Source organism: Rissa tridactyla, chromosome Z, assembly GCF_028500815.1.
Source record: "Rissa tridactyla isolate bRisTri1 chromosome Z, bRisTri1.patW.cur.20221130, whole genome shotgun sequence".
In the NCBI taxonomy this organism is placed as follows: domain Eukaryota; kingdom Metazoa; phylum Chordata; class Aves; order Charadriiformes; family Laridae; genus Rissa; species Rissa tridactyla.
Genome location: NC_071497.1, coordinates 81,017,962 through 81,162,140, shown reverse-complemented (window position 1 = coordinate 81,162,140; position 144,179 = coordinate 81,017,962). Strand labels below are relative to the sequence as shown.

The 144,179-nt window shown below is 40.1% G+C and overlaps 1 protein-coding gene across 8 annotated transcripts; it reads right to left on the bottom strand.

The window, feature by feature from the left end:
- Positions 1-24,401: 24,401 nt before the first annotated feature.
- PIK3C3 (phosphatidylinositol 3-kinase catalytic subunit type 3) lies at positions 24,402-97,704 on the bottom strand. 8 transcript variants are annotated; one of them, XM_054184722.1, is made up of 26 exons: positions 97,465-97,700; positions 95,640-95,828; positions 94,995-95,138; positions 92,597-92,726; positions 89,738-89,824; positions 86,332-86,427; positions 80,342-80,413; positions 79,815-79,904; positions 79,134-79,238; positions 78,545-78,637; positions 77,707-77,892; positions 76,250-76,404; positions 74,919-75,006; positions 73,639-73,706; positions 70,433-70,538; positions 69,464-69,580; positions 67,721-67,852; positions 65,853-65,981; positions 65,448-65,517; positions 64,714-64,778; positions 61,929-62,013; positions 60,630-60,704; positions 49,790-49,958; positions 44,495-44,585; positions 31,273-31,398; positions 24,407-25,349 (listed from the first exon to the last, which is right to left on the bottom strand). In XM_054184722.1, exons 1-26 carry the CDS (start codon positions 97,530-97,532, stop codon positions 25,335-25,337), a joined length of 2,751 nt encoding a protein of 916 aa, XP_054040697.1. In that variant the 5' UTR covers positions 97,533-97,700; the 3' UTR covers positions 24,407-25,334. The 8 variants fall into 8 exon arrangements, 6 of the variants coding, with proteins under 6 accessions (XP_054040703.1, XP_054040701.1, XP_054040697.1 ...); XM_054184727.1 differs by lacking the exon at positions 97,465-97,700 and adding an exon at positions 97,081-97,099; XR_008463683.1 differs by lacking the exon at positions 24,407-25,349 and adding an exon at positions 36,106-36,205 and having other exon boundaries at positions 31,272-31,398; positions 97,465-97,702.
- Positions 97,705-144,179: the final 46,475 nt, after the last annotated feature.

Genomic DNA, 144,179 nt, shown 5'->3' with positions numbered 1-144,179 from the left:
GTTTGTCTTGGTTTGTTTGTTGCTTTGTTTTTGGTTTTGTTTTTTCACTGTGGCAGAGAGTTAGACAGAATGGATATTATCTGGTGATTGCCTTCTAGAGAGGACTCCATCCCGAGTTGGACTTTCAAAGCACATACACGCCCATGGCTTTCAGACACATCTCTCCTACTGTGGGCTCTTTTCTGCTCCATTTAGAGGAGTTGGACCCATCCTTTTCAGTCGTCAGATTCTCCCAGATGGGAATCCAGGCTCCCTAATACTGAGGCTGTGGAGTGTATTTGGTTGATGAGGGATAAAAGCCTGAATTTGAATGAGCCTGTGTCCAATTTCCAGTTCCTTCTTGGAAATAGGATTTAACCCACAGATACTATAATACAAATTCTAGGGCTCTAGCAGCTTGGGAGTGCCTAGATGACACTGCAGTTTGTTACTGTTTGTATTGAGGCATATGTGTTCGAAGACTAGATAATTTTTGAGAGATTAACACAACCGCAACAAATGTCACATGCAGTGGTCTGGGACTTCACATATTCACTAAAACACATAGCAAATGGCAACCTTAAAACACCTACCAGCAGAGAGTCATAGATCTCAAAAGAGAATTGATCATAGCGCTCTGCAAGCATGACCTTCTGTTTAACACAGGCCACAGGATTTCACCCACTGTGGCGGAGGGAATTATTCTTTCTTTCTTCCTAACTGAACGCTATCAAGCCCAATAACTTGCTGGTGGCTAAACTATAGCTTATCGTTAAGTAAGACATCCAGTCTTGGCATAAACGCTCCACTGTAAATTTACCACCTTCTTCGCTAAGCTTACAATGTGCTTAAACACCTTGACAGAATTCATTCTTTTCCATTTGAATTTATTTGACCTAAACTTCCTGCTATCCAATTCTATTATGCTTTAGTGCACTGAATTGAATAGCCCTTAATACCATTTCCCTGGTTAAGATCGTTAGACAAGCTACCAGACACCAGACACCAGAGACTGAAACGAGCACTTTCAGTGCTAAAATCTTCTGTGTCAACTGCCCGAGATAGTTCAAAGGTGCTGCTCCATGGCAGGAAAAGCTAAATTGCCACAAACTGCCACAAACAGACACCCTGCCCCACTTGCACCAGCCCTCATGTTCTTGAGCTTACCGAGTAAATCAGTTCAGTGTGTTCAGCCATAAGAAATCCAACTATAAAGCCGATGGATCAAGGTGTTGTTGGCTCGCTTCCTGAACTGGGTAGTCACAGGACTTACCCAGTGCTGGGGGAGGGAAAGGCAGCTCTGACAGAATGAGTTAGGCTACGGTGAACTTCACGTCGGGAGAACCGTGGAACCATCCATGGAGCATGGTCACACAACACACGGTGATTGGTAGGTTACAGCTGACCTCAAGGAGACCCGGAGACGCAATCCTGAACTTCATGCAAGGCTTCACAAAACCAAACCAACCCTCATTGCTCCAACTGGCAATTCCTAAATTAATCTCCAGTACATTCACCATGATGTGCAGGACTTCTGGTGCCATAAGAGTATGGGCGGAGTGACACTTTATTGCATAGAGTTTGAAAACCAAGACGGAAGACCAGACCCAGAATCCACCTCGCAGATAGTGTATCCTGAACAACCACCAAAAAGGGCTCCTGCGTCCAAAGTGAACTAATGAAAGACAGGTTGATGGACTGGCCTGAATAAAGGCGACCATTTGTCATATTCTTTTAAAATATTAAGTTTTCCTCCTTCCTAAAGAAAAGGCTGGAATGTTAAATCAGTTAAGTGCATCACTTTGATAAAAACTATGCAAATAGTTTATATATATAAAGGCACCATCTATAACACTGACAGTTCAGATAAAGCCTTTAGTTTTAGCTTAAAATATAAGTTCCCAGTATGGAATGTAAATGCAAACATTTGCTTTATTTTATATTTTTTTTTAAGTATTTTGTATTTTCCACTCTGACAGTTACAAATTACATGGATAATTTATTGAACTTTTCCCTCCTCACAAACTCAGGCCTCCCTTCTTGAAAAGACCCCCTAATATTATAGAAGCCTGGCTAGAAATACATAACTTGAGGGGCAGTGGGAAGGAAGATAAAAACCACAGAGAAATGACACAGATTAAAGCAAAATAAATACCAGGCAACAGTGCAAATTACTTAGTGCTGGGGGTATTAAAAAGGAATCCATCATATGTGCCAGAAAAATGCATACACTTTATAGTGTTCCTGGGCTGTTTTTTCCCTTCTAACTTGGGGTTCACAGTCCATCTTTTTTCCCTTTCAAAGGGAACTGTCTATTATTGACGTGCCCAGCTCAAACACTTATCTATCAAGAATGCAAACAGCATAGCAAAAAAGGATGAAACTACACACGCTTCTTCAGTTTCCTTCTCTAAAGACTTTCCCATCACCCCCATCCTTCCTTGGAGTGGGTCCAGAGGAAGCCACAAAGCAGATACAAGTGCTGGAGCCCCTCTGCTGTGAGGACAGGCTGAGAGAGTTGGGGGGGTTCAGCCTGCAGAAGAGAAGGCTCCGGGGAGACCTTAGAGCCTCTTCCAGTCTCTAAAGGGGCTCCAGGAAAGCTGGAGAGGGACTCTGGATCAGGGAGGGGAGCCATGGGACGAGGGGTAACCATTTTAAACTGAAAGAGGGGAGATTTAGGTGAGATATTAGGAAGAAATTCTTTCCTGTGAGGGTGGTGACACAGTGGAATGGGTTTCCCAGGGAAGCTGTGGCTGCCCCATCCCTGGAGGTGTTCAAGGCCAGGTTGGACGGGGCTTGGAGCAACCTGGTCTGGTGGGAGGTCTCCCTGCCCAGGGCAGAGGGGTTGGAACTAGGTGGTCTTTAAGGTCCCTTCCAACCTAAACCGTACGGTTATGATTCTGTGATTCTACGATTTCATGATTCTATGAGATTCCCTTCCCTCATGGTCATTGAATCCTGCCTGCACCCCTCCCTGCTCTTCTGCTGTACCAGCACAACAGTCCATGGTGTTGCTGGGCAAGGCGAAAATGTATGATAAAATAAATTAGAGAACAAGGTTGCACTGTTTGTTTTAACACAGATAATTTCAGAGACCTGGTTTAAACTGCAACCCTGCACATAGTTGTATCAACACAGCTGAAGGGATGGCAGGGAACTTGGCATGCTGCAGAAAAAATGCAGCATGTAACTACTCCCAGTGGAGCAATTCAGTCAAATGGTTTGCCATGCCCATTCTGCCTGGGGAGAACAAATTTTAGGACAGATTCAGTTTAATGTGATTGCACGGCAGTTAGGACCTTGCTCAATGCCAAAGTGTTGTGTGGTGGTTTTATTTTGTTTTGTTTTGTTTTGTTTTTTTCCCCAGAGTTAATGTACATAAATGATCTTTTAAAACCACAGTCTCTAACCTAATTTTGACTTTACAGAGCCTAAATGAGGATAAAAGGAAATTATCCAGGAAAAATGTAAATCCAAGGAGTCACCTAAAGACCTGAGACATTGTGTCATGAAAATTACTGCGAATCAGATAAACGCTCAATTTATTCCATGCTGGAAACAGCAGAAAGAGTTTTCTGTCTCCCTGAAAAACCAAGGAGATTAGAAACCCTACCCTCTAAAGACCACTCACACATAAAACAGCACAAAACTCACTCTTGCCAGGGTCTCCCATAAACTAAATACACTAAGCCCAGAGCGCTTCACAGGTTTGCAGTCATTCCAGCACTATCAGATGCCTACAATGAATGAGAGGTCCAATATGTTTCCTGATATTTAGATGACAGAAATCACTTAAAGGTCCAATTCAAAAAGACCATGTCATCATACCCTCTACAGACCTTTTTTTTTTTTTTCCCCCACTGTTTTTTTTTCCCTCACACTGCTTTTTGGATTTTTTTTTTAATCTTCTCTGAAGAAGATAGAGAGCCTTACAAAAGCCAGCACATAGAGGTCTAAAACACTTCATTAGCTTTTGGTATAGCATTAGAGAATAGTTACTACTTGATTACTTTAAGGCTTATTCTCTGCCTCTAAAATGCGACTAGAATTCAACGTATGTGTTTTCGTCAGTTTGCCTGGAGAAAGCTAAACACCAGTGAGGTGGCTTGACAAAACTATCAGTCTTTATCTCACAGCCTACGGTTTTGAAAGTCAGTAATGCAGACAGATGGTGGCAAAACAAGCCAAATTCCATGGGAAACTCAGAACTGACACTATTTTCACATCACTGTTATGTTACGTCAGTAAGAACAAGCAGTAAAATAGCTTAATATGCACAAAGCGAATACTCAGCCTAGGAACAGATGAAAATTATCCTGGGCAACCCCACGGACTGCAAACAAATTCTCCAGGCAGATGTCAAAACACTCCACAGCAATGCTACCTTGATGCCGCAAAACTTTCGGGTTGCTAAGCTTACCTGATTACAAACACATATTACCCCGGGGTAGGATGTATCTCATCTTAAGTTAGCAAGTCTAAAATTGAGACACCTTACCGACGTTAGGGGTTTTCGTCCCCTTTTGCAATAAAGGGAGAAAGAGGACCACAGATTGCTACTCCATGTGTCCTCAAGTTGGCACCAGAGGGGGGAAGAGCCCAGCCATTCGTGTGCCCAGCTCCACATCCCCCATGGATCAGTTTGGGCCCCTTAGTACAAGACAGACATTGAGGGGCTGGAGCGTGTCCAGAGAAGGGCAACGGAGCTGGTGAGGGGTCTGGAGCACAAGTTCTGTGAGGAGCGGCTGAGGGAGCTCGGGGTGTTCAGCCTGGAGAAAAGGAGGCTGAGGGGAGACCTTCTCGCTCTCTACAGCTCCCTGAAAGGAGGGTGTAGAGAGGTGGGGGTCGGTCTCTTCTCCCAAGTAACAGGTGATAGGACAAGAGGAAATGGCCTCAAGTTGCGCCAGGGGAGGTTTAGGATGCATGTTAGGAAACAGTTCTTCACAGAAACAGTTGTCAAGCATTAGAACAGGCTGCCCAGGGAAGTGGTGGAGTCACCATCCCTGGGGGTATTTAAAAGACATGTAGATGTGTCACCAAGGGAGGTGGTTTAGTGATGGACTTGGCAGTGCTAGATTAATGGTTGGACTCTTCCAACCAAATGGAAGGTCCCTTCCAGCCAAAACAATTCTATGATTCTATTCTATGATTCTCTGACAACAGCTCTGTACTCCAGCAGCACCTCAGAGCAGACTTCAGATGGGCTTGTACACGGAGGAAAGCAACCTCAAAACCAGGGTGCAAGGAACGTTTTAGACACCTGCCTCCATCAGAAAGGAAGGACTGTTATTGCTGCCTGTCTTCTCATGAAAGTGTTCAGCTGGGGGTGGTGGGGACTGTAGAGCCCACGTCCTTGGGCCCCCCGCAGCGCTTCCCTCGCCTCTCCGGCTGCATGCCCAGGCTCTGCTGGAAGGAACTCGCTTGCAAGCGCTGCCTCCGAGCGCCCACCCCAGCAGGACCAGCAGCGTCGGGGAGCCTCAGCGAGGCACAACTCTGCCTGCAGGCCATCGTGGGATTTTCACCAAACCCTGCTGAGTGTCCCAAAGCTACAACAATGTGCATTCTTTTCAGCACTATTCCCCCCTCCTTGCTATACCAACTCCTTAATTTAATTATTCCTTTCTTTTGCTTTTTCTCCCTCCCAAGCCTCCTGCCTCCCCTGTCAAAGCCTCATCTCTCCTTCACTCCCTGATCTAATTAGTTCCCACAGAACACCTGGGTTCTGCGTGCCAGACTGACATCTTTTGCAATGCACCAATCTTTTGCTCAATTGCTTCAATTAGCTTGCATTGTACACCCGGGTATGGCATTAACATGACACCTGTACAGCTCAGGGAATGTCTGCTCCATTATGGAGCTTTTCCATCACTTCTGGGAGAGAAAGAGATTATCGTGCCCCTAAACCTATCCCAGGGATCATTCTCTGTCTCCTTGTCTCATATCCAGCCACTCAGCCTCTCTGCAGATGTTGAAGGCTGGAAAAAAATGGGTCTTCTACGAGAGATGTGAAATCACAAACCATCAGGGCTTTGGAAATAGTAATTTATTGGAATGCTTGGAGCCAGAGCTGCAAAGCCGGGCAGAGCTGTTGTTAACTGTTGCACCTTGGTAGAGCTCTGCTGTAACCCCAGCCAAGTGTAGCTCTTTGCCCTGATTGGGCTGGCTGTAGAGTTGAGGGGCTCCTCAAACTGCATAGCAGGACTTTAAAACCTTCATTAGGCTCCGACCGCTCAAGTGCCTCGCAATAAATTGCAGACCAGGATGGTCAGGGGACAGGTCCAGACTTGTCACGGATATTTTACATTTGCATCTGTGGAACTGCCGGCCAAATTTGCCCCTTTCTCTTCAAAAGGACGTAGAAGGACAGTGGAATGGGCATCCTCAGAGGGTGAAACTACAGACTATTTTGATTATTTTATATTTAACATTAACAATAATAAAAGATGTAACAAAATAGTTTGTTCAGCGCAGGTGAGGAGAAGCAAGAGCTAATACTTCCTAGCAAAGATGAGGGCTTTCTCCCTGGGTCCAAAATGATAAAGTAACATTTTCCAACAAGTCACCACGTATGGTTCATAAATTAATTTTTTTATAAAATTCAAGCTCCTAAAAGGCCTTATTTTGGGGATTGGTAAGGAAGAAATTAGCTATTCTATTTGACAGACATCAATAAGAACAACATTTTTAGTGATGTCAATGCTGAAGCTGAAAGCTTTATGTTACCACTTTTCATCCATCTGTCCATTCTTTGCAGTATAACTGCTGGAGGTGTTGGCCAGTTTCAGCTCTATGTGGTGGACCAGGGAGGTCTCAAAGAAATGATATGAATCTATTTTTCATGGAGATAAATCTTTAATCAAGAAGGGAGACCTTATTAACTTATCTGCTTATTAAAACAGCTGTAGTGTGAAAGTAAGAATCATTAAACAGAGAAGCTGCACCAGAAACTTTTATGAGCTCCCTAGCTTTAGGGAAAAAAAAACCAAAAAAACAAAAAACCACCCCAAACCAACAAACACTGTCTCTATTTGCACTTCAGCAAGCACAAGAAAATTCAGCTGAGTAACTACTCCATAACAGACCAGTCTCAGCAGTTCTTCAACACTCACTGGTCATAGAACAAGTTGTAAGTTGTTCCAGTGCATTATTTTGGGTGTCTAAGAGATGGCCCCTTGGTTTGGGTTTGCACTTAGAACCAAGCAAAGTCAACACTGTAAGAAAGCAAAGGAGCGATGGGTGATCACTGTGTTGTATTGAATATGTTTTGTCCTAGTCTACCCATCTACCCAGTCCACGATGAGACACCATAGAAATTGCCATGAATTATAGGTCTTGAGACCTCAGCAAGAGATTCACCGAGAATCAGCATTATACACACTGTCACCTGGTTTCTGAACGGTGACCTCTTTTAGATGTAGCCAAACTTTGAGGTCATGTGAAGTGTCCTAGGAATATTTTCTCGTATTCTTAGGAGGAAAAGATGATGATGCTAGAATAAGATTTCAGGTTTACTGTTGTTGATTAATTTTTCTTGTTGCCGTTTTCTTCCATTCCGTGGTGGATATTTTATTGCCTCTAATTCACAAAAAACACATGAAGTCCCTTCTTCCACAAGACAGAAATTGAGCTGCTTATGCAAAGCAGGCTATTGAGGTCAGAATTTAACCCAAGAACTCTCTTTGGGTTCTTTGAGTTGCTCTTTTTCTGTCTTTTTTCTCCTTTTGTGACTAATTCTAGGGTATTTGGCTTGCCTTTCTTTGCATGTGCATGTCTCCTAGAAAACAGCTTTAATTCACCAAATTCAAACTCCAGAGCAGCCTCCTATAACTTTACTGGCGTGCCTGAGGCAAATAGAGAAGCCTAATGGCTTTTAACAGCTATTAAACCCCTTCTTTCCAAGAAGTTTAATCCATCTCATTAAAGGCCTTTGAGTTGTCCCACTGGATTATTTGATTATGAAAATTAAATGGCTAAGTGTCGAGCTGAATGGGAGCCAATCTTCTAAACCACCTTCGGCCTGCGATGAAATTTCTGCAAAGCATTTTAGCCACTGCCAGAAATCCATTAGAAGGCAGCAGGATAATGGCGAAAGGACTGGATCTGTTTGGAAAGGGAGAGCTCAGCTGCCTTTAGAGGAGGGAAGCACCACGTTGCTGCATTCAATTAGGTTTGCGCTAATTGCAGGGAGGACTTGAGCAATGGCTCTTCGGGGACTGGGCAAAATGGACAGCAGATGCTTGCAGGCTGCTGTATGGCAAGAGCAGACACATCCTTATTATTGCTTAGAAGCAAGGCACGACCAGGAATAGCTACACGGTTCCAAAGCAGAGACACTTTCCCCAAGGGCTGGGGTAGGAGGAGCTCTGGGGTCTCCCTTTCCTCCCATGGTACCGCTCAGTGGGTACCTGTGTTCCTTGTCACGTAGGGAGCCTTCTCCACTTGTATCACAGCTTTTTTGGGCTCTAAGCAGTGCACAGGAATTGATTTATGTGCATTTAGACGCTTACAAGGCATACCTTCCTTTCAACTGTAAGTACCTTAACTGTGCTCCTCACTGCTCCGAGTAAAATTCTTCTCTCCATTATTTCTTTATCCACTCTCCCGTCACTATTTCTTCATTTGCAAGAGTCCTGGATTTTTATTGTCCTTTGTGTTAATTCGGATGATTTCGTCACACACAGTCTTGTAGTGGCCCAACTGAAGGGGCAGCTCAGTATCACACGGGCAAGAAGGAGCCCTTCGGACAACAGAAAGAAAAGGCTCTCCTAAACGGGTTTTGCTGCTAGAGAAAATCTCACGTGGAAAGTCACTGTGAGTAAGATTTGAAATAGTTATTCCAAGCCACAACACAGGTGTCATCTCCTTATGCTTTAGGAAGAAACAGAAATAAATACGCCGTTTTTCTTTGTCCCCTGTGCTGAGCCAGTAAATCATTCCCCCTGGAAAGAGGGCATCATTTTTCATTTCTCTTGGACCATGTGATCCCTGGGCAGTAATTTCCCTTTGACAGGGGTCTCTTTTACATACTGAGATGCCACAATACATGGTTATAGTGGAACACCGGAACAAGCTCTACTGCCTTCAGGGGGAAACTATTCCTCCCAGAGCAGCCTCTCATGTACCCCTGTGTCACTCTGCGTTTTTTTCCTGTAGCAAATATTATTTCCATACACTATAATTAATCTGCTGAACAGGACAGCACCACCAGTTGCAAACCTGGTTCTGAAAACAAACCTGAACTAAGTGTGCGTGTACAAATATATCTGTAGTTCTGACTTCTTTTGGGTGAGGGAGAAAACCCCAACACCCTCAATTCCACTTGTCAGCAGGGCCAGGGTTTGCTTTCATAGCAAGTCCCTCCGTGGAAGAATGATTAAAGAGAACAAAATCACTATATGCTGAGTTTTAGGAAAGTCTGTCCAAACTGCATTAGAGGCAATTGACTGACTACAGTGTAGGCTTGACTTTGCTGTTATGGACTAAAGGTAGTTTTTCAAAGCTCTTTGTGTTCGTAAATGCTATCTATAACATCTTTTATGGTGCCTTTGCTGCAATGTACGATAATGTGAGCTCACACACAGTGAATAATTAGCAGCCAATGGGCTAAGAATAATGGATATGGACACAGTTTCCAAGAGGGGATTTTTTTGTCTTTTTCTCTCTTGACTTTTCGGGCTAGTGTTTGAATAGTCAGAGACAGGAGGGATTATATCCTAAAGCTAATTAATATCAATCAGTCATCAAAACTAGCTGCTTTTGTGAGCTCTAATTACCGAGGAGTCCAACAGCTTGGCGGATCACATCACACACACGGCGGGGTTCTGCCCATCTCTTTGCTCTAGTCCCTGGAGAAATGGTGGACTTTCACTTAGTCGTCCAGTAGAGAGGTCTCTGAGGGAAACCACGGAACACCCTATGGAAACAAGGGGTGCTGGAGGAGAGGCGGTCACCCTCTGGTTTGCAGCCTGGAACCCAGGAAGGACATAGCCTTTGGCTCTCTTTCTTCTTGGAAAAGTTCTGCCAGTAGCAGACAACTGCTGTGGTGTGGCTGCTGTGGCTCTGCACGAGGTCCGAGTTTCCTGAAGGGCACATTCTGTATTTCCTTGGAGTAAACCCATCAGATTGAGCCAGTCACAAACTGAGGGTTGCCTGCTCTCAAGAGTCCCGATTTAATTTTTGGTGTTGTTTAAACCTAGCAAAACAGGCATAACATTGTGCTCATCCTGAGGCACAAACTTTAAGGTCAAAGAGAGAATTTGTCAAAGTCTTGCCTGACTCCACGGGTGGTGTCAGCTGCACAGGCACTCAAATTCCGCTTAAAAGTCATTTTAGGCACTCAGGTTCCTCCTCTTTTGTCCCCTAAGATCACACTATTTAAATGAAAGCACTTTTTTTCCCTGCACCCAGCACTGCTCCTTCATGTTTCTTTTGTGTCTGGTGGTTTAAACGTTCTTTAATTGTCATCACACACGACAGAAGAATATTATCAAAGCAATCAAACTATAGACAAAGGGACTTGGAGTATTTACAGCTGAGTTCAGCTCTCCAGATGAAGCTCGTGACGGCTGGAAGGCACAGCAAGCACCAGGATCTGTTGCCGGCCACAGCAGGTCAGTTCTCACCCAGGGCAGATGTGGGAGGGGAAAAAAAAAAACCAGCCAAAAAAAAAGCTGGACTATCCGGAATGAACTTTGAGGAATATATAGATGTGATATTCCGTGGGGCTTTTCCTACCCAAACAAAACTAACAGCCTTTCCAGGTTAGTAACCTGGAGTTCCTCCTTTTTACCATCTCATTCCAAAGGCTTGCAACACACGCAACAGCAGGAAAAAAGCAGTCTTTTAAACCAATACCGACACATAATTGATCTGGGTTCCTAATCACTGCTCCACAGGGACCGTCAGCACTTTAAAAACAAGATGTATTTAATCACAGTGTCCCACTGACATCAGTTCAAAGGCAGCTTCAGCTGCTCTCATCTTCAAGAGAGAACTTTCTTGCCCAGACTTCAATTAATCCCCACGCTGCCTAATTTTTCAACATTTTCGACCTTGTACAGATTCTTTGCACAAAATCCTGTCACTTCCGTTTGTTCTTTCTTCTCAGTTTGAATATAGAGGTCTTCAGCCCAAAAAGAAATAAGAAAACTCTCTTATCCAGACTTTTTCTTCCATGCACTATAAGTCAAGACCATGGCTGCTTTTCGATGTGCCTTATTTGTCAAAATCAAAACAAAAAATAACGCCCAGGGGTCAGTTCCCTCAATTTTAGGCCATTACAGGGACTGGCATTTTTCTGTCTCGTGCAAATCAAGTTCTTCACTATTTTCCCTAAGAATTAATTACGATGAACAATTTCTTCAGCATATGCTCCAGATTTTCCTAAAACTTTATGATTTGCTTTTTAAAATGGGAAACTCTTCAGTCTCCTAATACACAGCTATACTCCTGTGTTTTGCAAAAGGAATAGATTTCCTAATTCCCATTTGACTCTAAGTAATTCAAGTAATTTTATTTATACTTATACACCTCAGAATTACACCAAGCCTCTGAAAAGCATAATAAATGTTCATTTGTGCTTGAATAGTTTTCAGTATGGAATTTCTTGTATTATATATTAAACATCAATTTAAAAAAAAAAAAAAGTCTTAAAATACAGTATTCGTCAAAGGCAGACCTGAGAATAGAACTTTTGTGCTCAACAAATCTGCCCTCCACGCAAATAATTTTTTTCTCTGTTCAAGGCATATTTTCCTTTTTTAAGATAGACACCCACTTCTCTCTTACGCTCTTTTCGCAGAGCATTTGCAATGAAATGGATCACAAAGTGCACACGCATTACACTTTAAAACATATCGACCAAGTACGTGAGGTCAGCTGTATTTATTGTGTCACACCTTCTACCGCCACCAGTAGCAAAAGTCAAAAGAAGAGTGAGGAGAAGGGCAAGAACACACTAATATTTCTGTGTGGAATTCTTTCAGTTTCCAATGGCTTGTAGGTTCAGGAAATTAAAGAACTGTGGGTAACATTGTGTTTAACTGACCTTGATGAATATTTCTTCCATACATTTATCTAATTGCTATTTGGCGTCCACAAAACACTATGATAAGGAGCTCTGTAGTTCAATTATGCACTGTGTAAAAACCACTTATTTATTTCAAACCTTTCTCTCACTAGTTTTCTTTTGATACCATCTGTTCATTAAGAAAGAGAAAAAACCATCCTTTCTTACTCATTTTTTTCCATATTACTCAGGATTTTCCACAGAATACCTTAGGGTAGACAGGGCCTCTGGAGACCTAGTCCAACCCTCCCGCTGAAGCAGGGTCACCTACAACAGGTGTTGTCCAGGACTGTGCCCAGTTGGGTTTTGTGCATCTCCACTGATGAAGACTTCAAAGCTTCTCTGAGCAACCTGTCCCCAAGTTTGATCACCCCCACGACAAAAAAAAAAAAAAATAAAAAAATGTTTTCTTGTGTTCAGATTTGTGTTTTAATTTGTGCCCACTGCTTCTTGTCCTGTGACTGGGCACTACTGAGAAGAGTCTGACACACTCTTCTTCATCTTGCACCCCCAGGTATTCATACACATTGATGAAATCCCCACTAGCCTTCACTTCTCCAGGCTGAATAGTCCCAGCTCGCTCAGCCGCTCCTTATAGGAAAGATGGACCGGTCCCTTAACCCTCCTTGTGGCCCTTTGGTGGACTTGCTCAGTAAGTCTGTATCTTTCCTGTACCGGGGAACCCAGAACTGGACACAGTGTTGTAGATTTTAAAGACCTCTGGCACATCCTTCTTTAGACATCTTTTTTTCTAGGCTGAAACTCCCCAGCCCAGCTATTGATACTGTGCTGGGAGTAATCATCTTCCTTTGCTTGTCCTTTTTACTCATCTTCATATTCTCTAGATCCAACATATCTATTTTGGGATGGGACAAACGTAGCTTTGCTTGCCTTCCGTGTGTGGACGCACACACACAGTGGGCATGAGGATGTTTTCTGTACATCCTCCATTCCTTTTCTATCAAATCCTAATGTTCAATTGCTCTTCAACTGCTACTGAGCATGAAAAGATGTTTTCCTAAAACTGTGTATTAGAGCTCTGAGATTTCTTTCCTGAATAAGCCTTTTAACAGATGGGGTTGTATAATGCCAGTTTTTCCTTATGGTATTATTATTAGAATCACTTTCAAATCCTTCCCCCTGTTCTTCCTTCAGTTTTTGCTTTGCTTTCTTAATCAAAAACTGAAAAAAAGGAATTTATTTTCCATTAGCTTTTTTGCCCACTTTCAATTATTTTGCAATGGCAAAGCAGAAAAGTGAAAGTGGGCAGAAGAGAAGCCTCAAAATGGTAGAAGTGTATGGGTAAGGATGGAATATTGAAGTAATGCTTTGATCGCAAAAGCGATTTTCTTTTTGAGATGGTTGCAGCAGAGCTTAAGGGAATGCCTTCTACGCTCACTTGCTGGTCTATGCAATGACAGAAGAATTCGGACACCTCTATCAACATTGTGGGCACAATTTTAGACATATGGAAACTAAGCAGCCCAAGGGCTGAGGACTTCTAGCTTGCGAAATGGAGAACAAAGCAGAACAGCCAGACTTTCACTACCTACTTCTGCCACGTAACTTGCTTTTCAAAGCCGGATTAGCTGCCATGACGTATGACTAGATGCTTGGAGGGATCTGAAGTAGCTTTATTGTAAATCTTTTAATTGTTTCCTTTCTTTTCACATTTCCAATAAAGTCTCGTTTAACTCCTGACATGCAGATAAGTGGATGCAAAACCCCATGGCTCTCTGTTCAGGGGCCGAAGAGGTGTGTCATACTATGAATAAAGTAAGACTTGGAGTATTTTAGGATTTCTTTCCAAAAGGCACTCAAAATACACTCAGGGCCAAAGGCACAACAATTTTATGACCCGAGAGCTGGAGCCCCCTCTGCTGCGAGGACAGGCTGAGAGAGCTGGGGTTGTTCAGCCTGGAGAAGAGAAGGCTCCGGGGGGACCTTATAGTGGCCTACCAGTCCCTAAAGGGGGCCTACAGGAAAGGTGGGGTCTGGTGGTGCAACACCTCTCCCGCCCCGCTTCAGGCCACTCGGTACTTGGCGTGATCTCTCTCCCAACCCCGTCCACACACCACCACAACGGACCAGAATGTAACACTATGGTCTAATGTGAAAGAAACAAACGGTAGAGAGCACCAGAGCAGAACACAAGAGTGTGCCTGGTCCCCATGGCTCCTACTGCTTGGAGATAATAACGGTAATCGATCGCTCATAACACCACACGGATCATGGCCACAAAGCGGGGTACACCAGGACCCCAAGATCTAGCAAGCTCTGGGGTTGCCTGAGCTGGGCTGGATTAGAAAAGTACCTGACGAAAGTGAATTGTCTCGGATCCTGTAAGTAGCGAATCTAGTAAGGACCCTTTGAGCTCTTCTGGAACGCAGGAGGCTGTGGCCAGCAACTCCCCGGAGGTGAGATACCTCTCAGGCTGACGCCTCGAGGCCAGGGCAGAAGACCCTTCTCAAGCCTCAACTATTGCCCGTTGAGGAACACTGATGCATCATGAGTATTTATCCTAAATCTGAGAAAGGGAAATTTTAACTATAGACTAGCCTGCCTCTCTCTCTCATCCACCTCTCCACCTGTATGTTGTGAGATACGCATTAGCTTCATGGATGTGGATGCTCTTCTGTCCATCCGTTAATGTGTAGGACCTAAAAGCGGCACCTTTTGGCTCACTAGCATTACCTGCTATTAAGAAATTCCCAACCAGAGACCTGTATGTATGTGTGTTCAGACGTTTATATGCTTAGCTTAGAAATATCTCTCTCTATATATACACATATATATATATAAAAGCATTAATTTTTGGTTTGTACTTTACTCATATGTATATGTATTGATTCGGGATACCTTCCAGTAAGTTAGTGTGGATTTTGCCATCTTCAAATCTGTAATTAAGTCGCTGTTCAATTATTTTGTTTACTCACTTTGTAAACCCCTAAACCGGTTAATCATTAAAGTGCTGCTAAGTTCAACCTCCCCATCTACCTTACATCATTAATAAATTTTGAATAGCTGTTAAATCATAACCGTGTCAAATATTTTCATCCGCGAGATGGGGACAGACTTAATAGTAGAGCCTGTTTTGACAGGACAAGGTGTAATGGTTTTAAGCTAAAAGAGGGAAGATTTAGACTAGATATAAGGAAGACATTTTTTAGTCTGAGGGTGGTGAGACGCTGCCCCAGGTTGCCCAGGGTGGTGGGAGATGCCCCATCCCTGGAAACATTCAAGGTGAGGTTGGACGGGGCTCTGAGCAACCTGGTCTAGTTGAAGATGCTCATGGCAGGGGGGTTGGACTAGATGGCTTTGAAAGGTGGCTTTGAAAGGTCCCTTCCAACCCAAACCCTTCTGTGGTTCTAGGATTTTGTTACAGACAAAGCTTGACTATCTGTTTTTGCAATCCAACACATGGATGTCCACATGGATGTGGACTAAGAAATTCAGAGGCACGCATTACTGCCACCTTAACAGTAACATTTTTCTGACTGAATTTTTAGACGTCTCTGTGCTACATAATGATAAGCTATCTGCAGACATTAACTGTTTTGTTCTCCACCAGAAGTTATTTGGTGCGGTCTACCAGGCTGACTTGAAGTATTTCACTGGGTCTTTATACAGTTTGTTTAACAACAATAGTTGACAGTTCTTTTCACTTTGATTTAGAAAACAAAACCCTAATTTTTTTGTGGTATTTTCAGGTTGACCAAAGTGAAAATCTGTGAGCTGAATTATTTCCAGCAGAGGGTATATGTTTTTTTCAGAGGTCTTCTCCTGTCTTTTATGTCTATCTAGTGTCCCTTCTCATTTTACCGTTAATTTAACTACCAAGATCCAGCCATGTTATTTACATGTGCCTTTTCATTTGGGCTTGGATAGCTGGCTTCTTCCACAATTATTTGTATGATAGGAGTGCTCAGAGGTTCTGGACCTATGGTGAGAATCACTGTGCAAATGTAATGATATGATCCTTGCCCAGAGGAGCTTACAAATTTAAAATGTCAAGAGAAGGCAAAACAGATGGATGCAACAGATGAAATAAGAACCACTTGGATCCCTGATGCCAGATATATAGGATTTAAAGGAGACTGGATAAACTCTTCATACATATGAAATGGCAAACAGCTGGCATGATATCTATGGAGCACTGGGATAAAGTCTGTCCTTTATTGTGCCAGCAGAAATTCACTGTAATGATATCAAATTCAAGTAAAGCTCCTTTCTTATTTAGATTGAAAAATAAATTAAAGAAAATAAAGTAAAAGTAGCATCCTTTCCACCCTCAATCATGCTGGGTTTTACGAAATTAAACAAAATAGGAAGAGAATAATCAATAAAATGCTCAAGAGACATAAAAAACAAACCCTGCAGTATGAGTACAAATTCGTGTTTAACTTCAGATAATTAATGAAAATCTCTATCTTACAAAACTTAATAATTTATGCCTCACCTGGCACCTTTCCACGACCAGGGCCTGAACACATTTGTTATTTTAGGCTTCACAAAACACCTGAAAGCAGGTAAAGAACAGAGATCAAAGCAAGCACATGTGAAGCCTAGCTACCATGGCAATTGGATGCTACAGGAAGATTTAGAGCCCAAAGCTGGGCATAACAGAACAGCTAGTTGATTTCCTAGGGCAATGTAATTATCTACTCTGTGATTTAAGCTTGGTTGATGTGCCGAGTTGTGTGAAATACATTTGACTCTGCTCCAGTTTCTGAGTGGATGGCATTTCCAGAAAGCTGGTATTCTCTGCTGCGACATCACCCACTAAATAAATTTAAGTAAAAGCAGTCTCTCTTCTTGGGACACCACCGTCTCTTAGGGTTCTGGGGACAGACTTCTCATTTACATCATTCTAGCCAAGGTTATGGGCATCTGAACGTGGGAAAAGTATGCCAGTGTTCAGTGTCGGCGCCGTACTCCTAATACTTTACCATATGTGAAGCTCTGAACTTCTGCAGAAGTCGGGCTCATGGAAACAACGATCTTTCCAAGGGAACCAGCTGGATGAAAACATGACGGGATTAGCCCTTTCGCTGAACATTCCTGTACATATGAATCCTCTCAGAAAACAAGCGTGTGACCATACAGTCAAAGCAATTAAAGCCTAAGTGCGATTTGAATGCGCACTTAATCCACATCTCACAGTGAGTTCCAGCGTACAGAAAACATAATGTCCGCCTGGCAATGACTGCAACCTCCTCCCAGGAAGCAGATGGCCTCGTGCCTTGAACCTTTCCCCTGCTAACTAGTAGGACCGCAAACTCTCTTAAAATTATCCAAACTTCCCATGACTGGGAAATGCAGTTAGGGATGCCCTCTGCTTGGTCCTTGCGAGGAACACGCCAGTACTGCAAAACAGAACTGCCATGTGGGTGTTTTAACTTCATATAAATAACTACATTTAAGTTCCCGGCATGGTCCATGGAAATCTACTCAGTGCAGTCAAGTGAAATCTAGAAATTTCAGTCAGCTCATCTTAAAGTAAGCACAGAAGCCTTGATTCGATTCAGCCAAAACTAAGGACACAGTGACGTTTGGTATGCCCTGGGGTAGCCCAGACCTCCATGTCAGGCTGGCAAATATAACATGGAAAATGTGTGTAACTCATGCTCTTCTGGAGCAATAGCTGGAGTCCAGGAGGGATACTGTTTAAATCTGGGACCTACCTTAAACACACTTCCTTTAGAAATCCTAATCTGTGATCCAAATATCACAGTGTAAAGCTGAGGTTCATGATCCTTACCTGCTTGCCTGGCAAGACAAATGGGAAGGAAGAGATTATTCAGCAGTTTTCCAAGGGCAGCAAAGAACTAAACAGGATCCTGCAGGTACTGCAGTCTACAGGATTAGAACATGCGTACACATGGCAGCTCTAATCTAGCAAGATTAACCGCCCCAAATCTGTGCGTGTAGGGCACCAACTGCAATGGTCCCAGGTCGCTTTTTCACAGTCCCGTATTACACAGTACAGTACGTTGTGTAAACTGAGTGAAGTATTGAAGCAGCGATTACGTCTTCAGAGATATTCTAGTCCAAGGTCAACACTCTGCAGTGGCAAAAATGAGGACAGCTGGTAACCCTACCCCCACACCTGTGCTTGCCCTTGCACTGGGACCAACGCCCTGGCTGAAAAATGGCAAGCTACAACAGTAATGCACTGGAACTCAACGTGCAAAAAACTGAGTGACAGAAAGAACAAGCGTTAACGACCAAACAAAAGGCTCAACACTGAAACTGCTATTGAGGAGCATTAGTAGGTACATGACCAGGGATATTAACACATGGGCAACCAAATAATGAAATAGTGGGAAAACATATGCTAAGTAAGCCTTTTGTATACATACATAATGGAGATGTTAAGGCTGAGCTGTGGGTGTCCTGATTTATGCTGATTTACAAGTCTTAAATGAGTTGGTCTTCTTGCTTATTTATTATACAGCTCTAACTGTAAATGAGAAAATAATCCCTGGAACTTGTAATTCTCAGTTGTTCTTGTACTCACCCATTTACAATCCATATGGTGTTAAACTAGAAAAAACATACAGCTTTTAGCTATCCTTCCGACTATATCTCTTCATTGAATAGAAGAATTAATCTGTTGCAGCATACTAAATCAGGATCAGGTAATCATTAAACTGGATGATGGGGATGCAGAAAACATGGACCCTGATAAAAAGACCTGACGGCATGTCTTGCGGCTATTTCTTGCTTAAGCTGAAAAACTGATCATCTTATTTTGCTGTATTTCGGATAAGCCTTCTTTTTCTATGTACAGATCTTCAGGATTAGTTAATGAAAGCAAAGAAACATTTTCTCCCTATTTTTACTGCAGCTTTCTAAAACAGAAGGATGGAGAGAACCAGCAGGACAGTTTTTCACAGGAACAGGAGTTCCAGCAAGTACATTTCTTCAGGCATCTTTCAACTCTAACGTATGGAACAAGTACAAGCCAACAAACCAAGGCTGAATGCAAAATGCAATCAAAACACATTGCGTTTTGGCAGATTTTAATGGCACATCTGAAATTAAAGCCCCAAGCTCCAGTACTTCTTGTGTGAGACAAGTTAAACACGGGTCCCGCACCACTGAGTTTACAGAGCTGGGAGGGAAATGGTTGTTCAAAAAGCAAAAAATCTTCAAGGCCAATGGACAAGGAAAGCCACAGCCAGGACGGTAACACAGTCTCCCAGCTCTCATTTCAAAAGCAGCGTTTGTCAAGTAAGCAGCAGAACGGGAGCTAAGACCTGTCATCTCCTCGTTTGCAGAGTACGACGCCACTCAGCACCTTGTTATTGGCATGTTGTTTGCGACTTGGAAAAGATGAATGCAATACGGCCTGATATCCTTGAAAAGACACCACCTACAGATTTTAGTGAACTGTGTGGACTAACCGCACAAACCGCCTCCAAACTATATAACCACCATTTTTTCCCCATTCAGGATTTCATCAAGTACAGCTCTTGCGGCAGCCAGCTCTCTACTATGTATTTCATTTTTAAAAAGGCCTCATTCCTTATTCCAAGGCCTGCTGCTGTGCTTTCCCTCAGACAGGAAACTGAATTAACTTCCAGCGTAACGCTGCCTCGGCAGAAGCTGGTCAGAGACCTCGGCTGAATCACTCCTTTAAAGAAAGGGCTTCCTGCCGTGTACGCTGCTGTCCTCCTCACCCTCGAGGCTGGTGGATGAATCACATCATCATTACAGCATCCAACCACCGCCACTTCACCTCTGCCGGGTCAGAAAACTTAGTCTCCGAGTCAGCCACTGCATCATCAAACCGGAGCGTCACAAGCGAAACGGTTATCCATACAACAATGGCTCTCAGCAGGGACAGTCAAAGGCCGGGGGTGGGGGGGCGGTGAAAAGCCCAAGTTTAGGCTGATTGAATTTAGGATGCTGCCTACCTCGGGGAATAGACTCCGCTTCTAGACCTGCTGTGCTTTCGTCAGAAATCTCTCCCTGATGAGCCCGTTGACAACGATACGACGTTGGAAAGGTGACAGACGGCTGACTGGCCTGAATGAGTACAGCTGACATCAACAGATACGGGCAAAACACCAATCCAGTATTTTCCTGGAAGAGCAAAAAAAGCTCTGTCCCTGTCCTGGGGACACAGTGCCCCTGTCACAGGGTGACACGCCACCAGCCAGGCAGGATGAATAGGCATCTCTCCGTACCTGCATGCAGGCATGGAGCTTGTTATTCCACCTAAAGTTCAAAGGGAGGTAGTTAGTAAAAGGTTTGTTAAAAGCAGAGATTTTCCCCAATTACTTGCCATCTTCTCAGCTAGAAAGTTGTTTTTATATGACTGTGCCAGAAAAGGAACCTATTAAAAAAAAAAAAAAGAAGCCATTTTTGTTTCGCAATATGGGTTCTTCAGTCTCTAATCAGCGAGAAACGTTATTTTGAACAGACACGGGAGAGAGCAGGCTTTGGTTACAATTAACTTCGCAACCTGATTCCCACTGAAAGAAGACAGGCCGAAGACAGGACTGTGGAAAAAGTCTTCCTGCTTCAGAGATGAAGGACAGACAAAGCAGTTTGTTTGTCACTGTGCAATGTGTATCTGTATGATTTACTCATTACACATTCCAATTAACGTCTAAGCACCTAGCGAGATGGGGAAAGTGCCATTATCCGATTGTCGCTGTGAGGACTACAGGCTGGAGCAAACCCAACGCCTTGCCCACGGAAGAACTGATCCCGGAGCTCCCGGAGTCCCCACACCGGCTCAGCTCTGCTTTCCCATCGCTTTCCTTTCCGTGCGCTGCCGTGTAGGAACTGAACGCCCTCCTCAGAGCAGGCCTGGAAAATCACCATCTTCCGATCCCTCACCATTGATGAGAGGGGATGAGGAAAAAATTAGGACAAACACGATTCTGTCAAGGGAAGGAATTCAAAGCGGCTCTGTTAAATTTTGCAAAACATCTAATTGTGGAGAGGCTTTATTCAGACTTTAAGTACCTCCCTGTGGTATAGCTTAATCCACTTTGGAAAGGATCATCCCACACACAGCTTAACTGATTAACGCCTGCGCATAGATGAGCTGTGAATTCCTCTCCAAGCAACATTCCTGCCATTTGAGGTTTGAACCCGTGCAGGTGAACCCGTCACGGCTCAATACTTTAAAAGCAACTGGGGTTAGGTGTTTTCCCCTCCAAAGTAAAATTTGTCGTCCCCCCCGCCCCGGCAGAGTCCCTTCTAAATCACGGACGCTTGGAAGGACACGAGGACACTGATATTGCACTTCAAGTAGCTTCGCTATTACAAAGAATCATCACATTAGCCGAAGAGGTTACAAAAATCTATCTTAGCGCAATCCACCTGCAATCTGTTTCCAATGACTCCCCTAAGACTCCTGAAACGTACGCGCTTCGGATACTTCATAACAACCATGGTATTTTACCATCCACTGATGACAGAGGGTCTTGTGAGTGAAACCCCTGCTGCCCACAACAGGAAGGCCATTTAGCCGTACCACCACCCTCTGCTGCTACCCGGCTCTGCCAGGAGGTGTTAAGATTCCCATCCCCTGTTCCTCCTCCCCTTTTCCAAAGCCATTATTCCTGCAAAGCCTTGCAAAAGTGCTTTTTATTTTAGATTGCACGCAAGCAGAACAAAGACAGGTAACTGCCTGTATGAACAGGGACACTTCTTGACAAGTGGATATATGCCTTTTATACTAAAGCAAAGAGCCCATCCTTCTCTTTTCCACCCCCCTACTGCACCCCCCCAAAAACAAAACAAAACAAAACAAAACAAAAACTACTGAGGCAACTACTGCTTCATCCCGCCAAAAAAAACCCAACCAACCAACCAACCAACCAACCAACCAAACAAACAAACAAACAAAAGCAACTGTGGCACTTTCTGCTCCTCAAGCTCTGGCAGCTGAAAACAATCAATGGCAGCGTACAGCTAGGGGAGGAAAAAAAAAGATGAACAATTTCTTTTCCTTCCCTCACCCTCAATTCCAACAGAAAGACCACCAGAGATTCCAGAAGAAAATAAAATCAGGATGAAACCAAGATGGATGATGAAAGGCAAATAAAGCACCCACAAGCTGGCTTTATAGTACTTTTTATCTCTACTTACACAAAATACAACTGCTAGGTAAAACAAGCCCATGGCTAAGTTATTTTTTGACTGTTCTGTTTCTTTTTCTCTGCAACGCTTCCCGGAGAGGCTCAATGGGATGACTTTTGACAAGTTACCCTGCGACACAGCTGGTACAGCCTGGTTTCCCACCAACTACTGCACTGTGCTTTGCTGCGGGTGTGGGAGCTCACAGCCTCGCTGCACGCAGAGCTCTGCGCGTGTACGCAGCCCCACACGCGCATGCGTACATATACACGTGCAGGGTGAAACTGCTGCGTGACGCTCCCTGGGGACCTTCCTCTGACTGGGATCTACTCTGTGAAACATTTAAGGATTTCACCTTTAAGACTTATACTCCTCAAGACCAAATTCGCGGTAGTTACTCAAGGGATTCAGAAGTTATTAGAGACAGACGCAGAATATACTCACAGTACCGGATTACATGGAGATACCGAGCCGTGATAGATAACCTATTAAACATACCTAACTCCAGTAAGTCAAAGCTTTAGACTAACATACCAAAAAAGAAAAACCTTTGTTTAAAAAAAACAAAATACCTTATTACCCCAAGTTTTGGGTTTTTTTGTTTTACTTTAAATAGATAATGCTGCAAAGCGCCAAGAGACACCTACTTAGTCTATGAGGATTAAAAAAAAAATAGTAAAAATCTATTGATGTGCAGACTTCCAAGAATAATTTTCGACAATACTTGGTATTCGGAACACAAGGCTTAAAGTCACCAATTTACTTACATCTAGCATGTTGTAGCAGTCCCAGAGCTGTCTTGCTCTTCATGCGGTAAGGGTTCATAAGAGCTGGGAACAGAGTATGTCAGCCAGACCAAGAAAATTCACTAGTTGTACCTGCGACATACCCAGACAGTCTGTCAGCATTCAGCTGGTACGCGTACTACAAAACTCCTCCGAAAATACACTGGAAAAATATGCAAGATCACTCAACAAGCAGAAACACAGGTGAACACACAGGCTGGATTACGTTTCACAGACTCAGGCAAGCTTTTACATTTCTGTGCCTGAGGTTCTCCATTTAGGAAGTGCTCAGTGATTTACAGTGAAGTCAGGGTCTTCCTAAGCCTTACGTATCACGCTCAGATTCCACTTGGGTTCACAGGCTAACATTTATAACTGACTTAGTGTACACTTTTAATAGGCTGTTGCATAATCCAGCCTAAGAACAGGTTATTATATTCATTTTAAACCACAAGACAAAGTGAACAACCACGCATTCGTTTGCAATGTATTTATAAGAGTTACATTTAACACTTTATAAACCTCTTTGCAAAGTGGAATGTGCTCTAGGATCGGGATGATGATGGCTTTCAGGTTTTAAGAAGGAGTCATTCTTGGCTTGTCTGGTCAACTGGTGCAGAGCAGCTCATGCCCATATTCTTCATAATTAGTCTCGGGCAATGGGAAGAGGAATTTTTCTTCAAAAAAACTGGTGCAAAAATCCTAGAATATATACAGTGGGAAGCGCTGGAGATCAGGAGTCAAGAACACAGTCAAATGAAGTGCGGCTACATCATACATATCAACAAGTTATGTGACTATACAGGACGCCCCTTCAAAATAAATTTAAAAAGACAATTTTTGGGGGGTAGAATTTTCTCTGAATGTCTGAGAAATCCATGCTCTCAAAAATATCCTTGGAAAATACCATGAAGTACTGTATGTATAATGAGTTAATGGGAAATGGCAGCAGAAGAGAAATACGTATTTCTGCCAGATGAAGCAAAACCAAAAAAAAACCCACAAGAAAATGGTAATTACTACTTCTCCAAAGAGTCAACTACAAATAAGAGATACTACTGTGGCTCCTCTGTGGCATTATGTTTTGCCAGCTAACACGAGCACTAGGTAACTAGGGCAACACAGTTCCTTCAAGTTGCACATATAGGGAAAGAAAGGGGCTGAACCAATGTTGCGCTCAACTAGCACACTTAGGTAATACGCTGGAACAGCTCAGTGCCCATCATAGCCCTGGTGGATTTTCCTTCATCAAAATTCTTCTGGTGTTTGCTGGCAAAAGAAACACAAAGCAATACTGACTCACGAATATCGGTCAGATTCAGATTCAAATCAGTCCTTCTTATCTTTATAATTGGGAGGGTTTTCTTCCTGACTTAGATTATTATTAAAAAAAAAATACAGGAGTACAAGTGCACCCTCTGAAGAGATACACACATTTATGAAGAGCTAATTACATTGTTGATCATTCAAAACAGATTCTTTCTGAACTCAACATGTGGCACAACAGTCATTTTATGAGTGGCCTTATTCCTGCACCAAGCGAACTGAGGAGTGAAAATCCTTGCGAAAAGCCAAGAGTTATGAACATAATCCTCTAGTATGCCGTGTCTCAGCAGGTAAGATTAAAGAGAGAGAACATCTCAAGACTGCAACAACAAAGAGTTTATTAGAGTTAAGAATATATAATCACAGTACAGAAAACATTCAGAGTTAAAGTGTGAAATACTGAACCGCTCACTGTGCGTGACAGTTGCTGAGCATTTTAGTGATCATTTAATTGGCTGCCTACAGCTGCCTAACTTATCAGCACTTAAAAACACTTTTGTAAGCAGGGAAGAAATGATTGTCCTTTACAAAGAATAACATTGCCAAAGGTGGGGAAAACAGGATAATACGGATTACATTTAAAACTTACTCAAGGAATAAAGCTGCTTGGAAGGGAAGAGAGGAGATTGCCATAGTATTGTGGTTTTTCTCCATGGAGGAGAACCATGTTCAGTACAGCAATGATTTCTGGTTATAAATAAGAAAATATATTAACAGGTACAAGAATTTACCATCAAGTCCAGCCTCTTCCAGTTATCTTTGGCTTAGGAAGAAGTTGCTTACTTCAACCTTTGAGACTCAAATATTTTCACTGGAAAGAAATGCCACAGTACCTGAGCCTGAAGGATGGTATAAACAACCATTTTTCTTTAAAAAGAAAAGAAAAGAAAAAGGTTGCTTTCAAACCTTCAGAGAACCGAGACTCAAAAAGCTTCTCCACCTCCGAAGTTCTCAGTTCGCTGTGCTATTTTGCCTGCAGCTTTTGCATCCCAAAATTGTTTGGTGAAGTCCACAAGGGCTTGAGAAAGTCTCTCTCTTGAGCATTTGCTTGTTTCCACCACAGGTAGACAGGCGGCTTATTTTCTCCAATACTAAAAGAAAAGAAAACAAAAAAATCCACATAGCTTAGCATTTATTCAACCTCATTTACTCTCAAAGAACAGAAGTTATGCGTAAATTGAACTCTATGTTTAAAAGCACGGTGAAATGCCTAAAGGCAGGCAATTTTCACAATTCTTCAGGAAAACAGACAGCTTGGAAACCAAATCTATCTGCCTTTTGACAAATGGTTTCATCCAGTTTACGCAATCTTGATGGTAGATGTCCCTTATTTTATTTTGGCACTGAAGAGGAGGAAAACAGAAGCCCTGTCCTGAGGGAAAGGAACCAAAGCTGCATTTTGGGATGCAGCAGCACTGGGTATCCTAAAGCCACTTAACATTTACGGCTTAATTTGAGTTTGTTCCTAAACAGAGAGTAACACCAAACCGTATAGCTACGTTTTAGGCGAGACACTCCTCATTCTCCTAAGCTTTCACTTTTTTTAATCACTGCTTAACAGGAGCTCAGAATGCAACTGACTTGACTTGTAAATTTACAAGGGAAATAAAATGTGAAAATCAGTCACTTCAACTGGAGATTGTTTCCTTCCTCTGCAGAAATAAATAATGCTGCTGAAATGAAAATGACTCTCCAGGGAGAAATGGCTATCCAGTCTTCATTAGTATCAACTAAAATTAGTATGCATGTTTTCTCCTCTTGAGCACCACTGTACAACACCATTAACTTATTCTAAATGTTAAATTTACTTACTTTTGAGACAACAGTTTTTTGATATCCATTAAGGATAACCATTGGATAGATTGGATCGATGGGCCAACACTAATGGAATGAGCTTCAACAAGACCAAGCGCTGGGTCCTGCACTCGGGCCACAACAACCCCATGCATCGCTACAGGCTTGGGGCAGTGTGGCTGGAGAGCTGCCTGGCAGAAAAGGACCTGGGGGTTCTAATTGACAAGCGGCTGAACATGAGCCAGCAGTGTGCCCAGGTGGCCAAGAGGGCCAATGGCATCCTGGCTTGTATTAGAAATAGTGTGACCAGCAGAAGGAGGGAGGTGATTGTCCCCCTGTACTCAGCACTGGTGAGGCCACACCTTGAGTATTGTGCCCAGTTCTGGGCACCTCAATATGAGAGAGATATCGAGGTCCTGGAGTGCAGAGGAGGGCAACGAAGCTGGTGAAGGGCCTGCGGAATAAATCTGATGAGGAGCGATTGAAGGAGCTGGGACTGTTTAGTTTGAGGAAGAGGAGGCTGAGGGGGGACCTCATCGCTCTCTACAACTACTTGAAAGGACACTGTAGAGAGGTTGGTGCTGGTCTCTTCTCACAGGTAATTAGTGATAGAACAAGGGGGAATGGCATCAATCTGCAGCAGGGTAGGTATAGGCTGGACATTAGGAAAAAATCCTTCACAGAAAGAGTGGTCAGACACTGAACAGGCTGCTCAAGGAGGTGGTGGAGTCACCATCCCTGGATGTGTTTAAGACTCGTTTAGATGTGGTGTTAAGGGATATGGTGTAAGGGAGAACGTTGTAGAGTGGGGTTGATGATTGGACTCGATGATCCCAAGGGTCTTTCCAACCTAAATGATTCTGTGACGGAAATAAGTACTACATAAAAAGGTCTGTAAAAAAACTGGTAACAGATTAAAGATGCATTAGAAACAGAGCTTGAACTGAACTCAATTTAAAATATTGTTACAAAAGAATAATACCAAGCTGATGCCAAAATACCTAGATGGCTTTATCCAAGAGCTTGACTTACTACAGAGTGACATAGAGAATGCTGATACACAACAGTTACTATAATAACAAACTTTATTAAAGGCTTTTAACTGCTGCAGTAGACAGAATAGATTCCTTGTAGGCCTATTTTGGAGGCAGTAAGAAAATAAGTATCTATCCATAAACCACAAAAACATGCTGTTTAAGCATGTGTCATAATAATGGGTTCTTTTGTGTTTTGTTTTGGGGTTTTTTTTGTAGGTTTTTTTTTGCCTTTTTTTTTTTAGGCAACTTATATTACTATTAAGAGCAAGGCCACTGGCAATTCAATGCAGCATTATACATGAACAAATTGAAAGCTTCAACTGGCCATTGTGCAAGATGACCCCTTTACAGAAAATTCAATGACGCATTAATTGCTAAGTTGTTCAAAGATTTACAGACTCTGTGAAGCCTCTAGCAGAAAATTCTTAAGACTGCATCAGACAAAAAGAAAAGATAATGATTTTGACTAATGAAGTCCTAAATATCACTAAAAAGTGTCATACCTCACTTCTAATATAAAGAGAATAGATATTAATTATATTTAATTTTGATGGATCTTTTCTAAGTTTTAAAAAAAATATAAATAGACCTTAGATTCTTAAGACTTGTCAACTGCTGATTCATTTGTGACTATTCTTTTTGTATCTTCCTCACACTTACAAGCATCCAATATTCTTGCAGGGGGAAGTCTGCCAGTGTAATTACTCAAAGAACATGAACAGAGGCAATAATCTGAACAGCAAACCTAGCAGCAGAATCCAACATCACATGGAGCCAAAAGATGCCTTAAGCACTTAAAGCAAACCATTATTGTCTTCATTTTAGACATCTGAAGCAGAAAGGAAAGCTAAAAACACAAAAGGTAGCAAACTCTGCAGCAGCATATGAGGAGTGTTCGAGGCCTCAGGAAAAACAGCGTAAAAGTCTCCGTGCTGGGACCCAGCATCAGCCAGCTGGAGGGGCAAAAACACCCCAAATGAGACAACTGGATCAGGCCTGCATTAGTGGCTGTCACATCTGCTTATTTGGTACTCAAAAGTACAATACAAACAGACTGTGGTCTTGTTTTTTAAATCCCAAAATATAAATGGAAGATGCAGTCATCGCCTGCTGCTGTATATATACATCAGCCTTTGCTTAGAACACCATTCCTGGGAGCTAGAAGCCTGGGGTTCAAATTCTTGGGTACTTTCAAATATTCTGAACAAATCTGTCCTGTGATTTTAAAAGCAGGTGTAAGCGCCGAAGAAAGGTCAAGCAAGAACACGTCTGAATGGAAAAAGAAAAGGTCACCTAAATCAAACCTGTAAACTCTGACTTACTAATACAGCTTCACAAATGCAGTAACAATTATCTGGGAGAGTCTGGCAGTCACCTAAAACCAATGAAGTAAAAAGACGTGTCTTTAAAAAAGTGACTGTCAGTATGTGATTAAAAGAAAGGTCTACACACATATTAGATGCACTTAAAATTTTAATCTTGAATCTTTGTAATGGCTTTTTTTTTTTTTGAACCTCAAGGCAGATCCTAGGCATTTTTCACTCTGTCTTATGAAATTACTGTCCTCCATCCTACGATCAAAGTAATCCATAACGAATGACAACAAATTTTGCAACATTTTCATATAATTACACTCCTTTTCACATCACATAAAAGAACACCTTTATTAAACAGATATGCAGATGGGAATGACATTTTTGATGCTCACCCTACACTACAGTGCAATTCTTCAATATAAAAATTAAGTTTGCAGGAAACAACAGATTAGTTGAAAGACCTTGAGCAAAATGGATAGCCATAAAAATAGTTCTCAGTTTCTATCAGAATTTGATGAGTCTTATGAAGAACGAATCAATAAAAAAAAACCCTGGGATAATGACTAGTTTTTCAGATGAGATTTATTTTTCCTCTCAATTCCATTTCTTGTCATGATTCTAATACTTAAGCAAACAGTGTAATGTCGTAAATTCCTGATAAACACAAACTAAAAATGACAGATGGCTTCAAGGAAAAAAAATGGTAAATGCAAAGAAGAAATGCTTTTGTGAATACAGTTTTATTCACCATGAGAATTAAACATTTTATTGTCCTGCTGTGGCTTGTAGTAAGACAGCACACATAAGTGTGGTTAAACACCAGAGCAGGAGTAGAAGGGCAGAATCACCTCCCTCGACATGCTGGCCATGCTTCTTTTGAAGTGGCCCAGGATGCGGTTGGCTTTCTGGGCTGCAAGCGCACAGTTTGTTACCCACCAATACCCCCGAGTTTTCAGCAAAGCTGCTCTCAACCCCTTCATCCCCCAGTCTCTATTGATAGGGGGGATTGCCCTGACCCAGGTGCAGGATGCTGCACTTGGCCTTGCTGAACCTCATGAAGTTCACACAGGCCCACTATTCAAGCCTGTCCATGTCCCTCTGGATGGCATCCCATCCCTCAGGTGTGTCAACCGCACCACTGAGCTTGGGGTCATCCGCAAACTCACCAAGGGTGCACTCAATCCCACTGTTTATGTCATTGATGAAGATACTGAACAATACTGGTCCCCAGTACAGGCCCCTGAGGGCCACCACTTGTCACTGATCTCAATCCAGACACTGAGCTGTTGACCACTACTAGTGGTCCGCATCATGTGCAACTTGTCCACGAGAACCTTCATGGCTTTCTCTGAAAAGCTGCTTCCCACCTCATCACCTGCCCCCCTTGCCCGTGCTTGTGCAAGGGGTTAGTCTGCACCAGATGCAGTACTTGGTACTTCCTTTTGGTGAACTTCGTGAGGTTCCTATGTGGTCATTTCTCCAGCCTATCAAGGTCTCTGTGAATGGTAGCAGACACTTCTGGTGTATCAGCTACTCCTAGTTTCGCATTGTCTGCAAACTTGCTGTGGGTGCACTTCACCCCATAATCCAGGTCATTAATGAAGATGTTAAACAATTTTGGCCTCAGTATTAACCCTTGGAGCACACCACTAGTGACTGGCCTGCAGATGGAGTTTGTGCCACTAATTACAACCTTCTAATCCCAGCACATCAGCCAGTTCCCAGTCCACGTCAGCGTTCAACTCTTCAACCTATATTGCTCCAGTTTGTTTATTAGGATATGATGGAAGACAATGCCAACGCCTTGCAAAAGTCAAGATAAAGAACACCTACAGCTCTCCCATAGCCCACTGAGCTAACCATTTTATCTTAAGCAGCTACCAGGCTGGTCAGGTATGATTTCCCTTTTGTAAATCCATGCTGACTACTTCCCATCTATTCTGCAGGTGCAGACCTGCAGGTAGAGCAGAAGCCATTCCTCCTAAAATCAGAAATCACAAGGTTCTAGCCATCACCACCCTGCGAGCTCTATTTCCTAACTTGATGAGGACAACACATTCTTGCTCCTGTTTCAGTGTTGCTGGAGGTTCAGGCTCTTCTGTCTCCACGGTCTTGCAGAAGATCTGGTCAATCCCTTTCTTGTCAGCCCTAATACTGTGCAGTTTGCTGACCTCCTCCCACAGCTCCTTTACTTGGCGATGTAGACATTCCATCACTGCACACCTCCTGCAAGCATGGAGCCCAGTTCCTACTGCCCCAGCAAGAGACAGTAGCCATCCCCTACAGCCCCAAATCTGAAAAACTGCATTGTCTCTCAGGATCTCCATCTGTGTTGAGGCCCCTGACACAGGGGACAGCTGCTCACATAGCTGTAGGGGAGCGTGTTCTGTGGTACCGTGTCATCATTGCAGAGGATGTAAATATTATTATGAGCAGAGCTCATGGCCCCTTCTGTGCAAGCTGCTGTGCCTGTTAATGATCAAAGTCACCAGCTGTAACGCAGAGTTAAGGAAGTCTACGAAAGGTAAGAAATGGAGGAAGTTCACCTTTGCTCATTTACTTTGGGAATGAAAGTTAAGGATGTTCTGGATCCTTCCCTCAGAACTCCAGCTTTCGAATTTGCAGTTCTTATCTTTGGGAATACAACCGGTTACATCCCACTTAGCATGTTTGCTAAGGTGCTTCAAAGAATCTTTTAGGACCACTAAGAGCTTGCTCTCCAGTCCCAGCAGCAAGAACGCACCTTTAAATACTTGGAAAATGAACTAAACCATCACAAACAATGAAGTTAAGTCTTGAATGTACCACTTGCAACCTCTCACCTTACTCGGCTTTCACTGACACCATCAACTGAGAAAATATCTCACCTGTGCAAACTTGTGTATCTGCTCCACCACAGCTGCAAAGAGGGCGTGGACACTTTCATCAATTAGACTCTGCATATAATGTACAGCTTCTTCATCAGACAGGTCCAAACGAAACTTGTCCTGCACCTGGAATGGGGACAGAGATGACAAATTAATTCAATTCAACAGTTACAACATCCACTATTCTCTCTGAAGTATACATACAGTAGGAGACATAATGATTTCAGTTATGGAAGTTTAGTAGAGAATCTCTCTTTTTCTTCTAAGTTACAGCATATTATTGGAGATTTACAACGTCACATAAAATGCCTATTTTCAACTGTTTTGTAAAAATGAGTATTTAAATAAGCTAGAAACAGCCCCCTACATCTCACCCCCCCCCGCAACTAGTAATTTCAAAGCTCGAAGCCAGAAAGTCAAGAGAAGTACCTGGACATAAAGAGTTTAGACAGAATTAAAATACTGTGAGAAAAAGAGAAAATAATCACTGAGCAAGAATGAAATGCCACTTGAGGAAAAAAACAAACAAACAAACAAACACACAACTTTGCATTTTAAAGGCAAAATTGGAAGAGTCTGGATGATCCTAACCATTTTTGAAAGTATGTAACACTTCCTTATTTTCAGGTAACGTTGTCTTTCAGAAACTGCACGGCAATTAAGTAAAGAATGCAGAATCAGAGGAAGGAGTGACCAAACCAACCCTGTCAAAACTGACCTTTATATGGCAGGTGAGAATTTAATGAACTTTGATTATATCCGCCATCCATGAACAGTTGGCTGGAGACACTGCTACCCCTTACATTGTTTTTTTCTTCTATCAGCAATGTATTTTAATTGTACCAATAGCACATTTTGCTTAGTACTTGCAATTTGTGTATGAAAGCACCGTAATTAAGAACACAGCAACAACATCTATACTTTCCTACTTCAGCCTTGGCAAAGCCTCGATCCATGAATATTTACAAAGGTGCAGTGGATGCCTTTCTGCGAATTCCAACTAATTCCATGGCAATTGTTCAGGACTGCTCCAGATGGCAACATCTCACAAGCATTGTTACCACAGACATTCCTTTGGTAATACTCAAAAACCTCTGTACACTGAACTGGTAAGAGCTTAGGCAGATCTTTATGGAAAAAAAAAAAAAAGAAAAAAGAAAAAAGAAAAAGATTTTGCTTTATAGGAGCCAAGTTTTGCAGACCTGCCTTATCCTTCACAACATTTATGAGAGGCAGATGCATGAACAAGCGTTTTGGATGAGTTCAAATAATCTGATACATGGAACTGAAGAAGTCCTACAGATACCAAAACATCATTTTCTAAGTTTTCTGAAGTGCTGGCTGTGCAACAAGGTCTGCATATAGTAATGGCAAGTGTTCAGTTTCTGAAAAAAAAAATCATCACTTTTTTTGAATAACAGTGCTAACTTTGGGTTCTCCATTTGGAAAATTATGTATGCTGTTTAAGACCTCCTAGGGAGTCCATGATCTCCCAGAATTAAGGATTCTAAGATCCCAGAGTTCTCTAATCAATCCTACCCCCAAAATTTAAAACTACTAGTCACTTTGCAAAGTAGTGCCCATCACAGTATGAAAATTTCCTAGCAAACTCACAGAATGCTTCACATCCTAGGCCAATTGTTTCAATGATTAATTGCCTTATTTAACAGTTGTGACTTATTTCCTATCTGAATTTGTCTAATTTCCATCTGAAATAGTTGAGCTTATTAAAACATTTTACATTCAAGAACTGCCCATCAGAAATCTCTGTCATGTAGGTAAATATCAAATGACTTAATCTGCTTCTTAACCCTCTCCTGGATATGACTAAAGAAAGTGCCTGTAAGACAGAATCAAGTCAATCAACATTTTCCATGCATTCACTTTTTTAAGCATTGACAAAAACGCAAGCCAAGTTATTTCAACAACTTTCTTAATAAGGTCGTACTTGTGAGATGATACTACCTTCTCTTCCCATTTTGCATTCACTTTATGCATCAAGGGTATTGCATATGCAACCACCCTTTTTATGGCAGCAAATATTCTGAGATTTCCATTTAGTATTGCTCTGCATTCCTTTCAAAGGTAATGCATTCCAGAATAGTACCCTTCAGCGCTACAATAAAAAGCATAAGTTAGCTTCCCAAGTACAGAAAGATAACGCTGCTTCACTCAAAATATACTAGAACTCTGCTGCTGATACGTTTGAAGTAAGCATAAATTGAGTTTTTCCTCAACTTCCCCTCAAAAAGAAATTTGATCAATGTGAAAGAATAGAATAAACTGAAGAAGTTCACAATCTCAAGGGAACAGGTACCAGGGACAGATTTAGAACATATTTCAGGCTAATATTATAGAACTTTTATCTTCATAACAAACATGATAGGAAGAAGTTTATTATCTTCCACAGAGTTATGAGAAGTTTGACAGCCAATGAAGCACACAGTAGAATCCAACTGAATTTAATGGACTATTCTCATGCTCGCAATTATGCACAAGCTCAAATACCTCCCCCAGATTAGAGAACAGACTTCTATCAGATCTGTTTTCAGGCTCATAGAAAAGGTGATGTAATGAGAGTTCAGCAAAATTGATAACTCTAGTTTCAAAAAAAGAAAATCACTGTAAGTCTTTTACACAACTCTAGTAATCAAGCACTTCAGTGATCTTCTAATTTATTCATAGAAGAACTTCTCAGAAAGTCTTGCAGTTACTGATGTTAAGATGCAGCTTCATTCTATGGAATTAATGACTATTTAAACCCACTTCCAACTTTCCCCAGGAACAGACTGGCACAATGATATATGTAGCAAGAAATTTACCCACAGATAGACCTTAAAATCAGTTTGAAATTAACAGCAGGATCAAATGCTGCCGAGTACTAGATCTTTGCATGAAAGTTTTTCAGCACTGCAATTAAAACTGTCACAATCTAGCTGAGAATAAAGATGGCAAGATGACAAATTACCTCTTGAAGTGCAACAGTAGCCACAAGATTAATATACATTGACTTATGGTTCTCGCAACAAAACCCATAGTAATTCTTATTTGAAATCTCTGAGTCCCAAAGTAAACCATGCGTTCTGAAAGCCAACACTTTCTCACCGAGGAGGCGCAATTAGGAAGAGATTTTTGCATGGCGGAAAAAAAAAAAGTAAATGGGGAGGTCATGTTCTGATGAGTTATGCAATTATGTCATTCTATACACTTAAGAATAGCCAACTTGAAGGCATCAAAAACGTCCCACCTGAATTATTTACTTAGAGTTCTCACTGACATGTTTTAGTTTAGGCATTAGTATTTGTCAAAGAAAAAAGAAACATACTTGATGAATCTAGTAAACTTTTGCTTTGTTTCCAGAAAGGACAGTTTTAAACCCCATAATGTATACACACATTGATTTTAAACATCAGGTGTCAACAGCAGAATTTGAACGTTTAAGGATTAAAAGGCTGGATAAAGAACTAGAGAGTCCATGAAGATACTGACATTCAACTTTAAAGTTTCAAGTTGACCACTTCTATCCCCCTGCATAGTGGATAGTTTAGAAATAAAAGAGCAAAAGAACAGGATTGCACAGTTATATGAAATCTGCATTACTAGAAATTTTTTTATACTTCATTTAAATTTGAAGTGTGCTGTAAGAAAGCTACTGTCAGTTATCATGATAGAGATTTTCTTTTGCAAAAGACAAAGAAAATAAAAATTAAAAGGAGGAGAGGCCACAAATTACAAGGGACAGTTCAGAAGAAAATAATAGGGTGGTGGTGGTGAGGGGAGAATCATTTAAGTATAAATTACTTGAAGCTGAAGTAATGATGATAACACAAAAAAGGCTTATCATCACTTGCTGCAGAGTCACACACAGGATGGGAACTTGGCACAGCAATAAGCCAAAAAAGTGGAAAAAAAAAAGTTTTATATAATTTTTTTTACAGTAAACCCACCAAGAAATACTACTTTGCACCATGATTATCCCATCTAAAATTACACCTCAACCCAAAATCAAGTGGTCACTTCGCCTATTGCAAAAAACCCCAGGGTCCTATGAGGACACAGCCTGATCAGAGCAAACACCAACTAGAATCCCACATCTTAAATTCTAGGGTAAGCAAAGCAAGTCCCACACCACAAATGCTGTTATAGGGAAGTAGAACATTATGAGAGATAACACTGCTGTAGAAATTAAACTATTTCATAGAAAACACTGATAGATACCATAAAAAAAAAAAAAAAAAAAAAAAACAAAATAACAAAACAAACAACAACCACCCACCAAAAAATGCCTATTTTTAAGATTGGAAATTTCAAAACCTGTAAACTTTAAATATATTTACATTTGATGTGACATTTCACTAGAAAAAGGGAAGTTATCAAGTTAACTGAGAGTGAAAGCATAACATCTAGCAGAATAATCGGCAGTGTTAATTGCCAGTAAAGTCACACTTCATTTTTGCTTGAAGTGTCTTCAAGGAGAACTAAAAAGACTATTGTCTTGAAAATGGTATCAAACAAGCTGTATGAAGTCGATTTCATGGAAAACTCCCAGTCAGGCCCACAGAGCTGTGTACAGTATAAAAATGAGGATAGCAATAAAGAGGACATGAAATACTTGAGAAAACCCTAATTATCATCTTAAAAATTGCAGTTAAAGGTCTGAGATAATGGCAGACCTGAGTCTTCATTTAGTTGAACAAATCTCCAAGTTTTCCTTTCTCTATTTTTGGAAGCATGACAGGCTTAGGGTTGAGAGATCGTACACAATCCCTGTTGGGAATAGTGCTAGTGCAGGTAAGTGCACTTCATCGCAAAGTTCCAAGACTTTGCACTTACCCTTTTTGCCCCTTAACCACAAGGCTGTCCTTTCCCTCTCACCAAAGAGTGGATCTGTATGGATTGTTGGGGCGTTTTTTTCATCCTTAAGTTCAACCTACTGTACAGTAGAGGTCATAGTTATCCTTGTATTAAACACAGGAATTTTTCTTTTTTACTAGCAAGCATCTTCTCACTTATAAAATATTACCTAAAATGGATTACGTACTTCAGGGTCAAGGTTAAGGCAAACTTTTTAGAAACTCTTACAAAGGTTTTACAAACGTCAAGGCAGTATCCAAATCCATACCTGATGAACATTTGTAGCTATGTTTTTTGTAGTTACTGAAGAAGGCAGTAATGCATTTTGGGGTAAAATATCACATGAGCATGAGAACCCTTTCATAACCCTGTTTAGTTTTCAGACTAATTGCAAGTCAGCCATTCTGAAGACTGGAGGCTGCTCTAGGATTTATTCTTCCAGCAACATTAAGCAGTACTGCTAGTGGTTTCTATGACTACTAGCTACATAATTTTATCAGTCCAATATGAGATTGCTCATTGCAAAGTCAGCTACTTAAATTTAAGAGAAATTTCAGTGTCCTTATTCCTTGGGTCATAATATGCATTGGATATAAACATCCTGACTACTACTAAAACGTCAGAGAAAAGTCAGTTGATGGCCAAAAAAAAACCAAACAAACAATATTTAGTGGGGTTTTCATGACTATTTTTACTGTTTTGCTTTATAATTGTTACCAACAGTCAGCATCCAACATTCATGTATCAGAATTTGGCATTAAATTCTTGGCTTTCATCTTTTTCAGCAAAAGACTTTCTTGCTTTCCCTGTTGCTGGCAGTCCAAACAACTCTCAATACAGACTATTCAGATGCTCTATTTGCATGAACAATTTTATTTTAAATACTATTCTGCCAATAGCTTTTGTTTTCAAGTCTTTTCTTTGAACAAACTGCAGTTTCTAAACAAGCCTGTGTAGGCTTCTGTAATTTATTTTTTTTCTAAGCAGAAGCCAGTAAAGACACTAGTGAACATCTCTAAATTGAACTTCCATGAAAGTCAGTGTTTCAGCTGCTGCAGTACGTAAAGTTGATACTGTTCCAGCTCAGAATTTCATCATATTAGCCAAAACATTATAATCAAATAGGCAGCATGATATAAAGCAACAGGAGCATTCTCACACTTGGTTCATGTTGTGGTGTGTATTCCTTTTCCCCCTCTCCCCCCTTCCCCTTTTTTTTTTTTAGTTCGAAGTGAATTAATATACATGCAAAATCAACAGCCTAGAAACAAAAAAGCTGGGTGTGCAGCTGCAGCATCATTACCCAAATGGACAGAAAGATGAATGTCTGCCTAGGCAAAATAAGCTCCATGTCAATGCGACATTTTTACAAAGAATAAACCTCCTGAGAACAGCAAGCAAATATAAATACTGAAACAAACAGACTCTAACCAAGGAAAACTGAGGGGTTTTTTTCTCCTATAAAATTTCCTCTTGGCATTAATAAACCTCAGAAATGTTTCCTAGCTCTACTTTTTATTTTCAGTCAGGTGAAAAGAGACAGATATCCACTGCCTAAAAAGGCATGTCAAGCAACAAATTAGAAGTCTTTTCCATTTCACTAACTTGTGAACTCAACTCTCAATTATCCATCGACTAACTCCTGGGGAGGACAGAAGAGCAGGCAAGAGCACAGGCAGTTTTACTACAACCCAGATGAAGAAACTGGCAAAACGAGCTCAGGCTCAGAGACAAGCTACCTCAGAAACTCCTTCTGTACCTCAAGTCACACCATATCTCTGCTTCAGCTTTTATACCTGCAGAACAGGAATCATTTCACTTTGATATGTTTAATGTAAAAGGAATAAAACATGTCTCCTGTCTCTTCTTGCTGGTTTCCGAACAATTATACTCCTCATTTTCTCATCAAGCGGGCTGAGACTTAGTCAATATTTGCATAGACTTGGAAACACAGAGGGTGCTTTCAGTGTTAGACTCTGTAGGAAGAAAATTCTCCGCTCTCTTGAATGGTTTGATTTTAGCCTTTCCTGTGTATATGGGGCTACTTTCACAGACAGCAGCTACCTACTGTTTGCTGGAAGCCAGGTGTTTGTGCCGTCTATGTTCACAATAACCTCGCCTCTAAATGAAACAGTTGCAGCATCTTTGCAGCACCTTTTTTAATCAATGGGCATCTGAAATACAGCTCAGTCAATTAGGACACTGTCCTTTAATGCCTGCCGAGTTCTTTGTGTGCCAATGAATCACTGGTCCCTGATGTTTTCTAATTTAAAGGTCAAATTTGCTATGAAGGACAGACAGAAACCATCTGGCTTTCCTGTGGAAAAATCAAAAGCTTTTTTGTTAGGAGGTGACAATGCTGAATACATTAGCTACATCTGAAGAGTGATGGTCTACCTCTTCCTTACACAAAACTGGCTACATAATTGACTCCAGATTTTAGTCATCACTACTTAAATTTATAGCACTGGCTAATTTAAAAAAGCCCAACAATTAGCAATTAGTGTTGCAGCTGTACTGGAAAGAAAAAAACAAGTAGCACTGGTGGGAAAAAGGGGTTGGGGGGGGGAAATCTTTTCATTATCAGTTATGTATTGACAAGTCAACATAAAGAGACTTCAGCCCAGTCCTTTTCCTGAAAACTGAGAGGTTGAAAAGAATATACGAAAAGTGGAAAATTTAAAGGCAGTTACCTTAGAGGCCACAGAAAGGGAGAGGCAAACTGGGGAGAATCTTCTGCTACTTTTAGACGTAATTTCATTTTGTGTCATTTTTTGAGCCAAAGTGTGTTTTCAGAAAAAGCCTAAATCAGAGGTTGCCAGTAGAAGACGGTGTCATGAACCATACGGTGAAGCACATTAGACTGACAGTTTTCTTTATAAACAGTATGGGGAGGACAAAAGGAGATGAAAGGATCAAAAAGACAACTAATTTCAAGCTCTGCAGCTACTTTTTCTTGGTGAAAAATGGAAAAAAACATTTTTCTGTTAAACAAAAGACCAAAAATCTGAAGAGGGCTCCTATGGTTTTAAGGATGGGAACAATTTTGTGTAGTGGGTGATCACGGTTTTCTGGATTTTTCTATGGGCGGAAAGTACTGATTGAGACTGGAGTGAAGGAAATGAGCCACTAAAACAAGCTTTTCTCACAATTTAAAGGTACTAGGCAATTTATCTAGTGATATTGGGTATACATGCTGAAGGGGATAGCTGGTTGAAAAACATTTTTCCATACGCTCTCAAAGGATAGTTGCGAAACTTCAAACAGAGCTTTTTTGGTTTTCAGGCCAATGCTGACTAACTCATTTTCAGTCCAATTTTAGGTGTGAGAATGCGTCATCAAAGTCAGCGCTGATTTAATTTCTGAAAACAAATATTATGCATAGCAAGTAAGAAGGTACTGTCAAATTTTGGTATGCTTTAAATCTGCATCTCCAGTTGAAGTCATCAGGAGTTTCTGGTTCTTTCCAAGCTAACAGGAAGAAAATATCCACACCGTCATCTTTCTCCGGTAACTAAAATCAGTTTGTGCAGAGCTTGTTCTCTTTTGAACAAGAAGAATGTGAAAGTACCTTCACAAATGACAGGAACAGAGCGCCCAGTTCTGCTTACACCATCCTGTGCAATAAACCCTGTCAAACAGGTATAATCTATACTTATTTTACAGAAAGGTGTACATGACACAAGCTGCTGTTTCAGTTTTGCCTTGACTCAATACATATTTCTCCCAAGACATTTCACAACTGTGGAGAGAGAGAGACACCCAGAGAATATGGTTTCAGTTAGATTTTAAGCCTGATTATACAATTACATTCTGCCAGTTAGCTCCTTGGGATGTGGGATGTCATGTTGTCACCGGAAATTAGGTGATATCTTGGAAAAAACAGTCTCCAACTACAGAGATCCTGCCTTCCCTTCCATTCCTCAGGTTAGTAATACTATTCCTTAAGAGTGCCTTCTGCACTCAGATTTTTCTAAAAGGTCTCATTTAACATACCAGTCTGAATTTTTTTTTTAAACTAAAAATCACAACTCAAACCATCCGATGTCTCACTGAAGAGGACATGTTCCACATAATGCTTTCTTTTATGATCTTACTTTGTTTCCACAAAGTCCAAGGACTGCTGACTTGCAACCACCTTTTCAGTCTAACTAGTGAGCACCCTGTTACAATACACACACGTATATCACAGGAAGTGACAGAAGAAACCACAAGAAATCAAGTCATACAACACGGCAGTAGTGTTCTTCACTCTATTTCAGTTCATTTTACTCTAGCCATCATTATCATGAGGTGCATGCAAAATTTATTTAGAATATGTATATATTACAAAAATTAAACCCTCATTCTGGCTCTCAGAACTTGGTAGATTACTTCCTGAAACGGTAGGAAAGGGGAACACCAACAATATTTCCAAAGGTGACTTTACTCACTAGCACCTTTTTTATATCTGACCGTATTTTTCACCAGTGGGCAGATACTTCCTGCAACGTAAAGCACCTTCCTCCTATTAGAAGTGAGGAGGATGCATTATGTCACTTTGTGAAGCTAACATCTAACATCGTAATGAGGAATTAAAACTATGGCCATTCAAGAAAAATCTTTCTTTAGAAGTAATCTTTAGAATAATTCATGCCTACTTGGTAACAGCAGCATAGCTGCACCTACTGAAAAATTCCAGTATCAAGGATCTCTACGCCAAACTAATTGTCCGCCAAAACAACTGAAGCATAATACTCCCTTCAGTAAGCATTCCTTTCTTTAAAAAGAAGAAAATTTTTTTTTTCCTACTGTACAAATTTCCTTGTGGTTCAATCATAAAGTAGTATTCTGATTTATCACAAAATTTAGATAAGGTTACCTTTATCTTGTTACCTTTACCTGACTTGACTTCAGCTGCCTGTGAGACCAGAGTCTGGCTCACCAGCAAAAATGAGGACTCTACAAAATAGAGAATGAGTATCACTACAGCACCAACAAGGAAAATGATGGCTGTGAACTTCCACCTACGCTATTAAGCGGGATACCTTCTTAGCTGCAGAAACATTTGTAAATCTCCACCTTTGTCTTCCATGAAAGTGATATCACGGTTGAAATGGCTATTGACTAGACTCACACATCAAAGGTAATTTAATTTTACGAGTCAGTCCAAAATGGATCTTCAGCTAATTTGAGTCTGTTGAAATATATATGGATTTTTTGCCTAAAGCTTTAAGTAAAAAAATAAAAATCAATTGAGATGCTGGAAGCATTTATTCAGTTTTCCTACAACAAGGTACGGTATTATCTTGTTAAATGACTGAACAAACTTGCCACTCAGCCCAAGAGATGCAAGACACCTTGTTCCTTTTTTTATTAGTACTAACAAAGCTCATAACTGTTCTGAGACAGGTTAAGGGGCATTTAATATCCAAAACGAGTTTTCTAATGCATTATTTAATAAAAACAACAATGACCTATTGAACTTTCTATAATGGGTTAAGATCATTCTGATCCTAGCCCGTTTACAGCTGATTTGTTGTTTTTTTAAAGCAAAAAAGTAAAACCAAAAAATCAAGAACTAAAGAAAACAATTACTGTCATAGGAGCTTTGTACATAGTTGTATACATCCAGCAGATCGTAATGTCAACAACTGCTTTATGAGGGGTCCCTCTCTTCACCTAGTCTTTAGAGATCCCATTATGACATATTATTTTTACACAAATTCCAGCAGTCTATTCAAAGGACAATTTTGGAACCAAAATGATCAAACCTGAACAGTTAACAGTTAATACCAGTTGAGCTATCAGAAAAAAGTAGAGTTTATATAAAATAAAAATATTAGGGGAGAGCTGAAAAGTCTATGAATTACAAAGAAAGTATTTATGAACAAGCTAAATAATTGTTTTATCTTTCTGATAATACCTTACTGTTTGAAAGGAACAAGCACACTAAAAAAACCTACACAACTTCGGAAAGTAAAATCTTTTCCTCTCACAACACTTGAAAATGTGAAAGTGATTCGCTTTCATCATCGGAAACACTTGACTTACTGCTTCAGTTCTAGCTCTTTTCACATTTTAAAGCCTCTGTGAATAGAGGGACTTGAACCTATCATGATGGTAAAAGTTGCTGTTCACTAAGCTGCAGCACTGTCAGAGCTCAGTACCCCAGTAGCTAATTGCTGCATTTGATCTAATAGTGAACTGTCATACAGCAAATAAACTTATGTTCTTTCCATGCAAAGAAGGCAGTACTATTTGTACTTTGTAAGGGAATTTAAAAGTAACCACATTGACCTAATTCACAGCTCTTAGAGCTTCCTTTTAGATTTTCCTTCGTTCCATGATCTCCAATAGGATACAATACAAACATGCTTTACATAATCTTTACTGTACAGCAGTGAACTGTAACATAGCAGCTGTAGAAAAGATTTGTTGACTTTCAATTCTGTATCTTGATATGTTATTTCAAGAAAATGTATGGGAAATTTATATGGAATAAGAGAGTTTTAGAAGTGTCTGAAATGCCCAAATGGTGCTAAATGAAAACAATCCTTTACAAATACTTTACAGAACTTAACATTCTATTATCATTAATTACAGAAAACAATATACCCTGGGACACTGCTTCTACAGAGTTTACCAACATAAAATACAATGCCAAGATACTAATAAGAAACAAGGATATTGCATGTTAATTGGCAGTGAACGCCGGGAGACTCAGTTTGATAAAAAATGTCAAGAGCTCATGAGAGAGTATTCCAGTCAAGGATGAACACTATCCCGTCAAGCAACAGTGAACTCTGGACAGAGATAAGTAAGATTAAAATATGCAGCAAGTCCCAAACTTACTGCTGCAAACATGAAAGAACCAGCACTTCTGGAGTTCAATGAAACCACCAGTTTGGGCTCTTGACAACTATTTCAGTCAAAGACAAACTTTCCAAAAATAGTCCCTGAGCTACTTGCACATACATACATCAGTTTCTCCCAGGATTTATTGTGCATCTATTTGTAGACTTTGCAATCTAAAAGGGTTTCCCCCTTCTTTAGTCAGAACAAAACATGTCATCTTTATAAAGATGAAATTCATAGGCACGTGTTGCAAGCATACTGTTGGGAAGGTCTCTTCCTCCAAAAGAGGGTCTCTACAATAATGTAGTTACTCCCATCATCTACAACTTGGTATGTATTGAACCATTACGGTTTTCTAATTTAAGCCTCGGTGTCCCATCTTCTACCTTTGCAGTGCATTTAGGGACAGTGAAGAGGTTCAAATATTGATACAGAAAACGAATTAGCTGTCAGTTTCTTCAGTAAACATCCAAGTGGAGGGTGGGCTGCCATCTGTACCACAAAATACAGCACTTCTGGCTAGCCCAGCCTTCCTGGAAATGAAATTGAATAGCTATATGTACTCTTTGTATCAATTTGAAACCAACAAACTCTGAACAGAAAAGCTCAAATTCTTGCAGGCAAAAGGAAAGATTTTGTTGAAGTCACATTTTTGTTTTCTTTAAGGGAACTATACTAGAACATAAAATATTAATTTAAAGATGCTGAATCTCTGCTTTCATAGCCCATTGAAAACACTGAAGAACAGCCTATTTTAGAGAAAATCCACTGCTTGAATAAAAATTACACTGAGCTGATTTCCATCAGATACACAGGCTCCACATAGTCTTTTGTGGAATTAAAACAGATAGCCCTTCACTATCAATCGGGTTATAAAAAAGCCAACATTTGCCTAAAATGTAAGTGTAATGAAATCTAGATGAACATTTATCCTTTTTTTTTTTTTTAATGTCAACTGTTGTTGAGACTTCAAATGGAGAATGTTTCAGGCTGGCACAAAGGGACAAAGTTAGAATTACGGGACACGACTTTGCTTTCACAATAAACAAACATTTCTTGGTGATGAAAATATACCAGACTACTGGTTTTAAATCTTCAGCAGACTGTTTTTACATCCAGCAGGAGACTGCTTTTATAAAACCATTTGTGACTTCCAGGATTGTAGACTAGATGGAACAATCTTTCATGATACGGTCAGTGTCAATTGCTTCACTTAACAAAAGTTTCATAAGGTGGGATCACTATTCTCAGCAGAACGCTAAAATACTACTTGGAATAGAATGCTAGAGCAGACTGTGTGCTCCTGCATGGATGATGAAGACCAATTCTGTAATTATGGGCACATGCGCTATGTGATCTCAAAAGTATATTCTCCTATCTGGAGCTTCAAAGATACAAGAAATCACTCAAAACTCATAAACAGAACCAAATACTTTCAGGTCACCAGCTACAAATATGTGACCAAAGTGACTGCAAGTTTCATGACACGATGACTTCGGTTATTGAAAGACGCGGAAAGCTTTCCAGTTACCTTTTTTACAGTCTTGTCAGGTTCAAGAGCAATATCTGGAATGTTGGCATCCACCATGAGGGAAAATAAATTCAAGATCAAGTTGGAATACCTAAGCAGAAGAGCAAATTAGGTAAAACACTTTGCAAACTGCAAAAAAGACATTTTGTAAACAACTTCATTTAAGAACACATCATCATCTTTGTGTGAACTGGTAATGGTTCAGAGGAGATGCATTCATAACGCTTTGTTGAACATATTTATATTAAAAAGTAAGATACCTGATATTACCAGTGCAAGTTTAACCCTCAAATTGTCTCAAACTGACAAAACTGAAGAGACTACTCAGATTTTGTTATAATCTTCTAAAAATTGTCAGAACATTTATCCAGGGACATATCAGATATAACCTATAATATCAAATATTGTAGGATTTAATGATCTTTTTTACCTCTAGTAGGAAAAACACATGCTAGAATATTGACTCAAAGGTTATTTTTTATTAAAAAGGCTACCTGTGATATAACAGTATTATATAAACTAGCATTCAAACAGCTGACAACTTCACAATTACAAGAAATGATTTTTTAAGTTGCTGCAAGGCCTCTTCCATAACAAGTTGAATATAAGTGATTTAACCAGATCCAAGTGTGCAGTTGCTCAGTTAAGCTGCAATAAAAACCGGAAGGCGTGCTGCACTTGTGAAGTACAAATGTCACTTATAACCACTAAAAAAGACAAGACAGAGAAGAGTTTTCAATTTTAACGTGGTGTGGAAGTACTTGCAAATCTTTGAAAGGAAACCATTTTCCCCTTGCAGGAAATTAGCTGTTAAGTTGCTTTTTGAAAGCATAATTTTCAAGCTGTTCAACAAACTGAAACTTCCCTTCCTCTGTAAAGAGATCTAGGTCCCCTTTCAGAAACATAAGTAGTAACTGACTTCAAAATCTGAGATATTGCTTTGCTGAGAGCACTAAGGAGCTTCAGAGATGATAGAAAATGAATTCTTAGCAGCAAAACTTGTTTATTAGCAAGCTGCTGAATATATATAAGCTGACAGTTGCAAGGAGTACAAAGTATTTTAACTACACAAAAGGACTGCTTCATAGCCATATTTTACAGAGTAAATACTGCTCAACAAAAATCTCTATAGAAAAGCATAATTCCACCAAAAAACTCTTGACATTTCATTATGAACTGGAATTAGCACTACCTAACACATTCCAATGTAAGTTTCAACTCTCTACAACACAAATAATTAAAATAAATTGTTTGGGCACAAATCTTCCCTGTCTAATTTGTTTCAGCTATTGTGTTTCACTTTCTCAGGGGCTGGAATGAGGAAAATTACAAGAAAGATGATGGGCAGGAAAATGTTATGCTACCATTTTGTCTCAGATCCATCTAAGAAATCTGGCAGTTAAGTTACTTTGGTGCCCAGAATGGTCACTACACGTTGTAGGGAAATTTTTTTCTACTTGTCTGAAACAAGCAAGTCTCACTTCAAACATACTTAAATCTTATAGCTACATTCTGTCAATTCTCTTCCAGGTCATTGGTAGCTTCCATTCATAGCCCTCCCTTTGAACTGAACAAAAAGTCCAGAGTCCTTTTTCCTCCTGAACCACATAGAGGATAAGAGCTCACGAGCGCTACAGGTCACTAGGGTTATTTATGCGCTGGAGATTTGTAAAAAATCTAGGCCAGTTAAGAGCTGGTTCTGTTCCACACAATGAAGTCTTCTGGTTCCTGGTGCTTAAAGTAAAAGCATAAGATCATCTGAAGAACCTCATTTAAAAAAAAAAAATACATCAAGAAAAGGCAATTTCGGGGCTAGTATGGGGCGGGAAGAGACAAAAATCGTGAGAGCTGCTACTATACTACCCACAGGTCTTTCCTCTGCCCCTCACTCTAACATTTCTTTAACTCAGTAATGAATTTTAGTGATCTAAGGATCAAAAACAGCTTATTAAACAGCTATTAGCTGCCTCTAGGATCCTTGTTGTATTTCACAGATTTTTAGAAAATTCATTCAAAAATCAGGACTTGACAAGAAAGGTAAGAGCTTCCTATTTTATAGACAATTGACTGTCATTTTTCCCATAGGCAACATCCTTGGCAAATATGCCAAGACGTTCACAACCAGTCACCTGACAGCCCCAATTCATCCTAAGATTAGACATTTTGCTGGAACACCTGAGTTGGGAATCTGACCTGTAAAAAACCAAACACCTTTTTCAGGCAAGTCATCCCACTAACCTTTGACATCTATGTTACAAAGGCCTCCTGAATGGCTGACCTCCATCCACAACCGGAACGAACCAGGAGCTCAGTTTTTTCTAGATTTAAGGAGCTTCAATTAAGCACCTAAATTTGACCTCGAATCCCTCTCTCATAAATGGATTCTTTCTTTTTGTTTTACAAAATAAATGAGCACTCAGCCGCACTGGAGGTTGATTAAACTTACAGTTTGAATAGGAAGTGCTAAAAACACGGAGTTTCTGCAAAAGTTTAAGAAATCCAACAAAATAACTACTTCTACATAAAAGAGGCATTATATATACCAAGAAACCCACATCAGACAAGTTCAAATTCTTGCTGCCATCTTTTCTGAGAAGAGCAGCTTTTGTTTTTAAGTGCTTAATATCCCATCAAATATGTGTTTGATCCTAAGCACTTCTTTATTTAATTTTTTAACATTGACTGGTCCTTTGCATACAGATGTCTTAAATCACCTGGATATTTAGGCTGTGGACACTGCAATGTTATCAAATTTGAAGCCACAAGCTTCCCTTACAAAGCCAGGACAAGAAAGCACCCGCAGTCCCAAACTAAAGCCCTGTTTACTTGGTCTAACTCAAAAATTCCTAAGTGTGTGTGTGTGTCTGTGTCTGTCTGCGTGTGTGTTCTCTCCTTTAACAGATACTCGCCAATCACTATCATGCCCCACCCCAATCACTATCATCTCCCAGCCAGCTATAATGATCTATGGCACTTACTCCTCCAAAAGCATTTTCTCCCAGTCCAGACTCAAGCAACACTGACCTCATCCCAACCAGTTTCAACTTTACTCTTCCCTCTCTTCACCATCTACGCCCAGCAGCCAGAAGAATATCTAGATCTTGCACTGCCTAGCTACAACATTTCCAAATAATCAGCACTTCCCCAAGGGAACCACAACTTTTCACTTGTTGCCTGTAGTTTTGTCATTCAGATCTATCTGGGTCCCCTGTCCACTATACCACTGAGAACAGACTGGGGAAAAACACTCTGGTCCAGCCAGCTGGATATCCTCATCCTTACGGAGCAAATCTCAGCCCAAACTACAGTTCTAGTTACTTCCTACTCCTTTGTCCCTATCTATGGCCGACTAACACAAACTGAATATCAAAGTTCTCATGACTAACACAGGGGAAATCCTTATTTGGGAAGGAGTTGTTCAAAAAAGTGAAATCTCTCCCACCTCCCGAAAAAAAACCCCAAAACCAACAAAACCAACACACCAATGTTCATATGCCAAACTGCTCCCAACCTATGAACAAAACTATTTTTCCACTTACAAATTTTATAAACTGTTTTTATTTGTTTTCACTATGCAACACCCATTCCACTAGGATTCCCGAAACACTGATACAACACTTGAAAGATGTAGAGAACTGCCTATATGCCAGGGAAATAAAGAAGAAAGAATAAAATACAAATTGATGGAGACGACAAACAGAGTTTGCATTGTGTCTTAGCAATCAGAGGTTATGATTTCACACTACTTAGCCAGAAGTATCTGTGAACGGGTTTGTGTCAATGTGCATAACTGTTAGAAGTAAGCCATTCCACCTCTAATTATTCTTTTTTCAAGCACGTAATCTTAATCATTTTTAGTTCTAGCTGCTTAAAGGACTAGTTATAAAAATACTAATATTATCCTATGCTACCTTTGTTGAAAGCCTTAAAGATATTTATCCAGAACCATTTAAAAATACTTTCCTATTAAACTGAACAAATATTGGAGAGATTATAATTACAACTACAATCCCAGACATTAAAAATGAAACCATCTTGATTTACAGTTTTGTTTTATATACAAATTACTGCTATACTCCACACTTAATGATCATCTTTGTAGCAAATCATTACATAAATTAGTGCAATGGATAATTCTTCACTGACACAGACCTTTCCATTGGAACAGCTACGTTTAAACAACAAAAACAACTCAAGTATTTCACAAATAAGAAATGCAGTATCACGAAACACTTTTAAGCAAAATTTAGAACATGGAATACACATTAGCCTTCCCGATTGTTCTCTGAAGTAATAAATATTGTTTGCTGATAACACGCTGCTGTTTTTTTCATGCTACTGAATAGCCTTTAACCCATTAATGTCAGTTCATAAACCAACTCCTTACTCTTTCTCCTTTTAACAAGAGAACTACACGCAGCACTTTCTTTCAAATCATTGACTGAATACTTTTCATACTACATGCACTTTTTACTTGTGCTTTTCATATTACTAGTTTTTTTCCACATATTTGGAGGCTTACATAATATGATCTTGATATCAATGTGAAATTCTTTCATCTCTATGGAAGATGTACTAAACGAATGACTGGACAGTCAAAGCATGCTTACTCATGTTCTGCTTCAAACGGAACAAAGCTGAGCTACTTTGCTCAGAAAGTCGATGGTAAATGATAAGGTCACTGCAAAATAATGAAGCTGATTCCAAGTCTAACAAGAGATCTTTGTTTGTAAGTAAATACAGCTTTAGCTGTCACAGTTCTGGGTATCTACAGAAACTGCTAACTTACTTGATTGTCACTACAAGTAGCTAATTTTTGCCCCACAGGATCTAAACACAACTAAGCTTATATATGTACCATCTACACGCCAAAGAATTTCATCATCACTAATCTAAACTGAAGGAGGATAAAGAAGCAAATAAGTAATGACTTGGAGTTAAAAGGACAGTTACTTGATCAACAATAATCACAGAAAAGGTTGCTTAAGAGCAAAAGCATATCCAAAAAGCAAGATATAAATTAATATCCAACAGGACTTATGAAAAAAACTATTTAGGTTATCAAACAAGGAACATTGGGGACCTTTAACTTGAAGGATAATTACACTTAAGCTCCACGTTACACCAATACTGTGGTGTCTTGACTCCTTTGTTTCATACAAATTCTTGTGTCTATGTTCAGACTTCAAACAAGTTTTGAATTTTCAGCAGAAATACTCTCTGATTCATTTACTTCTCTTCTCTCCTGCTCTACAGCGTCTCTAACAAATTTTAGCACCAAAACAGTACTGTTACCTGCGGAGATGCAGAAAGGCTGTGTAACACTGCTTACGGAACTCCTGGTACTGTTCACTCTGCGTGCCTCCCATACCTTCCACCATCTCCTTATTCAGCTTCATTGGGGGAGGTAGAGGCTTAGGGTCCCGACCCAAAATATAACCAAAGTCAATGTGAAATAGTTTACCTGTAGAGGATGGAAAGGCAAACGTATTTACTTATTTCAACGCTTCATATAGTAGCAAATCTTGATGCAAAAATTAGGGGGGAAAAAAAAAAAATCTTTAAATGCAATCTCTATAGCATTTATGCCGAGCAGCTCTCAAAAAATACGATTCACTGTTTTCTGTAAAATTTATAACTGTATATCTTCAGCAACCAATTTGAAATTACGGATTTAAAAAAATAAAGCTTATTTCAAATTCATTAAGAGTACTAACAAACAAGATGAGTTTTTTTTCCTTTTTTCTTTTTTAAACATAGACTGAAAGAATGTTGAAACTGGTCAGCAGATATTAAACGCAGAATTATATAAAAGATACTACTAATTCTTTGTGTCTTCTTTAGAGTTTGTTAGCAAGTTAAGATACTAATACAGACATCACATTGCTTTTTGTATCCCATTTGGTTGCTGCAGCATCAAATATGTTATTAGTTGTACATTAAATTTACCAAGACTCATGATCTTAACAGAAACCTTTCGCAGCTACTAAATACTGAATAAGATTTCAAAGCTGTTTCAAAATTCTTTAAGAGTTGAGTAAGATTAAACTTCATCAACAGTTTTCAAATACACTGAAGAAACCTGACTATAATTCCATATCTGAAACTGTATTTCAAATGTGCAAAAGTCTTACACTTTTTCAGTACTAAAATGCAATATTTACATCACTTCATGTTCCCTTCTCATTTAAAATATTTTCATATTTAAAATGTTTCTGTAGCATTAACTTGACAGAAACGTTAACATCACTTACTCCAAACGCACAAGGCAAGTTGCCATCCTATCAAGAACTTGAGTACCGCTATGCTGTTTGTAATATTGCTTAGAGATTTACTGGGAAGTACTCACTGCACTCCCTTTCAATAGTACTGTGAGATGCAACAGGTGGCAAAATGAACAACTGAAACACCAGCAACTTCAAAAAAATCCTACTAAAACGTTTAGATAGTTTGAAGATTAAATATTATATAAATGCACAAACAAAAATGTTGTCGACAGAAGTCAGAACAGCACAATTCATGATTCTCAGGAAGCCAGTTTCTAGGAGCGTTCTTGCCCCACTTAAGTGGAAAATACTGACCGTATAAAGCAAGAAAACAGTTTCTGAAAGTGTTCTGCAAACAAATTTTCAGTTTGAAATGCATAATTTCAACAATGACTTGTGCCATACCAGAGCTGCATTACAAAAAGATAGTAAGAACTCATATATGCCAAGAAACATTTATATAAAAAATGATAATTAAAAAAAATGAAATCTGTTAAGTGATTTCCTTAGGACAGAGAGGAATCATCTTCCTCAACTCTGCAGTAATTAGGAATCATGAAGCAAATTAAGAAGTAATAAAAGGTGGTATGTGTTTGAAATGTTAGGTAATTTAAGTTTAGCATTCAAAGCAAAGGTACCCCGTGGCATAAAAAAAAAAAAGTCTTATATGACTAATTTACAGAAGAGAAAGAAAAGCAGATACAAGACAGAAGACGTTATAAACGAGAAGGTAGTTAAATTATTGGCACAACTATTATCTAGACAGTCACAGAAAGCACAGAACGCACAGAGAGTCTTGCTTCAGAATTAGGGAACTGAACAGCATTATGGACAGAGATCTGTTTGCCAAGGGGTATTTTAACCTGCAGCATCTGTATTCATTTTAATATTTTCATAAGCTTAGGTGCTCAGCACTCTTGAAAAAATGAACAGCCAGTATTTTCCAATTAGTCACCCCTCTGACCATTTCACTGAATAATAATTTTCTATCAGAGGCGGCTGCTTGAGATCTATAACAAGCATTCTTCTTCAACCCAAGAAACAAATTCCATAACAGTCAATCTTCTAAAGGAGATCACAAGGACGCTTAATAAGCAGGCAAAATATTTGCCAGTTGATAAATGGCACAACCACTACATTTTGCATCCCAAACTGTGCCTACTTGCCCCCCCAGTAGTTTTTTCAAGCTGTTACAGGAGTTACTTTTAGAGCTCATTTTTGCACACTAGGTTTTTGAAGCAGGCTTTTTGATATATATATGCACACCCACCATTAAATTACAAAAAATGTTTAATTAAAAAGTTTGGGGGGTCTGTTTTCTGTTCGCTTATTCAAACCTCCCACCTTGAAGAGTCAAGAGACAACATTTTGAATAAAACAATAACTCTTGTGGCAGTAATTAATTCTTTTTTTACCATGCTCCAGAGAGAGGGAACAAGAAGCAATAATTATTAATTAAAATTGGTAACAAATATGCATCTAAAACATTCAAAAACATTTTAATAACTGACTACGTTCACATAAATCAGTTAGATATCAAGTAGTTTACTTACTCATGAAGTATAAAGCAAAGTGTAAGATGAGGCCACCCTGCGTTAACACTATAGCTTCCCTAGCTGTACTTTGAAGTTCAGCAGATTTTCAGGCTGACTCAAAATGCATGTTAAAAGCTTTCATTTAAATACATTAAATATATTTAGTAACTTTCAAGTCCATGTACTAAACACAGACTTCACTCATTTTCATTTGTGCGGCTCCTCCAAGATCAATTAAGCCAGAATACTATTGCAGAATATGGACAGAAGGCTCCCCTTGGTGCTTGCCTGAAGCTGCTACACCAGAAAAGACCAGCCAGTCAGCCTGAGGGAGTACTGCAGTTTTAGAGCATTCTACCGAGACGCCTGATTCATGTTCTTCTTGAGGACTGAACTACAACTGGAACAAACAAAGAACAAGCCTGCTTTGGACAAATGAAATTGTTTGCATATTTAATACTGAAAATTAGGTGAAGTTTATGTTTTTATTTATGTCATTAAATAATAAATTTATACATGTAATAAACTGATGATTTGAAATCTTTTAATCCTAAAATAAAAGTCTGCAAGTATCTCAAGCAATGATGCCAAGTAAAATTTGTATAAGGATAGAAACACCGAATATCCCACTTTCACGATACTTATGCCACCATTAGACTATCACTCAGTATAACCTCTACCACAAGAACAAGAATGGAGAAAGTTTCTGGTAACTATCTGACAAGGTGCAATGCCAGAAAATACTAAATAGTAGCAGAAAGAGCAGGATAAAACCAGGAACTTGTAACACCCCAGCTCTATATAAAGCAAGTGTTATATATGAACTTCAAACAAAAAACACCACTTTGATCTACAAATTACCGTACTGAGGATGTAATTCTAAGTGGACAGAAAATATATTTAGTCAGAATTTTTATTCTGTAAGAATTAACTTCCACTGTGAATACCATATTGTCTGGTCATCACAGCTAAAAACAGACTACAGGAGAATCAGCATCCTATTTGGGCAGGTGTTGAGTGAGATTTTTAGTTCCGACATGTCACACAGTTGTGCAGTTTGCACGTGGAAGTTCCTGAAAGTTATGTAGTTTGGTTGATAAGAAGTATACCTTCTCAACTGAATTTAGAAGATGACTCTTTCAAACTTCTATTTCACAAAATCACAGAATGGCTGAGGTTGGAAGGGACCTCTGGAGGTCATCTGGTCCAACCTCCTGGTCAAGCAGGGCCGCCTAGAGCCAGCTGCCTTGCCCAGGACCATGATCAGACAGTTTCTGAGCATCTCCAGGGGTGGAAACTCCATGACCTCTCTGGGCAACCTGCACCAGTGCTCTGTCACTCTGAGGAAAAATTCATACTCATAGCACAGTATTTATAAACAATTAACATCTATCCTCCCAGAAAATTAGACTGCTTGTGAACTTTGTGTAAAACTGCTTTTTCTAAAGCCTTTGAACTTCCATGTTTTATAAAACAATTACATTTCCTTCCTTCAATATACAGTGTCAGTGCCCGAACCCATGCACTTTGACCTCTTAGACCACCATGTTTTTACCTCAGCTTCTAATCCATCTTCTTCAGATTCATCACCTCTTAATTTAAAGGGCTCTTAATTGTTAGGCATACTTATAAATTACAAAACTGGACTTCTCATTTTGGTTTACTACTGTTACTGAATGACTGCTGATGGGTGAGGGTTTTTAGTTTGAGTCGTGTTTTAAACTAAAAAAGAAGTTACTTAAGACACAGCTACAACAGATTTCACCCTCTGAGCCTCTTACACACTTGTAAGGCTAGATAGAATGGCCTTGGATTTCTAATATTTAGACAGTGAAACCTTTAGAGACCTATTTAGAAATTTGAGCTCCTTATAAAACTGGGGAATTTTAGGCACCTGAAAAAACAAAACATAACAATTCAGGAAACACCTCGAGACCACAGGAAAGTATGCCAGAACTTCGTGCCGTTTTGAGGCTGGCAGCGGGACTGTATGTAGGCACCTACATATAGTTCAAGATACACATCTTTGGACAAACATTTCTGAGCCTGAAAGTAGCTCACCCCTCAAAGTTTAAAAGATGACATTAGAACTCTTTCAGGGAGCAGGAAAACATCTCTGCTGGGAAGACTTCAGAGTCCCTCACCTTAAAAAATGGTGCCTTAATAATTACTCTCCATTCAAACTATTTTACTGAAGAAAAAGGAAGACACAAAGCATTTACTGACTGGAAGAGGACGAGATGTTTCCAGGAATACGAAATAATGAAGCACACGCACACAGCAATAGCTAATAACATCTGACTGCAGGTGGAAAGGCTGATTTGTCCATCACTTTTACTGCTAATGCCTAGATTTTAGTACGGGAGAAAGTTCCACAAAAACTGCTTTAATTCACCAGAGGACTGTTAGGAAAAACTACGGAAAACCTGCACAGAACTCTCAAATCCTTAAACAAAATCTGGAAGGCAAAGCAAACTAGATGCAATTACTAAAAATAAGTCTGGTGGCAATTGTCTTAACAGGTAAGAAAGCATTACAAATTAACCTGAACTTATCTGTTCCCACTTTTGGGAAGAGGGGAAAAAAACCCAACCCAACCAATACACAAAACCCCCCAAGTTCTGAATTTCAATATATTTTCTGTAACTGCCACTATTATTTTAACCTGGCTTGTATAGAAAAAGTACCATTTTGTGACTATTTTAACTGAATTCCTATTTTAAGTTTGACGCAATAGGCTGAAAATTCCTCTGATGAAAATCAGTGGATGGATGTTGTGGTTTCCATCCATCCACTGATGGATGCTGATGCTACCATCAAAATTTTTTCTTTCCTACCAGAGCACTGCCACGGTGAAAAAAACCAGAATTCCTAATTTATTGTCATCATTTTCATCAGCTATGCTATAACTTTTCTAAGACTACACAAAAATGGAATAAAGTAGTACGAATTGTGAAAGAATTATCCAGGATACAGATTTTAAACTCAGTATGCAGCAACAGCTGGAGGTGAAGTTTATCATCATCATCCATATAATGGATAAGGGCCCAGCTTGTACTAAGTATTGTAATTCTTCCCCTCACACCTTGAGCCGTCCACTCTCAAAATACACTCTATGCATGTATGCATAGTATAACAACAACAACAAAAAAAAAAAGACGCCACATACTTACTATTAAATGAGAAATACCCTTGAAGATAGCTAGAAGAGAAAGTGTTTAGCATACTAACAGCTAAAAGTTTATATTCTCTTTGGTAAAGAAATGGGAATCGCAGAAAGAAACCTAAAGGATAACAGTATGTGTTAATTTTGTTATTTTTCTAAATATTTTTCTAAAAAAAAAAAAAGGATGTTCCTCTATCAAGACCAGTAACATTTAAAAACATATTTAAAAATTCCACTGCATTTTACATACTATAGATACTTGCAACATTAATGAATGCATTTATCACTGTACTTATCTAAGCAGTGATACAGAAAGAGGGTTTGTATGCTACAGTTTTCCTTCTATATCATCTTCAAGCCTGCTTTGGGATAGATGGTTTTAACTGAAAACCACTGAAAATACAAACACATGGTGTCATCTCACACAGGGAACTGTTTAGATCTTTGCTGTCTTACCTGCAAACACTGTGAGATGAAAGAATAAATCAGATGTCAATTGGTGTACTTCACGCTCAAGACAGACCACAGCCCTACCTTTAAGGAATAAATGAGAAGACAGTCCAGTTCTTTCACCTAGGTACGCATGATGCTAAAAGCAAATGTCTCTTTCAAGGTCTGAGCCCTCAGTCTTTGACCTGCCCTCAGATATTAATAACCTAATTTTATCCACATCCCAATATGCTCTACTGCTACAGAACAAATTCAGGTGTGGAGTTCAGATCAAAGTGCCTGTATTTAGGGAACCTATAAAAGGAATTTCAATGTACATTTAGGTCCCTAAGGGTTACTGAAATACTAAGCTGGCCAGTCACTAGGGTGAGACTTAGTTGGTCAGACACACACATGCAGTGCTACTCAAGAATGTCATTTGAGTGTCTCAGGACATCCTAAAGTACCTAACCGTAGCCTGCAAATATGACAGGATCTTTGCGAAACCTTTGTCTCTCTATAAAGCAAGCTATTAAGATATTTCAAATGGGACAGGAGACTTCACTTGTCTATCATAGCTGAAACACTATATAAGCTATAATGATGACTGTCTTAAAAAGACTTAGCAAACGTGAAGACATCCACATCTGGGTGTTACATCAGTAGCTAGATCCCATCCCTACAATCAAAACCGGCGAGTGGAACAAAAGCAGAAGAAAGTATTTTCAAGGGAATGCATGACATAATTGAAACATAGCAGCATAACACGTATTACATGAAAGTTAACTGAACATGCTACATCTGTTATATCACAATCCAGCTTCACAACCACCCAGCTCTTTCTTCCAAGCAACAAAGGGCACATTAGCTAGCAAATCAGATACTGGCATTAGTATATAAATCAGTCTGTAATCCTACAACGAGACGCTGATGCTACTTAAAGCTGTGTATTCAGCTGCAAAACAGTGTCTTGTTATTTGCAAGTCACAGTAATATCTGCTGTTATATATTTGGAAACAAGAAATTAACACATACAGCAATTGATAACGTATTTCATCTCCAGGAGAAGTAGGAAGCTGAAAGTTCTCAGAGAAAATAAATATTCCTGTAACACACTACTGACTATATAACATGACCTTCAGGTTACAAGCTAAGGCACATTTGTGAAACTGATGCAAGTATTCTTGTAATTTTTAACATTACTGATAGATGAGGACGTTTTGACTAAAGGTTCCCTATTCTAAACAAACTTCTACCGCTATCCTTGGAGAATAATGGTACAGCATTTAAACATGTGAAAATCTAGATTTCTTGTTTCAGACTTAATAAAAAAGTCACCCTATTTACAGAATTAGAGGCATAAAACATTCATAGAAGACAGCAGAAATTATTTCACCCAGATAACAGACATTCTCAACCTATAGAGCAAAAAAAAAAAACATTTCTAACATTGAGTTGGAAACAATTTGTTTTTATGAACTTCAGTATCTATTGCTTAATATTTAAATTATACCACATCTTTTACAAGCATAGACATCTGTATGTTAGAAGATGATGCAACAATTCTATTGGAAGGAGTCCAACACAGATGTGGCTACATCCACCAAACTAAAAGGTAGAGCTGAAAAAGGTAATGATATATATATTGCCACACAAATCCAAGAAAAGTATGCAAACCCACAGCTGGTACTCAGCATTCTTTACCCTACTGGAAAGCTTCAATCCATTAAATAACTATCAAGAAAGGATGCATATACAGCCATATAATTTTGAAGAAAGGTACTTATAAGCTTCCATTCTTCAACAGAAGAATGAAGTTAGATTTTTTCCAACTTAAGTCTAAGAGATTCTCACTAGCAAAAAAGAAGCCTTTGTAGCAAGCCTTTGTTGTATTTGGAACATAAGAATTTCTCTTGATAGCTCAAAAAACATCCCTGGGTATGTGACAGAGCATAGCTAGCAGATGAAAACAATTTCAGACTCAGAAGGTACTGTGGATGCGCACTGCCCTCTGCTGTACTGCTTAAATTCTTCCACTGAGACGAATGGCCATTGTGCTGTTACTTTTTAACATAGGCAAAATACACTTTACACCAAATTACAATACTAAAATATTACTACTCTGAGCATGCAAGCAGTGCCCGCTATGGAAGTATTTACAACTGTCACCTTAAGACAAATGATAGAGACCTCTCAAGACAGATTTTTAAATGTCCATTTGTATATTTCCAAACAGGTAAGGAAAAATGCTCCTGCTTTAACTGTTCCCCCATATGCTTAGGGCAAGACCTTTTACTCTAATTGAGGCCAAATGGCTAATTTTCAACTCTATTTTCATAGAGTATGCTGATTCATACAGCCTTATCTGTAAATTAATAAGCCTTTCATATGGATGTGTCTCTTTTCCCCAAATTTTTTTTAGCCTGCAAGGAATGGTTTTGCTTGTTAAAACTTTGTGAAGGTTATGCAGCTACACACAAACTCATTTTTCAACTAAAACACTTGAATTTCCCTCCACACCAAGGCTTTGATTGTAATAGTTGGAGTAGCTTAATTTTCAAATCGTTCGTTTCCTCTAGTAGACAGATCTTCTATTTATTTAGAATCACCAGAATTATTCACTCTACCTGGTCTGTCATTAACCCACACAGATGGCAATAAAAAAATAATATTAAAATAGTTAAAACAAGTTACGAAGAATCAAAATGCTTATCTGCTGATTTGAACTTTAAAGATACACGGGTTTTTCTGCAAACTAAAGGATGTAGTTGACTGAACAGTAAATTGTACTACCTTCTCTCTCTCAGTTTGTGAATTTATAATGAGCAGGACACACAGAATCACAGAATGGTTCGGGTCGGAAGGGACCTTAAAGATCATTTAGTTCCAACCCCCCTGCCATGGGCAGGGACACCTCCTACTAGATCAGGCTGCTCAAAGCCCCATCCAACCTGGCTTTGAACACCTCCAGGGATGGGGCACTGACAACTTCCCTGGGCAACCTGGGCCAGTATCTCACCACCCTCACAGGAAAGAATTTCTTCCTGATATCCAATCTATATCTCCCCTCTTTCAGTTTGAGGCCGTTACTCCGTGTCCTATCATAACACTCCCTGATAAAAGAGTCCCTCCCCATCCTTTCTGTAGGCCCTCTTTAGGCCGCTATAAGGACTCCCTGGAGCCTTGCCTTCTCCAGGCTGAACAACCCCAACTCTCTCAGCCTGTCCTCATAGCAGAGGTGCTCCAGCCCTCTGAGCATCTTTGTGGCCCTCCGCTGGACCCGTTCCAACAGGTCCATGTCCTTCTTGTGCTGAGGACTCCAGAGCTGGACGCAGTACTCCAGGTGGGGTCTCACCAGAGCAGAGCAGAGGCAGCAGAATCACCTCCCTCTACCTGATGGCCACACTTCTTTTGATGCAGCCCAGGATGCAGCTGTCTTTCTGAAACACTGAAAAGTCTATTTCCTTGTTTGTTTTTAGAGAAGGCTTAAAAATATATACATATGTATATAATCTCAACTAGAGCTGAATGGTCTAGCCAGCTCAGTTAGGCTGATAACGAAATACTTGGATTTTTGCTGTACAGCGGTTCGATTTCCTCAGGAAGATAAGATTCACAGGCAATAGAAAACACTGAAGTGAATCCTCCTCTGACAGGTCTCACGTGACGCTCCCACTTCTGGGACGTAACATGAAATTTCTTTGAAAAACATACAGACCTGGAAAGCTCAGAGAACCACGTTGCTTAAAAGAAAGTCAAATCTGAGGCAAGAATTCACACGGAGATCCCAGTGAAGTCAACATTATACCTGATTCCCTATGACTACTGATAATAATTCTCTAAACATCTAGTGCATTTGGAATAGCATACATAAAAAAAGCAGAGTTATTAGACAACTATTAAAATACAACTGGCATCCAATTAGTAGATCTTAAATTTGCTGTCTGATAGCATGTTAAAAAAAGCTACTAAACATGAATGCAACAATTTAATGAAAAATCAAATGGTTTGATAAAGAATAATTAGCATACTTGGAGTTGGAGTCAATTTACAAATATTTTTTAATGCACCCTTTTTTTCAGCTTTGGACCAAGAGTTCTGAAAAAAAAAAACCCTGTAAGTATTGTGTTAGCCATGTTTAAGATTACAGTGAAATGTTTCTTGGTCTTATGTACAGGCAGACAAATGTTACTGTATATTATGTTCATAATACTTTCAAAAAAGGTAGTATCACTCAAGAAAATATTCATGTTTAATAAAAAACAACTTGCAGGTCCAGCTTTTGGTGTAAAAAGCATGACAGAAGAACACAGGACTGTAAAATAAGCCAACTGAAAACTATTCAAAAACCCCAGGTGTTTATAAACAAGTCTGTGTTTAGGTGAAGTTAAGACTTTCACTAGCTACATGGCTCTCAAATGACATGAAGACCACATACACACGTTGTATCTTGCTTCTAATGTCTTTAGAGAGCAATTAATCTACTTGTTTTCTTATTCTTTAACTGTCACTTCACGCTACTTCACATTGCTTCACACTACTAATGGTTTAAACCTAAACTTTGATTCACTGGATCAAATATTATCTTAGATGAGACAATAAAACTTTACATTTTAAAATATATTCTAATCTACAACACTCAGTGGCTTATACTCAAAAGGAAAAGGGAGCAAAACAGTATCAACACACAAGAAATTAAACAACTGCTGTTACAAAATTATATTGCTAAAAAGAATTACCTGTTTTTGTTAGCAAAAGATTATCTAGATGTCTATCTCCAACTCCAAGGATGTAGGTGATTACACAATAACCAGCTGTAAAAGTAAGTTGTAAATATCAACATAAGTACCCTTCCTAGAGAACAACAAGTTCCACATAATTAACAACAACATATGACATCATCTTAGTTGTTGTTCAAAAGTAACAAATATGCCATAGAGACCAGGGGCAGGGGTGGTGCTGGTGAAGAATAATCAGGATTATCAGCATTATTAAGAACACTTAAGTAATAAATTAAAATGGTGAAGTTTATTCAGTACTGCCTAGATTTTAATTTCTTACCACACAACTATACGCTTAACACTTAACACTATACGCTTAAACTCATTCTGAGACTAAGATACACCAAAACATTAAGATATTTTAAGACAACTGTAAACAAGCATTAGCTATTCATATGAATCTGAATGTGTACGCCAGCAGTATTCACAAGCTAAGCAGTAAGCCAGGCAGTGATAAATAAATTAGAAGGAATGCAAACTGTTTCAATTCTTACTTTCACCCACTAACCAGAACAGTTTGAAGCAGCTCTAAAGACCGTGCAATAAGAAAGAGAAGGAGAAAGGAGAAGATACTGTGGAGCAACAACTGAATTACTTTTTTTTTTTTTTTACAAGGAAGTTGCTTTTAATTTAATGGACAGCAACTGTATCCTTTTAACATTGCCATCAGTTTACCAAACAAGAACTACGCTACTGCTTTTTCTTGTCGTCCAAAAGAAACAGTACGTTGAACGTAAACTCATGCCCCAAAACCCCATGTTCTAAAGACAAATTAATTTTTTCTAATTCAAATACAGATGATTTCTTATTATGTAAATGCTTTACATCTCCCTGAATAATAAAGACCCCAACTCATGATGCAGAGGGAACAGAGGTAAGCGTATTGCTAGAAAGCAGAGTATTTAATTTCAGTCTCCTTTAAGGAGAACAAAAAGAGGGCTGAGGAGAGCAATTGTACATGACATGCCAGGCTCAAAACTATTATCATAGAATGGTTTGGGTTGCAAGGGACCTTAAAGACCATCCAGTCCCAACCCCCTGGGCAGGGACACCTCCCACCAGACCAGGTTGCTCCAAGCCCCATCCAACCTGGCCTTGAACACCTCCAGGGATGGGGCAGCCACAGCTTCTCTGGGCAACCTTTTCACAGGGATTCTGACAGAAAGTACAGGCGTAGTTCCCTATCTGCAGTCTTCTAAACTGGTATGCCTTAAAACCTTCAGATATGAAGTTATCAATTGTAAGAGTGTAACTTACCACAGCTCTTAACGTATGTGTCCATTACCTCTGCACTTATTCCATGAGGGCCAGTCTCACTTGGTGCGTGTTTTCTGAAGAAGTTCTGGAGGGGAAGTCATCAACATATTTAGTTATTCCACATGATCTGAAACAGGATCTTTAGAACTTGTAGCAAAAAAAGATTTAAATCAAGACTACAAATGGCTGTTAAACTAACAATCACTCCCATAACCCAAAGTAAGATCTAACTTTGTATTGCTTTATTTATTTTCTGTCTGAATCATCACATTCTTACACTGAACAGAAACAGAGCTGAAGTTCAAACTGAAAAGCAGTTTTCTTTATACAGCTACAGAAAATTAACAATGCATTGAAAAGTTACTAATTAACAACTATGAGTGCAAAATACTTCCACAGGAGACTCTTTAGGCCAGATCGACAAAAACTAAACCATGACTAATAATACAGATTAGTAACTACATTTGGGATACACACTCTTACAAGGTTTATGATCATTATATGTCTCCATATTCCTCAATACAACCAACCGCTATGGAATTTATAAGGAAAAATCTAAGGCATCAAATGGAAACTTTGCATGTCCTGTAAAATGTAAACATGGCTAAAGCAGTCCTTCCCACCACTCAAAAGAAAACTGTTGTTTTTTTCTTAGTAGCAGCAAAAGATAAGTAAATTAAATCCAAGCTTAAGCATAAGTTTTTTCCAGTAAGCAAACACTGAAGAGAAGCTTTGTAGGCATCTGGATGACATATAAGAGACTAAAATCATAATGAAAAAATGAAGGAAATCTTAAAAAAGAGAAGGGGTACTGAAGGAAGGTACCTGCAGGCTATTTAAAAAAGTTTTGATGAAAAGCAGTCCTTTTGTAACATTTCTCAGTGTTTTAAGGCCTGGGGACAGCTCTAATGACCTTTGCTTACAGAGGAACAAACCCTTTTGAGATACATTAGAAAAGCTGACAAAAGTAGAAACATTCTGTTAAATGAAATCCTTAAGCAAAACTTGGAAGGAAATTTTTAAATAGTTAACAGGGTACTAGAGAGATCTTAGTTTCAGTACACCAAACGTTCACATGCCATATGTAAAAAAACCCCACAGAAATGCAAACCAAAAAACACAGACAGGTTTCAGACCATCCACATGCTAAACTCGTAGAGTGTGGAACAGAAATACCTCCAAAACATGAACTGTAATTTCAAGACTGGTGATAGAAGGCAAGTAACACTCAAAAAAACAAAACACCTCTTCTTTCCTGCGGATTTGCATTACCAGCCCGTATTACATTACTTGCTTTACATCTTTTTAGAAGTGAAACATTTTTATTAATGTTTATATACAGTGCCCATCTTTGTGACACCCAAAATGAACACTTACAAAAAGAATAAACCAAACTTTCACAACACCTAAAAATTATAATTTAAGTTTTATTTCCTTCACTGACAATGCTCAGCTAGTTTATCATGCTTTGGCACAGGAAATCTGAGGTTTATAATGTATTTTGCCATCGATCTGTAAAATAATCTTAGATCACATTCTTTTGGCATCTTGTCTATTTAGATTAGCAATTCTGCACAGGAAGATTGCTCCTTATGTCTCCACAGCAACTAAAGCAGTGGGGCACCTATTTTAGATTGGAATATGATGTTATAAGTAATTGCAGAAATGGCAGTTTCAAAAGCATTTCTAAATATATTTATTTTATAAAAACGTATCGTGGACTAGAATATGAATAATAAATTTCCAAGATTAAAAAGGACTGCCAAGAAAACACTTTATAAACTGTATGATTATTGTACATGTAGATGTAGCTTACCACAGCCTTCACAGAACAGAAAGTTCAAAACACTTATGCAACTTGATGCTGGTCATTTTCTGTCTAATGATAAGCATTTTTTAATAAGTTACAAGCATTTGATATGTGTATTTGTTAAGCAAATGATGACAAGTGAGAAGCATTTTTTAATATATGTACTTTATAGCCGCCGGCAGTTCTTTGCTCCCAGTTACTGAGCTATGAACAAACAGAAACTTCAGTATCAACCAAAAAAAAAGGAAAAAAGATACTGCAACAAATTGAATCCAACATGAACATGCTGTGTTTTCATTAGCTATATCTCTCATATGGCAATTTGGCATGCTTTTATTTGACTATATTTATCTCAGCCAGCTGAGCTGTGCTACCTAGCTTGTGTGCTGTCCTTAAAATTAGCATGTATTTTGTGTGCCACTATTCAATTCCATGATGGTTACGGAAAGTGTGTTAAAAAGAAGGTATAAATAAATAAATAAATATAATCATACACTATCTATACATTCAGTATGGTTGGGAAAGAGACTTCAGAAATCATATGTACAAGCTATTTAGCTGTTCCATTAAGAAAAATAACAATAATAATAAAAAAATCATTAAAACATACTTTGACAATGTATCAAGCCAAAAGTACTGAGTGAACAACAGAAACACTTTAAAACAAAACAGTACAGAGAAGCAACACACACCTACCATTCACCGTTACAGCAAAGCCAAAATTTCAGTATCACAACTAAATTACACTTCAGTTATTTAAATGGTCTTTCTTTCAGGACATGAGATACTCATGTGGTGATTTAAGTATATATTTTTTAAAGCAAAATTTCTGCTGTAAATACCTTTATGTTTCAAGCTGTAATTTGTCTTCTAACGACAGACACAAAAATCAGTTGGTAGACTAAAAACTTCTGCATGAGATCTAAGCCTGCAATGTTTGATCAGAAAATGACTTAACATCCCCCCATCACATACCTGTATACTTTCCTCAGTCGCAAGAACTTCTGCAACTGGTACTGACTGAATAAACTGCATGAAGCCTGTGACAGAAAAAAAAAAACAAACAGATGTCTCCAATGCTTAGAACTTTGAAGCTGCTCCATAAAGTACATCTATTAAAGGGCACTATTAACATGCACTTTCATTCAACTGCTTTTTATTATCAAAAAAACATGTTTTGTCCCAGTCTTCTGCCTTCAGTAGTCTTAGAACAACTCGTCATTAACACCAAATTAGCTTGCAAAAGGTGTGTTGTTCCAAGTTTTCATGAGAAGAGAATGATAAACCTATGGCTTTCTAAATATTTATCCAGAATGTATCTAAAAGCAAAGCGAAGTCTGATTTTGTCTTGGCTTTTTTTTTCCCCTCCATTTAATGCAAAAAGCTATAAATAAAGGTGTTAAGTTTTTTGTCATAGATCACACAGCAAACTAGCAGCAAAGATAACACTACTGATTGTCACATACTCCAAAATCCAGACAGGGCTTTTTTTATGAAGATATCTGAGTCACCTATGGAATACTGTGGTCACTCAGGTTGTTTACTTCCATGACTTACATTGCAGCAAGGTTTTCTTAAACATCTGAGCTCCTTTTTAGCATGCTGTACTAAGCAAAATATCTCTTATGAAAATAGTGTGTGACAACGGTCTACGAACAGGAGAAGACTCCTCACAATCCAGTATTTTTAGGAAATATAAGTACTCATACCATGTTTTGTACTAGTTGCCAGCACTTTATAGGGTGTCAGCTTCAAATCCAGATTCTCTTTTCTTAACAGCTAGAAAAAAAAACAACACCCAAAAAAGCAAAGATGAATGCAAGAGACAGGCAGCTTCTATTTCTAAAAGGACTGTGTATTGGACATTGATCTCCCCCCTGTTCTTCATTGAAATCAGTAATGACTGTAGACCTGTTTGCCTTTTTATTTATTTATTTTAAAGTATACACGGGCTCATTACCTGTCTATAAAGAAAAGAAAAAAAGCCACACAAGATCTGAGAGCCCTGGAATATATTAGCAACATAAGTTGCATTAACAGTTTTCAAGAGTCTTTCTCTTGACAAGGAAAATCAAGAACACAGAAGGACAAGGATGCAGATTAATAATTCTTACTTTATCCATGAGTGAAATAATCTGAAGAATAAGTTGATCTTGACGTAAATCATCACCATGCTTGAAAATTACAGGATATTTGCCTCCATCTTCTGTCTTGAAGAATAACTGAGCAGGCATTAAGGCACTCTAGAAAAGGAAACTTACTCTACTAAGCTGATTCACAGCAATGTTAATAGTCACATGTTGCTACAGTGGAGTTCTAAAACATAAATCCTTGTTTATTGCATTGTAAATCAGAAGTGAATTAAGCAAGTATCAAGTCACAGGATTCAAGTATCAAATTCAGTCACAAAAAGTTTTAGAATAGTCTCATTTGAATGCCAACACTGCAGCAGTGAGCACCAGAATTCTTTCCATGTTCCTCAAGTTTGGTACAAAAGAAGTAATTCTAAAGCTTCTAAAAACAGTTACTCACTGTCTAGGACTCTACAGATAGAAAATACCATTTCCAGTTACCAAAAGTGTGATCTAGGCATGTTTTTAAAAAAATACCGTAAGGCTTTCCTTCTTTTTTAGCAAGGAGTGTGAAGGATACATTCCCCCTCACCCCTCTCCCCCAACAGCTGAAGAGGAATGGACAGAAGGATTCAAACTTTGTTTGCATGTAATTCCAATCAACATAGAAGCGCCATGCAAAAGGTCACAACAAAACAAATTTAAACTGACCAGATCAAAGAGAGACACAATTATAGGATAAACATCAAAGAAATGCTAGGGGCAAGACATCTTAAACAATTAATTGCTTCCTTAATCTATTTAGTAAAAGCAAAAATGCCTTTTTATATCGCTGTTTGAGAAAACCAATTTAATTGTTTGCAACTTCTCTGCATAAAAGTGGTTGAAGGGGATCAATTACCTACATGAATGATTTCACCTACTGCAACTGACCATGTCACTTCCCTCAAAACCAAACCCAAAAAAACCCAATCAAGGATACAGAGTTTAATATTGGAGCAGTCACATTAGATTTTCACATGCAATGAATGTTTCAAAATTAGGTTGCATAAACAAAGGAAAAATTATTCTTTAAATAGTCCTACAAAAGCTGCCAAATCGCGTCCAAGAGCACCAAAAAAATCAGTCATTCTTCCCTCTTTGGATTTGTTTTGTTTTTATCCCATAGTACAGAATGAGAGACGAAATGGAAATCTGTAACCTTTCAGAATCAGGATAATCTAAACCATCTCCAATTTTGAAACAAGTTACATCTCATATTTTTGGTCCTAAATTTTCTATGGTGCTACAGAAGACCAATGTGTAGAGGACTATCTGACTTTATTTTGTCCTGATCAAGTTAAACTATTATTCTTGATAGGAAATATTTAGTTGCTGTTCCAGCATATGATCACAAACAATTGCTATGGATTGGTTTAAGGAGTAACTAGCCTTAACGATACACGATCCACCTGACAATCCACTGCAACAGAATGAAATGGACCACCTTATTTCTTTCCAGTCTCTAACAATTTAACAGTTTTATTTCACAATGGAATAGACACATACATCTAGCTGAGATGCAGCATACCTGACTTGATTTGTACGATTTTGATCCTAAGTAGTATTCTTGTTGAACACAGTCTAACTAAGGTTCAGAGAAATTCTGCACGAGGAAGCAGGCCTTCACTGGGGATTTCATACACCTTATGAACTGTATCAGTCTTTAAAAGCTGCTTTGAACTTTGCACATTAACTTGAAAACAGAGTTTCACAAAGAAAACAAAGAGTTGTTTAACTTTATGAGCACATTATTACAGATACATTTTGCCCCGACTATGTTAGGCCCCATAAATCTTTCGACTGATGTTTTTAAGCTTAGTGCTCATAAGAGCTGTTTGTATTTCAGTTATTCAGAACATCTCATTTACCTTGAAGAGTGTGGCTTTTTCAGGGATTATCCCTTTAATTTTCACCTGAGGTTCCAGAGGAAGTGGAATAAGTTCCATATCTGCTAAATTCATCTTTTCATTATCTGCTAACAAAGCCTGAAGCCTCTCATTCTAAAAGAATAAAAGAATCAGAAACTTGTTTAATAAAAAAGCAAACCATAAAACACATACTAGGTACATATGAAAGTTAAAAAGTCTTTAACAAAGGATATATTAAAATACCCAACTTATTAAATTCTTTACTCTTCCAAAGAATCAAGGTTTCACTTTTAAAATCCAGTGGAATAAAAATTCATTTGCAGTAATCTCAATAAGAAAGAAGGTATTCCATCTAGTCTGAGTGTAGTCAAGCTATTTTATAAGTGACAGATTTAATAGTCTTACAAAAATTTATTTCTAAATTGCTTGCAGAAATAGCAGGATGATTTGTTTTCTATAACAGTATCAAATGTTAGTTCTGCTTCAGAAACTTGATTCAAGTCCCTAGCTCTGATACTTTAAATCCCTGAACTCAAGGAGATCTCCTACCACCAATGAACCAAATTGCCAATAGCTTGCACAGGTCGGATTTCAGGGCTTGGTCTACATTCCTACATCTGTAGCTACCAGAAATAAAATAGCAGTCTACTGGCATTTTTGACTACCAGTCAATAGACTACCAGTCAATTTTTGACTACTTTACACTTGGTGTCCTACATAAAGGTCAAATACATAAAAATCCCTACTCTTTTCCCCTACTGAATATAACAGGCATAAACACAGAGACACAGCGTGGTAGCCTATTACTGTTAGGAATACTTCTAGTGGTTAATTGCTGCTATCTAGATTTTAATTAAAAAATCAAAGCCATGTTTTTCTTAAAGAAATATCCTGGCAATTATAGAGGAATATTTGACAGAACACTATTAATGTATTGCACATCCAGGAAATACATTCTTACAAATTGAAAAACTCTCCTCCTCTTTTAAATGATTACACTTTTATTACTGATACATAGAACATTCACATTTCATAAAAATGATGCAACACTTAAGTTTCATCTTCCTGCACAAATACAAACCACAGATTGGGGTGAGGGGGACAAAAAGAAGGTGACAAAAGTTATTTCACTGAAAAATCCATGTTTGAAAATACTGATGTGTCAGAAGAAAACAAAATACATGGATAGAAATCCTTTTGGCATTCCTCCTTCCTCCCCATACCTGTCTGTCATGTTCACTTAAAATATTTTAACTAAGGAGGACAAACCTTCTTAAAACGCACCTATGGTAGAAATCCTTTTCCTCAAGATGCAAGAGAAGGTAAAGTTCTGCTAAACACACACCTTATAAAAGTAGTTTTGTTGCTCTTAGAACAAACGAAATGCTGCTACTAATCAAATTTTAATATCTACCTTGGCATAATTCTCACACCACAGTAACCTCTGCTCCCTTCTCCTCTCCCCCACAACTTCTTCACTGTTTTATCAGCAACTCTTCAATTATTCTCATATCTCCCTTTTGCCAAAATACCACAAGATTTTTCTCAAGGGCCTCTTCTGTTTTTCATCTTCAAACTTTCATAGTGGAAACTCTGACCTAAAGTTTGTTTCAAGTTAGCTAAAATTATTACAGGACAGGTGGACATCTGTTCTAAATCTCAGTGCTAAGAATTTTTAGTAAAGAGTTAACATTCCCATTGTCAAATTCTAGCCAGAGATAAGTTTTACAATCCCTTAGTTACCTTTTTCTTACGATTCCCACTTTCACGCTGCACTGCTTTCATTACATGAACCAGCCGATCCACAAACGTCTGCTGGGCTGCCAACAATGAACGCATAACTCTGACAGACTTATCACCCTAAATGAATTAAAAGAAACAAAATTAGTTCTTTGTTCTGTAATTATTTTATCTAGAAATTAATCTTTTACTCCTGAACTGCTGGGCTTTTAAGAGGTAAGTGAATAACGATCAATTGCCTGTCAATTCAAAAGGTATTTTTTGTAACACACAATCAGAATCACCATAGCTGGCAATGAATTATCTGACCTACCAGTACACTTCAATTTGCATCAACAATTTCAGTGATGGACAGTCATGCATGACAAACCTTTTCATACAACCAAAATAAGTTAGTAAGAATAAGTACATGGAATATTCTTAGGAAGTGTAAGAGTCAGATTTGAGTAACATCCCTAAAACGGGAATACGGGAAAGTGTGAGATACACTAAAACCAGCAAAGACTGCACGTCTGCTATAAATTATGGATTGCAGTTCACAAAATGTAGGGCGTTTTGGTTTTCCTTTTTTTTCCCTGATACTTCAGCACCCTCTGCTGCTCACACACAGATCAACACTCTTTGTGAATTCAAAAGACAGACTCTTGTCCCAATTTACACTGCAAGGACAAGTGCTTCCAATAAAGAAATAGTAAAAAAAATAGACTGATCACCCAAGGCAGATATTTTAGAACCAGCACGTTACTAACAGGGACAAGCAATAAAACAGAGGAAAAAGGTTTCGATAGTTGTTCTTTTCTTTTTCAGTAGTCTCTTTGGTTTGCCACAAACTGAAAATTCAAGCAAAAGCGGAAGCTTTTTTAAAATCTCAATATACGTGACATGAAAAACTGTCCTCCTTCTAGACACCTTTGCCTATTTAAAGGATGACTATCCCAAGCCACTAAGTATTTTCTTACACAGAGACATTACCTTCAGCAAAGCCTGACTAAATCTTCTCATCACATTTAAGTACATTTCGTGAGTCTTTGGGTCCCTCTGCTGAGTGTCTTGGTCTTCACACTCCACTATTACGTACCTGCAGCATAAAAACAACACAAGTTACGCTGTACTCTGGTACTATACAATTTGAGGGAAATAGAGCAGCCCTCTATTATAGGTCTATTATAGTCGAATGAGGTATCAACCAACAGGTAAACTCTTCAAAATAGCATAGTCAAATTCCCGTTTGGACCAGGAGAATCTATCAAAGTTTTTGAGGTCTTTCACTTACAGTGAAGTGGTATCACTCAAACAGGACATGTCAGAAGTCCAAATCGTATGAACACTGCAACCACGCAGTACATGTGGGATGAGTGGGCTACTGGGCTACTAGCTACACTGCGCTACTACCCTCTATATAATGTAGTTGCTGCAAACTTGCTATTTAAGTATACTTGCAAAAATGAGAATCTCACCGTATGTGTTCCCTATTGTACCATTTGCAATAGTGGAAGAAACAATATTGGTCCTGAAGCAGCTCTGAAAAGTCTACATTCCAAACGAAGTTTTCATTTCTAAAACTATGATTTGAGTACAAGATTTAAACAGTAAAATTTGGAGCAGTTATTCTGAAAGTTTAATTTCTTATGTTAAGCAGTTGTTTGGAAAGCTTTTGTACTTGCTTCTATTCACAGCACTGAGAAGCAGCTATGCACGGAAGGTATTTCTTCTGTTGACCAATATATCTCCCAGTATCACCCAGCAAAAATATATAAACCCCCCATTAAAAAAACGAAGAAATTACTAAGTCAGTCAATTTTCAAACACTGCATTTGAATTCAAAAGTGATGCCACACATTCAACAAACACTCTTGGACTTTACACTGACGGCTAGAATTAGGCCTTCCTTATGCACTCTTTGCAACTGAATGATCATGGGACAAGATTAGGGGTTTGCAGCTGATCAGATTTGACTAGTCTTATTTATAAATACACAATATATTTTATACATTAAAATAGGGCATATTACCTTATTCCATGAATATTATCTGAATTAAATCTATAACTAAAGATTACTTCTAGGACTTTGCTAATATATTGATCTCCACTGTTCCCTCACTAAAATGACAAAATTAGATTGCAGTAATATGTGCATTAAAAAAGCTCGTATTTACAAAGTCTATGCACCAAAACTTCAAGGAAAACAGGATGTAATGAATTGAAAGGTCATATTCATCTGTATTTGTTAAAGAGCACTAGACAGTTTCTCAACGCTATCTTGAAACAAGGAGTAAGAGTAATGCTTTATACTTAGATAGATGTCTCGTACATCCAAAGAGGAGACAGAAAAAAGCAGTAGGACTGACTTCTGTAGCCACTGTTAAAGTATAAGGATAGGATAGCTTTACAATGACAAGTGACTGAGCAGGTTTGATTTTCGGGGTTATTGTACTTTTTCCATTGATTATTTTAGGTGCATGCTGTGTCTGGATAGTTGAAACGAGCAATTGATCAGCAGCCAAGAGGATTTATGGCTACGTCAGCTCAAAGAGTGGCTGCAACATCTGTATTCTGTCACTGAGAAATTGAGATGTCTAGAAAGAATAAATTGACTGGGCTTTTTTGTTTGGTGGGGGTTTTGTTTTGTTTGGGGTTTTTTTGTGTGTGTGTGTTGGGGTTCTGGTGGTTTTTTTGTTTGTTGTTCATTTGTTGTTTTTTTTTTTCTTTTTAAGTAATAAAAAAAAGAAGTTCAGAGTTCTAGATGTTTAAACTTTCTCTAGACTGAATACCTGAGAGGCTGATAAAGTGTAAGTACACAGCTTCTACCAATATGATAGAAATAAGCTAACCTACTAACACTTACCTTAAATGAAGGATATTTGATTAGGTCAAGCATTTGGCTTCTACCCACATCAATCCGGCCTGCAATTGTTTTAATCATTTAAATTTAATAGCACTTTTTTATCTCAAGCCGTTATCTCTGGCCAGTGCAGTAGAAGTATGCGCACTAAGGAACTGTAGTTAGGTCACGCACTTAAATATTTAAATTCGAGCTACTGAAAAAGCAATGAAATAATAAAACTTTAAAAGACACTTACAAATGGAATCACTCTCAGGGTAGGTTAGGATTCTTGTAAGAAATTTTATAAGTTTGGTAGGTTTATGTGACATATCACACTCTTTTCCTAATTCATGGCTTATCTGTGGTTAATATTCATAGCACATTAACATGATAATGTGCATTAGTGTTTTTAATTATTAGATACATCTACAAAGTATATAAATGAGAATCATTTAAGTTTAGCAATGTAAAAGGAATCTAAGCTATCTGTTTTATAATATGTGTGCATATATAAGTAAATAGCTGTATGTGTTGTGTATGTGCATATACATATATACATGAATTTATATATATATAGACACACACTTTCACAGAGTACAGCTTCATTCACCTCACCTTTCTTCAAATGAGATAATTCTATCTGCAAATGCTTACTCAGAAGGCATGTAGCTGACCAGTTTAGGTGCCCCATTTAATTCTTAAACCACTGAAGTGAGACAAGATCCTCAGCAGAGCAATCTTACCTCGCCACTATCTAGATGAACTATTTCACAACTGAAGTACCCCCTTAAGAAAGCATACATCTGCCATGACATTTTGTTTGTGCTCATAACATAACCACAAACCGAATTTAAAAGTAATTAGGTTAGCACAAAAAATTAGTACTTTATGAACCTTCATAAAGTACACTCTTGAATAATACTAAAGTGCATAACCTTAATATTCAAGCCAACACTGCCAAAAACTATAAACAAAAACCAACACAAAAGCAAAACAGAAGATGAACTTCATCTCCTTCCCACCACCATATGCAAAATGAATCACAACTTATAAACTATAGTTAGGCTTTCTTTTTTCCCTTTTTTTTTGTCTTTTTAACACTGTCCTTAATACCCTACAAATGACCTTCCTCTCACAATAAAGCACATCTGTGCGTTATAAAAACCAGCACCCTCTTTTTACTAATTATTCTGTTCAAATGCATATTATTTTAAATCTACTACTTCATTTTGACAGAAATTGAGATTCTCAAGTTCTCAAGACAGGTCATCTTTTGCTGTGCAACCTTCTGGGCATTACAGCTTTGATTTCAATTATACATTGATACAGTATGAACAAATAGTTTCTAACATACCAGTATAAGTAGTTTGCCAACGTGGAATTTTTGCATGCTCGTGATATCAAGAAAGTGCAAAGGTCTTGCTGCAAGGGATTTAAGAAAAGCAAAGTTACGTTATAAAGAAGCCTCAGCTCTTTGGAGAGAGACCAAGTTAAGGAAAAATCCCAAATAATTGCAGGGAGTTTGGAGAGATATATTCCCTTCTCAAAGCTGAATCCAATCCAACCTAATATTTAAATCTTATTAGTTTTAATATTACTCCAAGCAAATCCAGCAACAACACTACAAGCAAAAAATAGGTCTGCTACTACAGTAATGTATTTACCAGCATGTCAGATGTACATGATGTTCTCCAACAACAGATATTTAATGTAGAGTTTCTATTTACAATATATTACACTTTCCTTCCATGCAATTATCCCCTGCTGTAAGATTCAACCTCAAAAGGGATTTGCTACCCTGTTCTGCATCCAGAAGATCTGAAACTCATTAAGACATTCTACATTTTAACATGAAAGACAGAACTGTAGAGGATACCCAGTATTTAGTTGCTTTTTCAAGCTTTAGTATTCCAACTGACAAGAAATCTGTGTATCTTTACTGATATGCTCAATCTGAGGCTTATTTTCTATACAGTGCTAAGACCCAAAAAGGAAGATTTGCAACAGGGACCAGATCTTTAGTTCAAAGACCAATTAACTGCACATCAGATTAAAATCAGACTCCCCCAAACTGTTTATTCCGTGTAGCTGTCCTTCCCTTCAGTCCCATTTTTATTGGTCTTCTATTTAGTGTATAAATTGAGCATCATTTTTGGCAGATGTACAACAACAAAGTGTCTCACTTAGGCCCAAAAAGATGACATCCACCCCAAAGAATATAGCTACAGGAAGAATAGACTGCAGAGATTAAAATACTTGGATAACTGTTTCCCATTACAAAAATCTGCTTTAAAACACCTCAAACACATGCAATTGTCAGTATCTAATCAGCATGTTATGGCCTTTGCAGTAATTTTCTCCGTTAAAGGAGAGTAACTTTATGAAGAATTCAGTGCCCAGTCCCCCAGTTTTGGATAGTGTAACCATGTACATAAATAGATGGCCTGCCGAAAAAAAAATAAAAATCAGTTAAGCTATTGCTATTTTCCTAGTATTTAGTCTACATTTATATTCTTTAAGCACATAGGTATTCAGCAATATACAGCAGAGAGATTCACAAACAAAAACTAAAAACAGTACTAAGTCACTAAAAGCCTCAGGCACTAAAAATGCAAGGTAAAACATTTGACTTACATCAAGGTTTTCATTGTCTGCAAGTTCCTTTGTCTTAGAAGTAAGAGGTGGTGAGGAAACAGGTGGAAGAGGACTCATGATCTGTGAACTACATGAAGGAAAGCATGTAATTGGCACGATTCAAACTTTTTGCTTGGGGGGCAGAGGGCATGCATGGAAATAACAACTCATTTCACTTCCACAGCATAATAAATCCAGAAAACTGGACCAGAAGTATCTTTAAAGTTAGTGTCTCATCCCTGTTTCAGAACAAACTGCATGAACAGCACCTTTGACAGCTTCAGTTCCTGAAAATGGCAAAAATCTGTGCCTGGATAGCTACACAGTTTATGGTTGTGAAGGACGTTCACTTACATCAAACGTAGCATTTTGTTTCATCTTCCATAAAAGATAAGGAGACATACATAGGAAATAGTAAATCCGCATTTTCAGGATAAGCTTTTTTTAAAATTTCTTAAGATGAAATTGCTAATGCACAACACCTGCAAGCACTCGTCTCTGGAACGCAATTACACATAACAGAGTAGACAAACCCAATGCTTGCCAGTAAATTCACCTGAAAGGAAGTAATCAAACAGCTCTACTAATGTCTAAGTGTTAGTGCAGCCTCAAAATATACCGTACATTCTGGGACACCCACTCTACAGCTTAGCAGCAAGATTAATAAAAAGCAGTATACTTGTAATATGAAAAGTATACCCTAGTGACATTGAAACTTAAGACAAAAAATCCTGGAAATTTGTATTAAATATTCACAGGAGACTTGGGTTAACCGAGTTTGTCCACACCTTGGCTAACACCCTATTATTTAGATATTTCAGCCTTTCTTTTGGATTCCTGCAAGAATAAAAACTGTGCTCCCCCACCTGCTTCACATTCACGGGACTCTCTCTACACCCTCATTTGCAGGAGCAGGAAGAAATTTCTTTCCATTTCAGACTGATTGGACATTTAGTTCTATATTCATTGATGAAAGTGGGAACTGGAACCTCATACAACAACTTCATAGAAGACATCCTAACTTTTGCAAGGACAGAAGGAAGCAATGCCAGTGCTTTTCCTGCTCTCCAGAAGTTGTCTTCCTTTCATGCAGTAAAGTCAAAGACCACAACTTCAAGATTATGTATGTTTGCTCTGTAAACTATCTGTAGTCAGAAAATAAATTCTGTGAAAGCACAGGGGTTGGCGTTTTTTTTATTTATTTTTACATCATCACTTCAGATTATAAAATAGGATATTGAATATGCAATGATTCCCAAAAAGGAAAAGGAATTTGAGAGCCTACAGTGTTACATGTTTCTGCTTTTCTACTGGAAATCTAAGCTTCTTACCTGTCTATTTCTGCACCATTAGCTCCAGACGTTGTCATGCTTTCTGACATTGGACCTTGACTGTCCCTCTTGCTAGGTTCCAGTCCATTCTTTATGTCATCAAAGTTTTCATATTTCAATGCCTGGACTAACTGCAGCAGGTACATCAGCAAATCCTCATGGAGGAAAAAAATGAAAATTAGTTTAGGGGCTCAAAGCTGACTAGGACTCCATATGTTTTCAATATTCTGTTTTCTAGAAAAACTTAGTCAGGATTTAGTGACCTATGAAGATGTGGAAATTGAGGTTGTCCTAAGGCAGTACTATGCAATAGAAAAACTGGTGTAGCATGGAGTTTGACTCCCAAAAGGTACTGAGTTATCCCACTACTAATTTTTTCTTACTTAAAGGTAGTAAGTGCTAATGAAATAAACATTTAAGTGTAATTACTACTTTAGAATTCTCTTTAGTTAAGCTGCTCTACTTGCTTCCAGCAACCACAAAAGAAAATAAAAACAAACAAACCTTTCAGTTTGTGAAAGAAGAAAATTCAAGCATTCAAGGACTGTGGTACCAGGAATTCAGATTGCCTCCTCTCTTATGCACTTTTTTTTTAATCCTTTGTGTAGCTAGGGATCCAAAAAAAAAACCCCAAACCCAGGTATCTGATCTATTTTAGACTGAAGAATAGAATTTTAATAATTTGATGGTTTTAATGAATTTGTTGCCTCTACTATTCAACATGTTCTGTTTAGTTGCCTTCAAATGTTTCATAAAAGGTACATTTTTGAAGGCAAAAGAGTATGACCTTGGCTACTGAAGTGGGCTTGCAGAAATTTGATACATTTATGGTCCCTATTTTAAACTCTATTGATTGCAGAGGATTCAAGAGTTATGATAATGTATTCAAAGTTGGGTTTTTTTTTACTGTCAAAAGAAAAAAATATATAAATATTAAAATTTAACATATTAGCATCTAGTTAAGTGGGCTCTACTCAGAAATCACAGCTCATCATATTCCAATCAGTATACAATTAGAATACATCTTATTTCCACAGATGCTTTTCTACTCACTTTCTTTAGCAAAAGAGTATGACAATATACTACTTCTATTTACTAGGTGGATTTGTTGGAAATCTTTTAGTAGACTATTTAAGTTCAGAGCCCTGCTGTGCAAGTAAACATCCAAAATTTATCACTGGTTTCTGGGAAGAACATATGGTTGTTTCACCTTGTTTGATGAAACCAGCTATCACTGGCTGTTCACACTACGACAATTATCAATGAGCGCCACTTAATAATGTAAAATCTTTGCTTCGTAAAGAGCTTATAGCAAAAGCATCACATTTAATTTCTTTTTTTTTATCACTATTATTCACTAAAATCCCATAAAAAGTAGCAAACATTTCATATACTCAATGACGCTAAAAATCCTGAGACCAGATGACTTTCACATGTACCCACAGACCAATGAATACCTCATCATCAGCCTGCTGAAGCCTAGCGACAGCATAGCGCCGAACTGTTGGATTGGTGAAGTGAGATGACAAAAGTTCGAGAGAGTCTTCCACATCCATGGGCTTCCACTTCCCCAGCAGCTCCAGCGCTTGCTTTGCCTCTTGTGGTAGGTCCCAGTTGACACATTTTAAGAATTTGGTCAAGGCCTAAGTAGAAAGAGATTGGATAATTCATCTGAAAAGCCAGACTAAACAATTACTTCAGAAATTAATGTTTCACATTAAGATAGAACTATATTCAGACTATATTTACATAAGCGCAGGCCTGAGGAACCCTACTGATGTAATTGGCAATATGATATTGGATTGTTTTAATATGTCCTAAAACTGTAGCTGGCTTATCTTCTGAGTAAAATGTAAAGCCAATGATTACTGCTCTACCACAACTACCACTACATAAAAAATGCTCACTCCTGAGGGATTATTTAGCTATTTAATTTACTTTGGGCTTTTGGTGTGCTACTACTTATTCTGGTAATGCTAACCCTTGTCTAACAGGGATAAAGAAGGTCCTCTTTAACAATTTTTATTTGCTGAAAACAAAATTGGCAACACTGGTATTTTAAGGGGACAGTCAGTGTTTGTAGAAAGACTGCTGTAGTAAATCAGTTCATATGACTTAAGAGGGAAAATTACAGTCACCAATTTTTAAATCAGTAACATTGTAGAAAAAGTTAAAATAACCTTGACTAGTTTCTAAGACACTGAAGCTCTGTATCTCTGCAAAGACAGAACATTGTAGAATGAGTGCCAGATGAAGCACTTGCATTAATAAGTCCTCTCAAATCATTCAACTTACCTTCTCCTGATTAGTAAGGTAATATCTGAATTTCCAAACTAGATCCTGTTCTTCATACGTTAGTTGTTTTGTCGGTGGATAACTCACTATGATCTATCAGATACATAGTCAAAAAGTGAGGTTAAAAACATGAACAGACATAATCAACAAGTTAACAGACTACACTGCAACAAAGCACAACACTGACAACATATAAAAAAAGCTAGGGGATAAAAAAAAAAAACACAACATAACTTTCCAACACAAAGTTCACATGCTATCATGGTGATGCTCCTCAGTTATGTGGTTTCCCTGGCCGCACAGATAAATGTACAGTTACTTTAAGACTACCATTAACACCTACATGGTATGCGCACAGTACGCATTCTTATCCCCCCCAAACTGTTTTACCAAAAAATGAGCAAGTACCATCTGCTTCTTTCCAAGTTGGACCCACCTAACCAAGCACTTGTAAGAAACACTTAATGACATTTATTCATTAATGACTTTCTTTAAACTGAAATGAACTGTACTTTCCTTAAATTCTCACCATATATTAATACCAATCTACCTAATAAAATTGAATTTAACTATCATGTAACTGACTTACATTAAGCTGATCTCGCGTAGCTGCATTAGGCTTCAGATCATGATCAGAAGGTCCACTTCTTAAACTTCGAGCAAGCTTGTGATGTTTACTTTCTACTAAGTTCTCCTAAACGCAGAGGGTAAGTCAGTATTTATAAATATTTAAGCTCCAGATAAAATTACTACTGAAGTGAAACCACCTAGCAAAGACTCACCAGTATCTTGAAATAATGCATGACAATTAAAATTCACATCTAGAACTACAGCGTCTTCTGGATTTTTTTGTTTTCTTGTTGTTTTAGAAGAAACTCCTTCAACAATATGTGGAGGGTTGCTGGGGATTCTGAGTTTTTGTTTTGGTTTTTTACTTCACACAATTTACAAACCCTATCTTGCCTTTTGGTGAATTGCTGCAAAATGCAAGCGAGTCAACACATCTGTGATTTAGACAGCACTCAAACGTGCTAGCCACTTTATAAACATTTTTAGGACATTTGCAGTAATAAAGCTTTGTATGCAAGAAAAACTTCTCAAAAAGTTTTCCCACTGTTAATACCATGTTAGCAACAGTAGGAGCCACAATAGGAGCCACAGTGTCAATGAGATTTCAGCAGCCAAGGCAGTTTTCAGCATTGTCAGACTTGCTCTTGCAGTGTTAGATTACACAGTGCTCAAACAGTGTTGCCAGTAGAAGCCCACTTACATTAAGGTTCCCAAAGCTGCCAATACCAGTCCCACTGAATTGGCATCCACAATAATGGAAATCTTTTCTAGAACTGTACTTAGGCACTGTCTACATGAAAGACAACATACAAGAGAGTGTAGGGAGAAAATATTTTAACAGATTAAGTGACCAAGACTTACTGCATCTTCCTCTAAATTTCTTTTTCTTTTTTTTTCAGCTCCCTCTTACCTTATATTCCCACCCTCTGACCTCTTTTGCCAAACCCCCTTCTCTGCTTTCCTACACCTCACAAGAAAGCACGTTAGGCAGGAAAAGGAGATGAATATAAGCATTAAATCAAATCCTGTATTTTAAACTAGCAGCAGTAGGGTAAAAAAAAAGATTACAAGAAGTCAAACCCACTGACATTTCTCAACTGGTCAAATACATCTTTCCATTGACCTTAAAATACTGAAGGCGGCAATACAGACAAGCTTTCACCTCCGTTTATGAAAACTTCAACAACAATATGATAATACAGATTGCATTGCATGGAGGGTGCTTACCATAGACATCTGGGGATCTGGAATCTTAACAATTTCAGAACTTGTTAAAATCGGAGATGACTCATCACCATCCTGAATGACAAAAGTTTAAAGGCTTATTAAACACGTCAAGTTTTAGGGAAAAAAAAAAACAAACCCAACATTTCATAATGTATTGTAAATTACACTACAGTGAAAGAACGATGCAACCGCATCTTGCTGACCTTTGACAATTATAGAGGGGAAAACAGAAATTAAGAAATGGATTATTTTTCTTGTTAGCTTTTGCCAGATGACAAACAAGGTGGCAAGACAGATGAAAGTTCATTTGAGGGGATGCAGCTTGGCAACTCACTACCATGCTGGTACACAGGTATGTGGAGAAATTTGCCATTACTGCTATATATGTCCTCTGAAATCACAAAGAGAAACCAAATCAGGGACCATATTTTCACCAAAAACGTATGATTTCCTAGAAATAACAACCATGTTGCCTAATAGTTCAACGCAGATGGGTTTAGGAAGATATACGTGTGTCTATCTATCACAGGTTCCACATGGAGCATGACAGTCTTGTCTAGAAGTTCACGCTGTGCTGCTCTGGAGCAGTACGACAAGAGCCCACTAGTTTTCCTTAGGGGAGTTTAAGCTGCTGCTGCATAAATAAGGGAAGGGAGAAGCTAAAAGTTTCCTGTTTGAACTAAGCAGAAGGGAAAATACAAAGCCTGCCACCAGGCGACAAAAACAGCAACTCTGTTTCCCTCTTCTACTCACACCTAGCAATTTGATTTTACTTTTTTTTTTACCTTAGAGGTGTAACTAAGCATTAATTGACACTATCTACAGAAGAACATTTCATTTAAAAGATAGTATAAAACATAAATCAGAAAAAACAATGAGACAACACCAGCATAATATATGCTATGCTGTTTTTATGTGTAGTTTGTTCTCATTTATTATGGAGTTTATTTTATTGTATGCAATTTATAATTTCAGCTCAGAATACAGTTTTTTTGACATATCAACATTTCCCTCAATAATGTAAGTTTTGAGATAACTTGCTCAGGTTTGCTTCTGCCCCCACTCCTTTTTTTTTTTTTTTCCCCTCCTGCTTTTCCAATCACGTATGTCTCTTGGGATGGCTGTGCTTTTATACTTTTCAGAGGTAACTCTAAAAGAAGCAAAGGGGCTTGTATCAAGGGGAAGAAAAGAATCACTAGTCACCAAGACACAGGAGTTAAAATTGACATTAACCTTTAGGGAGAAATAATTATTTCCAGCTACCTAAGTTTTGTTTTGCTGACTATAGTAAAAGATCTCTTATTACTAAAAGGCACATTCAGGAAGACACTTCCATTACATTTATATAGTGTTCTATGCCTTTCTGAAGTAGCAATTTTACAGTACCAACAATGACTAACTACACACACATCCTTCCTAGTGAAAAGGAAATATACATACAATCTGTCTGTGGCTGAAGACAGTTCCAGAACATGAGCAGGACTGCTTTTCCCATTAGGAAAGAGAAGAAAGAGGACATTTGCTTACAGTTTCTCTGTTTTAAAACCATACTGCCTAAATAATAAACTTAGCTTTAACCTAATTGTATAGAAATAATTTTAAACCTGAAGTATTTCTATTATAACAAAACACTGCTGCGTTGACGTAACAGTACACTGAAGTGAACAGGAGCCACACCGACCGATCAGCACCCGCATTGCACTAAAACCTTCGCCATCTCAGACAGAACTTTCAGATCATGTTCAACTAGTTTTTACAAAGTCAAATTACGTAAAAAACAATTAAATGGTTTTGGGCAGAAAATCCCAATTACATTTGAATTTGGTCAAGTGTGTGCTTTTGAAGTGTCCCTCCTAATCATTCCCATGTAGCAAGCTTTGGTTCGTATCATGGAGGTTTTAGAAATACCTGATATCCTCCAACTGCCAACAGCATTCAGCCCACTGGACTTGATTAAAACTAGTCTCAAGTATAAGCATGGAGTGCAGACATTGGGCCTTCAGCATCGACTTCCTTCCTTTACAAATCTGCTCCTCTTGGCTGCATTACTTGCTAGCGTAGCCAGAACCTGAGGTGTCCTGCTACTTTGCCACTGGGAAACAAAAGCAGCATCAATACTAAATAGCATTAACTTGCTTTATACTATTATGTTACAGAGCTTTAGAGATATTTTACTACATTAAGGTAGTGTTTGACTTTATATCAGTACTAGAGACCATTTAAGAAAGTCACCAAAATGTGCAGAATTTTCTGAACCAGCAAGGTCGTTCTGCACTTTCCTGAAAATCAGTTTCACATCATCAATAAATAAGGAGGACGTTCTATTTATCTTACTCTTTAGTCAAAACATCATTTCAAGTAACACCACCTTCTACTTTGTCTGACACAAAATGTAAATGGGCATCCAATGCTGCAGACATTTTCAGTCTTTCAAGTCATGAAACAGGTTCTGATAATCAGACATTTTTATTTATTTATTTATTTTTATGAACTGGATGCAGCGGTGCAATCAATTTATTTATTCAAACAAAGGTTTCACTTGAAACCTGTACAAAATCACATTAATGATAAATGTTGGTGTTATCTGCACTTGGAAAGTCACACTGAATTTTTGCCTAAATGGAGAATCAGAAGCGATGCCCTCGTTACTAGCAGACCACTATCCTTCATGCCTTGAATGCTGTATTAAAATTAAGTTAACAGATAACATGGGAAGAGTCACTGCTACTTCACTTTATTGTAATTGAATGTTGAGTCAAAGAATCTCAAATTCTATCAGCTGCTGTTTAACAGCCTAGTTCTTCGTAAACACTTGAAAACAAATCTATCAACAAAACTGTGACAAGTAATCTCCACTTCTACTATCGGTCACAGGCAGGCGACAACAGAACCTACTTTCATTAGACTTAATATACTGGATTGGTGATGCTAGATATGTATACTGTACACTGTAATTGGAAGCATGACAAAACTGAGAAGACTGGCACTAATTTATGTACTGCTTCCTACTGCTGCCAGAAAAGGGTCAAGAACTTGTTGAAAAGCTACTTCATAACAACAAAGCCCACTAACTGCAGTTAGTTATAGCTTTAATATGTACTATTACACATTCAATTACATTATTTCCACAGGAGCAGCCAACGCATAGTTATTTTTTTCCATGCACTTTTACTGTGCTTCAGAAACATCTATTAAAATAGACAGATGCATGCTTGAAGTCTGAATCTTCTTTCCCTCACCTTGTACATCTGTAAAACCATAATGATGACAGAAAAATGTGTGTGCAAATTGGGAATAATTCATCTATCATGCTAAGTTTCTGGAGGTGAGGGAGAGAAATTGTTTTCAGGAATGTCACATTAAACCATAAAAACAGAAGACCCAAAGCAACAAAGAGCCACACAGTAGCCATGCTCATCAGTATGGACCTGGGAAAAGTACAGCACATTCTAATGTAAAAAGCTAATGCTTAATAAAGTATTTCAGTATTTTTGATCATATTCCACTATCCTCTCCAGAAAAATATTTCCTTGATTTCCACAGCAGTAAATAACTTTATTTTGTTTCATGGAGGAATCTGACATATTGTAGGTTTTATTCTGTTCGTAACACAAGGGAGTTTTTGTGATAGTGAGGTCCTCTACAACAGCTAGATACAGGAGAAGACTTAGAAAGGTGGGGAGAGGTCCCATTGTCAACTACAGTCCACAAAAAGAAATGCTGAAGAGACAACCCAGACATCTGCCTAAGGCACAGCTTCAGCAAAATTATCAAAATTCACCAAAAAATAAAAAAAAAAAAACCAAAACCAAAAACCCTAAACCAACCCACACCCAAAAAAAACCCCACACCAAACAACAGCCCCCTCACCAAAAAAAAAAAAAAAAAAAAAAAAAAAAAATCAAAGAAAGAAACCAAATCCTGAACAAACACATAGAAAACCTACAGAACACCTCCCCCAAAACAGTCCCCGCATATTTGCCTCTGACTGTGGGAGGAGACATTAACTGCCAAGTAGAACTGCTGTTTCCTCCAGAAGCATTACGAAGACAGCTACCACTGTATGGGATGTGTGGATAGAGTGCGGACACACATTATTTTTATATCATGTTCTGCTGGTTTTGACTGAGGTAGAACTAATTTTCTTCATAGTAGCTAGTGTGGGGCTATGTTTAGGATTTGTGCTGGAAACAGTGTGAATAATACAGGGATGGTTTAGTTGCCTCTGAGCAGTGCTTACACAGAGTCAAGGCTTTTTCTGCTTCTCACACCACTGCACCAGCGAGTAGGCTGGGGGTGCACAAGGAGTTGGGAGGAGACAGAGCCAGGACAGTTGACCCCAACTGACCAAAGGGATATTCCATACCATATGACGCCATGCTCAGCTTATAAAGGTGAAGGAGGAAAAGGGGGACATTTGGAGTGATGGCATTTGTCTTCCCAAGTAACCACTATGCCTGATGGAGCCCTGCTTTCCTGAACGCCTGCCTGCCAATGAGAAGTAGCAAACAAATTGTTTTGCTTTGCTTGCATGCATAGATTTTGCTTTACCTATTAAACGGACTTTATTTCAAACTACAAGTTTTCTCACTTTTACCCTTCCAGTTCTCTCCCTGCTCCTCCCGTGTGGGAGTGAGCAGGCAGCTGCATGGTGCTTAGTTGCTGGCTGGGGTTAAACCACGACATACATCTGCAAGACACACCTCTTACAAGGGCTTAGAAAATCACTTTAACAGCCACTCATTTTTGTTATGACTATAGCAATTTGAAAAACAACCTTGAGAGCTTCTTCTATAGTGGCACCTCAGTTAAAATAGGTTCTAAGACTCCTGTTAATGGCTTCGGATAGTCAATAACACCTTAATTTAAGGCGTTACATTAATAGCATTTAAACAGTTCTTCTTTCAAACATTCACGAGCATTAACTTACAACAGAACATACAGTTGAGGCAGATTCTGATCTGTGCCTTGTCAGAATTTTCTGTGGAATCCTACTTTATGCAATTAATTACTGTATTTTTCACTACCTTCTTCTAGAATCTTAAGTTAGATCACAGCTCTTCTGTCCAGATCAAGTGGTAATGTTGTCACATACATGGAAAAACTTATAGAATTACAGATTTTTTTTAAAATACTCAGAACAGATGCTGCTTAAAGCTAGTACCTCTGATCTCAACAAGACTCCAGCCTCTTTTTCTGCTTTCTTACTCTTTCCCATAAAGCTGTATTCCTTAGTAACTTTCTGACTTCTTATGAACTTACATATGCTGAAAATTTTAAGAGGCAATTACTGACAATTTGTTTTTGAAACCACATTATAGATATACTCCTTTTTCTATTTCAGTGGGTCTTTCAACAATGCAGAGGACCATAAAAGTACTGGTAACACCTTGCAAAGCCACACTGTTGTCTGCTAAACTCACTGTTAATCCCTCGTTCCATTAAATGTGAACTCATAAAAACCAAGGGCGCTGCTTTGTAAACAGAAAGAAAACATGAAGACATTCCAATCCAGAAGACTTTTACTTAACTGACTTCCAAAGTATTTTCAGCATGAAAGACTAAACTTTCCTATTTGCTCATTTTAGAGAAAATGTTCACCAGCAGACCTCCTGTGCAAAGTTCTAATAACTTATCTTTTATAAAGTTACCAATCAATACAGGCACAGTTCTTCCTGATATAAGACATAATTTTTACATACAGATACTGTGAAAGTACTGCTGGATGACTGAAGGAACCATAAATCAGAGAGTTTTTAATCACTCACACTTACTGAATTCTGTAATCTTGAACTGTATTACACGAATGATTGACTTCTGCAATCTTGCTGCATCTATACTATTTGATTTGTACGTACATAAACAGTTGGCACTGACAGCTGTCTGAGTCTATCCTGCAGCAGAATATTTCACCTCAGCAGAAAAACCTATCCATTTTAGGTGCATATGTTGCTTTTTAAAGATGAACATAAAGCCTGCAAGGCACATACCTTTTCGTAGTAAACTATTCCGTATTCTTTATCATCACACTTGACACAACGGAATTCAATCATCAGGTACATAAAATTAGAACTTCGTTTCTCCCTCTGAGAAGAGAAGCACCACAGATGTGTATCATATATTGAAGTGCAACTATCTTCAACGTTCTCAGTACAGCAATTACCCTACTTCCTTTGTGCTGTAACTGATAAATTAGATTATCAGTTTTTGTAGCAATTATTCAGTTAATCATTTCATAGCACTACTTGAGACCGTATCACCTTCTTCCTGACATTCTTGCTTCCTTACAATCACAATTCACGATAAACACCCACATGTAACAATCACATTGTTTTCATCAGTGGCTTGCAACCATGGACTAAAGTTCTGCAAAAAGCCAATGAAGAATAACCAGCTGACAGAGGAGGGCTTTTGTGTGTGTTTGGGTTGTTTTGTTTTTTTTCACATCATTAAACACAGTTACGCATGTCAGAGTCAAAAACTAGGGGACATGAAAAAAAAAAAAAAATCACTCTTTCAGCTAGAACCATGAAAGAGACAAATTCAGCTTGGACCACAGAATTAGATTTGCAGATCATTGACTTTCAGAAGATTTGCTCATGTACGCATTTTTGAAATGCCTTCCATAGGAAAAGTTCTTAGAATTTTAAAGTCTAGGTGGGAAACAAGAAAGAAGTCATACATAACCACCACCAGGAACATGTATCTAATGCCAAAAATAAGCCACCACCTCAATAACAAGCAACTCAATTTTGTTTCATGCGTTAATAGTGGACTGACTTTCCAGCAGAGGAAAAGTGGTTCTACATTTAAGGTACAGCTCTAGGAATCAGGAGTTTTTAGTTTTCTGTATTTTTACAGAAAAGGAAGAGGGGGAAAAAAAAAAAGGGTAGGCTGAGTATTAAAAAAAATCAGCAGGGTTTATAAAAACACATATCTAAGTTAAAAAAGAATCTGATTCCCACAGGTCTAACTATAAATAAGAAAATAAAAATCTCAAAGCAAAAAGTAGAAAACAACAGAGTTCTGTTGTGCAAGATGAGTATAATCAGGTAACAGTTTGGGGGTGATCTTGCTTAATAAGTTTTAACACTTTGTTCAGGTATTTAACTACCAGATTTATTTATTTAGAACCATAGAACTGTTAGGGTTGGAAGGAACCTTAAAGATCATCTAGTTCCAACCCCCCTACCATGGGTAGGGACATCTCCCACTAGATCAGGTTGCTCAGAGCCCCATCCAGCCTGGCCTTAAAAACTTCCAGGGATGGGGCTTCTACCACCTCTCTGGGCATCCTGTTCCAGTGTCTCACCACCCTCATGGTGAAGAACTACTTCCTAACGTCCAGTCTGAATCATCCCATCTCTAGTTTTAATCCATTCCTTCTAGTCCTACCATTACCCAACATCCCAAAAAGTCACTCACCAGCTTTCTTGTGGGCCCCCTTAAGATCCTGGTAGGCCACTAGAAGGTCTCCTCGGAGCCTTCTTTACTCCAGACTGAACAACCCCAACTCTCTCAGTCTGTCCTCATAGGAGAGGTGCTCCAGCCCTCTGATCGTCCTTGTGGCCCTTCTCTGGACACGTTCCAGCACCTCCATATCTCTCTTGAAGTAGGGGCTCCAGAACTGGATGCAGTACTCCAGGTGGGGTCTCATGAGAGTGGAGTACCCTCGACCTGCTGGCCACGCTTCTCCAGATGCAGCCCAGGATACGATTGGCTTTCCGGGCTGCTAGTGCACACTGGTGGCTCATGTTGAGCCTCTCGTCCACCAGGACCCCCAAGTCCTTTTCTTCAGGGCTGCTCTCAAGCCAGTCACTGCCCAGCCTGTATCGGTGCTTGGGTTTGCCCTGACCCAGATGGAGGACCCTGCACTTGGTCTTGTTGAACTCCTTGAGGCTGGCATAGGCCCACCTCTCCAGCCTGTCAAGGTCCCTCTGGATGGCATCTCTTTCCTCCAGCATGTCAGTCGCCCCACACAGCTTGGTGTCATTGGCAAACTTGCTGAGGGTGCACTCTATGGCACTGTCCATGTCACTGACGAAGATGTTAAACAAGACCAGTCCCAGTACTGATCCTTGAGGGACACCACTTGTCACTGGCCTCCACTTGGACATGGACCCATTGACAGTCACTCTTCAGGTGCAGCCATCAAGCCAGTTCTTTATCCACTGAATTGTCCATCCATCAAACCCATATTTTATCAGCTTGGAGACCATGATGTCATGCCGGACAGTGTCAAAGGCTTTGCTCAGGTCCAGGCAAGTGACATCAGTTGCTCTCCCCTTGTCTACTGATGTTGTGATCTTCTCATAAAAGGCCACTGCGTTTTAAATATTCATTCAAATCTTACAAGTATTTTTCCTCAGCACTCAAAATCAAAACTAATAAAGATGAACAGGTCTAAAACCAAGTAACAGTCCAAAAAGCTTCCCATCGCAATCCAATACCTAAAGTTAAGTTAGTCATACCTAACAGTATTTGTTCTAAGCTATTCCAAATTATTAATAAATTTTGTCTTCCATGATCAATTTCACTTGAAGCTGAAAACTGGTAAGACAGCTATCTATTCTGGTGGATGAGAAGCTGGACATGTGCTGGCAATATGTGCTCGCAGCCCAGAAAGTCAACCGCATCCTGGGCTGCATCAAAAGCAGCATGGCAGAAGGAGGGGATTCTGCCCCTCTGCGCTCACGAGACCCCACCTGCAGTGATGCGTCCGGCTCTGGGGCCCTCAGCACAGGAAAGACACAGACCTGTTGGAGCAGGTCCAGAGAAGGGCTAGAAGAATGATCAGAGGGCTGGAGGACCCCTCCTATGAGGAGAAGCTGGGACAGTTGGGGTTGTTCAGCCTGAAGACGAGAAGGCTCCAGAGAGACCTTACTGTAGCCTTTCAGTACTTAAAAGGGACTGATAAGAAAGAAGGGGACAGATTTTTAATAAAGCCTGTGACAGGACAAGACGTAATGGTTTTAAACCAGAAGAGGGTAGATTCAGACTAGATATAAGGAAGAAATTTTTTATGATGAGGGTGGTGAAACACTGGCCCAGGTTGCCCAGGGAAGTTGTGGATGCCCCATCCCTGAAAACGTTCAAGGTCAAGTTGGACGGGGCTCTGAGCAACCTGAACTAGTTGAAGATGTCCTGGCTCACTGCAGGGGGCATTGAACTAGGTGACCATTAAAGGTCCAAACCAAATCATTCCATGATTCTCATTACTGCCAAAGTAAAATCAACTTTGGAAGTTTAAAAAACTATTCTTCCTTTTATCATATACACTGGCGGTTGAAGAAAAATAGGAAAAAAGTGCTCAGAGTTAGTCTCCTAAGCAAGCATAGGTTCCATATTAGCAAGATCCAAAAAAAGAATTTACAAATCTTAGGTACAATGACCTACCTCATTGATCATTTCTATTTCTCTAAAGGTCAGTCTGTCCAGCCAGTCCACTTTCACCATGTGACCTTGCCGATGAGACTTGGTGAGCTGCATGAAAAAACACAATGATAACATTAAATTCCTCAGAGCAAGAAAAAATAATATCAAAGTTATAATTTAAAAGAGACACTACCATGAAATCAGGGGAAAAAAGGAACTGGAAAAAACACTTGTACAGTACACACAGTAGATTCTTGTAAACAGCTAAGCTACGACATAATTCTACTATCTAAAACACAAATCATAGCAAAGACCAAAACCATGTTACAAGCACACCAGCTCTGCATTTTTAACACATTAAAAACAGGAACATATTTTTTTAAGCAGCCACATAAAGATACTTCAGTTTTTGTTTTACTAAGTGACATATAGTAAAACTTACCAAGCCAAAAAAACCAGAAGATACTTCAAAAACTATCCAAATTGTATAATTCTGCCCTTGTTAATCTCACCTGAACAAGTTTTCAGATTGGGACTTACACATCGCAAAAGATCAGCTGAAGGCTTATGGCAAGTCACAGAGAGCTTGTCTCCCTTTCTTTTTTGTCATCTAAAAAGTAGTTCGGGTTTCACTCCTACATCTACATATTGCTGTAAAAATAGCAAGGAAGTAGAGTTGTTTAAAGGATTACCTAACCGTAGAAGAGTGGAAGAGAAGATAAGTAACATATGAGCCACAATACCTGTGGTTTCAGATGCACTGACACACAACAGTTTATGAAAAATTCAGCAGAAGACCCCGGGATGCAAAGCTATGACTTTTTCATCAGTAGCAATTTTACAAGCAACATTTATGTGTTTTGTAAAAGCATAACCATGTAGCATCTCAACAGGAAATAAGAGGCTTGCCATACTATCAATTATTTAAGGTAAAAGGATGCAACTCCTCCAGCAGCCAGTCATTGCTTTTATACAAATTCCCTATAATAATAAATACCACACACATACACACACAAACTCAGAAGCATGTCAAGAAAATAAAAAGTTATCTTTTAGATAGAGAAGAGGTCCTTTGGCAAGCTCTTCTCAGAAGTTACTTACTACCTGGAGGATTCTAATTTGGCCTCTGGTATCAGACATCAATCGGTACTGCCTATCCAATATGCAAACAGAAAAAACGAAAGGAAGCATAGCAAAGTCCACACAAACTCCTGTTGTATTTAATTAGTCCTACTCCTCTTACCTATATTTAAACATACCCTCACATACAATAGCATCAGGAGGCATTCAGCAACTGATGAGTAAGTCATAGAAAAACTGAAGCTGTTTGTACTCAAACAATGGCTATTCAGGAATGATAAATCACAAGAACCTCATCTGCTGTGTAAACAGCTGTGCAAGTAAACAGCTGTGCAAATGAAAGCTCTCATAGGCACACTACCCAAAAATCCTATTCATTTTGCTAGCATCTGATGTTAAAATGTTTTTATAAATGAACACAACAGAGTATCAGTGAAAACATACTCATCTTTCAGAAACTACTATCTCCCAAAACAGCTTTCAGAAGAGTAGATGGTGGCAGTGATGTTACCAGATTTTTATTAGCCATTAACTAGAACTTTCAATTGGGATGTGAAAGGAGAATTCCCTTCTCTTCCTCAGAGGCTTTGAGCCCTCATCTCCCATATGTGAAAAGAACAGACCCAGGTATTTTGAGACTGAAACGTGCTACTTTATTTATATTTCTTGAGCTATGAAGCAGAGGGAGTGAAGGGAAGAGAAAAAAGCCACTGGATGCTGGTAGGGTATGGTCACATTTGCACATTTGCATAACAGAACTAACAGGAAAGAGAATGCCTACACTCCAAAACCCTTTCTCAGAGACCCACTGCCTATATCACATAACCGTTTGATGAATTAAACAAGCCTTGATATTTAGTGTCTACAGAGCTTCCTTAGGCTAGAGTGGATTTATTCGACTATGATCAAGAAATGGGGCACCACCACTGGCAGAAAGTTTTAATGAGTTTTCTATTATAAAGTCAAGGTGAACTAGACTAATAAAAGATAGACCCTAAATGAAAGTTAGTTTATTGCTGTGATAAATCTCTAGATGAGAAAATGGACATATTTATAGCACTGGACCTATCTTGCACTTGGAGTTGTGCAAAGGCGAGGATGAAAACTTGGAGGCCAAGATCAAGAAGAAAGTACACTGAGCAAGCAGGTTGAGCCATTTGGCAAGACTGGGGTAAGCTTAGCTGAAGAATGAGAAGCTAGCATTTATTCATCAGTTACAGAAATAGTTTTGATGGCAAAAATACACTCTGCCATCAAGCTGGGAGAAGAAAATGCTAATATACACACGTATCTGTGAGCTTAAATGAATGAAACTTGTTAATTTTTCCAGTTCTACTAAAATCCTTTCTAACAGAGGTACGTCATACACACCTGAACACTACACCAGACAGTCTTAAATCTAAAGGACGGCTACTGAAAGAAACTAGACTGTCCTCACCAGTTACTGTTAGGAGCTGCTCTTACTGAACCTGATCGAATTTTGGCTTCAAGCATGTTCAAGGCACAACCGAATTTTCATTCTTTACAGAGAATTAGGATAAGTTTTTTAAAATAGAATACTATGTATATTAAAAGGTACTTATATGTCCCCTTTTAAGAAATACTTCAGAAGCAAATGAGCGTGATTTAGTTTACTCATTTGTATAAATCCAGTGAAATACCTAAACAATCAAAAGAAGATAGCTTTCACATGAGAAAACAAGATCGGAAACCGGTCATCATTAAAGCCTGTCTTTGTTTCACTTCAGTGGAAGTGCAAGCTTTTCACATACATCTTAAAGGTTCTTGCTATTCCGTTACCTTTGCCAAGCGGCTCATTTGATCTTCAGAGACTGTGCTGCTGGTTCTCCCAGGAGTTTTGGTGGGCTCCGAGCCGTCAGCTTCTACATTGGGCCAGACTTTCAAATCATGCATTCCTTGACGAAACATACTGCAGGGAAAAAAAATGCAGAATCGCTTCAGTAAATTCAAAATAATACAGCTGTCAGGAATCAAAGTACAGCAGCAGCTACAAGAAAATGAAGTAGCTTCCTGTGCCAAACCTACAAACACGCACTGCCATGCATAATTTAACTGAACTGCAGAAGTACCTTGCACTTCATGCCCTCTACGGCCTTCGTTTTTATTGGCACAGAGTTTAGAAGAAAATGAGTAAGTCTGAGATAACTTATTTGGCAAGTGGGAGAAAAATGGGCAATTCCCAAAGTTAGTGGGGTGGTACAAACACAAACTGAGGACAGAGCTTGACCTTCATAGTTTTATTACTTGTAATGAAGCAGAAAGTATTCCTCTTGACTTGCAAATGATAATACTGACTTTTGTTCTGCCAGTCTGAAAAAGAATTCAACTAAAAAACTATCTAAGTTTCATTTGAAGGTCAACTGATATAAAGCAGCCTTCTGAGCTGCCAAATAAAAAGAAAAAAAAACAACACACACAAAAAACACGCCACCCACAACCCTCAACACACCATTTTCTCCATCTGTGCTTGAAATTGAATTGGTAATTGAAACTGCAATGAACTGAACTTTGCAGGGTAACTGACCACATCTTTTCTCTTGAAAACCCTGCTTCCCTTGCACATTTGTACTGATCTACCTATAACAGATGCTCCAAGAAATCAAGTGCATCACTTTTGTCAGTAAGAGTTGATCATTTAACTCTTAACAACTTCAGGTAAATACAACTGGAAGGAACACTTGAAGTCAACCATTAAAAATGAGGAATACCAACTAGAAGGCCCATCTGACCTTGAATTTACACGTCACTTTGTGGAGTACTACTACAAGGGTTTCCATTTACAAGTAAATGTAAACTACAAAAAATTTCAAAATTATTTGTTGCTTTCTGTCCATTTACTTCCCCCAGGCCCCACATGCCCGAAACAAAAGTAGATTTCATTTATAAATTGTATCTTTTTTCCAGAAACTATGCTCTAATGCTTTTAAAACTACCAGCAGTCTTTGGGGCACAGTGCAACTGATCCAGTTCAATTTTCTGCCCTAAAACAATGTCAATGTCAAAGCAATATCTTCCACGACAGAGACACAACCTCTCTCTACAGTAATTTTCTGCACTGAAGCATCACTAGAAGAGCTTTCCTAACGCTAAACTAAACTTTTCCTGTACTTCAGTTAGCCTTATTACTTCTCATCCACAGACAAGACAAAAAAAGGCTATTTCTCCTCATTTTCCAATGCCACCTACATACTAGAAAAGCGCTCCTTTAGTCTTTTCTTCAGACTCACTTGTCTTTACTCCTCCAACACCACACCTCATGCTAGGCATTCAATGACACGGACTCCCTTAGGCTCTCAGTAGTCAGCAACTTACCCAAAGTCAGTTATGTAGAACTGAACATATCCCTGTTGAGCAGTGGAGTATGGAGATGGAGGATACCATGTTCTCCCTGATGGGTGTACTTGTAAACTGTTTATATATTCAATGCTGTTGGCACATTTCACAAGCGCATCATGATGCTCAATCATGCAAAACTCAAAGGTTCACTATGAAACACAAATCTTTTCATCTGTTTTCCTGGGCAGCTGCTCCCCATTCTGTACCTGACTACAGTAAACTGCAAAAAGTACCAGTGCCCCGTGCTTTTCATTAAACTGCATCCTATTTTTTTTTACAGTTCGCTTTTCACTTAGTCAAGACCCTTTTGATGTATTTTCACCTTCTAGCACACTTGTAATCCTTCCCAGCTTAGTGTTACCATCCACAAATTTACTAAACCCACCCACTATTGGATCACAGATTACTAATTCTGAAAAATTCTCATTTACTGAGTTATACTTTATTCGTTATAAAAAATACCGCACTAACAGCCCAACTGCAAGCCAACTAAATAGCGTTGAGTAATCAGTACTGGCATCCATGCATTACAAAAGTATAAATAGGAAGTGATTTCAGGGTTTGCTACCTAAAAATCCAAGCTTACAGAGCTAAAAAAAAAAAAAAATGCCTAAACTTTGGTGCTATACAAGAGAAGACTTTTTTTTTACAACACCGTAGCATGTATGAAGTTACACTCAGAAAGAAACAGCATAAATCATCTATGAATCTGATTCTTCAAGCATGGAACTGTTCACCTGGTTTAAAAAAATTAAAAAAAAAAAAATCTGTCACAACCACTGCTACCTTACTATTCACAAGTGAGCTTCATATCTGAACCATAGAAGAAAAAGAAGTATACCCATATTTTCCAAAGAGCGAGACCGTTGTTCCTCCCACAGGAACTGCTTTACCAGGTCCATATACATCCCAGATGGTCAGAGCCACCTGTGCATTGCGAGGCAAGTCTGGATACTTCACAGGCAGTTTCAGCCATTCATTCCAGCTGCAGAGAGACACTTTTAATTAATCATAAAGCTTTATAATTCAAGTTACTCTATTAGTTTATACAACTCAGACTCTCCTTAGAATATGAATTTCTAAGGGCAGATGGACTATTTTCCTGTGGGCTTTAACTATTCAAATACTTGCCTTGAGCATGATTAGAAGGCTAGCGACCAAAGGAAAAACACTCTGGCTTCATCTCTGTCCAGTCATCAGGAAGAAAATGTGCTAGTCCAGGCCCCAGAAGTTATTTAAGCAGTAAGCCATACCCAAACACAAAAATAACATTTTTATCACTTACCCATTACACGAAAAGGTTGGTTTTGTGCTGTTAGGGTAACACTTAATAACCATATACAGACTTGAAGAAACTTAAGTTATTTGAAGACAACAGAAAACAAATCTTTCTTACACACACACAAAAAAACCCCATACCAATTTATTTATATAACTTGATACCCCAGTAACCAATAGGAATATGAAATAAAAGGCAGTCACTTACTTCCACCTAGTGCTAAAAGCTTTGTAGGAAGTTCTAACCGGAAGAGCAAGAGGCTTCCCTTCTGCAAACACCTGACAAGTTACGTACAAGTCAGAGCAAGTTTCTTGATACAGTCCTGAGAACTTCAGCATTGGATCTTCTAAGAGAGCTTTGTAACTCTTCTGTTCTCTTTTCCCTTCCAGACTTCCTCTATGTGTGGAGGGGAAAGAAAAAAAAAAAGGGGGGGGGGGAGGGAGAGAAAAAATAATTAAACCAAAATATACTTTATCCGCAGTAAAAGTCCTATTCTACTTCCATAGCTTATATTCAGATTACCCAGTACTGAGGCTATCCTCACTTTGCGTGAAATCCAAATACTGTACAGGAACTCAGGATGTGAAATGATGAGCAAACACGGAATTTATTGCTATACTGATATAGGGGGGAAGAGCAGGGAAAGGAAGAATTACTTGCTTGTCTTTTCAATGGAGATAACTTCTCCAAGTACAAGCTGTAGATTGTCAGACAGCATCAAATGAGGTACGCTAAGCAGGACAAGAATGAGATGATATATGCTACTATTATTAAAAAACTAAAACAAATGGCTGGATTTGGATGCCACTCATCGCTCAAATCAACAACAAATCAAAGCTCAACTATGCAGCCTATTCAAATCAAACTTGATTAAAGCCCTGCAACAATTTGCAGAATGCTAGTGTTAGAGTAAATTGATGGAATTTCTCGGGCCTCAGCTATGCCACGATGAAAACAATCATGCATATTAAATATCTGACTACGGATGCACATGTGAAAACAAAAAAGGAACTGTGGTGGCAATGGGAAAGCATGCAAGATCAATCTCCCATCAAACAAAAATCTATTTGTACCACACAAAAAAACTACAGAGTAGATGAACAAGTTTCTTGCAAGAAAGTAGCACAGCACATTCCACGCCAATGTACACTGATACACATACACACAAAAAAATCTTAGTTTTGCTTTCGTTAGGCAGAATGAATTAGCGAAGAGGACACATACACCTAACTTCAGATTATCATCTTCCACTAAGAAGTTAAACAACCTCCGAATATGCTTTCCCAAGTTAGTTTTCCAAACAAAGTGCAATATGAAGTAGCAACATTAGGCATACTACATTTTAAAACCAGCCACATCCCTCCTACACAAATGTAAACATCCCACTGCTGCGATGCAGAAAAATCAAAAAAAATTTAAAAAAAATGAACCAGCAAATACATCAGCGTGTGATAACATCAGCTTCAGCAAGAGTGCTTGCATCCACCTGGTTTGGAACATACCTACGTGTTGCAGCACCTACAACAATGGACCCGACGAAGAGCAACTTGCTTTCTAAGGAGCACGCAAACAAGTAGGAAAGTGCGTTGTCGCCAGTTTATCTCCCTCGCGTAACACCGAGGAGTGACACCAGCAGGTGAGAGCTTACCAGAGACGTTAGCGCTGAGCTGACAGCCCATCTTTACCTCTTACAGGACCTAAGGCCACGAACATCTGGGAGGCGTTTAAAGCAAAGCTGGGAACCCCGGCCCTACCGCCGCCGCCGCGGCCCCGGGCCCGTCCCGCTCCGCGCTGACAGGGACGCGGCCCCGGGGGAAGCGAGCGGCGGCGGCGGCACCCAGGAGCTCCCGGAGCCGGTGAAGGCAGAACCGGGCTCCCGCGAGGAAGCCAGGCCTCGGGACCCAGCGCAGCTCCGGGGAGCGGGCGGGCGGCCCAGCCTCCCCCGAGCCGCTGGGGACCGGGCCGCTTCCCGCACACCGGCGGAGCAGGGGGACGCCGCAAGCCCCAACCCCCCTCCCACCCCCCAACTCACATCTTCAGCTGCACATTGATGTCCAGGTCACAGCTGTAAACATAATAAAGCTTCTCGGTCTCGCCCATAGTTGCTGCTGACGGCGCCCCGCCCGCCGCCGCAGCAGCGCCCGAACCCCTCCCCAACAACTGCGCGCGGGTATAAGCGTCCGGCCCCGCCGCCTGCGCCCCGCCGCGCACTGAGCATGCGCCCCCGCCGCCATCTCGCTTAAGGGAGGGAAGGAGCCGGGGGAGGCCACTGTGGTGGCCCTTTACCAAAATGTCCGCCAGCCTAAATCAGCTGAGGTGGGCGGGCCCAAGATGGTTGCGCCCACGACTCTCCCTCCCCACCATGGCTGCCGCCAGCTGCCACGGCACTCAAGATGGCCGCTTCCAGGAGAGGTATGGCAAGATGGCCGGTGCCCCGGCTGGGTGCGAGATGGCTGCCGGTCCCACCTAGGGGCAGGGAGGGTTTGCCGAGTCCAGGGTGATGTGTCTGAAGGGCTGATGTCACACTGTCGTCCCCCTGTACTTGGCACTGTTGAGGCCCCACCTCGAGTGCTGTGTCCAGTTTTGGGCCCCTCACCACAAAAAAGACATTGAGGTGCTGGAGCGTGTCCAGAGAAGGGTGACGGAGCTGGTGAGGGGTCTGGAGCACAAGTCTGGTGAGGAGCGGCTGAGGGAGCTGGGGGTGTTCAGCCTGGAGAAAAGGAGGCTGAGGGGAGACCTTCTCGCTCTCTGCAGCTCCCTGAAAGGAGGGGGGAGCCAGGGGGGGTCGGTCTCTTCTCCTAATCTCTAACAGGTGATAAGACAAGAGGAAACAGCCTCAAGTCGTACCAGGAGAGGTTTAGACTGGATATTAGGCAAAATTTTTTACGCTGAAAGGGTTATTAAGCATTGAAAGAGGGTGCCCAGGGAAGTGCTTTAAATGTCTCCATCCCTGGAGGTATTAAAAAGACAGGTAGACATCGTGCTTGGAGGTGTGATGTTTTTTTTGTGAGAGTTAGGTTGATGGTTGGACTAGATGATCCGAAAGGTCCCTTCCAACCAAGGCAATTCTATGAAATTTCTTCACAGAAAGGGTTATCAAGCATTGGAACAGGCTGCCAGGGGAAGTGGTTGAGTCACCATCCCTGGAGGCATTTAAAAGACAGGTAGACGTGGTGCTGAGAGATACAGTTTAGTGGTGGACTTGGCAGTGCTATGTTAATGGTTGGACTTGATGATCATAAAGGTCCCTTCCAACCTGGACGGTTCTATGATTCTGTCTCCTCAGGCTGCAATTCTTCATACTGCAGCCAAATCCCTCATCTCCAAAACCTTTCTGTGCCCTGAAAGGTGGATGCTGCATCTATGAGGCTTGCAGACTATACACCGTATGTTTTTCCAGGGACACTCACACACTGGGTAATTTTAAAATTAATGCTTCTTGCTTTATGGTACTGATGGCTCTGAAGAAGGACGAGTAGAAACGGCAGTTGTCTTCTGCCACCGTGCAGCAAACGCTGTGCAGGACGTGGACATTATAGGTCAATCACTGAATTTGTCGCAGTGCTTTTATCATGAGTCTCACCACGCTTACTTTGAGAGTATTGTTTTTCCTGGAGCCTCAGCTGTCAGCAGCAGTAGGTGGCCAGCGATCGTCACCTCACAGAAAACAAAATTGTAAAATCTGCGCGGAATGTCTCTGCATCTGACACTGGCAACCAAAAACCACCCACGACTTACATATTGTAATAATCATATGATTTTAAACAATCCCTACTGTTTTGAGGGTTAATAAGGATTACAGGCACTTTTAAGTAACAAAGATATACATATCATTACTATCCTATGCTTACTCTATGCAGGCAAAGCAGCCAGGGCCGACTAAAGAGGAGGTTTGTGTTCTGTGATCCACCACAGCTACTGATCTTCTCAGCGCTGCTGAATGTAAAGTATAAAAAGTGCAGTTTTGGTGTAGCTCACTGTACGGATGGCAGCGCTAGTCCTGAGGAAGCATCAAGACAGAGGTGCTCTCTCCCAGCATGTGCTGTTCATATTAAAAGAACGATAATTGTCACTTGGAACCACCACGTTCTCAATTTCACAGCAAGAACCATTAACGGTTGGATGTGGAAGGACATGTCATCTAGTCCTTTCCTCTTGCAAGTCAGCAACAGGGGAAGAGGCTGAGGCAGTGGAAGAGCCCTTCATTAAGGAAAGAAGGACTATTTCATCTCAACGCTATTTTTTTTTTTCCCCTTCAGGTGCTGTAACCAGGAGGTCTTTTTTTTTCCTTTTTCTCCAAAATAACTAGCAAATTAGAGGAGGCCATGACATAAAACCTTGTATCACTAAAATGAAGCCTTGCTTTCCAGCACTGCCAAGCCATCATGTGTCGTGCGTGTAAAACGTAATTTAAACATAATTAAATTAACACATTTCTTTGCACAGATGATGTTAAAATAACAACAACGGATCGTTTATCCAGCTTTCTCTATCTTAATTTGTCACTTTTTGATCACGTTTACAGTTTCTACAGCTCTGGCAGCTGCCATTCATTTATTGCCTGCCTTGTAATTTTTGATGGCTTCTGTTTGTTTGTTAGTTTGGTTCCAGCCCAGTTTTTACATAAAAATCTCCGCTTTCCATAACAAAGATAAACAAACGTATTGATCCTCTTGCCTGTGGAGAAATAGTAAAACATAAAACTAAAAATTTATCAGACAAATAAAACTCAAAATTTTAAAGCTAAGCAAAGTATATCTCTGTGTGTACACAAACGGCAAGTATATTCATGTGTGTACCTGGTTTGGTATTATTTTGCTCAGGGAAAATTGGATCCTTTTTCAATTAATGGAATTGGTAGTATCAGTTAAATAATCTCACCATTGATTTCACCATTGCAGAGACATTTCTACGTCATTATTCAAGTTTTGTTTATTTATCAGAAAAAAAAAGCTAAGGGAAAAAAAATTACAGAAGACCTCTGAAGTTGTCATTAAAAAAAGGTTTTGAAGTGGTATATTTCCCAACTTTCTCAGATTCCAGTGCGTCTAACTAGATAACTAGATTAGGTCTGTGGGAGGCAAAAGAGGAGAAAAATGTTTAGGAAAGACATTTTTGACAATAAAATTGTAGAAAGATGCAATTTCAATCAAAAATGTCACCTTATACTACTTTCTCATATTAATACCCTTGCTTTTCTAAGTTTTCAAATACTGCCATGGAGGCTGAGAAAGAGAGTATTTTTTCATTTTGAAGGATCCGAAAGTGCTTTGAAAATGCCGTAGTGAACATACCATGTCTGCCTGGGAATCACTGCCTACACTGCTGACACCGATCTTGCCAGAGCTGACGGATGTCTAGGCGGGTACAGTGTCTGTACGAGATGCCACACTGCCACAGCCGAGGTGGCACACTAGAGCTGAGCAGGGCTATTCCGTACGGAGCAGACACAGAGCTAGATAAGGGCATTATCCTGTTTACTCTCTACTGCCATTTCCCTGGATCCCTCAGGGCACTCGGCACACATGGAAATGTCTATACTGCTAAAAACAGCCACTGTAGGCTGTTGCCCCTAAACCGAGTATTGTGTGTGCTGTCCTGACACTATCATCTGACTTGGCCCCATCATCTACGCTATCCTGACTTGGCCCCTGCAGACTGGTCCATCTGTATCCCAACTGCAATTGTATTTGGTCCATCTCTTCTCTAAGCTTCAGTAACCGCTCTTGTGTCAAAAAGACATGATTATTTCTCTGTGTGTTTTCCAACTCAAAGTGCCTGATATAATGTCAGGGTTGTTTTGCAGCCTGCAGGAAGGTTTTTACAGTGTGACATCCAGGGCATGGCATGAAGGCATGTTGTGGTGGTTGAGTGTCTGTGTCCTGCTGACATAGGGCGGGTTATTCCAAGTGCTGGGTGTCAAACAAGGCACATCTGTTCTGTTGCCGATCTGCAGCACACCCATAAGCAAACTCTCCTGGCAAGTCTACTTGGGATCCTTCTTTAAGGAGACTAATAAGTATATTCCGGAAGGGAGTCCGGGAATGAACTAGCGCACACACTGTATGGGCAACTGCATATATGTGATTGCAGGAACAAGTTCTGAAAGCAAACCAGAGTGTCAAGACTGCTGATGCTCCAAGTGTGTTGAGAAGCAAACTCTGACCTTCATCATGCCAACAGAAAAAGAGCATCTGTCCCTTCTAGCCTTGGTGTGAAACTGAGAGGGACCTGAGGGACTAATAAGCCTTAATGGTCACCAGTCACCCCTGCTTATGGCCCAGGACCCCGTTTCAGGGAGTTCTGTGTCCCAGCAATGCCATAGATATCAGTCTCTTGCTCCACCACAGCCCTGCCTGGCCCAGCCATGGGCTCCACTGAGCCAGCTCCCACTCTTGGGCTAATATCCCATCCCCATGGAGGTGCCTGATGGCCAGGGCTGGAGCTGCCCTGGCCATACCCCAGTCTGCCCTGCTCTCTGGCTGGGGCAGTGGGACAGGCCCTGGCTTTCTTCCACAGCGCAGCCCAAACACATGTTCCAGTCGTGCCCTAACATTTACCTGAGCATTTGATCTTGAAACACCAATTTAATTCAACACATTTTGTTGAATTTTTTGTTTACAAATTTTTTAAGAAAGACACGCAGAGAAATCTGTCTTTTCTCATGAAGACTATAAGTAACTGGCTAGCTACACCTAGATTTAGTTATTTACTGATACTATGCCATTCTTGTCATTGGAAAACCTATAGAAGCATGAGGTTGACAGTCTTCATTGCTTTGCTCATGCATTAATATCTCACCCATCCTTGTTTTTGTTTTTCAGTTTGATCATTTGTCAGGTCCCAGAAGCCTGATGAGGTGAAGCATCGAGGAAACAGTGGGAGCAGTAGAGCGCTCTGCTGCTGACACGATTCTCTTTGGAGGGGACAGAGCTATTTTTCTTGCTTTGAAGCAAAAGTATCACTCACAGTCCATATTCGATTGATAGCCACAGAGGCATACGTAACCCCTCAGTCCTAATAAGAAATATATACCACCTTGCCAAGGATGGCCTTGCTTCCTCATGCACCATCTATTTCCTGTTAGTGGGACTACAATGATAACCAAGAGGACTGATCAGTTCAGGTGTTCAGCCAGGTCCCACATTCTTGGTAAAGACTTTCAGCAAAGTTGCTGAAAGTAGCTGTCTTGTCAGATTTGCTTTATTTCATCTTTTCTGAGTGTGGACATCTGTCCACTAGAATCCAGACTGACACAACTAAAAACTATACGTAACCTGTAGTACATCTGTCAGATGGTAGTGACTTTTCGGTCACTAACAAACTGGAACAAAACTGAATTGGCAAACACCTTATTCCCTCTAGTAATATCCCGAGAAAGACTTTACATGCTGCATGTACAGCAGAGAGAGTTCCTTGTGTTCAAATACCACAAGGATGGGCAGGTTTTCAGAACCACAGTGGAGAGGTGGTTAACACAGTGGTTATCGTATTTCTGTTAAAAATGGGTAAGAATGTGGTTTAAGAAAAGAACGCACCACAAATGTATGTTTTACCTTTATTTATAGGTGCATTAACAGGTCATTGATTCATATACTGTAGATAGTGAATAAGTATCCATGCAGAACCTTAGATAGGTGTAAAAAAACCACATTTGTTTGGAGTTAAATTCAAACCTAGTAGTATCATTTTGGTCCAAAAACTGATCCGTTTCATAACTCTAGCCTTGGAACAAAGCTGTCCCTGCAATGTGCTCAGAAAACTTTCATGTCTAGACCATATGGAGCAGGGAGTAAATGTGCAAAGTGTAATCGAGTGTTTGACCAGCAGCATATACCCCTGTAGAGAGCTGAGGCTTTCACGAGGGTGGCCCTGTGGATTCTCATCCAGATAACACAAAGGCATGCATAAAGCTCTATTTGAAAACTCAGACCGCCAGTAACTTAGGTTTATGGAATGATGTTTTACCTGACGAGGTTCACTTTCTAGCTGATTTTATATTTTCCTATAACTAATGACTGATAGATTTATATTAGAGATCTTTGAGGAAGAAGTCACCTACTCTTCTGCATTTTTACTGTGCTTTGCTATTAGAGAACTTATCTCCGAAACAGTACAGTAAGAAGTATGGTATTTTCTAATTGTCTAGTGTGTGCCAAGGCCTTTTCTCATTAAGTGACACTACCACTGAACAAATTTACCAGGTTCTTGTTGCCCCAGCCTTCTGCTGAAGAACAGCAGCATTATTCTTTCTCCTCAGGGAAACCCAGGACTTGTGGACATCTCTCCACACATTCAGTCCTGTCTTTTACTATTACCAGCACCAACTGTTTCAGTCTCTCAGTGAGTTCCACTTTACAAGCAAAAAGGATTTCAGCTCCACTAAGACCATGAGAAGGTTGTCCTAAGACACTCCTGGTTAGGAAGGACATTCTTTTTTTTTGTGCCATCCATAAAAGTCTGTTTTCTCTGACCCTGATCTAGGTTGGTGCTGCATTTCTGCACTTTTAAGGAACCAGATCCTCACAGTCTCACCTTGCTCCTGGGACAGATGTCATACCAGTCATTAAGCCCCTCCCTCAGTGGCCATTCTGGTTGGCCGTCCAACTCAGAGTGCTCCAGGGAATAGGTAGACATGAACAGGAGTATTATTAAATGCATTCTTGATAATATTAAAAGATTTTTTTCTAATCCATTAAAACAAGGTGTGATTTTACCTTTTTGTGCCCAGTACCCTCAGGTTTTATCACATCAGCTGAAGATGAAAGCACTGGGCTTCTTGCAACATTTGATTTCCATCAAAATGACAACAAAGCTGTGGACTTCCCTTTTATTACAATATTAGCCTCTGTAATAACCCTCTTTGGAGGAGTCCCTGAACTCATTCATCCCTATATAACTTGAACTCAATAAAGTTGTGCTAGGGAAGATTTTGGCCCATTAACTTTAGTTTTCTAATGCTGTTTAGTCAATAAGCCATATAATTCCGAAAACAAAGAAGGGGAAGTAATAATAATAATAGGAAACATGAAATGTCAACACAGCCAGTTCAGAAGGGGGGAAAAAAAAAAAAGAAAAGAAAAAGCTAAAGCAAAACAAAAATACTGAGTTAGGTCATCAGCTAGAGAAAATCACTGTAACTCCAGGGAAATCAATTAAATGATATTGGATTACACCAAGTGAAGATCTGGGATGCAATTTTCAGATTTTTCTGGTTCGTCTTCCCCTTCCCCCATCATAGAATTTGTTTAAAAAAAAACCAGCCTGCCAGATTTTGCAAGTTCAGTAGTCTGTTAACTGAGTAAGTAAAGATATAATGAAAGCAATAAGTGCTGAAACATCACACATGCAGTACATATCTCCAGCCAGTCCAATTTTATGCCTAAGGAGACTGGCAGAGTTCCTGCTGCGATTCAAATCTTATGTCAAATTTATAAACTTGTTTTCTCCGTTCTCCTCTCCTATCCCCGTGCCCCATCAATCAGAGCTCATACCTGCACAAAAGGCTGACCCATTATTAAGGAGGCAGGTTGCAGCCAAATGTAAATTTGCACTTTAAAAAAAAAAAAAAAAGGAATAATGCTCATGCTGCAGGGCAGGGTCACCCTCTGACCCTGGGCAATCTGTCTCTCAGTGTGCAGAACACAGGCTAAAATAATGTGTCCGCCGAACAAGCAGTAAACTTTTCTGCTACTGTCTTTTTGAAGATTCTTGGAGTTGCTGTGTCTGCCGGCTGACACTCTGTCTGTCTTTTAAAATATGAAAATCTCCTCCATATGCATTGAGCTCGGTTTTCTGCTTAGCATTTCAAGAGCCCCAAGGACCTTCAGGGAAAAAAAAAAAAAAAACATAATCTGAATTTTCAATTTTGATGACAATTTGCTTTCCTTACAGGATGTGCAGAAACACCTTGAGAAACTTGTCAGCTGCACTAAAGAAAATGTTCCTTGCCATGGGAATGAGGGCACATCACTTTCAACTAATTTAGGGAAAACACGTTTGACTCTTTTATAAGACTGGGTCATATTTTTCACCTGCACCCTGTGCTTCCCCAAAGTGGCTGAGCATCTCTTTTAGGTTGTTCCAAATAAGCAACAATAATAGCAAGTTAAAAAAAAATAAAAACAAAACAAAAAAAACCCACAAAAACAAAACAAAAAGAAGTGAGTTTTGACATGCATCTGAAGACAAAATTTAGCCCGTCCATCTGTCCATCCATCCAGAGGAGTCCATTTCCAAAGCATCCGAATACAAATAAGGCATCAGGCCATAAGCAAAAGATTGTTAATTTCTTTAAAACTAGATTGTTATAGTAGGATACACAATTTTACCTTCTCTAGACTAGTCTCACCTTGGTTTAGAGTCAAGGGAAGGAGATGGTAACATGTAAAAGCAATATAATCACACTTACCTTCAATAGTTGTGTGGGGCCAGGGTGTACCACTGTTCACAATCCTGTTTTTTAAAGATAACCTAGATGACCTACTTGTATTAAGCACTGCTTTTGTAAGCTAGTATTAAACGAGGTGGATCCCACCCTTAATTTGAGATTTATGTGTTTCCTCTCTAACCGCCAGATCACACAAGACACATCCAGAATGGTCAGGGTGCTTCCATGCCACAGATGGGAGGTGCTGAGGTACAGGGAATATAAAGTTTGATGTTTTCTCCTCCAGCTGCAGTTAGTGATAAAACCGTAATTGACCCTAAAGGGCTCGAGAGCAAGTGGTACGGGCTGACTGCTCAGAAGGCCCAAAGTTACAGAATTCCGGATTTCAATATTCTGGATGCTCCACGTTCAGCCTTCATTAGCTCCTGACAGATGAGCCACGAGCCGAGTTAAGAACAGGGGACATAAGCTTTGATTTCCGGGCTTGTTTTCCAGCCGTTAGACAGCACTTATCTTTATTGTGAAACTGCTAGTTTTAGAGATTAGACTGATGGCAATTGTTTTTCTTTTGGGGTGTTTTGGTTTGGTTTGGTTTGGTTTTTTGTTTGCTTGGTGGTTTTTTGGGGGGGGTTGTTTGTTGTTTGGTTTGGTTTTTTTCATATATGTTACCAGTATCGCTGTGTTCTACATGGGCTAGACAGGACTGGGTGAATTCTAACATCATTTAGTATTTCTGTTTCTAATCCTGGTTTAGCCTTGACACAGGCAAGTCTGGTACTAAGCAAAGGAAGGTGTAGCATAAACACAGTAAATGCTGCCTCTCTTCCTTTCAGTGAGCTCAGAAATTCACACCAGAGCAGTCAGTTAGAATATGCAATTTACGGTACAGTCTATTTAAATGTTTTAAAATGGAAGGGTTGATTACAAATGCCTTTGCTAGCCTTTTGTCCAGGGTGAGATGCAAATAAAGCAGCGACTGATGAAGACAGGCATGTAAATGAATATGGGTGTTTGCATAAACTGTATTTCTTTGCTGTTCTGGAGCAAACTCTGCACTTAGTTACATTTAAGCATCTGCTGTTGATTTCAGTGTAGTTACGAGCATGCCGCTGAGGACACGATAAATCCATCCGTCCACCTATTAGCTATCAAACCACATTTTTTGTTATGGATGCCATTTCCATGTAGAAGGAAAGCAGGCCTTCATCCCAAGGGAGGGCTACACGGCACCATCCCTGTGTCCTCATGACACGGTCTGGGTATGTGCCTCTCTCCAGCAGGTGTTTGTGTTGGGCACAGAGGGACTGAGGTCCCCCCATGCCTCCCCGCAAAATGCTGAGGGCCGGTCAGACACCAATTAGAAGCTTGTTATTTTCCTTAAAAAGATATTTAATAAATAGTCCGAGCTCAAAAAGCAAGTTGAAAAATCATAATCAATTTTGTCATTCTTGCTTTCCTTTCTTATTTGTAGGAAAAAATTAATCACTTTTCTCCCACCCTCTGATAAGACTAGGCTTTTGCACTCTATTAACCCCAGGGGCTAAAAGATAGACTGTTTTCTAACAGGTGAATTAGTGCTAGATAGCATTACCACAAATGCCAAGTCATTAAACATGTAATTGGAATTTTTTTTTTTTTTTTGCTATCTTAACTTTTCTACATTATAAAGGATCTTTACAAATTAATGACAGAATATGAAGCTGCCCTGAGAGCTATTTGCCCATTAAAAATAGGCATGAAAAACTCCCATCCCCATCACATGAAGAACTATCCCACCAATTTCCAATTACTTCTGCCACTGACAGTTCACTGGACTGTTAAGTTATATTCTGCACCATGCTGCTTAATGTGGTTAAGTCAGGCAGGTATTTGCTGCTCGTCTTTTTTTTTTTTTTCTTTCTTCTTCTTCTTCTTTCTAATTTTTTTTCCCCTGATTGTGAAGCAATTAAGCTATGTCACTAATGAAAAAGCAGAATTTTAGTACTATAAAGGCACAGTTAATTTAAAGATGAATCCCTGGCAATAACTAAATAAATCCCGGTAGCACTCTGGTACAAAAATGTTTCTGGAAGTTTATTCAGGACCTCCAATAAAAGCCTTTCCTATGGCACTCACAGATATTCTAAGTCAAGAAGCCTCAGAAAGAAGCTAAAAAGAGCTGAAGAATTTACGTCTGTGTTGGGTAATGACAATGATAATATTAGTGATAATGGTAATAAGAAGGAGAAGGATTCGCTGTGCAATTATTTTTTTTCTTCCATTTGATGAAAACCTTCAATTGAAAATTCAAGAAAAGATTGTCAAATATGATCACTTATGTCAAGAACTGAAAAGAAAAAAATCTAAGGCTTCATAAGAGTAAGCAAAATACCACTGATCCAGAGTGCTTTGAAGCTTTATGATGGGGAAATCTAAGTGGCAGTGTGCACTAGCTTTATTATGAGATGATGGAGCCTTTAAACAGAGATGTTACCAGTATCACTGGAAATTGAATAAGGCAACAAAGCATCCTAAATTCATGGATGTCCCGGTCTGAGTTAGAGCTACTGGGGCAGTTGTTGTCTGCGTGTCTTGCGTGGTTTTACTTCCCACATGCAACCTCCTTGAGATGCTTGCAACATCTCTAATAAGGCATCTGCTCTCTGTAGACTGGTGATTAACACAAAAGTCAGCAAATTGTTCCATTCAATCTCTATGATTTAAGTTGTAATATTTATTAAATAAAAAGTAACCCGTCTCAGCATGGATGAGGGTAAAATAACCAAAACGTAAATGGGCTTTGTCAAAACATTGTCTCGGACGTGGATGTTTCCTTCAGGTTACTGATAGGATCCCTTTTGAAATAGCTTTGGAGGAATTTTAACCTAACCATTTCTGATTTAAATTGAGAGATCAGTTATTACTGCGAAAGGGGAAAGAACTGGGCTTTCTAGAAGTTGTGTGATGTCTGTGAATCATTGAAGTGATGCAACCAAAAGAAAGGTAAGTACAAAAAAATTCTAGCAGGAACTTGGAGGCTCTACTTATCACAAAAAGACAAATCCAAAATGGAGCTGATACAGAGAAGGACTATTAACAGGGGAATAGAGAACCTATTTTATGTGGAGAGATTAGAAGAGATTAGAACGGCTTTTAGAGCAAAAGGGATGGGGGCAAGGCAGGGAAGTAATATTATTACTGTATAATTATCTTTCCTTATGGGGGCAAATCCCCGGAAGGAGGAAAAGATATTCAAGTTAAAGGAAAACAATGAAAAATTCAGATTAGTGCAGGTAAATTGAATAGCTGTGTGCAGCTGTCCTCTGGATGGAGAGTGCTGGGAGCACCCACGTGCCACTTGGAAGCATCCTCTCTGAGCATCACTATTTATTCTGGAGCATCTCCTTATCACATACACTCCACATATACATCAGTGCTTCCTAATAAGTGTCTTCTTTAGAAGTCCAAACTCCAATAAGTCTCTCAAGCAGATTAATGCTGGGATATTGCTGGATGAGCTGATATTTGTACTGGAAACAGCAGCTCATTCCACACTGGCCAAAAAGCAGATTTACAGGCCTGATGCTTTTCACTGGAACTGCTACATCTGGAGCTTGTTTCATTTGCCAGACTTTTCTGTTCTCCATCTTCAGCTCTCTCACTGAAGTCCACTTTGATATTTTCGAAATTTACCTTGGCTCTCTGATTCTGAGGGTTTAGTTTGGCTTATCCAACTAAACAGAAAAAATAACAAACACATTAATACGATAAAATGCATTTTCTCCTCTTGTTTTTCCCTTTACTTGTATCTTGCTCTGACTCCCCTGGCTTCTAAGATAGGAAGGCAGATGTCTGAGATCAGCTATTCCTTCATTTTTTTAACTTTGTGCTTTTTTACACTGGTGTGATTACAAGGTGGAATATATTGCCAAACCAAGGGGATGTGATTGAGCACCCCTCTTCCATGTTCAGAATGATTTACCAAGGCTAGTAATTTCAGAGATGAAGTGAAGAATTACTGTTTTAAATGCCCATGTTCGGTTCAAGCACCTCATTGCGGCTCTACAGAGCTGTATACAAATAGTATAATTTAATAATGAGCGGGAAAACCTCCTGCTTCAACCTGTAAATTAATAGTTGAAATTTACTCTTGTGCAGACAGCCGGCGGCTGGGCCAGTTCACACCTGGCATCACACCAGGGCTTCCGTGAAATTCGGGCGGGCCACAGGCTTTGTGCTGGGTTTTTGAGCAAGGCTGTTTTTGCTCTGCAGCGAGCAAGTGCACTCGTATGTTTCAATAAGGGACTTATCCGTTAGCATGTGAAAATGTTGCTGCTAATTTTACACCTTGAAAACAAATCAGGGTTTCACAGTTCGAAAGCAGAAACCAACCAGCTATAAACCGTCAGATTGACTGTGATCTCAGAATTGAATAGGTCTATTTGTTCTAACAAACAGTTAGGCCATTAAATTGCAAAGCCTTCCAGTGTTTGTCCAGGTAAATAAGGACACATCCAAATTGATTATCTGTTGTTCGGAGGTAATGATACGTAATAAACTATTCGCTCTGGGTAACGTAACAGAAATGTGCTTTTGCGCGCAGATGTGCAATATCTTCCAGCATAAGAGCAGGATCTCCCCACCAGTTTCCCTTCAGTCCAGGACTCCATCACACCCTCCTGCCCCCCACCCCTGCAGGCAAAATGCATTTGCCTGACCGAACAAACACGTACATTTTTCTTGCTCAGTAAACTTATGTGATGCCGCTGCTTCTGCTGATGGGGATTCCTCGGAAATCTGCATGTGGGTGCACCTGCAACTCACAGGAAAAGACTTCAGTGATGTTAAGGTTGATCACGTTCCTTTCAGTGTCATTATGCTCATTTGAAAAAAGAATATCTGTCATCACAGACATCAGATCCACTAGCTGCCCAGCAATAAATCTTGTGCTCATGTCAAAATGTCTCCAGAAGAATTTCTAGGATGAAACTTCACAGCTCAACATTAGGCAGCAATTTATGATATATGATATAAGCAGCACGAGCGGTATTCTAACAAGAAAAGGTGCAATCTCTAAATCTTGTCAAATGGGATGTAGTTAAATGATTCTTGCTTTTCCCAATTAGGAACTTAACTGACTTTTTTTAAACTGTTGTGTAAAAATTCCTCCCATGCATACATTCTTACTGTCTCTGGAGTTAGGCTATGGCTACATGCAGAGCTGGTTGGAAATCTCCAGTGTGGGGGAGAGGGCATAAGAGGCTGGGACCGAGATCCAGGGACAGAAACATTTTCCAGCAGCAGCAGCAGGACCTTCTTTATGGGATCCTGCTCCATCACTTGTGACAAACACCAAATTGAATGTTTGTGGGGACAAACTCCGAGAGGGTAATAACCCGTGCTGAGGCAGTGTGAGAATGATAAATGTTTTATTGTCTTTATTTTTCTCACATCGCTTGCCAGTTAGACTTACAAGGTGAAATTAGTAACCTTCCGTGGTGGAATTTGTCTTGCCAAATTTTAGCTGACTAAAGTATTGAGTGGGATAGAGTGCATAAGTAAAACACTCAAATTTAGACACCTGGGGATGTTTGTGCCCAGGTTGGTGTCTGAGCTGTCCTCACAGCCGGTAGGAGTCAGTCAGCACTGCCGGTGGCCCACGGGGAGCTTTGGAACAGTCCTGGTGCCTGCTGTTGGGTGAGCAGCATCATCCCCAGGCTCCTCAGGCTGCACTGACAGGTCTCCCCCGGACGCAGGGAGAGGCTAGGTATGCAGGGACTCACACTACCCGATCTCGGGCCCTTTCAGGGGCTGTGAGTACCCTCTGGCCCTGGGCTGCCACTTGGAGACAGGTCAGGTCTTCTGAAGGCTCTTTCATGCCTGGGGGAGCTTGACCAACGCTGAAAGTCTACAGCGAGGAACCAAATCATGGTCCAGGGGCCTCCTCTGACCTGCATCGATGAGCTCCCTCTGTAATCAGGGGAGAAGACAGGTGCCTTAAGCCACACTTTCATTTAATCTTTTGTAAGTGCCTATTTTAGGATGATACAAAATCTACTTTCTCCCAAACGATTATTTAAAGGTGACTGGCTGTGACTTACGTAACTGGCATTTGGAGCCTTATGTTAGGAAAGAATCACACAGATTTGGTGGAAAAGAGGAGGTCACCTCCACCTGTTTATGGCATAACTTTGCTGGTATCAGGAGAGCAGCACCGTGGGTACGTTTAACCAATGTCCACTGAAACAGAAAGCAGGATAACTAATCAAACAAGCGAACCAGGCGCTACCTCTCAGTGATCACGTAACAGATGGCAGGCAATATGGAAAGGGGAACACAGAAAGAGAGATATTAATTTAAGACAGACAGATAGATGGAGCAATACTTTCAAAAGAAATAAATGGCTCAAATTGAAGGCCAGTTCTCAAATGCATATTCAGAGACATATGGGTTCAGCTCTTAATGAAAATATCTTTTTTTTTTTTTTTTTTAAATATAAGGATAAAAAGGATCATGCATTGACATTTATTTTCTACCTGGAAAAGGAAAAAAGGCACAGCTACATTTTTCTTGAGCCCTTTTTTCTCTGAAGTTGCTAAATATTGCAGTGTTCCTGGTGGAACTGGGATGAGGTGGGTAAAGAGACATGAAGATTTTATTTTCTTTTAAAAAAGGGGAGGAATAATAAATGGCAGATTGTTTATTTTTATTTCAATTCAGAAAATGATGAGACTAGTTCGTCGCTAAGAGGTACAGAAATCTGAATGCAAAGATCCTCCAACAAGAGCCACGCAAATACATTTGTAACCACTAGATGGTACTTAAAGCACAGGGTTGAAACGAGCTGGTCTACTGTGAGATGTATAGTCAAGGTACCTGTGTCAGAGGCTTAGCGAAGTCGAGGTTGGTTTTATTTTCCCCCATATCCAAGAAGGGGGGAAAAAAAAAAAAAAAGAAAAAAGAAAGAAAAAAAAAAGAAGACTAAATCTCTTCTGTGCCTTTTTTGACTTAAAAAGAAAAATGGACATGGCAAAAGCGTTCCTGATTAGATTGGTACAAAAAGATGATGCATTCTTTTTGGATGAATCAGGAGATATGAGGTTCTGTCACTCTTTAGATATAGACCTGAAATACTAAGCTTAAATTTATAGCCTCTTGAATGAGCCACAGGACTCTGTTTACTCATCGAGTAGAACTGGGTGCAGTTCCTGCAGTTCTTGTGTGTGATCAGTTACTTTATCACCTTGATCAGTTCGGAAGATACAATAACTCTCTTTTTTAATACATCCTACTACAGTAGATCCTTTATCAACCTGCTTTGGATTTAATCACGCTTCTGGGACAGGAATCTTCTCCCCATCTCTCTCTTTCACATGCATGCAAACACATGCCTGCACACCCATAAATGCCCGTGTGTTACTTTTTGACTTTTTCGCCATTTTTCTGTTTTCCAGGGGAAAGGCTGGAAGAGATAGGTAGCAGGATCTAGAGAATAGGTAGCTCAATTACAGTTGCTCTTTTTTTCCAGCTCTAGTTTCCAGAAGGGATAGTCTATTTCCAGAAGTGACTAGGGGAGAAATTTCCATGTATAGGAATGATATTGCAGTGGATACCTGGAAATTTGAAAAAGTACTTTGGCTTCAGATTTTGGATTTTCATTCCAATTTTGAAGCAGTAGGACTCAAAACTGTTATTCAGTCTGTGCTGGGTGACCTCTCCCATTCCATCCCAGGCTCAATAGTAATCGGATGCTTTGGTCTGGGTTCATTCCTCACATAAATTTTTACAGGAAGAAGAAGCACTGAAGAGGTCAGTGAGATTTTCTGGGAAGTTGTGAATGAGAAATACCTCCCTGCAGTTCCTCCCATTGAACACCCGGCTCTGCAACTGGGAGCCTTTCTTCCTGACCTCTTCTGCCTATACGCTGTCCCCAGAGCTATGCAGATCAATACTGTTGCTTAATGTACATGAAAATCTTAGTCTGATTCTTAATCTTTAAAAAAAATGCCACTAGATCTTTTCTAAAAGTATCTCAGATGATTTCTCTCTGAGGTATTCTGTGCCATTGAGCTCTAAAACCTCCAAATATTTGTTTGGTATCCCTGATCATCCAACAAAAAACAAAACAAAACAAAAAAAACAAAACAATCCTGCTATATCTTTATACAAACAACCGTGAATGGCATTAAAGTTGGAAAGGTGCATGTAAAAATGTTACATGGTGTTAAATCATCCAGAGAGTTATTAGGGAATGGCTTTGTTACCAAGGCCTAACTTTTCTTTAGGAAAAGGTGAGTTTCTCTCTGCTTTTTCATAATTCTTTGCCTGACTGTGGCAAAACCAACAGCTCTGGGCCTGAGCCAAAGCTCCTTGGCACAGGACAAGTTGTCCCTGAGGACAATGTCTATTCTTTAACTTCATGGCAGCCCCTGTGGACAGGACTTCTTTCCACAGAAATAAAGGTTCAGGAATAGCCATAGCATTGATCTCGTCACTGAGATTTGCTCTCACGTAATGGCTTTGCACCAAAGGACTTGGCTTTGGTAATGAGTCCATGTGCGAAACCTTTGAACATGAGTTTTACCCTGCAGTTCCTGAGTTTGACTAGCTACTGGCCAGGAGTTGCTTATTTTCTAGAATCAAGGTTGTTCAGAAGTAAACTTCTGGGCACTTTTTATTTTGTTCTGTGGTGTTTTCTAAGGATGCTCTACAGCGTCTTCAAAAGTCACATGCTGGTTGTATCTGTTGGCCAGATGTGTCCTATAACCTCAAGGGGGTTAAGGTATAGGACCTGATGTAAGCATGTTTGAAAACACCTTTCTCTTTCTTCCAGTTGGTAACCTCTGTTTCATTAGTTTCAACTTGCCTTCAAGTCCCTGGAATTCCTTTCCAATTTTTTCCCTAGAACTGCATCACTTCCAGCTCAGCCATGAAAGTATTCAGCATTTCTTCTTCTCAGATCAAATCCTATCTGTTCCTGTCTGTCTGTCGCTCCATCTGTCTGTCTGATCTGCCGCTTCACAGTCCGGAAGGGAGTACCTTTTGGGTGGTTTCATGTACGTCTTGTAACCACTGCAGAGCTTTGCTCATCCACGATGGTGAAACTTCACTGGGTTCAAGGAAGATACACAAGGGATGAACGTGGTCCACGAGCTTCCCTGGAGACCAGTCCGGATCCAAACTGTGCATCTGTACATTTGAACAGTCAGAGGCGGTGAGGGGAATCGAAGGTAAGATTTTGCAGAGATTGTTCCAGGACAATAGTAAATCATACACTCATTGCTGCACTGCACAGAATATGCTACAAGAGAGCAAGAAAAATGAAGGAACATGCAATTCTGCCCACTTCAGCAGTTAGGCTTTTGTTAGAATACTCTTAAGCAATTACAAAGCTGCCAGGACTGTATTTAATTAAATATATGAATATCCGTACAAAAATAAAACCCAGGCAACACTTACATCATGCCTACAAGGTGTTATTGTTCTGTTTATTTTTTACAGATGGACATTTTGTCAGGGAGAAACTTGCCAAGTGCTGCGAGATAGAGAGGGAGGGAAAGAGAGAGAGAAGGAGGTAGAGGGATGCAGTGAAAAGAAATGTTGATGCTACAGGAAAAATGGCAGCTCTTCTGTTTCAGAGGGGCAAATACAGTACAGTGGACGTTGGACGTGTGATAGGAAGTGCGACTTGAGTTCCCCACTTAAGGCTTCACTGCAATTGCCCAGTACTTACGGGAGAACAGGTGACAGAGTAATTAGAGATGGTGCATATAATTTATCATCCGTGGCCTTGAACTTCCTATAGCTGGTTTGAATGACCAGATGATTTTTACCAGCACACTAAATATTTTTTTGCGGGGAAAGGTGGGGAGAACAGAGCTGAGTACAAGAAATAACTCTCATTTGCCTAAAATCCCATCTCTTTAACCCCCAAAAGACAAAAAGCGTGCCTGCAGATATTCCGGTGAGGGGAAACAAAGGCACCCAGCACCTATGGCTTTGCTGCTCTTTCTGACACAGGTTTTGCACACCAAGAAGCACTTACCTGCACAGGCACACCCAGGAAAGTGTGGGGCTGCTTTTGCTCCCAGTGGGAGAAGAGTCCGGCTGTCTATGACTTCTTGGGCACGCGGAGGCTTTGCCTACAGGCCAGGCAGGGTCCTGAGGAGCCGCGTCCTCACGGGGTGTTCGGGGCTGCTGCATCCTGCCTCATGGGAAGGCTGGCATGAGATCTGATTCTAGGCTTTTTTGGCACCAGTGAGACTAGTTAAAAACTTGCATATAGTCAAGATTTTAAACTGCAACTAGCATGGGGCAGGATGACTCAGGGGCAAAGCGATACCGTACATAGTTTATATCCTCTTGATTAAATTATCTCAGAAATATGAATGCATTCACACTGAGTGACGCTTTCTGAAATGTTAGTGTGCTACATGGGGGCAGCCAAGGAATGTTTCCTTCTCAGGAATGCAAAGTAACTTACCTGTCCACTCGGCAAAACGATTTTTAATGACACTCAGATCCATCAGATTCTGTCTGGAAGTTACATCTCCTGCCAGCGCATCCCCTTCACTGTGCCAGTCTTATGGTGATTTTCTTCTGTGCGAGGAGGGGCACCAAGTCTGTTACTGCAACTCACTATTCACAGCCTCAGGAGATGCCCCTGCGGGTACCACAAAGCTGTGATGACTCCCAGGCACAGGACTTCATCCTTAGCTTCAGCGAGAAGGTTTTTTGGTCTAAATGCTGAAGTCCTGGCCTGGGTGCTATTACAAAAGCAGACGATCGTCCCAAACTGATATGGCCCATACATGAGGCTTTCCTGTCATTTTACGTGTGGTTTATGTCACTTCATGACCCACAAGAGCGTGAGCCTACAAAGGAAGGGGGGCTTTTTTAGTGCAGGGGAAAAAAATCCACATTATTACCTGGGGATGTGCCTTACTCAGTCCCTAGAAGGGGGGAAGAAAATAGTGATTAAGATGACATAACAGCTGGGTTTTTCATTCACTCCCTAAAAGCCGTGGCTATAGTTTTCAGAAAGGCTAAAGGAATTAAGTATCCATTTCTTTTTCAAGTGAAAAGTCCAAATCCCTCACCTAAGCCTAGGAGGTAAATGTTTTGCTCGCTGTATTTTAGCCACAGAACTGATCATGTGTTGGGTTTATCCGTGCTCTTTTATTACCTGAACCATCCCATCGTATTCATTATCCTAGTAACAGACTCCCATGTTAATTTACAAAGAGAAAAACTCAGGGACATCCGTAAGCTCCCCCACAGAAGCACTGATGGGGAAACAACTTGGCATTGGGTGCAATTTCTGTATTTTCCTCAGACTATCTCAGGTGGTGGCTGCAAAATGAAAATGCTCCGCTGATAAACGCTCGTGAATGGTAGGTGAAAGAAGCTCTCATTTCAGGTGCAAATCCGATAGCTTCCCCTGCGGTTCGAGGGAGAGGATTAGTTCCCTTCGCCATGCGCTCCCCGTACCTCCGTCACCCCCCACACTCCCCACCTTCAGCAGCTATATCCGAACCCTCCATCTGAACCAAAAAAGCTATATCTGTCCCTTAGTAAAACATCTTTTATTTGCCAACTTGTTTTTCCCACAGACTCCCGCTCCCTTTTGTGTTTGCGCTAATGTTCCGAATGTCTACACCGCGTAGCCGATGATTATTTGTGAGACAGAGTGAGTTAATGCAGATTTGCAAGCTGTTCCCATTTGTTAAATGTCAGAAAAACACATGCAAGTCACTGGCTTTAGCACTTAGCTGCCAGCTGGCTCTTCTGAAAGGAGGGGACAAATGACAGTCTATCAAACAGCATGCTTTCAAAGAAAGAGGAGACCTGTTCCAGAACTGCAGCTTCAGAGGCTCTTTTAACAACATAAGCAAAACTGGGAGCCAACCTCATTTTTTCCCCCCTGGCTGTAATGAACACATAGCTTAGCTACAGCATTCCCCCACCCTCAGTAAAAACGAACTGGAATTACAAAGCTTACGAAAAAAAAAAAGCATCAATTTTTTGATTTTTTTTTTTATTTCTCTTTTTTCTTCCCTTTTATTTATTTTTTTTTTTATTTTCTTTTTCTTTCTTTTTTTTTTTAATTTTTTTGGCTCAAAAGTAAGCCCAAAAATGTCAAAAGGGAAAGGAGTGGGGTTCTGAGATCAGTCTCAAATCTCAGAAGAAGATTGCGGGAAATAGTGCCAAATGGAAGTGTTTATCCATGGGTAAGTGCCCAGTGTAGATTAACATATTTTAATTATGGTCTCCGGGTTTGCTGCGCTCCCTGAAGAATACACGGTTTAGGCCTCACTGGTGAGCCAAAAGTTGTCAGGGCTGGGGGAAGGCGGGGGGGTTATTTTTGGTCGTGCATGCTGATGGGGAGCTCTGTCCTCCCTGCGCCCGGCGAGCCGAGATGCTCCTTTCCCCTCGAAGCAGATGCTGGAAGGAGTGGCGGCGGCGCCGGTTTCTTTACGCCGCCCAACATGCTCCCACCCTGACCCGGAGGCCAGCGCGGGGGCCCGGGCGTAGCGCTGCTTTGCCGGGTGATGTCCACCAGGACCTCCGACATCAACCCCCTCATTAGGATGTCTCCAAACAGCTGTCATGCGGTGCTGACTTTTTGTCACGGCTGACAGCGGGGAGATGAAAGCAGGTAGCCGGAGGCTGAAAAACTCCGCGTTTTGTTACAAAGCCCTGAGTCATCTAGTCCCCTGTTATAAATATTAGGTGTCAGATTTGGATTCACACTGAGTCACTCGTAGCCTTGGGTAGATCCCCTTGCACAAACAGTCCAATTTATTGCAGCAGGACTATTTGTATACAAGATTGCCATCATTGTCAAGATGTCAAAATCTGGCCTCATCTGTTTAATGCTTCATAATTAACAAGCTGTATTGTGCTAGTGAGCATCTTCCAATTAGACAAGAAGATTTTGAAATGAATGGTCAGTTCCCAAAGTTTTGTCTGGTGTAAACTCCGTGCGGGTTAGGACAGGGCTTTGGGAAGAAAGAGCGTTGTGTCGAGCAAGACTCATCTTTTCAGCCTCCCCTTTTCTTTTTCTGAGCTGGACATCCAGGTTCCTTCTTATAGGGGAAGGAGAGAGACACAACTCTGAAGAAGGTAACTCGTGCTGCACAGCTTACAGAGAAGGAGTCCCTTCTGCTTACCTCTCACTGGAGGGAGCCGGGGCGACTCCAGGCAACTCCACGTTCACTGCTACCCAGTGAAATGGGAAAAACTAGATGAGATTAAACCTTTTCTAATTGCAAACACTGCCTGTAAAGCTCGTTGCTCTGTTGCTCACAAATGCATTTCAGCAGCACTCCCAAAGAAGGCCTTTGGTGCCAAACATAGTCTCAAAGTGTCATCCAAACCACACCTCCTTTCAGCTGTTTGATCCATGGGAATCGTAACCTCTCTGGGTGTCTATGCTTTTACCCTGAAAACATACCCTAGGCACCCCTAAATTTGAACAGTGGCTTGGATAACTCCTGCCTAAATCCCAGTGGGATACAGGAAATAGGCAAAGTCAAGTCTCTGAATCTGATACGTACAACTTGAACCTTCCTTGATGTCTTCAAGATCAGCAGAAGGCCTTACTTCAGCCAAGGCCCCTTTCGTAGGTAAAACAAGTCTAGCTTTTTAAGCAAAAAGTGAGATATTCCAAGTTCCAGAACTGTCCTCATTCAGAGGAATATGAAATCAGAGACTTCAGTTGCTCTAAACTTCTCATTATAGTCTCAAACTCTAGACTTGGAGACTGTCTGGGGAAAAGGGATAGAACAGTTATTGTTCTGCAGCTGGAGGAATCTAACCCTGTTTTGAATTTTGAGTGCTCAGGGTCTTCAGAGTTATGTCCACAGAGATATTCAGAGATATTTGGGCACCCAACTGCTATTTTTCTCGGTGCCTCCATCAAGAGAGATCACAGTCAGCTCGGAGGTAAAGAGTAAAAAATGAAAGCACCAAGCAGTATCAGTCTGTGGAGAAAAAGAGAGAAAATTTCCTCTGCATTAGATTCTTATTATCTTTCCTTTTGCACCATAAACCATTCTGTGCAATTGTGCTTGGGATCATTCGACTGAAAAGAAAGGCTCCCCTGTCCATCTGCCTGGCAGCACTGCCCAGCAGTGCCTCCTTGCCTTATTCCCTTCCTCGGATCCAGGGGGTGAAGCTTATCAAACAGAGCGTTACGATACAGTAGCCTCTCCGAACCTCCAAAGTCTGCCTCCGAATACTGAGATCGCTGAATCTGTTGCAGGTTGGCGTATGGCACTCCTGCGTTGTTTTAGTGGCTGGAGAATATTGTTAGGGGAAGACCGAATTCAGCAGCCCGACAGAGCCGAGGCTGCTGCAGATCCACGTCCCAGGTCCAACCAGGAGAGAGACTGGGCGTGTATTCCCAGTAGGCACACACACACGCGCACGCACACAAAGACACATATACAGTGTACGTATTTATAGAGAGACGTATTCCGACTCACACGGATCACAGACACACAGAGCACTCGCACAAACACAGTCAGCACCAACAGCCTCACCGTGTCCCCTTTCTGGCTGATCAGGGGGACAGTCTGTCAGAGCAAAACGCCTATAAAATAGGGGTTCCTCAGTAGCTGGGCTCAGATGCTCGGTCTGCCCTGTAGCTGCCTGTTGGATCCCAGCCTCCCCCGTGCTGCTGGTACCTGGGCAGGGGGGGCCTGCGGCCCCAGCCCCACTCCGGGGCACAGACCCCTTGCACACACCATGGCACACACGCGCACACAGAGCGGATACAGACAAGAGCACTGGCCAGTAAACATTACACACAGCTGGCCTTTCTGTCTCCTTTTCCCTCAGTTTTCCCATGTTTGGCCCTCACAAACTGCTTTGATCCCTCCCTTTCCCACTTTTTCTTTTTCCTCCCCTAAACATCCCATAATAAGTCTCATTCCATCCCAAAACCACTCTTCCTGTGCCCCCCATAACGTGTCCCTGGGCGGTGACCCCTCCCTGTCCCCAAGGGGCTCCAGAGGGCAGCTCCCGTGACTCACCGCGGTGGGCTGATGCCCTCGGCAGGGGCACGTTCCCCTCCTGAAATTCCTTGGGTCCCCCCCTCCCCGTTGTTATGCTCGTTGCTGCTCTGTGTGTGTGGAGATGAGCCTTTTATCTCACAACCTGACAAATACCTGCTTTCTGTGGGATTTTTTTGTTGCCTGGGTAGATCCTTCTCTGTCTCCGAGGCATATAAGCTCTGTCATACGCGTTACATGGAGAGCGTTGGGGTGAGTAAGCCTTTTCCCTTCATTTTCTTGAAGAATGTCAGGCTCAGACTTAAGCAGTAAATGCCGGTAACAGCAAAGATGCGGTTCATGTGGGAAGATGGTGAGACAAGACCAGTCTAGTAAAAGAGTAAGGTGTATCTGGAGAGGCTCTGAGAGTGCGGTCGTGGACTTTTAACCACATGAAAGTCGCCATCTCCACTTGGCAAAAAAGGTTATTGGTTCAAGCTTTCTTTTGGGGCATCATGGCTGTAAGTAATGCCAGCAAAATACTTCGACAGTGAAGTGTCGCACGTGCACAATGGGATCTCCTTTTTAAATGAGCACAAGACTGAGATTTTCAAGGATTCTTAGATTAAAGATCAGCAGATGCGAGGGAAGATTTTCAAAAGTTTTCATGTATTTCATGCCCATTAACTCCAGCAGAAGATAACCATCTTTTCTTAATTTCAGTTACCACTTATTAGTATCTTTACGTATCTAGATGTCTTTAAAAACTTTTCTGACAACTTCTAGATGAAAGTTCTTCCTTTTTAAAATGACGACTAAAAAGCATTTCTGCCAGAGCATTTAGGAGTTATGCTGGTGGTATCATAAAGCAAAGCTTTTCCTTTTTCTAGAGAATGGTTATTCACTTAATTACAGGATAAACTGCCTTTTTAGACATGATGAAGGACACACTAAATGAGGCAGAAGACTTGAGAAGAGACAAAATGAGAAGCTATGTCTTACTTTCAGATTCATCCTGAACCCTGTTTTATCAGCGTGGCAGATGTACTTTAAGAATGCGCAGTGGTAAAGTAGAGTTTATGAATGGAAGCAGTATTTTCTCATTTTACTGCTTCCTGGGTGGGTTGAGGGAGGTTATCCTGGGCATTCATGGTCACATTTGGTTGATAAAGCCTGAAGCGCTGTACATTGAACCAGATCTGAGCGAGGAGGCTTGCAGGACCTCAGTTTACCAGCACCAAGCTGGGATGGCCAGTCTGCTCCCGCAGCCAGAACTAGCATCTCTTCAGGTGGCGATGCTGCAGTGCAGACACTCAGCTATTTTTGAGCCAATTTAAATCTCTATCTCACAGTGATGTCTTATGCAGAGCAGGCTTGTGCTTTGAGGCCAATCCAGAGCCCACAGAAATGGATAGGATGCTTTTGACTGTGCTTCAGCGAACTCCGTCTAAATCATGAAATTCTCCCCACCTCACTTCCTTTCCCTGAAACAGGGATAACAGCCTTTTCTTAACACGGTACCCGTCTTGCTCAACACAATAGGTCCCTAATCATGCAGGGAAGAAGAGAGGAGAGGGGAGGGAAGGGCAGATGGTATCATCCTAATGCAAATAATAAATAATCAGATTAATCCCTGCATCATGACAAGAGTTTCATTAGGTGCAGAACTAGGGAAAAACATTGCTGCATTCCCTGGGAGCAAGTCAGAGGGGTACGTGATATAAAGTGCTCCCAAGCTTTTTTTTTTTTCCCTTCTCTCTCTTTTTTTTTTTTTTTTTTTTCTCATTTGTGTTATACAGAGGGTAGAACAATGTGGGAGGGAAAAGGCAGAAAATTATAGTGCTGGAAACCAACTTCTGTGTTTAAAAGATTTTTGTCAGCATCTCACGAGCAGGGTGACCAAATGCTCACTTTGTAGGGGTCTTGTTTTCATGATCTGCATCCATATGTCACAGACGTAATCAGAGAGGCGCAATCGTGGAATAAAGCAGGCAGATCTGAAATGTCAGTGCTCAGGTAGGAGGAAAGCCCTCTTCCCCCTGACTTCTTTAGCTGAAATGTTGAGCAACTTGCACTGCTATTGCTACTTCTTGGTTGGGCTGTTTCTATTTCCGCAGTGTCCTCATGCCTGTCATTGCCTGGACCTGCTTCAATAAACACATTAGCCACATCTGAGAGTACAAATATTTCTTCAGAGGCTTAAATGTCTGTTTGAACATGTGATTGCAGTAACTGCACGTGCAGTCAGAGTCAGCCCTGGGTACCGCATCGGCACTGACATGTCCAAATTTAGGAAGATCACATGTAAGAGGAGGAAGTACGCTGGTCTCAGATGCTGGGGATACTGGCTGTCAGCATCAGCAGGTCTGCCAGAGGTGGTCCTGTAAATAACGTCAGAGGTTGGGTAGGATTGCCAGCCTCTTGAAGACCCTCCCTGCGGAGGATGCACATCACCGTGCAGCATGTGGCCGTGCTCCCTCTGAGCTTTCCTCCTGCTTGCTCGCCACCACGTGCCGGGGGTGTCACCTCTTGCCCCGTGGACACGGTAGTGGCACCGGGATGCCGTGCAGCGCAAGGCCCGTGGTGGCATTTCTTGTCGTATCGCAATCCAAAAAGTCAGTGTGGAGAAGATTCCCCATTAGCAAACACAGATACGAGTGGAAACAGCTGCACTGCTGAAGGACTCTTCCGAACAACACTCCCTTCCTTTGCACTCCTGAAAAAGGTGGCTTCTTCTGGCGCAACCGCTGCTAGCCAATATGCGCTTTCACGAGCAACACGAAATGAGCAAAGTGAGCGTTTCAGATGTGAAGGATGATTTATAACGTGCTTTATGGAAAAGTTTTCAGCAAGTCTGAACTCTCTATTAAAAGCTGCTTGCTTCATTACAGAGTTACCAAAATAGGCAAAGAAAATATTCCTTGCTTATCCCAAGACTCCTTAACTCCTGACAATTTTAATAAATCAAGGAACATTTGTAAGTACTAAATGTTAAATGCGTATTCACAGTTAATTTTTAATCAACTAACAACAGTGATGTGTTAATTGAATGCCATTAAGAAACCATAACTTGATGCATTAGCTATTTTCCTATGCAGAGGAACTTTTCCCAAGGCTTTCAATTGTTGCCCAGGCTCCTTTTGGAAAAAAATAAAAAAAAAAAAAGTATTTTAAATGCGTTTGGACCTGGACTGTTCAAACCCTAAAATTGAGCCAAGTTCACAGGGTTCACTGAGGTTTGTAGTTTTAGGAACCTGAGCTGAATTTTAAACGAGCCTGGGCTAAGTTTCAAGTTACCTTGTGCCTCAAGGTATGACTTACAACCTACAAAGTGATCACGTAGGCTCAACATGTAGACTCCTGGCCTCAGTATGAATTGCTTAATTTTTGGGACGTCAACCAAAAAATCGAAGAGAAACTTAGAAGGGTGACATTCACCCATCTCTGAGACTTGCGAAACTTGCTATTTTTGCATCCACCTTGTCAGCCGGCTCCTCGTCAGTGTGAAGTCAATAGAGCTATGCCACTTTCATTCCAAACGAGGACTTGCACTAAGGCCTTGGTCACACACCTCCGTGGCTAGAGTGCAACTGCCTGAAGAAGTTGCTGTTCCTTGTCCAATGCCATCTATTCAGTCCTGCTCTTGCTGTCCTGATGGGTGGACTATTTGTGTGCTCTGCTCCTCTGTCTCTGTAGTGAAAATAAACTAGGTTAGCTTAACCTTAGCTTAATTACGAAGTCTTTGCTATCTTGGCTGAATCTGAGTGATAATAGCAACGTTCACATAAACAGCTGGAAGCGCAAGTCTCATGGGATGACAGCCCCTGGTAGAGCAACTGGGAATGGGGTGAGGCTGCTCCTTTGGCCAGCTACGGTACAGATAGATAGAAAAGGTGATGGTGAAGCCCCCAGACTCTCCCCCGTACATAGTCCTTGCATGTCTGCTTTACATATTTCACCAGGGTCTGAAATAAGTCTGATCAGAAATGCAAGGAGGAAAGGGGGAGGAGAGATGCGAGACAAAAACAGCCAAGTTATAAATATCTCTATTTTTAGATGCTCAGATGAAATTTGCTATGGGGGTTTTTAGTGATGGTAATCAGGAGAAGAATGAAGGGCATCAGTAAAGATGATTGAAACCTATCCAACAAAAATAATCTACTGCAGTTGGCTCATTTTCTTTCTGATGTTGTGCTCAATGAAATGAATTTAAACTGTTTATTTTACAATTAACATGCAATGTGCATTTCCGAAGTAATTTATGAGAAACAATTTTCTTTTTATGTGGGGCTGCAGCAGACAGGGAGCAGAGCTTCAGTTCACAACGGCAAGGTGAAGTTTCAGGGAGGGGGAAGATGCTTTCTCATACATGAAATCTGCCACTTTTCCGTAAAAGTTGCGTGCCCTTTCATGGTTCTTTGCCATAATAACCTCAGGGTGCCAGCAACAGAAGCTGGAGGAGGAGGAGGGATGCCAGGTTCATGGGCACCCGGTTCTTGCAACGTTGCAGATAGCATCGTCTGGTCCACGAAAGTCAGGGGACAATCAAGGCAGGCATTTGCTATTACATTAGCTACAGGTTGAAGCAGATATGGGAAATAGTCTGCCTCATGAGAGGCCAGCGCCACACGGAGCTGAATTCCTGAGCAATTTCTGTCCTTTAAAACCAGGTCTCTTCTGTTGTCTCCCAGCTGCAACTCAGTGGTCAGCATGTGACTGGAAGGGGCAGAGGTAACACTGCCCTGTCTCACAGTCTCACCTGTAAAACCCTTTCTACATGCTGCATTAATAACTATTATCCATCCCCATTCTCCAAAGTGCTGTCAGCAGCACGGATGAGCTGATGATCTGGCCATTATCCTGAGATTTCGGAGTCTAAGGTTTGGTTCCTTGCTCTGTTATGTATTTCCTTTGTGACCATGTGCAAGTTGCCTCCTAAGGGAAATATGCTGGGTTGTGAAAGGATCTTGAATCTTGAAGATAAAGTCTTAACAAGAGTTAGTGGCTGGAAGCCAGACAAATTCAAATGGGCAAAAAGGTGCACATTTATAGTGGAGAAGGGAATTAACACTCAGAAAAAAATACAGAGATGAGGGGAATTCTCTTGCTTTTGAAGTCTTCAGCTCAAGACTGAAAAGTAAATGTAGCCAAGTAAAGATTATATTTAAGCGAAACCAAGTGCCTGGGTTTAGTAGAGTTATAATTGTATGTCAGTAAATAGCTGATGATAATCCCAGTGGTTAGACTAGGTGAGCTAATACTCCCTGTCCAGGCCTTACATTCCCTGAGCTTATATAGTAGAAGATTTTTTGAAGGACTGTGGCAAATTCCCAACTCGACAGTTAAATTAAGCAAACGTGACTCCGTAGGAAATATCTAGTATGGAATTCATCTCACCTCTCTTAAGCTGACTAAAAGTAAGGCATCCAATAATTAGGTGTCAAGGTTGTTACTGAAGTTGGTGGCACATGCTGGCACATGCCATGGGTGTTTGAGCCTGCCAATAGTGGGTGCCAGGTAGAGAGACCCTCAGGTCTCTGCATCTCTCTCCATCAACTAGAAAGGAGTCTAGATGATGAACTTGGACCTGATGATGATCTTTTAAGTGGATGAAGTTGAATGAGATGAATTCCAGCCTGTACACTCCTAGCTCAGAAGTTTAGCAGCTGTACTGTTATCTTCACTCTTCTTGTCTCATGACACCTCTCTCCTCATATTTATCACTGTTGCAAGACAGTCCTACATTTCATATCCACCCCAAAATGACTTTCACTTTACCAAAAGCAAGACAAGACTGAGCCTGGGATTAATTGCCCTCTGAAGATGTTTACCTCTTTCTATTATCTATGATGGAGCCTAGGTGTCTAGTTCAGACTTAAATCATTTTCTGTCCTGAACTGTAAATTGTTGTTAGCAATTGATAAAAACCTGCTATGTTTCATCCTAGCTGTGCTTGAATTTTAAGAGATGATTTTGCAAGGAAATCTGAGATTCACTCAGATGAGTGGAAACTTGCATATAATGAAAAGAGGAGGGAGAGGAGCATCTCATATAATCTCTCTCCACCTGGAGTACTGCATCCAGCTCCGGAACCCTCAGTTCAGGAAAGACATGGACTTGTTGGAGCGGGTCCACAGGAGGGCCACAGAAATGATCAGAGGGATGGAAGATGTCTGCTGTGAGGACAGTCTGAGAGAGCTGGGGATGTTCAACCTGAAGAAGAGAAGACTCCGGGGAGACCTTATTGCAGCCTTTCAGTACTTAAAGGGGACTTATAAGAAAGATGAGGACAGATTTTTTAATAGGGCCTGTAGCGAAATGACAAGCAGTAATGGTTTTAAACTAAAAGAAGGGAGATTTAGACTGGATGTAAGGAAGACATTTTTTATGCTAGGGGTGGTGAGACACTGCCCCAGGTTGCCCAGAGAGGTGGTAGATGCCCCATCCCTGGAAACGTTTCAGGTGAGGTTGGACAGGGCTCTGAGCAACCTGGTCTAGTTGACGATGTCCCTGCTCATGGCAGGGGGGGTGGACCTTTAACAGTCCCTTCCAACCCAAACTATTCTATGATTCTATGTAACTTCAGGTGTCAGAGAGTTATAACATTAATGTCTGAGGCTAGTCATGGTAGGGTGACCACTCTAGAATTGATGTCAGCAGCCTCAGATGCCTGTCTCAAGATGAGGTCAGCCACTGTGCAAATTAGACAAAATTCACTGCCTTCACATACCTTTCTACTGATCTGCATCAGATAAGGAGAGACACCGTTCTATGTGTCTGATCAAGGAATTTGAAACTAGGGACCAAATTCAACTTCTACCTCTTTAGGCAGCATGCTAAATAAGAAGTAATCCTACATTGGCTGCTTAGGCAGGAGATAAAATAGGCATCTAGAGAGGGTGACTCAACCCAAAAAAGATCAGTCATCTTCTCAAAGAGTATCTTCCTCTCTTTCTCTCTCTGAGCTACAGAGAAATTCAAGGGTGACCAAGTCCTAACTTTCAGCTATTAGCTAAACATATAAAATTAGAGAGGACGAATTTGTGCCGACAAATCTTAAAAACCAAACCCACTGGAATTTTGTTCTGCATCCTAGTTATAATTTTGTTGACATTGCTGGAACCAAGACATATTTTAATGTTTATTCAAATCTCTCTATGTAAAGATATTTATATATTCATCTGTAGGTATTTATATGTTTATTTATATGAATATTTATATACTTATATAGATAATCATATAGACCTCTCCGCCAGGCAATTCTCTAATTAGGTGCTGTCAAAGAAGAGCAGTTTTTCAAAAAGAATAGTTTGGGATTTGGGGAAAGTTTCGCATGAGGTAGCAGTTTAGGCCCCAATCCTGCAAACATTTCCCGTGTATTAACAATATTACAGTGCAATTCATGGTAGCAATTATGTAATTAACTTCATCTATATAACACTAGACCCCATCATACTAGCTAAGGTAGATATATGCCATATTCAGCTATAAGTCAACTCTAAGTCATATTGAGGAAAATCATAAAAATATACCACCAGGTGGACTCACCTCTCTTGGTGTGGAAATTTCCAGTAGCCTTTTGTTGTGGTTGGGCATGATATTTTTGTTCTATTTATTGGATGGTCATCCTTTTGCTATCTGAGGTAGGAAATGATGATCCAGCGTATCTGCTGACAGAGACATTTGAACGTTGTCTGTTTATGAGCCTCCGTGATGTTTTCCATTTCAGAATTTTAATTGATGTTCTCTCCTCCAGGCAATTATCTCCGCAAAAGTCTCCGCAGCTTCTGCCTTAATCTGCAGATTGCCCCTAGGAATGGACATGTTTCTTCACCTGGGTGACCTTTGCAAGAAGCAACAAAGCAGATTCCCAAACCAGTTCTCTCATCTTATCTTCCACATCACTTCGGCTCCTCTGTGGTCTACAAAGGAAGGGCAAAACTCCTTCTTCGAGTCTCTGAGGTGCAGTTGCTTTTCCTCCAGCACCTACCTGCTCCTCAGCATCAGATCTTTTCTCGTGGTAGAAAGTCTCCTTGAGCAGAGTGCTCTACTTTGATTTCCCCCCTCAACAAGAAGAGGCACCTGGCTCTACAGTGAGAGGAAAAAAGTCAAACCACCACTTGCTGGAACATCAAGAAAGGATGTGATTTCAGCAGTTTGTATTTTATCCCCAAACCAGATATTTTGGCCCCAGTCGCTGACACTATCATGCCTATGTTGATGTAAACCCAAACCACGATGCATTTGGAAAGGGGCGTATTCTCCACCCCCAAAATGAACAGTGGAAGTGAAGCTCGCTGGATGTCAGAGGGGAGATAGGAGCACTTGAGGCCAAGATTCAGGATCAGAGAGTATCTGGCTCTATGTAGTGGGTAGGATATCATTTGATCTGCATGATCACTTCACTGTAACACAGCATGGATTTCAATTTTTTCACCTACAAAAGCAATATGTAATACTGCTAGATCCCGGTACGCCTGAGCATTTTCAAACACATGTTAAGGGTCCATAAGAGTTAAGCAGGTGCCCACCTAGCAGTACGGGTGTTTTTCACAAAGCTCAAGGTCTTTCATTTGTGGAATAGTACGGGTATGCTGATGGCAAACTTTGATTATTCCTAATCCTCTTTTGTCTGCAGGGGAATAAATGAGGAAGAAAGTGAAGAAAACAGCAAAAGAATATATTTTTATTTTTTTTCTGAGGAACATTGTGCTGTATATTCCTTACCCCAGAAAAGTCAGGGATAAGCAGATTTTACCTTGGTTTGCATCTTCACCCGGAAAGCTGTGGGTAAACTTCCAGGTCTCGCTGCCCCCGATGGGAAGAAGGAAAAATGTCTCTTCCTTGAATTAGATTTTCTAATATTGCTTGTCTGACAAAAGTTATTTTGTCCTGGCTTCATTCCAGTGAGATGAAGCTTGGGTTCATTATGAACTCTTTTCCTCTGTCCCTTATTCTTTGTCAGTGATATTAACAGATACAAAATACTGTGGTTTGGATTTAAAAATAACCTTCTGTTTTCATCCACCTTTCATGCTTGAAAGGAAATTTGTAAATTGTCAAGTTGACTTAATTTTTCCTCTGGACTTGCACCTATTTGCTGTAATAAGAATTTCCCCCTTGGGTTTCACTCATCTCCAGTGTGTGGCAGGAAAAAGGGATTAGGATTGTATTTGTCTTCTTTCTGAAGCCAATACCCTTTCAGCAAGTCTGCTATCAGTTCTGGCTGCCAAAACAGCATCTTAATGCCTTACCTGAGGGTCAAGTATTTTATATTAAGTTAACTTTTGCCTCTGCTGACTTTCAGTATTCTATTTACTTTGGAATCCTCGCTCCTTATGGAGCTCACTATTGTTTTATGTACACTCAAACCTATATTATGCTTTTTGGTTCGTCCTGCTAACCGGGCAAAGAAATGGCGAAGGAGTCTTGGGGCTGCTTCTTCCTCCAGTAATGGCCCATTTTAATGAGTTTATCCTCTGATTTGGAGAGACTCTTAACCCTTTGGCACCAAGAGATGGGATTTCTTGACACTAAGTGCTCTGCAAATGCATTTTTGTCAGAGCTATGGACCATTGGTACCTGGGGGGATTTACACAGTACTTAGCAGTCCCATTTATTTGCAATACAAAATAATGTTTTGTTTACAGCATCCTCCTCACAGGGCATTAATCATAAGGCACCTCATTCCAGCTGCAAATTGTCAATAATCGGGGTGGGGGTGGGGGGCGGGGGGGGTGGGTTGCTCAATTTTTGTCATGGTGTAAATGATCTCTTATGTCTTGTGTTAAGAAGAAGGATGTGCGTGTGTGAAGTTCTGTGTGGAGTTTTTTCCAAGGTGACTTGCAGTTTTGGGAAGTTTGTAGGTTCTGGCTCACAGGCTGCTAGGCATACATAAACTGGATGGCCACTGTTGCCCCTCTCTAACCGTACAGTACTGTCACAGGCTGTCCATGAAATGTCTGTCACGGTAATTTAGAACTTGACCATCAAAAGGGCAAAAATTTCTACCAGCAAACTACTGACATCCATTGTTTTACCTGAAAATCAGCTATCAACTGTTACCTACTCTAGCAGTTCTCTATTGTGCTAAAGGACATAAGACACAGTTGAGCAGTCATGATTTCTTCTAGGGGAAGGCTGAGTTTTCCTTTCCTTCTGGCCAGTCAATTGGAATATTTTTCTGGTATATCGCATCGCTTCATCTACTGGTCTAAAATGTATCAATACATTAGATAGATATGTCAATCTGTTTTAATATTTTGTGTCTATAATTTTGTCAATGGATTGAATAGAATTTTCCAAGTGATGTACAAGAGATTAGTATTCTTTTTTTTTGCAGGTGAATGAACTGATACAGGGAAAATCAACTTAAATACACCTAAGGGTATACAGTCTGAGTAATACCCATGGGGCCGTGCAGGTACCTAAATGTAGGTATCATTTTATACTCTTTGCCACTGAAACATCCACATGTGTGACACTACCAGGTTCAACCGGGCACTGGGAGCCCTCGTCTTTTCACCTCAGCAGTACATGTACTATGGACTTATCTACACTTAGATCCTTATTTGTCTTTTCCTCCCAACACATAATCAAATTGACACATGGGCATATGGGAAAACAAGGTTTAAAAAACAGCCATCAACCAGACAAGACCATCCATTTTTTCTTTTAGGAAAAGAAAATAAATGAACTTGTTAATGGATATGGGAGTTTTCCAGTAAATCTGCTACAGAAAAAAAAAAAAAAAAGTAATTAAAATTTCTGATTTTCCAAATCAGAATATTTTTTGTTTATTTGAAATTTTTTTCATGGAAGTTTTATTAAAAGTGTTCGGCTTTAATTTCATTTTCCTAATTTTGTTTCTGCTTTCTCCTATGGAAAAATGAGGTAGATATAGAAAGAAAGGGATATATAAAAATGGCAAAGGGAGAAAATGTCAACTTAAAAAAGAGAAAATTTTGAGGAGAGACAAATGATTAAAGGGGAAAATAGTTTTCTCCAAAGCCATTCCCTAGTTTTGAAAAGGAGGCAGTTTTATTAAAAGCATCTTTTTTTTTTTTTTTTTTTTAAATGTTCTGTCTTATTTTAGTTTTCTTTCACTGTTGCTTTCAGCCACATCTCAAAACCTTCCCCCTGCGTTACCTGTTGATGCGGTCTTCCTGTACTGTTGAAGCAAGCTGGGCTTGGGTAGGCACTGACTGTTCCTGCTCATCATATCCTCTCTGCTGTGTTTTTACTGAGTATGTCTGTATATAGCCCAGATTTTTCCAGACCGAACTTTACTGCAGGAGGATCAGTGAGTTATGCTGATACCAAAATGTCTAACTTGTGGCATGCTGTACTGAAAAATAACAAAAATAGTGATTATCGTTGCCCACACCAGTAGTGCTTTTAAGCGATAGGCTGAGATGCGTAACTTCGGAGAACTTTTTTGCCTGGATTTAGCAGCCCCTCCTTGTGGGTTTGGAAAGACAGATAGCTTCCAGTTTTGGGGCTTGCTGCTTTATGCAACATCCCCAAGCAGGATCAATCCCTAAGTGTCAGCATTTCCACAGCCTGACAGTAATCAATGTACATTTTAATTGGATCAAATAGATGTCTTTTTTTTTTTTTTTTTTTTTCAATTTATGAGTGACAATTTCTCTTTCTACGAGATCGAGTTTTACATTCACCTGTTCCGGAAGCGCAATATCTGCTACCCGACATGTCACACAGCATCAGGATTGTCTACTGTCTTGCGTGAGGTTATTATGACAGGTTCCTGTGTTTTTGTGGCCTGGCTCCATGAAGCATGTCACATTTGATGAATGTCTGACAAACGTGAGTTGCTATTTGTAGGCTTGATTTAGATGGGAAGGAAGTTTTGCTGGGAGAGCTGTTCCCCCTGGATGTGATCTGATTCCAACCCTTTCAGTTGAGGACAGTCAGTCTGCAACCCTGACTGAATGACGGGTCGATATCCAATAACTCATGATCAAAAGCTGAAGTCTTCTAAGTCAGCAGAGCTTGGGTTTCCTTCAGGGGATGAGAACACTGTGCAACCACTCTGACAGAGATGCTATTTCCATTTTCCTTTAATCTGAGGACACTACAGGCAAAGCTAACTTGGCATGAAACATTTCTTACATTAATTACCACAGCAAGATAAAAAATAATAGAATATATATTTTGGTGCCCAGACAGTTAAGATCAAACCTGATTCATTTTAGGTCAAAGCTATGCAGTTAGGGTTGGGTTTTCTTTAGGATGTGTGTTTTCCACTTAATTGAGCTATACTATCTGCAAGTTAACTTGTTTTCCTTCAAATATGTGTAGGAATATTAATAAGACATCACAGAGTTTTTATTTTTTCATTACCGGATTTCTAAGTGTCACGTTCTTTTAATGCAGTGACTCAGAAAAAAATGAAAAATGGATCTAATCTATCGCCATTCACCATGGTATCCAGGTACAGAGCATGAAAATTTATGATGGTCAAAAGATTTTGCCGTAAAACACCCTGCTGTCTCCTGCCTAGTTGAGCCAGCGTTGGAGATTTCTCTGTCTTCCCTGTTGGTATCAATCAGGTGTCAGACTAACTTCAGTTTTGCTTTGGGGACAGGATCTTTCAAAGGTATATGACATACAGAGTATCTTCGCACTTGGCCAACATCTTCCTGAACTGTTCAGACCATATTAATCTTAAATTGAAGATTTGCCTTCTCCTTTCATGGTTTATTTGCTTTTCAGAAGGCATCTTCTATTGTTTAATGATCGAGTGATTTTTCAGGCATATCATTTTCAGTATGCGGCATTATTTACGGAAATTTGTCATTTCTCTGATGCCGCTTTGTTAAGCTCGTCTTGGAGAATTAGTCCACATGTCTGCCAGTTGAGGACAGGAGAAAAGGATTTTGCAGAACTTTTGAATCCTGGGCCCCGAAAGGGGAAACAGCACTATGCAGAAGTTACATGTGGCAACACGGTGATGAGGCCAAAAGCCTTGAGGGTCTAATTCCTCTGAAAGCAAAAGACAGACAGCACTAGCCGGAGATAAACAAAATGTGGGGAAATATTTAATGACCAGTATTTCTGCTAACTCGGAGGAAAGTGCCAAATCACGTCCTTAGTTAGGCAAACATTGAACCTACAGTTTAAATGTCCCTGTTGACCAAAGCCATTCCTTCTTTTTAACAGATGGAGAGGGACTCCGTTAACAGTAAAATTTTTGATCACCAAGTTTCCAGGGTACATTTGGGATAAAGGCAGTTCTCCCATGAGGAGGAGAGCTCATTTTGTTTGTACCTGTAAACAGACCATGGTCTGACATTGTTGAACAGCTAATGCCAAAAGCCATCTAGCTTTGCACCTCGTCCTTTACATTTCTTCCTGTTTTTAACTGTTACTCATTTTTACAGCACCTCAGGTGTGTAAGGTTTTCTGAGCTATCATAAAAGCCAAGCGGTCCCAGTCCATTAGTGACGCGTAAAAGCTGTTTGCAGTTTTATGTCTGCTAGTTTAATCGACTTTTCTGCAGACTACCACATGGCGTTCCTTCCATTATATCACACTGAGGTATAGCAAGAGAGCATCCAGCGTCAATAGGATCAAAGCACAATGAGCAAGAGCCATATGAAAACTGAAGAGCTGCTGTATGAAAAGCATTTCCCTTTTAAGCTGGTTTTAAGAGGTTTAAGACCCTCCCCTGCCCCTTGTTGTTAAAGGTGGATTCGAGTGGGACACTGCAGTCTTGCATAAAAATCAGAAAACCTCCCAAAGAACAACAGGTATCGTATCAGAAAGAAACCTACATTTTGTTCCACGGCCATTCTGGCAGCAAAAAAGCGGTACTGGATAACTGAAAGAGATGTCTCCTATGTAAAGCCAGTTATAAAAAATCAGGCCGCTGATGACGTTGTCTCAAATCAGAGGCGTCTCCCTGGCTGAGAAGAGTGGAGTCAACAGACAGCCTTTGAATGGGGAGAGGAGGATGACACGCAGCATCATGACAGCGGCACAAGACTGTAGGTCCTCCAGTTGTCTTCTGCTTAGAGAAAACTGAAGTCAATCCTGTCAGTAGCAAGCATTTCATCATCCATCTTGGAGACTCTGATGTGTCTGAGAAGTCACAGAGATCATGTCTGGGACCGCGGTGGTATATGGTGCCCCTATAATTAGACGGGTCCAAGCTACCTACTAAATAAGGAAAAAAAAAAGATATTCTTATAGTAGTTATGAAAATCTTTAAGGGAATACTTAACAATCAGGAACACAGCCTTCAAATCATTTTAGATAATTCTCCAAAAACTTCATCTCAATGCTCAGCAGTGATTGAAATGGTTAATAGCATGTTAGTAATGAATAGGAAAGGAAATGGTAACTGAATGGAAAAATCCTGTGCTTGCAGGATGTTAATAGATCTCCCTGATAAGTTCTGGGCAGGAGGGGAAATTGTAGGCCACAAGTCTAAAATGCTGCATGCTGTTATGCTGTTTTACTTAATGCACTTAGCCGAGAGCACACACTACCAGTCTAATTCAGCAGCACAGTCTTGGGAGTAAAAATTTGCCTGATCAAACTTAGTTCACTGACAGCCTCGGACACAAAGACTGCCTACAAATATCAGCAAAGTAGTAACAAAAAAGTCAAGAGAGAGGAATCATTTGGGGTCAAGTCTTGCATAACTGAATTAGCAGAACGGGAGTCTGCTGTGGAAAACGTAAGATGGAATATTTTGCATTTCAGCGCCGCTAAAACAGGCCGAGTAGGCATTCAAAAGAGAAATATCAAGAAATACGCCTTGATACAGAGATGATGAAGATTTTTCCTATCATGTAGGTAGATGGCAGGCGCTCTGAGTCTGGTTCTCAATCTGTTATGACAGTTTTCATCACTGTTGCTCCATTTAGTCCAGGTTTACGCTTCAGTTAGCCTAGGCAAGCATGAGGATTCCCAAAGTCCTATCTGTGTAACTAAATGTTCTCAGCGTTTCTGCATTCACCCATGTGTGTCTGTGCATATCCTGTGGTTCCGTGGGCTGAGATGCTTAAGTGTTATTTCCCATCGAGTTGTTTCATTATTTATCTGTCCCTGGAGGAGGATTTGTGGAAATGGCATTGGAGAACTGTCAGCACTTATATGTTCTTGTTTGCATCCTCTTGGCAAAGTGAGTTCCAGATCAAGCAAAGCACGGCTCCGACTTGAATTCATATCCCAGGTAAGCATATGTACAAAGAGCAAAGACTACACACTTTAGGGTTTTACATGCATTTGGGGGGTGGGTGGGAGAAAAGCAGAGTGTGTAGGCTTCAGGTTCATTTTTGTTTAAGAGCACAGTGCAAAACTATGATGTAGCCTTCCCTGTGTTCAATCAGCAGGTGACACATATGCTTCCTGTGAACATCTCTGCAGTAAGGGTAAAGCAAATGGAATTTCCTTCTGGTTGGTTTTGTTCTGCGTCTCATTCTGACTTACGAAAGTTCAGAAGAAACCTCAGGAACTTTAAAACTATATTAGTCTGGGTTTTTTACTTAAAACTATACTACATGCTTTTATTTAAAACTATAATTAGTCCGGACAAAGGGTAGGAGAATCACAGCTAGGATAGGTACTGAAATAGAAAGACTAGATGAAGAAGTCCATTTCATATTTCACCTTGTGGCAAGAACACTTAGTACAAGCTGAGAGATTTGTGATCCATGTTTCATTCTCCCCTTGACCTTCCTATAACTTTGGCCAAGTGCCTCTGTGGACATTTCCTTTCTCGCCTTCTGTCTCGCTTGCCTGCTGCAGGGATGCTCTGAGTGATGGCATGTACAGCTCTTACCACAACGGCGACGCTGGATTTTGGGGAACTCTCACCTCCCTCAACACCATTCAAACTCTCTTAATGTCCTCACCACATAGGATGTATCTCTCAAGCTCCAAACTGATTAAACAATTAGAGAAACAGACAATTTTGTCATTTATCAGGAAATTTCCTTTGTAATGAGGGTGAACAAAGACTGACCTTCATAATGGTTATGAAGCAAAACAAAAATTGGGAGTTTCCTCCTGAGTACTGCCTGAATCTGGATATTACTTAAAGTCCAAGTATCTTAGTTTATGTATTTCTGGGGGAATATGGCATATCGGTAATCTCCTAAGGTTTTGTAACCATCTACATGTAGCATTAAAAAGAGAGAAAGCATCAACGTTGAAAGATAAGCATGACGCTGCACGGCATGACCTCCCTGAGCCAGTGGCACTGTCAGAGTTGAGCTGAGTGTTTTTGAAACAGAGAAGACCAGCTGCTGGAGACAGCCAGAGAGAGATTTCAGAGGAGACTTTTTCTGGAAAACAAGCTAACCCTGATGGAAAACATGTCTTCCACAGGAGAAGGAGCTTTGCTTATCATTTGGGGGATGCAGGAGATTCAGATTCTGTTTCTGTGCTGGTGACCTCGAGTAAACGGCTGAGCCTCCCTAGGTCCATTTGTCTGGGAAACTTCGTAAAAAATGCTGTTAATAAAGCAAAAGTAGGAAACAAAAAGTCACACAGGCTATCAGCACACAGGACAAGACTCAGGCAGCTAACTTTGGCATCGCAGCGTCTGAAAAAATAGATTCCTGACAAGGGGGAGCGCAATCCAGGGTGGTATTCAGCTCTAGATGCAGAACCCTAGATGTCAGTGTTTCCATATGTGCTGGTGGTCTGTATGTCTGTCGCAGTCAGTACAGCACAGTCAATGGAGTCTTAAGGGCTGTTCTTTGAACCGGTTGATACTGTTGGTGGTGAGCGACAGCTAAGGAAATGCCGCTTCAGGGTGGGTTGAATAGTGCTCCATATGCTGCTGAATGAATCACTGCTGAATATAATGAAAACTCAGGCTGCTAACCTCGGTTGCAGGCATTTCCAGCTAGACACCAAGCATCAAAGCCTAAATCTGGCCTGACAGGTACCCCAGGTCATGGCAGCTGCTCAGTGACTAGAGGGAGATAGTTAGCTCTAGTCTGTGATCCAGAAGTCAGCTAAACGGGAATCGCCAAGAACTAGCTAAAAGGAAAACTGAGACGCAGGTCATGTCTCCGCGGTTTCATCCTGCCAGCCCTGGGTTTGCGAGCTGCCCCTCTTCACTCAGGATGTCCCCCTCGACAGGGGGTTGAGGGTGACTTCCCACTTCCAATTTGTGGGAAGCTCTCCCAAGAGCCAAGTGTACCCTTTTCTAGGCAGTGGAAGACCCCAAACTCCATCAGTGAGTCCCTGGCTCGAGAGAAGCAGGTGATACACACTTTTGATTTCTGTGGGACCTTTCCACCCTATGATTTAACTTAATGGCGATACTAACAACAATCAGTCGATCGGTGTTAGGAGCCTGATCTATCCAGTATTGCTGTCAGCATGTTATATATCATGTAATCTATCTTGGCTCTGAACAATCAATACATTGCTCCAGAATTTGCTTAAAACTGTTGGAGTTGAACCAGTCATAGCAAGAGCAGAAAACATTTGCAAAGCTTCCCCTTAAGGTATGCAAACTTAAGATAATTCCCCCCCCTCCTCCCCTTCGTGGAAGGCAATGAAGATAATGGCTAGATTCCTGCCTCACAGGTGTTTAATGAGGTTAATGGCCCCTTTATAACCAGTTTGAGATCTTTGGAAAATGTTACTGCAGACCTAGGCATTGCATTATTATTCTTTCTCTTCCTTTTTGAAAGGGGAACGTACCCTTCAGAGTGTTCTGTTTTGCAACTGCATTGTTATGGTTGTTGGTGTATAAAATTGGTGCTTGGTGTGTATAATTTATAGCCTCTAAAAATGATAAATAGCCTGAGAAAAAGGAGTGATTTGTGTGTTCAGGTCCTAGGAGTTTCAAGAGGAAAGTGAATTTGTTTGGGAAATTGTCTATAACTTCCCACAAACTAATATTTAACCTGCTTCTTAGCAGTGATGTTTCTACTTACACTGATGGAATTTAGTTTTGAAGACATCCTAGCTCTGACCTGGCTGGTGGAGTCTGTCCAGGCCTGCTGCAATCAGTAGAAACAGAGGATCTTGAACGTATTCTAGAAGTCTAAAACTCTATAATTTCAGGTTGTCACAGGCATTACTGGTATCACCAAGATCTTTTTGGTAGGGATAAACTACACATGAACATATTTAACCCGGAGAAGGTGATAAGGATTGTATCTATTCGAGGAATATGGCTCTGGAACTTGTCTCCTGATGGAGTCAACTAGACTCAACAAGGCTTTAAACAGGGTCCAGTACATTTTATATGTGTGACTAAATTATAAGCTTTCCTGAGAAAACAGGGAACTGGACTGTATTCTTTCCAGACTAGATTACTGATCTGATTCATCTACATTGGATACCGGCCCTTACATTCACGTTTAATGGGCTGGCTCTCTTATGTTGTACTTAATAAATATTACAGCTGCCCAAGTAATGATTAGCATATAAAATACTTGGTGGTTGTTGAGGAACAGTGTCAAAAACCGTATTAAGTCATGAATCAGATTCACTTTACTAGGTCTTCTAAGAGGTATTCCAGACTAAAGAGGGGGAAGGGAAGGGAAGGGAAGGGAAGGGGAGGGGAGGGGAGGGGAGGGGAGGGAAGGGAAGGGAAGGGAAGGGAAGGGAAGGGAAGGGAAGGGAAGGGAAGGGAAGGGAAGGGAAGGGGAAGGAAGGGGAGGGAAGGGAAGTAATGAGTAAACATGCCATGGGTTTTGTTTCTTCTATTTTTGAAATGTCTTCAAATTCCCGTGCACTTTCATTGTTATTACTGTAACTAAAACATTATCTTAAGATTTTAGATTGCATTGATATTGGTCTCATAAAATGCTGAGCATGTCCATAATGTTAATGGAAGTTGAGACTATTCAGCACCTCACAAGTTCAGGCCCAAAATGGTTGCATTTGGTTATATAAAATGCATCAACCTCCTAACCTCATTTTACAAAAGTTTCACATTGTTATGGAATCAGCTTAAATGATTCTGTCTTAATGGAGCTCTTGAGTAGTGGTTACCAGAAGTTCTTTCACAGGTCAGCAAAACACTATTATGTTGATGGCTCCTGCTGACAGAGACTAGCAAGAAGCAAGTCTCCATAGAAGATAAAATGCATATTTCATTGGAGGAAGCAGAAATGTTATTCTGAATTTCAGCTTGTTCAGACCTGCACTGCAACATTTAACCTCATGGTAACTCTGTTCTTCCCTCTGTAAAAGCATGAAGTATTCACACAAAAAGCACTTGTTTTGTCATGAAAATGGGATGAATATATGAATCCAAAAGAAGTTTTCTAAACTTGCCCGCACCATTATTTGCAGAACTCAGACAATTCCGATTATAAGAAAAAAGTATAAGGGCAGCTGCATCGGCTTGTCAGCTGCAGATGGTATAAAAAGAGCTTCCTACATTATCCTGTTAGACCTTGTACATCCAAATCATGTATAAAACCAACTACTCATGTCAAAGCCTGTTAGGAATTTTTTGGTAAAAAGTTCTGCTTCATCTAACATAAGACTTTTGCAGAAAAATACCAGGTTGATGTGGCTGGTGGATCGAGGGAGGAGAATGAGTAGATGTCCCTAGTCTATGAGGTCTGTGGTGGAAGGGAATTACATGATGTACCTCATCTAAGAGTCATTAAAGTGCTGATGGAGGTGGGGGCTTGTTCCTCCGTGAGACTTTACAAGTCCACAGAGTAACTACTTTCCATCTCACAGTCACCTCAAGGCACAAACAGCTTCTAGCATCCTTCCAAAATGACCACCCACATCTCAGCATCCAAAGGCCATGAAAACTATTTTGTTACCTCAGCATTTTTTAGTGTCCAAAGACTGAGGCTCTGTTAACAGTGTCATAGAGAAATTCAGCCTTGCAGGAAGCAATTTAAATAAAGCAAATTCATACAGTGCCAAATGAAAACAAAGGTGAGTAATGGATTGTCAAGATTTACTCAGCTGATCAGGAGGAAAACTCAGCCCCCAGCTTTCAGAGCAATGTTATGAACCCCAGGGAAAAGGATCCTACAGTCAGCTCCACAGAAGCATTTAGTTGCTAAATGTCATTTGAAGCTCACAGAAGTCAATAGTCAATGAGATGCCTGGCCCAGAGGCAGGTGTCTGCATGTCTTGGAAGGTTTAGCTTTCCAAGTTCATTCCGTTTTCTTTCCCCTGGGTGCTTTGAATCATCTGAGACAATCTTGGGTGTTTAAGAGATCTGCATGACAGTGTCAGAAATGTCCCAGGATTTATGGGGACCTGCAGTTTTCTGCGATGGCAGTGAGAGGCCAGGGGCATGTCCTGGGGCATTTCAAATAGACTCAGATTTCCACGTGTGAGCAAATGAGTTTAGTTAAGAAAGAATGACCTTGCTTTGGTCTCTTCTCCACCATTAATAAAGTACAATGAGTGAGTTTTGTTGCTTTAACAAAGACTGTATTTCAAATGTTTCAAATATCACTCTCTCCCTTTTTTTTTCTTTTCTTTTTTTTTTTTTTTTTCCCCTCATGGAGTTTTAAAACGTAAAATGGAGCTTTCCTATTCAATTGCTTGGGTTCCATATTTGCTTGCAAACACAAGATGTGATTCTTTTCTCTCTGGCCAGAGGCTCATGCCAGTGTACAAGCTCCAATTTAGCTGTTCAAATTGCTGTCTACATATATATATAAAAAGAAAGAAAAGCTGGTCTCCCGTATCTAGCCTTGTTTCCACTCGTTACTTGGTCTCCTCTGCCTTAGTAGAATCACTTAACACCAGTAACTCATTTGTTCTTAAACTTTAGATGACCATAAGCAGAGTAATAAAAGGGAACTTTTATAAAATGACTGCATTCAGGAACCTGCAGGGGAAAGGGAATTAACAGTCTTATGCCACCGACCCATTTATATTAATGGTTATATGTAGGTAACATCAAAAAGTCAACAAAGGCTCAGGAAACAAAAAAGGGGTGAAAAACCAATTTGTTCCTCATTAAGGTGCTAGAAAAGTCCAAGATAAACCTGTTTAAAATTGATCTGATAATCTGGGGAGCTCTGATTCACTGATGTGTTTTTCTCTGCTAATGGTCCTTTGCTAATATTTATCCATTGCTTTGAGTAACTATTAATCTCCTAAGTTGAGAAACTCTACAAATGCAATTTCTAGAGCATTTAACCTTTCATGTTTGCTGCCTCCAGAGTTTGGGTTGACTTGGATACCAAGCACTACATTTTACTTAGTTTCTATGAGCTCTAAATTGCTAAAATAATGGCACAAAGACTATTTAAAACTAGCTTTTCTTATTTTTTTTTGTCCTCCACAAAAATATGATGTTTTTCCTAAGTGTAATGAAGTTGAATTCACTTTTGCTTTCCCACTTGCTCACTTCCGTCCACTACTGAGGCTCCTTCAATTGCCATGTGCTTGCAAGTGTCATTTTTTTCCTCCATAATTTGACATCAGAAATGGCCACAGAGGTAACAGCTCAGCAGCATGAATGTCTTTCTAATGATCTCTTGAAGAAAAAAGGAAAAAAAAAAAAGTGTCTCACTACAAGCCTAATAATTCTAAGATCTGGCAATAAATCTTGATTTTTTAAAAAATGAAAAATTTCCATAAACTGCCTCACATACGCAGCCACTTAAGTTTATCTTTTCACATCAGAGCTTTTGATCCTTCTCTTTTTCTCTCTTTCTTTTTTTTTTTTTTCTTTTTCTTCCCCCCCCCCCCCCATCCTATTCTGGCCATGACAACTAAAGGCTTTTGAAAAAATGGCCAGGGCTCTGAACAAAGCCTGTTGTTGCAGGTAATTGTTGAAATATCAAGGGTATTCCGTCCTCCATTACTTAAGCTTTCATTTGTGGCTTTCATGGTTTTGAGGAATGTTTATGGCTGACAATCCTTTCTTTACGGCTCTATCCTTCAAGCTCTGGCTGATACCGCTGAGAATGACCGCATGAGTGACTGATAAAATGTCAAGATGCCATTATTTCCAGGAGAGTGTTTGGGAGCAATAAGATCCGTTTCAATTTATCTCATCCACCTGACTTTAAGGCTCCAGGTTTTACTTCTTGGACTGCTACAAGGGAAAACAAAACAAACCTCCCCCCCTTCAGCAAACAAAAAACTTGCAGCTGTTAAGCGCTCCAATCTAATATTATGCAGATGGGTTATAATGGCAGCAGTGCTGTGACGTTTGAGCAATATTTCACAAAGCACGTCGGTACAATATTTTGGACTTAATTAATAATCTCTGTGAAAGCCGGTTTATGGATCGTAATAACCATATTTTAAAACTTGTGAAATACCGCAACAAAAATGCAATTCGCAAGGCAGATGGTGAAGCGGGGTCTGTAGAGCAACAGAACGGAGAGATTTACAGTGAGTTTCAGAGAGTCTTCTGCTAGGATTTAGCTCTTGCCAAAACAGAACCACTTCTCAAATGGTCTTTGAGGGTCGCCAGACTACTGATCAATCCGGGTGAAGAGAAGGCAGCAAAACACACTGCCAAATGAAATAAATAAAAATACGAGTTAATATTTTGCGTAGATGGTTTTCCAGTGCAATTACTCTAAAGCCGTAGCACTCATTTTAAATTAAATAGCAACCACTTGATGTAATTCCACTGTAAACTTTCTTAGGTTGCAGTTTTCTAGAATGTGGATTGGAGTTTACACAGGGACTAGGGCAGTTTGGGTTTTCTTCTTGTCTGGTACTTGTGGGAAGAACTGGCACAATGATAATAGTGTTAATAACAGTAGTAAAAAAACCCAACTGTTTCATATGATAATGCTACTTTAGCAGCTTTTTGGGCTCCACTCTTGCGTGTCATGAGGCCGTTCTTGATCCTTCCCTTGGGAAGGCAATGACCAGCCCAGCTGAGCCACCTCCCGTGGCTGAGGATGGCTCCGGAGAGCTGATGGGTGCTCAGATTTGCCCTTCATGGGACAGAAAGATGGTTTTACATTGAAGTGAAAACCTGCTGCTCTGACTCAGCTTTTCCAGAGACATTTCAGATACATCCTGTCCAATGTGTAAGGTACTCATATGCTACAGCGATTAATCTGAGCTACAAGAATGTAATTAACTGTCATTTAACTAACAACTGCAGTTAAACTAGCATTTAAATTTGCTGAGGCATAGATTTGATAAAAGGTCCTGAGGTGTGGCAGAACTGCTGAGTCTGACAAAAAGCTGGTCCCAGTCTGGTTCAAATTAACCAATCTGGTTTTAAAACCTCAATCTGGTTTAAAAAAAAAAAAAAAAAAGATTGTTCTAGCTAAACTCCATGGGAGTTTCGCTTCTAACCGAGCCCAGCTTCTAACTGGGCCCATTTTATTACAAAGTTTAAAAACTGGGCTGAAGTCTGAGTGCTGGGCATATTTTCCAGGAAATTTTAAAGCAGGCGTGTTTTCCGGCAGTGTCTGTGCA

Bases quoted from the DNA above. Each gene is read 5' to 3' on its own strand.
- PIK3C3 (XM_054184722.1), bottom strand. From the start codon at position 97,532: ATGGGCGAGACCGAGAAGCTTTATTATGTTTACAGCTGTGACCTGGAC. The intron at 79,905-80,341 runs GTAAGCACCCTC...TCTTTCATGTAG, and splicing joins CAGATCCCCAGATGTCTATG to ACAGTGCCTAAGTACAGTTC. The intron at 67,853-69,463 runs GTAACTAAGGGA...TTATTCTTTTAG, and splicing joins GTGGGAATCGTAAGAAAAAG to AATGAGAGGCTTCAGGCTTT.